Raw genomic sequence first — 128,373 nt, 5'->3', positions numbered from 1 at the left:
TACATGAATAAATGGGAGTCTGTTAGATAGATATGATAGATATGTGCTTACAGATACATACTGTCTTGGTTGGCTGCTGCCTCTAAACATATCATGCATTATTAGTACTGTATGCCGCTCAGTAACATTCAGTACTTATTATTTACTGCTACTCATGCTTATGTTGGTTGTTCCTGTGATTTCCAAACTGTGTTGTTGTTGTTTTTTGCTAGTTTTTTCTCAGCGAGGGATCAAACAGATTTTCAGTGTCTTTTCTCTCTATCCCTCTTTTCTATTTTTCTGTGGGTCTCCTTTTTTTTTAACTCTCTTCCCAGCTTCTCTTTCCTCCGTCTTTCTCTTTCCCGTGCCTAAACCTGTCTGCCATTTTTCTTTGCCTTTTGTCACGGTTCTGGGTCAGTTTCAAACCAGTATTTTGAGTTTTGATTGTTAGTTTCTTTTGAATGATTGTTGTGGTTTTGGGTGCGATGATGATGATGATTATTATTATTATTAGAGTTCCATGTTTCTGTTTATTTGAGTTTAAGATTTGTGTTCTCATGTTTTGTGTGGGTGTAGTTCCATGTGTCATTTTCTGTCTGTCTCTCAGTGTCGAGTCTGCGTCTTTGTGTAGTGTTCTTGTTTCCTGTTTTATTGTGAAGGTCTGCGTCTCATGTGAGTGTGTGTGTGTTCAGTTTTACCTCTGTCTCGTCTTGTTGATTATTCCCAGCTGTGTCCACCACCTGTGTATTCACCATGTTTCATCCGTGTGTGTTCCCTGCTGTCTACCATCGTCTGCCTCTGCTCGCCCTCCTTCAGTATTTTCAGTATTCAGTATTTATTTATTTATTGTCATTGTCAAGAACAATGAAATTCCAAAAAAAAAGAAGAAAATAATAAATACCCCCTAAAACCCAAGTGTACATATTTAACCCAGTGTGACTCCAATGCAATAAGACAATCCTTAGCAATAATGTTCGTAGAAATTCAGACAAAGACCTGAGAAACATGACAAAATACAACAATGCAACCCATTCAATATTATTGTACTGTGAGATATGATATCAGATATGATAGTTATCTATTTAAGAAAGAGGGGGGGGGGGGGGGCGGGAGGGGGAAGAGAATAAAGATATGATGCACCAATGCAGACCAGTTCATTGCTATTAAGAAGTTGGATATGGTTATTGTCCGTGAGAGGGGGGCAGAGAGTTCAGGAGCCTCACAGCCTGTGGATACAGGCTGTTGGCCAGTCTGGATGTTCTGGCCTGTATAGACCTGTACCTTCTCCCTGAGGGCAGCAGATGGAAAAGGTGGCGCGCAGGGTGATGTTGGTCCCGCAGGATACTGTGCACCCTCCTCAGACAGCGAGTAGGGAAGATATTACTGATCTCTGGCAGACTTGTTCCAATAATTCTGCCAGCTTCTTTCACCATCCGCTGGAGTGCTTGCTGATCTGCCTTGGTGCAGCTGGGGAACCACACTAGAAATCCATACGTCAGAACGCTGCTGATGGCACAGTTGTAGAAGTTCAACATCAGAGATCTGGGAATGTGTGCGCTCCGCAGTCTCCTCAGGTAGTAGAGGCGCTGTTGGGCCTTCCGTACAACTGAGGTGATATGGTTGCCCCAGGACAGGTCCTCGGTCACAGTTACCCCCAAGAATTTAAAACTGCTCACCCTCTCCACCGCCTCACTGCCAATGAACAGAGGCAGATGGTTGTTATGACCCCTCTTCCGGAAATCTACAATGATCTCCTTGGTCTTTTTGGTGTTTAAGACCAAGTTATTGTCGTGGCACCATGACTCTAGTTGTTGCACCTCTGTCCTATAGTTTGTCTCATCATTGTTGGATATAAGTCCGAGCACTGTAGTGTCATCTGCAAACTTAACAATGAGATTGGACGCGCAGGAGGAAATACAGTCATGGGTGAAGAGAGTGTATAGCAGAGGGCTCAGGACACACCCCTGAGGGGCACCGGTGTTGACCACAAGGGTAGAAGAGGTGTTCTTACCCACTCTGACACTCTGTCTACGGTTAGTGAGGAAGTCCACAATCCAGTTGCACAGAGAGGAGTTAAGTCCCAGTTCGTGTTCTGGTTTCTGCGCTGTAGTTTAGTTGTTTTCCAGTATAGTTTAGTTTGTCTTCATTTGCCATTTTCCCTTTGCCGTTTATTCAATAAACCACCTTCACGACTACCTGCGCTTGGATCCTCCTTCATTTCTTCCACACGGCTCTTCTCACTCGCCGTGACACCTTTAGACAATAATTCTGATCAACCAACCTGGTGATGTAACGTTCCTTACTGACAGAAGATGGTGCCAACAACTTTTTAAGCACTTATTTCTTAAATCCAGCTTCACAGACAGGATTATAGCTATATCCATTTTTGAGAACAGGGTTCTGTGGTGTAAATTAGCATTTATACATATTTTTACGTGTTTGTGTTTGTCTCATCTGTGTTTTGTCCTTTATGTAGTGTGCATATGAAACAACATAAGGAAGGCAAGACTACAAAGGCACTCAAGTAATATGCTGAACGGATAATTGGAGGTGAGCTTCCCTCCCTCCAAGACATCTACAGGAAGCGCTGCCTGAGGAAAGCGGGGAGGATCATCAAGGACTCCAGTCACCCCAGCCATAAACTGTTCAGACTGCTTCCATCAGGAAGGAGGTTCTGCAGCATCCGGTCCCGTACCAGCAGACTGAGAGACAGCTTCTTCCACCAGGCCATCAGACTGCTGAACACGTCATAGACACCTCAGCTTCACTACTGGAACTTCAACATTATGCACTCCATACTGTACAGTAATGCCACTTGTTTTGCACATATTCAACTCTGTATATTTTATATATTTTATTATTATTATTATTATTATTATTATTTTTTTACTATTTAATTTGTAAAAATGTGTATACACACACACACACACACACACACACACACACGTAGGAAAATATTTAGTATACACATCCAGAAATGCATACACTATTATATATTGTACATATATTTATTAGTTTCAGGTTGGCCATTCTTGTATTTTGCTCGTTTGTGTTGTTGTGTTTGCACATCTCTGTTGCTTGTGGGGCTCGCACACAAGAATTTCACTCGCATGTGCTGTGCCAGTGTGCCTGCACATGTGATGTGACAATAAAAGTGATTTGATTTGATTTTGATTTGATTTGAAACCAGGGATGGAGTAATTTAAAAACTAGACCTGGGAAATATGGAGAAAAAAACTAACACAAATACAGAAAATTACACAAAAATCAAAACATTGGGTCAAAGACCCAGGAACCATAGCACAAAAACTGCAGTAATGCATCTATAAACTGTGTTCATTAGGTACCCAGTAGTCTTAGTATAAAGGTAAAACCTCAGACATACCTTACAGTAGGCTTAATCTATGACGGCAGCACATTTCAAGTATTTTTGTAGATAGTCAAAATTCACAAAATTTAGCTTGCACAAGTGGAATATGAGCACATTCTTTTTCCATGATACATGACTGTATTATTTTCAGAACAGCTTGATCAGAAGGATCTAAACATTTTTTCTAAAAGTGCTACTAAAGTGATAAGATTGTGCACGTACATAAACATGGACTCATTTTAATGTCTGTGAATTCACTCGCTAATTTATAGTATTCACCAGGGCTGGACTGGGACAAAAAATCGGCCCGGGCATTTTGACTAGAGACCACCAGGTATTATAGGAAAACCCATAAAGCCTTTGACTGAAAACAAACGCTGTTGTCACAGTGATGTACACTGTCTTGTTGGTATATATGTATCAGTCTAATAAACTTAAATTAAGACAAAGACTAGAGGTGAGACATGATCATTACTGATTACTGATGACAGATTTAGATTTATTTTCATAAACCATTCATTTGCCACATCAATAAACCGCATGGCAAGGCAAAATATTTTTTCTAACATGGCAACCTTTAAAAAGTGAAAGGAGACAGAAAGACAGCTGAGAAGGAATAAAACTTAATTGACTTTTTGATGGCATTTTACACACAGTACTGGTACAGTTTCTAGAAAATGTGGGAAAATACTGGCATCATATACAGTACTTAGCTACTTCTGAAGAAATTAAAATGGGACCCTAAAAAATTGCTATGTACAATAATGGATTTCTATGCATTTTACATCAGATGAAAACGTTTGTTGTAAGATTCAGATAATTATTTGTTAAAAGCGAGACATTTTAAATGTACTGTAACAAAAAAATAATTTCCCCCAGGGATCAATAAAGTATTCTGATTCTGATTCTTACCTGAAGTTCAGTTCACCACCTCGGGTCTCTGCTCCTCCTGCCTTTCCGTCATCTACCTGCCAGTGTGTTGCATCTGCTAGCCTCCACCACTTGCTAATGTTATTGAATCTGTGGAAGCTCCGCCATAGCCACCACCAAACAACTGAGTTATTTTTACACATCTCCCAGCATCTGGCCAATCCACCACCTTTCAGTGTTTATACCGTTACGAAAACAAAACGAAAAAAAAACATCGGCCCATGAAAACGAAAAATCACCATTGGGCATACCGGGCAATGGCCAGTCCAGCTATGGTATTCACTCACTGTGTGTTTAGGGTTTCGCTAGCTTAGCGACTCGCTAGCATCTGTCCCTCCTGCGCTTCTCATTTTGTAAGATGTTTAGTAACTTCTTGGCCTCCTTTAGCAGTGATAAAGTTGTAATAAATGTAGCCTATTTGCAGCTCTGGAGGCCAGCGTCACTGAAATGGAGACTAGGTAGTGTAGGCCCTGCCAGCTGTCCCCCGGCAGACTGTCCCAAGCAGCCGGGGAAACAAGATGGCTGGGTGACGGTGAGGAGGAAGCATAGTCTTAAACAGAAGCCCCTGGGACACCACCAACCTGTTCATGTGTCTAACCACTTTTTCCCACTCTGCGACACACCTGCTGGGGATCAAACTCTGGTAATTGGTGATTCTGTTCTGAGACGTGACGCTACATACATTAGCAACCATAGTCAATTGTCTTCCAGGGGCCAGAGCAGGCAACAGTCAGGGAAATTTAAAACTGCTGGCTAAGGTTAGAAGTAAATTCAGTAAAACTATAATTCACGTCGGCAGTAATGACACCCGGTTATGTCTATTGGAGATCACTAAAATCAATTTTAAATCGGTTTGCCAAACTTTGCCAAAACAATGTCAGACTCTGTAGTTTTCTCTGGTCCCCTCCACAATCAGACCAGGACTGACATGTTTACCACCACAATATTTTAATGGTGTTATGATGTTCCTTTTCTGAAATGCTATGTTACTTTTATGCCAGATGTAGTGGGAGACACACTTTCCAAGAAGTTCCACTTTTGACTCATCAGTCCACAGAGTATTTTCCAGAAAACCTTGGGGATCATCAAGATGTTTTCTGGCTAAACTGAGACGAGCCTTTATATTTGTTTTGATCAGCTGTGGTTTTGTAACTCTGCCATGCAGGCCATTTTTTTCCCTGTCTGTTTTTTATGGTGGAATTATAAATATCGACCTTAACTAGTCAAGTAGGGTCTGCAGTCCTGTGGATGTTCTGGGGTCTTGGGGTGTTTTGTGATCTCTTGGATGAGTCATTGCTGAGGATAATTTTGGTTGGCTGGCCACTCCTAGGAAGGTTCACCATTTGTGGTGAATGGCTCTCACTGATCTTTGGGTCTACTCCACTTTGTCGGGCAGGTCCTGGTTCCTAATTGAGAACAGCTTTGGATATTTTTCCTCATTTAGAAACTGTATTTTGTTTTTACTTGTGTTATCTTTGTCTAATGTTTAAATTTGTTGATGATCTGAAACATTTAAGTGTGACAAACATACACAAAAAATAGGAAATCAGGAAGGGGGCAAACCCTTTTTCACACCACTATAGCTCATTTTGACATTTTGATCTGCCTTTATGCAAAGTTATGTCAAACTGAAGCTGTGGGGCAAGGTGAGTGTTGAGCTCAGGACGAGGACACGCTGGAAATCCTAGGTGGGAAGTACTCAGGGAGCACAGGCCGGATTATATCTGTGAACATCAAATTTGCTTATGTAACACATTGTAGTTCAGACAAAGACACTAGCAGCTGTTATGCAATCCACTGAATCCACTGGTGACCTGGCTAAGAGGCACACTACACTATACACACACATGTACACATGGATATCTAAGCTACACTTTGTGTGTGTGTATAGGAAAGGGAGAGGGAGGAAATGACAGAATGGCTGTAATTGCCATAAACAGTATCAGACCGTGGTTTAACATAAAATTAAATGCAGAATAGAACATAAGGCTTAAAGTTTTAGAACAGTTGGTATTCAGAAGATAGCCTGAGATCTGGTTTAGTAGCCATGAAATCCATGAACGTCAAGGACCAGGATTTTAGGCTTGTAAAAATGTATTTGTGCATATGAATATGCTCTTGTATGTGGTTGACAACAGCCGCATAAGTGAGGAAATGAAACTGAGTGTTTAAGGAGCTTGGAAAGAAAAGTGTCTGGACTTCTTTAAGTTGCTTGAAAACGTTTCACCTCTCATCCGAGAAGCTTCTTCAGTTCTAGGGTCAAATGGTGAAGAAGCTTCTCAGATGAGAGGTGAAACGTTTTCAAGCAACTTAAAGAAGTCCAGACACTTTTCTTTCCAAGCTCCTTAGACTACGATGACCTGGATGACTGAGAACCTTCACAGACAAACTGAGTGTTAGTGGGTGGTTTCAGCAGGGAAGGCGCCAGAGAGAAATTCAGGGTCTGTTCCAGTCCAATAGTCTATTTTGCTTTGGAAGGTTCCTAACTGAAATAAGTCACCTGGAAGTGTCTGTGTGACAGCCATTATAAGAGATAGACATAGTTCGACATGAACATTTTTAATACAGGGAACAAGGAAACACTTCAGTCATCACATTTACTTACATTTTCACATTAACTTTTAGCTAGAAGACCCAGTTGTTAATGAAAATACTGTATAGAAAAGAGATGCTGACTCCACTCTTCTACTGAACCAAGGATGATAACTGACAAATCAGAACAGGTCTCACTCAACATAATCAGACATTTCATTTGGTCTATGTAAAGTTCCTATCAAACTAAATGGGGAGGGAGAGAATGTCCATTTCAGTGGTCAGTGGGACATAAAAACTGCATGTATGTGGCACCAGTTTAGCTCACTAGTTGAACAGACGATCATATGCCACATGGCTAAATAGCAGTCTGGGTCCAATCTGCAGTCCTTTGGTGTGTGTCTTCCCCAGTTTCTCTTAACACGTTCCTGGATGTAAAAAAACTGCATCTGATAACTCAACTCAAATCTGATAAAGAAAAAACCTTTAAGAGTTGGTCTCTTTGGCTGAAAATACGGTTTAAAAAGCTTTTCCATCACAACTTCCATACTTCACTATACAGTCGGAGAACTTCAGTTTCCAAAATTTTGTTGTACAATGACAATAAAGGGATCTTCTATTCTACTGCCTCTTGTATAATTCTTTATTTTAAAAGTATTTTTTTCACATTAACACACTAATTGGTTCAGGTTCCCATCATAAACATCTTCAAATGTACTTAAATATTAATTTTTTTGTGTAGTTTAGTTTTCTTGTGTTCTTTTTGCCCAGTAAAAATAGGCAAGTGAAAGACACTGGGGGGCTGAATGGAGCAAATGATTCACACTAAGAAAACAATTTAAAAAACCCATCAGGGTGCAGCTCAGGTACAGTTGTTAGTGGGTGCTGCTGCACACTCCGCTGGTCAGAGTCAGTTTACTCCACCTCCTCTGGTTGAGGAGTTTTCGGCTCTGTTGAACCTTTACGCGAACATCAAAAACCTCCTGGATGGCTTTTTTGAAGCAGTGAAAGTTGTAGTCAATCAGTCCTGTCAGAGAGAGGACAGAATCACATTTGTTAGAAATGAAAATACTTTCTAGCACTTATATGATGTCTGAAGAACAACCCTTAAATACAAGGGAAAGTCCAAAGGTACCATATCTGAGGCCATAAAAAAAACAAAAAATGTATAGATCTAGATTTGGTTTTCATGGTTTCTTTACGGTCATCTATTTGTGCATCATTGCACTGGTTTTGAACACTCTTGCTCATTTTGTCAGACAATAGAGCACTTTTTGTGTTTGGGAGTGAGATAACAAAACTGTTCAGAGGGTACCAACCCTCTCCCCCGACTCCAGCGTTTGGCAGAATCTAAAAGAGTTCAAGCACAGTCACACCTTAAGATTGTAAACTGCACATGCTCTGTCCCTCCCTCGCAAACAAATTTCTTTAAAGGTGAGGCTGAACAGTAGATCATCTCCATGGAGACTTTTAATCTCAAGGGGAAAGAAAACTCTTCCATTGTCACTCACTGAACATTAATATCCGCCTGTTACCAAGCAACATGAGGTAGATAAAGTCAGATGAAAGAATAACAGGAATGAAGCAGAGCTAAACTATAGGTATACAGACACCGAGCACAAAAACTGAATGTAAAGTGTAAATGCTGACAGCAACATCATACAAGGCCCTTATTAAAAAAATCATGAAGGTGAAATTTAGCACCTCAGGACATGATAAAATTGCAAGCACAACTGTCCTCTAAAACCAGAAATGACAAAATTTTCATAAGCCTCCAGGAAAATAATGAAATACGCCATGACCTAGTTGATGAAATTCATCTCAAAATTGTGTTATGGTTCCTTTTTGGAGCCAAGTCTCATGATTATTGACCATTCTCTCCAGCTCACACACAATAACAACCAGAAATGGAGGTAATGAATAGTTACAAATACAATGACTGATTTTAAATTGTGCTTTGATGTGAAAACAGAGGAGTTTAGAAGGCCCTACATTTATAAACTAAGATGACTGAATGGAGATAGGACTTTGAAGGATCGGTGAGTTTAGCTCAGAGTGACGCTGAAAAACTAGTTCATGCATTTATTACTTCCAGGCTGGACTACTGTAATTCATTATTATCAGGAAGTCCTAAAAAGTCCCTGAAAAGCCTTCAGTTAATCCAAAATGCTGCAGCAAGAGTCCTGACAGGGACTAGAAAGAGAGAGCATATTTCTCCTGTTTTGGCTTCCCTTCATTGGCTCCCTGTTAAATCCAGAATTCAAAATCCTGCTCCTCACATACAAGGTCTTAAATAATCTGGCCCCATCTTATCTTAATGACCTTGTAGTACCATATCACGCTACAGGCAGGTTTGCTGGGACAGACAGGGTGAGTCCCCGTGTTCTCAAGGCCAGGAAACCAGCGATCCCTGTTTCAATCCAGGAGGTAAATGTGGAGGACTATAAATACCTATACCTCAGTCTCTATACTCCCAGCCGTTCTTTACAATCTTGCGGTCAGTTACTTCTGGCCCAGCCGAGGCACCAACTAGGGGTGATCGTGCTTTTGCCTCTGTAGCACCAAACCTATGGAATAGTCTTCCTGCTACCATTCGTGCCTCTGACTCCATTCAATCATTTAACGCATGCTTGAAAACTTACCTATTCAACCTGGCTTTTCTTACTCGCTAATTCTCACCGCTCCTTAATTGCTGTATCCCTACTCATTTCTCTGGATAATCATGTTCTCTCCCTGTTTCTATTTACTAATGCTTTTTGTTTGTTTTCTCTACTTTCTGTATTTTACCATGTTTTAACGACTTACTGTTCAGTGTAATCTTTTACCGTTATTTTAACTGTGAAGCACTTTGGTGTACACCCTGGCTTTCAACGTGCTATATCAATAAAATTGTATTGTATTGTAGATAAGTACACGTCTCTATTTTCTGAAGGTGGTTGAGTCTTTTCATATCTGTCAGACAATGCTCAGGATTTTCCATGAGTTTGCTGCAGCCAGTGCCATCCTCTATGATGTGTCATGCTGGGGCAGCAGGTTGCAGATAGCACCAGATTCAATAAACTGGTCTGCAAAGCCAGTAATGTTGTGGGGAGGGAGCTGGACTCTGGAGAGGCAGATGTTGTCCTACATAAGGACGATGCTGGACATTACCTTCCATCCACTTCATGACATGCTGGCCAGTCACAGGAGGACGTTTAGTGAAAGACTACGATTACGCAAATACACCACTGAGGACACAATAATTCATTTCAGCTTGTGGCCAATTCTTTGAATAATTCCACTAAGACAGACACCCTAGATTAGACACCTCAGAGTAGTGTGAAGTGGGGTTGTCAGCTTAATGCTGACAAAACCAGAAGCAGAAGTCCACAACACCAGGCCAGCTCATTCGCATAAGTCTCACATGATCGTGAAGATGCTTCATAGAAGAAAGGCTGGGGAACCAGGATTGTATTAGTGGGGACTAAAGGGATTAGTTGAATGAGGATCACAGTGCTGACGGCAAGTTAGAGAGTGTCTGATACTGTCTGGCCAATCAGATGCTGTGCTCATTCTCTTATGTTTTTACGACAACCTTTCAAAAAAGGTTTATTAACAAAGTTGTAATTTAACAACAACATGAACTGCAGGGCTGTTTTCTGTGGGGATGAAGAGAAGGGTACATTTTAAGCAGGTGAGTGGAAAGACATGCAGGTAATCTGAGTTTGAATCAAAATCCAGTAAATTCCAAACATGCAATAAGAGAATCTGATTAGGCTGTGAGCTTTGTGGAAGAAGAGATGAAAGCGATACTAGAAAAAATGTAAACTACTAAGATATGATCTGGCAAAGGTGGAGCAGTGGAGCCAGTCCTTAAGCACAGTTTTTTTGAAGTCTGTCAGCAGCACCAGCTGAAGGGCATGTCTTCAGAGATATAGAACAAAGAGGCAACCATGCACACACACATGCACATAACAGAATGAAGAGACAAAGAGAAGGAGAGCGAGAGAGAAGTAAAGAGAACGGGACAACAAGGAGACAGAGAAAGCAAAAAAGAAATCTGCCATTGAAAATGAATGACATTTGGCTACTATAAGTCATGTAAAGAGTTGTGATATGAGAGATAACCCTCAAATCACGAAAACTGTTTTGTACTGATTCACTTGTGATCCATAATGCAAAGAAGTTAAATAGAACTACAGTACAGATACTATTTCTTAAACAGAACAAATCAAAATCGTTCACTAGTGTTGCTAACTACATAATTCAACTAACGTGCCATTTCAGAGTGCCCAGCCTACTAAACATTGTTTTGATATTGTTAAAATCAATCAACATCAAAATTCAGGGAAAGGAGACAGAAAGAAAAAGAACAGTGATTTCAACTGAAATTTGGACAGTTGTTACAGACAATTACAATAGTAACAATAATAACGTTTGTTTGTTTTTTTTTACTTAGCTAGACAACTAGTATAAAATACGAGAGGTTTATACTGCACCGTGATTACCTCTGCAGTAAAACAACATAATGCACACGTGACTCGTGCTTTTGAATTGGCTTGATGAAAAAAATTACACTGTAAAAAATTTTGTTTGGGACATTGAAGAGCCATATGTGGTATCTTAATCTTTTTCTTCTTCTTGTAGCCATCCTCTCTTCTTCCTTCCTGGAATCTTTTGTCCCATTTATCCAGATGTCCACACCATCTAAACCTTGCTTCTCTAATTTTGTCTCCAAAGCATCTGACCTTAGCTGTACCACTGATATATTTATGTCTAATCTTTTCCTTTCTGGCCACTCTCAAAGAAAATCTTAACATCTTCAACTCTCCATCTCTAGCTCCGCCACCTGTCTTTTTGTTTGTTCCACCTTCTCCAAACCATTATAGCAGGTCTCTATAGCAGGTATTGAAAGCTTCGCTGTTACATTCATTACCCTGTCATTCACAGACATGTATCCGGTCTTGGTTCTACTGACTTCCATTCCTCTACTCTCCAGACCATGCCTCCACCTCTCTAAAATTTCTTCCACCAGCTCCTCACTCTCACTACAGTGTTGTCTAAGAACATCATAACTCATCTGTCAAACTGTCCATCACAGCGCCAATGACAAAAAAGGGCCAATCATGGATTTCCTTCTCCACCTTCAACTGATATGTCACTCCTACTACACACCTCATCATTATCTTGCTGATCTCATGAATGTCATCCACCACCCTCACCTTGTCTGCCACTCCTGACTTCTTCATCCAGTACCATATTTTCTCTCTTGCCACCCCATCATATGTTTCCTCTAATTTCACAAAGGCACACAGAAGCTCCTTCTGACCTTCTCTATACTTCTCCGTCAGCACACTCGTAAGTCATACTGCTGCTCGTCAGCTCCATTTTTAGCTTAGCTTCAATAACTCTTTACACAGCTATATAGCTAATCACCTTTATGCCTCCAGAATTATTTAAGCTCTGTCTATCACTAGCAATGGGAATCACTAGTGATCCCAGTAGTCCAGTTTCTTGGAACTGTTAGTTTAGTTCCTTCTCTTTTGAGCAGGAACCATCTGCACTCCACATTGGCTGGAGTGCAGGGGGCAAACTGATTGAGAACACCTGAGTTGGACCTTCACCCCAACTCAGGTATTTTGGGCCTGGGTGCTGTGCAGCTGGGTCTATCTTGTGGGAGTGGGAGACCAACATCAACTCCATCCTCAAAAAGACCCAGCAGAGGATGCACTTCCTGAGACAACTGGGGGAGTACAGTCTTCCACAGGAGCTGCTGATCCAGTTCTACACTGCGGTCATTGAGTCTGTCCTGTGCTCCTCCATCACAGTCTGGTATGGAGCAGCCACTAAACAGGACAGGAGCAGACTGCAGCGGACTGTACGGGCAGCAGAAAGGATCATCGGCACCCCCCTGCCCTCCGTCCAGGATCTGTACCTCTCAAGAACCAGGAAACGGGCAGGGAAAATCATCACAGACCCCTCACACCCTGCACACAGACTTTTTGATCTGCTGCCCTCTGGCAGACGGTACAGAAGCCTGCAGACCAGGACCACCCGACACAGGAACAGTTTCTTTCCCCTCGCCATCTCCCTTCTTAACAGTTGACCTGTCACACTGCTCCCACTGCCAGACTGCAACTGCACCTTATGTACATTCTGTAGTATTCACTCCACCTCATTCATTTCTGTATTTTATGTATATAAGTTTAGATTCGTTATTTATAGTTGGTTTACATAGCTTTGTGTATGTATGTGTAATGTGTATATATAGACACGTGTGTGTGTGTGTGTGTGTGTGTGTGTGTGTGTGTGTGTGTGTGTGTGTGTGTGTGTGTGTGTGATTTACATTGCTGTGCTTGAGAGCCTCCATCTACCGGAACCAAATTCCCTGTATGTGTCTGCACATACAGTGGGGCAAAAAAGTATTTAGTCAGCCACCGATTGTGCAAGTTCCCCCACTTAAAATGATGACAGAGGTCAGTAATTTGCACCAGAGGTACACTTCAACTGTGAGAGACAGAATGTGAAAAAAAAAATCCATGAATCCACATGGTAGGATTTGTAAAGAATTTATTGGTAAATCAGGGTGGAAAATAAGTATTTGGTCACCTCAAACAAGGAAAATCTCTGGCTCTCACAGACCTGTAACGTCTTCTGTAAGAAGCTTTTCTGTCCCCCACTCGTTACCTGTATGAATGGCACCTGTTTGAACTCATCATCTGTATAAAAGACACCTGTCCACAGCCTCAAACAGTCAGACTCCAAACTCCGCCATGGCCAAGACCAAAGAGCTTTCGAAGGACACCAGGAAAAGTATTGTAGACCTGCACCAGACTGGGAAGAGTGAATCTACAATAGGCAAGCAGCTTGGTGTGAAAAAATCAACTGTGGGAGCAATCATCAGAAAATGGAAGACATACAAGACCACTGATAATCTCCCTCGATCTGGGGCTCCACGCAAGATCTCATCCCGTGGGGTCAAAATGATCATGAGAACGGTGAGCAAAGATCCCAGAACCACACGGGGGGACCTGGTGAATGACCTGCAGAGAGCTGGGACCAAAGTAACAAAGGTCACCATCAGTAACACACTACAACGGCAGGGAATCAAATCCCGCAGTGCCAGACGTGTTCCGCTGCTGAAGCCAGTGCATGTCCAGGCCCGTCTGAAGTTTGCCAGAGAGCACATGGATGATACAGCAGAGGATTGGGAGAATGTCATGTGGTCAGATGAAACCAAAGTAGAACTTTTTGGTATAAACTCAACTCGTCGTGTTTGGAGGAAGAAGAATACTGAGTTGCATCCCAAGAACACCATACCTACTGTGAAGCATGGGGGTGGAAACATCATGCTATGGGGCTGTTTTTCTGCCAAGGGGACAGGACGACTGATCCGTGTTAAGGACAGAATGAATGGGGCCATGTATCGTGAGATTTTGAGCCAAAACCTCCTTCCATCAGTGAGAACTTTGAAGATGAAACGAGGCTGGGTCTTCCAACATGACAATGATCCAAAACACACCGCCCGGGCAACAAAGGAGTGGCTCCGTAAGAAGCATTTGAAAGTCCTGGAGTGGCCTAGCCAGTCTCCAGACCTCAACCCCATAGAAAATCTGTGGCGGGAGTTGAAAGTCCGTGTTGCTCGGCGACAGCCCCAAAACATCACTGCTCTCGAGAAGATCTGCATGGAGGAATGGGCCAAAATACCAGCTACTGTGTGTGCAAACCTGGTAAAGACCTATAGTAAACGTTTGACCTCTGTTATTGACAACAAAGGTTATGTTACAAAGTATTGAGTTGTATTTTTGTTATTGACCAAATACTTATTTTCCACCCTGATTTACGAATAAATTCTTTACAAATCCTACCATGTGAATTCATGGATTTTTTTTTCACATTCCGTCTCTCACAGTTGAAGTGTACCTCTGGTGCAAATTACTGACCTCTGTCATCATTTTAGGTGGGGAACTTGCACAATCGGTGCGGATACTTGGCCAATAAACATGATTCTGATCTGATCTGATCTTGCCTTCATCTTTGCTCTGCTTGTCCTTCAGGGGTCAGATTTGTTTGCATTTGGTATGGTTTGCTTTGCTCTTACATTTGGTGAGTGCACAAAGCCTAACAATGATTAGTCTATTCCTAATGTTCCTTTCATTAGGGATGGCTTTGTTTCCTTGGTCGGAGGTGACGATAAAGACCCAGTTAAAATTCCGAGTGACACAGGAATCTATGACTTCTATATAGTGAACTCTGTGCTGCCCTTCTCAAAGGAGTCTGACACATGTGACTACATCCTCAGTTATGGGATGGGTTTCACCACTCTTCCTGTTCCTTTGCACAAGCTCAACTTGAATTGCAAGCTCTTCCAAGGTGACATTTCCATGGGAGTACGTCCAGCATTGCCTGTTGATGGTGTTCATTTTATTTTGGGCAATGGTAGCAGGGTTTGGGCAGATGTTCCTCCTTTAACTATTGTGACATCTGTTCCACTGTCTCAGATGAAGGTGTTGGTGAGATTCCAGAGGTTTTTTCTGCTTATGTGGTCAGACATGCTATGGCAATGACTGATGGTGACATACCCTCGAGAAGTGTGACTCTGAGTTGAAGGTTCCGTCTTTAAACGAGTTTCCTTTAACAGTTTCACAGAATGATCAGAGTCTGAAAGATTTATACAATCGAGTGTTGCCTGAAACTGAAATAAACAGCCCAGCGTGTGGTTTATATGTTGCATAATGGTCTGTTGTTTCGAAAGTGAATCACTCTGGCTGACGGCGTTGTTAGAGATGCCATTTTGAAGCTGGTAGTACCGCCCAGTTGTCAAAAGGCTGTGACACGAGATAAATTCCAAATCACATTCTCCTGGGAGTAATTACGTAATATCAATATTACATATTATGCTTCATTTGGACACGCCCACTTTACTGAACACAAGCCTTGGGGCTTTAGTGTCAAATGTATCATTGCCTCCAACAAACATTTGACCACACATAATGCAATTAATTTGCATGAATGTAATTGCTTTGATATGCTGCTTAGCGATGGTGGTGCCTCTCAAAGCAGAGCCAATGAGAATGGCAGGAGAGGGGTGGAGCAGTGGGTTCAGCGTGTGGTGTCAGGGGAGGCTGACCAACACACCTGTTCTCCTTCGACTGGTCGTGCCTGCCCTATCTCAGTAGGATGCCAGGACGTGACGGGAGAGCAGTGTGCTACACGAGAACAAGACAGCTGGTAAGCTGCACAGGTAAAGAAAATGCAGACTGCACTGTAAATTAAAAAAAACAAAACAAAAAAAGCTGTGCGCCTTGAGTCCTTTATAAAACAGAGGGCAACTACTTTTCACATAGGGCCAGTTAGGTTTAGATCATGTTTTACTTTAATTAAAAAAACCACAATTTAAAAACTACGTTTTGTTTTTATCCAGGCGCTAATATTAAAATTTGATCATCTGAAATATGCAATTTGGACAAATATGCAAAAAATAAATTAGGAAGGGGCCAAATTAATTTTTCACTGCACTGCAGTCATCTTTGTAGTGTATGCCTGAATTCTGTATAAATCTTTACCAGTGTTGCACTTGATGAAGAACTTTGGATACTTAATCACATAATAACAAAGCAACTTTACAGGCATTTCAATATGAACACAACGAAATTTATCACACTTTGAAGTGGTTCCTCAACTAGACTGAAGAACTAAACATGTTCTGTGCAAAAATATAACTGTTCATTTTGACATGATCTGCCATCTCTTTTCTGTTTTCAGCTTTCAGTGAGGGCTGTCAGCTGTCCCGTCATCTGTGTCCCCCTTTCACACTGTTTTTGTGTATGTTTAGGGTTGTCTGTTAGGCTTCAACACTGAATTAGCACAAAGATTTAATGAACCTGCTGCTAGATGTTTACTCCTGGTATCTTCACTGTGGTAAGACTTTTTTTTGCACAAGGGAAAAGTTTGCATTCTAAAGTGAAAGAGTATGTTGTAATCCAAAGCATTTCCTGTAAGTAACCAAGTAGTTTTGGTGCTTAAACCGGACTGAAATAGTCCTTGAAAAAAGAAAGAAAACTCAAACAAAAGTCTAAAATGGAACTCCTACATGGGATGCTAATCCTTGTTTTCTGGGTGAAATTGCATTGTAACTCAACCCCACCTACCTACAGAAAATATTTTTTCCTGTTTTAATACTTCCAGACCAGGGGTAGGCAACTCCAGGTCTCAATTGCCAGTGTCCTGCAGGTTTTAGATATTGCCCTTTGTCAACACACCTGAATCAAATGATTAGTCCATTACCAGGCTTCTGGAGAACTGTTGGGGAGGTAATTTGGCCATTTGAATCTGCTGTGTTGGATCAAGGACACATCTAAAACCTGCAGGACACTGGCACTCGAGGCCAGTAGGAGTTGCCTACCCCTGTTCTAGACTCATTGTATTTAGCACTAACCTGCATTATAAAAATGGTCCTAGATAGGTAACACCTGGATTATGTTGGTAGTACTTTAAAGTATGACTAGAAGGGTTCCTGACCAATTCATATCAGTGTGTGTTGAGCTGAGGATAAGAATGTGCTGTTTGTTAATTTCCTACTTGCACGGGATCAATCCATCTTTAACTTAAGAAAAGAAAGCATGATAATGAATTTCGCAATAGGGCTACTTCCTGACATGCTTATAAAGGTAGTGAATATTAATGAACTGACCTTTCCTAGCAAAGCTTTCCTTGCGGAGGAAGCAGACCATGGCAAGAAACTTGGTGACCTCTTTCAGGTATATGACTGTGGTGTTGTTCAGGTGAATGATGGCCATAGAGTCTTTGTCATGGGGTAAACCAGCTTCAGTGTTTGGCATACTGAAGGAAAGAAGACAGAAAAAAATAGCTCAGATGAACTTCAAAGATAATATTTAATTTTACATAATCCTGAGACACAGTGTAGGCTTTTACTGAGGGAGCATTATATTATAGCTTCATTTTTTAGCAGGTTAAAGAAACCAACTGCCTAGGTAAATAACAGAGTCCTGCTTTTATTAAGAACTCACCCAGAGGACTTTCAAAATGTAGCAAGAAAGTTGGAGAGAAAAGACGTAGCACCCTGAAATGGATAGATGGATGGATGTATAGATTCTCTGCAGGTAATCTAAGTTTGCAAAAGCACTGAGGAAGAAGCCTGAACTTTCACTTTTCATCCAAATTCAGAAGTACAAATCAGCATCACTTTCTCTTCTTTATGCTGTATCAGAAATCCTTCCTTACAATCCTTACAACCCCCCCCCCCCCCCCCTCCCACACACACACACACACACATACATTATCACACCAAAAAAGTTATCTTCATGGGCTTTCAATTTCCACATCATCTATTTCAATCTGCAGTTGTGAGTTTGAGAATTTAAAAAAACAACATGATTTAAAATGTACTGTCATCAGCAAATAATACTAATTTTAATATATCAGATATCTTTACAAATGTCATTTATACATTTATATAAAAACGAATACATAAACCTGAGGAAGCAATGTCCAAGCATGATAAGGATTATTCTCTCAACTTCACACTTTTAACATGCATCTGGACAAGTCTTCGGTGATTTTTCCTGGAGTCATCAGGTGTTTTGAGTCTTTCAACGTTATATACCCTCACCCAGGTGGGGGTGATCAAGAGTCACCCATCGCTCTCCCCACTGGATCCACAACCATCTTGACACAACCTCTGCGACCTCAGTGACCAACTTGATAACCTTGTGCTTGCTTGCGCCTGTGATGCCCAGCTTGCTGAAGGTCCTGAAGCAGGACTGGACAATGAATCCTCTGCACCCACCTCTGTGTTCACACCTCACTTGCCGCCCATCCCTTCTACACTTTTCTACTAGCCCTGGATATCCTTTTTCTCTCATTAGATCCTCCATGTCATGCTTCCAACAGTCACTTCTATTAGGATGACCTGCTTTTTGGCTTCTGAGATCAGACATGATGCTGATCTCAGGCTTCCCTGATTAGCTGCCTAACTAAGCCTGTGTGCCTCCAGATATCCTGACACTTTTGGGATTCCCCGCTTCTGGACTGAAGTGTCAAGGTAGTTGTGCCTCAGGAGGTAGTCTGTTAGATGCCTGGCAACAATGGTGAAGAAAATCTCAGCTTCAACACTAAGAAGGGAAATAATTCTGAATTGATCAATATTTTTGGACTCTTCCTCCTCTGGAATCCACACCCCTTCTGCAAAACTCCACTGGTAAGCTACCTTGCCCCCCCTCCAGATCACTTTGAGGAGCATCCAGAGTCTGTGGAGTAACCTAGGGCAGTTGTTATACACCTTATACAGTACTCCAGTCAGCCCTGGGGGGGGGGGGGGGGGGTCCTCTCGCCGTCTTGACCACCTCCTGGACCTCCTTCCCACAGGGCTCCTTCTCGTCAAAGTCCTGTGTTGGTCCAGGAGGATCTATTAAGGCTCCCGAATTTAACTCCATAGTTGCTTATTAGATGATGGTCTACTCTGTTTTGGAGCAAGTGAGCTGGCCATTGTGCTTCTGTCCCAGCAGCTGTTTCATAAATCCAAATAGATTTTCTAGAAAGACAGCTAGCTTTCTGGCCCTCTCCTTCTTCTGCCTCCTATGCTCCTCAGTCCTTCTCAATGTTAGCAGCTTCTTCCACAGGATGCCACGCAACTCTACGAGGGGTCCTTTCTGAGCATGTGAATTGTTTTTGCTCGGTTGTTCTTCGTGTAAGGTTTTGCTACACTCTCCAGCACTCAAACTGCTCAGCTGCTTGGCTGATGATGATGGTGGCCTCATTGTCTGGAGGTGGTAGTCAGCTTCTCCCTTGGCTTTTGCTTCCAAGATGGCATCGACATCATTGTTGAACAGTGGCCACTCCTCCTTCTTACAAGCTTGGGGCCACTTGACCTATGTTCTGATGACTGGTCATGTGTCACTTGGAGGTTCTGGGCACTCTGAGGTATCTCCCTGCCTGGCTCCTCCAGCATGTCACCAGAAGACACTTTACCCTACCGCCTACTGGTGTTGGCCAGAGGGGCCGATGGCGCGATATGGCAGCCTCGCTTCTGTCAGTCTGCCCCAGGGCAGCTGTGGCTACAACTGTAGCTGCCTCCACCAGTGTGTGAATGTGAGAGTGAATGAATAGTGGCATTGTAAAGCGCTTTGGGTGCCTTGAAAAGCGCTATATAAATCCAGTCCATTATTATTATTATTATTATTATTACTTCATCTTGACCTGGTGGATTTTGGGGCTATACAGGTTCTTACAGATTTTGTTGCAAATGGATCTCATAATCATTATTATGTTTCCATTGCCATGATCTATTATCATTTGGTCTGTCTGACTAGGATTCTCATTCTCCCTCACTCTCATGCTCTCGGAACCCTTGGGGGTGTTTCTCCATAGGTCAATCTGTAGCTGTAAACAATTTTTAACCCAATGCAGTACAACCGCCTTGACCCCATACCATTCCAGTTTTATTTCATGATCAAATGTAGTAATACTCTGCCTGCATACTGTTTATGATGTCTAGTGTTTGTAATCTCTCAGTTTATTCAATTAATGCGGTTTGATCTGAACCCATATTGAGTGTTAAATGGACTGATTCTTACATAGCAGTTTTCTACTCTCCCAGAGTACTCTATACAACATGCCACATTCACCCATTCAAACGAGCACTGTTTCTATGCTTTGGAGTCCTTTCGAACTACCATTCACACATATTCATACTCACACATATTCATACTCCAATGGATGCATCGGAGAGCAACTTGGGGTTAATATCTTGCCCTGCATTTGGCAGGGGAGCCAGGGATCGAACCGCCAACCTTCCGATGAGTAGACGACCTGCTCTACAGCCACCCAGAGAATAACTAATATTTATCTAAGAATTTATCTAATTGTTTATTGAACAGTTTTTCTGGGATTTTTGAGAATTGTGGTAGTAGACAAACAGGCCTGTAATTTATGGAGTCAGAAATTTTAGCTAGTTTCATTCTGTTTTTGAACTTGCCTCTATGATCTTCTTGACAATTTTCATTGAAATCAGTGGATGTTTTTTATTTTCATTCATTTATGATATATATCAATTATTTTTCATCCACTGCTGTAAGAAACATTGAGTAATATATATATATATATATATATATATATATATATATATATATGTTAGGGGTGCAACGATACACAAAATTCACGGTTCGGTTCGGTTCGGTTCGATACTTTGGTGTCACGGTTCGATATTTTTTCAATACAAAAAAAATGTTCATGCCTTTTTAATTTGTCATTTATTAAAATTATAAATATATATTTTAACTCAAAAGTACAGTTTTTAAATTTAACCCTAACCCTTGTGCGTGTTTTTTATTTTGACAGCGAATGCGCACCTGCGGACCACTTATGTGCAGCCCTGGTTATTTAGCTCATCATATTGCAGCCACAGAAATTCTTTTGTCCATGAAACCATAAAGCTGCACTTTCTTTTTGCCTTATAGTCTGATTTGTCATAACTTCTCCATTTTGTGGTAAGCTTTTCTTTGGCTGTCACTTCTTCACCCTGACCTGTCTTATATGGCTCAGCAGAACTAAAATATATATCTGTCTGTGAAGGTTCTCAGCCATCCAGGTCATCGTAGTCAAATATATATCCTGCTGCTTTTACACACGCACTCACATAAGCTCAGCGATTCTCTGCGCGATCAACCTCTCACATGTTTAAGCTGCGGGAGATTTCACTTGTCATGTTTGCATAGTAAGCTAACGATTAATAAGACGATGTCAGAGGAATTGGTGCACAAATTATCATCACTCACAGATCAGTGCTGTCGCTCTCTATACACAGTTCACACGATTGCAAAGTGAAAGCAAAAAACAAGCGCAAATTCAAACGCGATTTCAATATGTCACATATTGACAGTGGCTCACCGATGCCAATGACATAATTACCCAGCTACATTTCTGAAAGAATGCAAAAGCATTGACATATATTTTTCCTTCCTACAATAGCCCGACGGGCAGGGCAGAGATAGATTTTGGTAGCCCGACTGAAAAAAATCGCTAGCCCCCGGACGTCGGGCAGGCGATATTGCGAGCCCTGTATCTGATTGAGGAATCACTCATCTTTGGAAAAGAGAGTTTATTACAGAGAAATGTCTCTTTCCAAAATAAAAGCTATACTATCCGCTTCTTCTGGGCTATAATCTCAGCAGCATAAAGAGAATCACGTGCTAACAGCTGTCTAAATGACTCGGCTAAAGTTAGTAGCATGCTTGTTGTTTTTGTCTTTGCACTAGGATGATGTCTGCGTAAATGTGCAGTCATATTCGTTGTGTTCCCACTAGTGCTTTCAGGTTAATCTCGTTGAAATGACCTTAACGCCACAACACGGCAAATCTCCGTTAACGAGCTACGCCGATCGCCCCGTGCATGGGGCTAGACGGCTAACACGTTAACGAGCTAACTGCGCTAACACACTAGTTCCCACCAATGTAATTGAGCATTGCGTGGCACATCCAACATACTGTTTTACTTTAGTCCATGACTCGCTTACCTTCAGGGTCATACGTCACATGAAAACCAAAATAATTCCAAACGCCAGATCTGAATGAGGGTGGGGGAGGTCCATGTTGCAAGGGGAGCTTAACTTCTGTCTCGCTAGCTTGCCCAGCGCTCTTCCTTCTGACGATGCTGTCTGTGTTGAGTGCTCAGTGAATCTGCGTTCGACTACTCCGCCTAGGCTGCAGTGTCGACCCTAGGCGGAGTAGTCGAACGCAGATTCACTGAGCGCTCAACACAGACAGCATCGTCAGAAGGAAAGTTGATAAAATAAATTACAAATTTTGTATTGTTCGATACATATGCGTACCGAACCGAAAGCACTGTATCGAACGGTTCAATATCGATACGAATATCACACACACACACACACACACACACACACACACACACACACACACACACACATATACACATATACTGAACAAAAATATAAACGCAACACTTTTGTTTTTGCTCCCATTCCCCATGGGATGGACGTAGAGACCTAAAATTCATTCCAGATACACAATATAACCATCCCTCCCAAACAGTGTTCACAAATCAGTCCAAATGTGTGGTAGTGGGCACATCTGCTATATTGAGATAATCCATCCCACCTCACAGGTGTGCCACATCAGGATGCTGATCTGACATCATGAGTAGTGCACAGGTGTACCTCAGACTGCCCACAACAAAAGGCCACCCTGGAATGTGCAGTTTTTTGCACTATTGGGGGTCTGGGGACCCAGAACCGGTCAGTATCTGGTGTGACCACCATTTGCCTCATGCAGTGCAACACATCGTCGCATGGAGTCTATCAGATTGTCAATTGTGGCCTGTGGAATGTTGGTCCACTCCACTTCAATGGCTGTGCGAGGTTGTTGGATATTCGTGGGAACTGGTACACGCTGTCGTATACGCCGGTCAAGCACATCCCGAACATGCTCAATGGGTGACATGTCCGGTGAGTATGCTGGCCATGCAAGAACTGGGACATTCTCAGCTGCCATCTGCCCTGAACAATGTGAACCATGATTCATCCGTGAAGCCCACACCTCTCTAACGTGCCAGACGCCATCGAATGTGAGCATTTGCCCACACAAGTCTGTTACGGCGACGAGCTGGAGTCAGGTCAAGACCCCGATGAGGACGACGGGCATGCAGTTGAGCGTCCCTGAGACTGATTCTGACAGTTTGTGCAGAAATTGTTTGGTTGTGCAAACCAATTGTTCCAGCAGCTGTCTGGGTGGCTGGTCTCAGACGATCTTGGAGGTGAACCTGCTGGATGTGGAGGTCCTGGGCTGGTGTGGTTACACGAGGTCTGCGGTTGTGAGGCCGGTTGGATGTGCTGCCATATTCTCTGAAACGCCTGTGGAGACGGCTTATGGTTGAGAAATGAACATTCAATGCACGGGCGACAGATCTGGTTGACATTCCTGCTGTCAGCATGCCAATTGCACGCTCCCTCATTGCTTGTGGCATCTGTGGCATTTTGCTGTGAGACAAAACTGCACATTCCAGGGTGGCCTTTTGTTGTGGGCAGTCTGAGGTACACCTGTGCACTACTCATGATGTCAGATCAGCATCCTGATGTGGCACACCTGTGAGGTGGGATGGATTATCTCAATATAGCAGATGTGCCCACTACCACACATTTGGACTGATTTGTGACCACTGTTTGGGAGGGATGGTTATATTGTGTATCTGGAATGAATTTTAGGTCTCTACATCCATCCCATGGGGAATGGGAGCAAAAACAAAAGTGTTGCATTTATATTTTTGTTCAGTGTATATATACATATATGTGTATATATACACATATAAAAACACACCCAGCTCGCCCCTGTGGGCGGTTTATCCTTCAAGCTCGGGTCCTCTACCAGAGGCCTGGGAGCTTGAGGGTCCTGTGCAGTATCTTAGCTGTTCCCAGGACTGCGCTCTTCTGGACAGAGATCTCCGATGTTGTTGCGGGATCTGCTGGAGCCACTCGCCTAGCTTGGGAGTCACCGCACCTAGTGCTCCGATTACCACGGGGACCACCGTTACCTTCACCCTCCACATCCTCTCGAGCTCTTCTCTGAGCCCTTGGTATTTCTCCAGCTTCTCGTGTTCCTTCTTCCTGATATTGCTGTCATTCGGAACCGCTACATCGATCACTACGGCCGTCCTCTTCTGTTTGTCTACCACCACTATGTCTGGTTGGTTAGCCATCACCATTTTGTCGGTCTGTATCTGGAAGTCCCACAGGATCTTAGCTCGGTCATTCTCCATCACCCATGGGGGCATTTCCCATTTTGACCTTGGGACTTCCAGGCCATATTCGGCACAGATGTTCCTGTACACTATGCCAGCCACTTGGTTATGGCGTTCCATGTATGCGCTGCATGCTAGCATCTTGCACCCTGCTGTGATGTGCTGGATGTCCTCAGGGGCATCTTTAGACAGCCTGCACCTGGGTTCTTTCCTGGTGTGATAGACCCCAGCCTCTATGGATCTTGTGCTCAGAGCTTGTTCTTGTGCTGCCATGATCTGTGCTGTCTTTCCGTCCAGCTTTGTCCAGCCACTGGTAGGACTTCTGGATGTCAGCCACTTCTATGCCATACCATATGGAGTAGGGGCCTGTCCTTCCATGATGGTTCCTCCTCTTGCTTCTCTTCTTTCTCTGGTTTCTGCTAGCATGTGTCTGTTGTGGCCATCTTCCTGATGTACTGATGGATGTTTGTTGTCTCATCCTGGATAGTGGTTCTAACACTCACTAGGCATTGGCTTCCTTTCTTTTGCTTAGCATACAGTCTCAGGGTGCTTAATTTGGGCTGAAACACTGCATGTATGGTAAGGAGCTTCCTTGTCTTGTCAGTGGCTCCTATCTCCTCCCTTTGGCCAGCTTATTATCTAGGTGTTCATTGCCCAGATCATGTTCTTCCCATTCAGCTGACTCTTCAGGACTTGCCTTACTCTCTTCAGGTATTTGGTGGTTCTGGCTTCTCTAGTGGCCTTTTCATAGTTCCTATTTGCCTGCATGATTCCCAGGTACTTGTAGCTGTTCTCAATGTCAGTGTCTGCAATGTTGCCTTTTTGAGAAGAGGCCCCCACTCATATCATTGAGCTTCTTCAAACTCATTCTCCAAACCGGATCCACGGATAGTGGTCTTCTGGCTATTCCGCAGACTGGTTTGAAAACAAAGTACGATCCCGCTTTTCAAACATTAACGCCAAAAGTGTGGAACAGTTTACCTCCCATTCTACACACCATTGACTCTTCTTTTAAAAAAAACAGCTGAAAACTAATCTATTTAGACATGTATTTGGGTAATGTTCTTATGTATTATGTTGTTTTTGTCTGATGTATTTTTAAATTCCCTGAAAAGCACTTTGCAATAGACTCTTGTCTTAAAAAGTGGTATATAAATAAATTTTACTTCACTCTTTTTCTACTTCTGTTCATTATGATTTAGGGTTTTTTTCATATCATTATAAAAAAAACACTGATATGAAATTATTAAAATATTGTTCTTGCACATAGTACATTTTTTTTGCAGCTGCTCTATGTATACTAGATGCTCCTGTTCCTGGTCATTTCAAAACATGCATCTCTTTGATTTTGTATGCTCTATGAGAGTTTGTGATGCGTTCAAAAGTTTAATAAAAAAATGTATACCTCATTCATAAAAAAGAAAGATTTGTAACTATCTATAAAGGCTCTGGAGGTCCCTATATATGCACATAAACTGTGTCAAAAAGTTCACCGCGTGCATGCGCGAGTACTCCTTGCTGGCGTACTTGCGCTGTGCTTTGCTCGATGCAGGTGTGAAGTAACTCAAAAGCCAGTTGCCATGTTCTTTCTACTGCGTCATATGTCTGATGTGTACTAGGAGTGTCTAACCACCTTATAATAATACACTCATTGCAGTGCTTTGGACTTTATGACTGCTAAATGCTAAAAACACTGACGCCACTATAAATTAATGAATGTTTTCAGAGTACAAGAGTCTAATGGTGTAGTTGTCCTGCACCATTAGAGGCCAAACTTGAGGCTGAGAACACTCTTTTTCATATTCTATCAGCTGTTGCAAAGTATTTTAATGAGCAAGGGCCTGCTGCAGTTTTGGCCCAGTGGGTGTGTCTCTCCTGCCTTTGGTACCACTCTTCTGTTTAGTTTACTCTAACCAGAAAAGGAGACCAGAAAAGAAGAGCTATAGGGCTAGAGAGCTTTTGGCTAGGGTGTGTGTTGAGCTTCACTCCTAAACTCAAATAGTGACCTAGATTCTGACTATGGTGTGAAGGCACTCTTCAAGCAGGAGGATTTCTCTGCATATCAAGATGGCAGGAAAGTGCCTTAACAACACCGATATTGTGAGTCCAATCACCTGTTTATTTCTGCGGTTGCTCCTTCAGGCTGGACAAACTGAGCACAGTTTGTTTGGGATTCCCTTTGCTGATCGATTGGAAAACGCGAAGTGGAAGGTAGGGTTAATCAGTGCAACTGGCTGCCTCAGCTCTCTCCCCTTCTTTCCATTCACCAAGCACTAGGTTATTTATTTGGTTGGCTTTGTCTGATTGTTGTACACTATTAATTGTATTCAGTTAATAAATTAGTGTATTTTGATTGAAGTCACTTGTCTCCCATTAATTCCATGATGTAAGTAAGTACAATTTTATTTGTGATAAAAATCACAACGTACTTCACAGAAAAGCTAAAACATAAAAACAGAAATCAAACAACAGCAAGTTTAAAAAGATGAGTTTTTAGCTTTTTTTTTTAAATGAAACCACTGAGTCCACAGATCTCAGGCTCAAGGGAAGGGAGTTCCAGAGTCTGGGGGCTACATTTACAAACACTCTATCGCCTTTCGTTTTCAGCCTCGTATGATGGACGACCAGCAAGCCCTGGTCACATGACCTCAGGGACCTGCTGGGGATGTAAGGATGTAAAAGATCTCTGATATACGTTGGTGCTTGTCCATGCAAAGTCAAAATCTTAAAGTGGATTCTGAATTTTATGGGGAGCCAGTGCAACTGGATCAGCAGAGGTGTAACGTGAGAGTATTTAGAAGAGTTGGACAGAAGCTTTGCAGCAGCGTTCTCAACAACTTGCAGATGATCCACAGAGGCTTTACATAAACAAGTGAACAAAGACTTACAATAATATAAACAAGATGAGACAAATGCATGGATGACCATTTCTAATTCTGAGCGTGGTACAATGGGACTCAGCTTAGCAATATTTTTTAAATGATAAAAACAGGAGCGAACCAGTGATTTAGCATTAGTGTGAAAATTATTTGCTGTGATGGGTGAGAAGCTGGCAAATGAGACTATGAAGCATCCTACTCTGAAGAACAAACCAGTGGATTATTTTTAAAGAAAAATTGTTGGTCACAGTGTGTAAGGCTATTCATGTGGCTTTGCTGGTTATACTGCGCGGTGACCTCCCCTCCCCCCCAGCCCCCCTTTTTTATTTAGGGCACTGCATTTCACAACATAATACCAGATATTGTGTGTGCATGTCTTTATGCATCATTGTATGGTAGGTAGGTGAGAGTGAATGAGTGACTGAATGAATGGTCTGTCGACTGCCCGTGGCTTCTGGAGGGGTGTTATTCCTTACTTCCCACCCTCATTATGTGATACAAAAGAAATATGAGCAGGAACCACAAGCATGTTGAGGGACTGGCTGTGTTAGTTCAGTGAGAGAGTCAATAAGTACTGTGTACACTTATTAATGCTTTTTTATTTGGTTAAATACGAACAAAATTACAGAAGTGCTGCCACGTGTCTGGCCAGAAAGAAAGGACCAATGTGTTTATTTGGTAGTTCAATAAAAAGCTTCAGTTAGTTAAGAGTGAGAAAAAAAATTGTGTTCACATTTGCAGATTTGTCTTGTTATACAATATTTGCAAATGAGACAATGAAGCATTCAAAATTACTTTGTCACTTGTAAACTAAACATCCTCCTCTGAAGAACAAACCAGTGGATTGTTTTTAAAGACAATTTGTTGGTCACAGTGTGTAAGGCCATCTATGTGGCTTTGCTGGCAATACTGTGCGGCGACCCTCCCCCCAACCCTCCTTTTTATTTAGGTCATTACAGTTCACAACATATTACCACACAATGTGTGTGCATGTGTGGTTCGTGGTGGGTGACAGTAAGCTTTCTGGGGGGTGGTTATTCCAGCTTCCCAGCCTCACAATCAAGTACTTTTGTGAGACCCACACTCTCTCTGTCTCTCTCACATTCACACTTACACTACACGATTTTGTTGACTTATGTATCTGTGCATATTCAAAGTTTTGTGTTCCAGGTGCTGTATGTTTGTTTTTACTAACAGGTGCAGCAGTTGGCGATACATGCATTTCTATTTGTACTTTATCCTTATATATCACATTGTAGCGGGTCAGGGCTGTTTGGGGTTTTGTTTTGACAGCTATGTTCTGTTGTTATGTTGCCATGGTTACAGGTGACGCTCTCTCTCTGCGACTGTGTGTTTCTGGGTGGGGAGAGTGCCATTTTGTGTTGTTGTTGTTGTTACGCTAGAGATGCGTCGAGCGGGTGTGTTAGCGTGGTGTGTGTTCGTCCGTGAATGCTAATAAACGGCTGTGCTCCTCTGTCTCCTCCTTGTCTGAGCTCGCCACATTGGTGTCAGAAGTGGGATAGCTCACCCTTGCCGTAAGGGAGGGAGACATTTGGAGGCTGGAGCAAGCCGTCGAGGAGAGCATTCGCTGCCTGGGAAGCTGACGATTGAAGAGAGAGGAAGCGAGCGGCCGTGTAAGTCCCCCGACGGGTCCCGACGGGTCCCGACGGCGCGAGCGCACCGCGGACGCTAGGACAATGCTTCATGGGCTGCCTCCCATGAAGCAGGGAGCAGCTGACCAACCGGAGCCGTCGACCGGGGGAGAGCCTGGGCTCCTTTGCATCGGATGTGTTGCTGTATGCTCGTCGTGGCTACCTGGAGTTCCCAGCAGCAGCCTGTGAGGAGCTGCTTTTCTGCGAGGACTTTTTCCAGAGTGACTACACCAACACGTCCGCCTGGCCATGCTTCAAACTCTCCGTGAGGCACTCCTTGAGGCTGAAAGGGCAGAGCTGGTGCTCGCCTCGCGACCTAACCAGCAGGTGACCCCCCAAACTACCCCCAAATCAGAACCGCAGACTACGACAGGGAGGGGGAGGTCGCCAGAGATATGCCAGTTGCAGCCCTCTGCCCTGGAGGCGTCCCCGTCGACTGACTGACCGTTGCTACCGGTGCAATGAGCCTGGTCACGTGGCGCGCAACTGCCTGGCGCCCGCACCAAAGACCAGAACTATGTGGCCTCAGGGAAACAAGAGGGTGTAGTGAGGGGACCACCGCTCCAGCTTCCTGCCCCCCCTCCAAGAACGATGCACGGTGGTGGGCCTAGTCGGGCACCTCAAGGGACTCTACCTGAGCTGCTGTGATGAGGACCAGCCCTGCCGGGCCCTGGTGGATACGGGGTCTACCATTTCCCTAATATGACCTGGTGTGCTCCCTGGAACGTCTGGGCTGCTTGTGATGGGTTGGTCGCCCACCGACACCCAGCTGATGACGGTGATGGGGGAGAGAACTGACATGCTGGGGAAGAAACCGTTGCGGATCTGGAGCTGGTGCATGACTTCTGGCTTACTGACATCCAAGACCAGTGCATCATCGGCCTTGATCTGCCGACCCGCTGGGGGCCTGCGTTAACACCGCGAAGCTGGCTATCACTCTTGGTACAGAGACTCTGGCCCTCCAGTGCGGTCAAAAGCAGGGAACGGAGGGGACCAGAGACAGACAAGCCGGGCAGGTGCCACTCAACAGACTTCGGACGCCGGTGGCTCTGGACCATCTCTACTCGCCTCAGGCCCAGCCTCTAGGCAAGACAAACCTCCCTCGACCAAGACAACCCAAGCTGTTGATGACCAGCGGCAGCGGTTGAGGTGCCTCCTGGACGAGAATGTGGACATTGTTGCCACTAGTGGCAAAGACTGCAGGCAGACGCGGCTGGTTCAGCGCACCATTGACACCGGCTCTGCTCAGCCCATCCGTCTGCGCTCACACCGGCTGCCCCTCTCGAAATGACAGGAGGAGCGGGCCCAGGAGGCACTGAGCGTGGCTACTGCTCAGGCCCAGCTAGCGGAGGGGGATGGCTCCCGTTGACCATGCAGCAGCTGAAGTGGGAGCAGGAGGCTGATGTGATGTTGGTTCAGGTGGGGGCCTGGCTGGAGGCGGCACGACGCCCAGGCTGGACAGGGGTGTCAGGACAGGGGCTCGAGGTGAAGGCCTACTACTCCCAGTAAAACAATCTCGAGACCCACAACGGCATCCTATACCGGAGATTGCGGTCCCCCGGTCAGGGCAGAGATCTCCTGCAGCTGTTGGTGCCTCGGTCGCTGCGGTTGCAGGTGCTCGAGCTTGTCCACGGCTTGGTGGGGGCCGGCCACTATGGGAATGCCAAAACTCTCCGCCGTCTCAGGGGATGGTTCTACTGGCCTGGTTCTCGACGGGATGTGGAACTTCACGTGCACTGCTGTGACACCTGCACGGCACGGAAAGGCCCCACTCAACGCCCCACTGCCCCCGTGCAGCAGTATCTGGTGGGGGCATCGATGGAGAGAGTGGGAGTGGACGTCCTAGGGCCTTTCCCCATAACCGAGTCAGGGAACCGGTGGCCATGGACTGCTACAGGAGGCGGAGGTAGCGGCCACGGGTGGTTCACGACTATGCCCACCAGGCTAAGGCCAGCTCCGGAGTTCAACTGAAAGGAGCCTGCGACACCAGGTGCCGAGGGGGAGCTTTCGTGCCTGGCGACAAGGTTTGGGTGTACTGCCCAGTTCGCAAGAGAGGAGTGTCCCCCAAGCTCTGCAGCCACTGGCAAGGGCCGGGGGAGGTCGTGGAGCGGCTAACAGAAGTGGTGTAACGGGTCCGCATGCCGGGCCCGGGGCGCACGGTGTGTTGCACCAGGACAGACTCTCACCGTACCGATCGCTCGCTCCAGCAGCTGCCGGGGCAGGGGATGCTGGTGGCACCCCATGTTCTGATCCGAGTGACTCTTCCCCCGCCGGTCGAGATCGGCCAGTGCGTCGAAAGAAGACACCTGGACATTTGCAGGACTTTGTGTTGGGTAATGGGGTTGTCGGGGACGACTGACCCCTTACGTGGGGGCTATGTAGCGGGTCAGGGCTGTTTAGGGTTTTGTTCTGACAGCTATGTTCTGTTGTTATGTTGCCATGTATACAGGTGACGCTCTCTCTCTGCGACTGTGTGTTTCTGGGTGGGGAGAGCGCCATTTTGTGTTGTTGTTGTTGTTGTTGTTGTTGTTGTTGTTACACTAGAGGTGTGCCGAGCGGATGTGTTAGCGTGGTGTGTGTTTGTCCGTGAATGCTAATAAACGGCTGTGCTACCTGGCTAGCTAGCGGGGAGCAAGACCAAACGATACCTCTGTCTCCTCCTTATCTGAGCTCGCCACAATATTATATTTCCCTCCCTTCCTCTTTCCTTTTTTCCTGCCTTAGACATTGTCATACTATACCACATATAACGTAATAACTGAAATAACACAAATAGAAATAGAAATATATAAACAGCCAAAAGATTGACACGAACAAGAAGAGGTAGAGATTCTTGTAGAGATTCAAGTAGAGATTTTATATAGCTGTTCTTGGAAAAACTAAATGTCTTTGGTACTGAGGTGATTTCAGATCACAATTTTGATTGTCACAAAGGACAGGTTTTATTTAAACACACAAATTTTTTCATGGATTGTAATGTTTAACTGTTTAAGGATGAATTTTGTTTCTTTTAATCTCTATATACAATAATACATTATAAGCAGGTCAGTAGCGCTTCTTCTCCTCTCTCTTCCACTGCCAGTCCATCAGAAATGTATCAACTACTGTTCGGTCTGATTTTAGCCGAAACCTGACCTCTAATTACACAAATTTAGATTAGGACACAGGTTCAAGCTGGGTTGATAATTAAATACAAAGCATATCCTTTCTGATCTATGAGGGAATCAGGAGTACCTACCATCCTTTGGGTTTTACATCACAATGAGATCTGTAATATATAATTTCAATTCCCTCTGTTCATGAGACAAATAGATACTTTCCAATTCTAACTTTGAGAAGAGCTGGAATTTTACTCTGACGGCCTAATTTCACAACTCCAATTCTTTCTCATCAGTTTCTGATGAGAGAGAGAGAGAGAGAGAGAGAGAGAGAGAGAGAGAGAGAGAGAGATTACAGGAGAGAATGGGAACATTGAGCTTGTGGCATTAAGAGAAAGTCTACTGACTTACCCATAAATGCAGGAGATGTCAATGACCACGTCAATCATATCACAACACAGTTCATACGTCTGCATATCTACTGGACTGCTGTCTGTAGCGATGTAAATCTTGCTGCCTACGTCAAACAAGAAGGCCTTTTCAATACCCGAGTTCTGAAATCAGAGGCAGAGAAACAAAAGAGAAAAGTAGTTATGGATTTTTTTCTATATAAATACCATTCTATTCATGACCATTCTATGCAGCCAGAATAGTTGCTTTAACAATTAGAGTACTAAAAGGCTGTCCCCCCCCAAAAAAGCAAAGGAAAAAGACAACTGCACTGCTGAGTTCTTATTAACACCAGAATACTTTTCCCACCATCATTATCAAGTGCATTTGTGACAAAGAGGGCGGCATTCTCCCTCTCTCTCCCTCTCTTTCTCACACAGTCTATAGGAAGATTGGTGATTGGGTTTTTTTGTCTTTTACAGGGGCAGCAGTTGGCGAAACATTGCGCATTCATCATTCCCCCCCATAGTGACAGACGTAGCGATACCGAATTCAATTAAATTTTATTTATACAGCGCCAAATCACAACAACAGTCGCCTCAAGGCGATTTATATTGAATGACAGGAACATCAGGAAGAAGGAACACGAGAAGCAGGAGAAGTTCCAAGGGCTCAGAGAAGAAGAGTGCAGTCCTAGGAACAGCTAAGATACTGTACAGGACCTGGGAGCTTGAAGGTTAGCCTGCTAGGTTACACTTTGTTAAGAATAATCATTTGTATTAGATTTTATTTATCATATTTTTACCTTGTCCCTTCACTGTATGGAAACCAAGTGTTTCTTGCTGTCAATCCAAACTCTTTCCTAGGAACCTCTATGGACTCAGAAGCCTTCATCACGGAATGATGTCTGCCTTGTCCTATTGTAGAGGCTCCACATTTGTGTCTCCAGCAGACATTGCTCAATGGGCATACTGGAGGAAAGTTATCTGTGGTGATGCTGCATCTTGTCGTTCTGAATCTACTGCACAACTGGACAGATTCTTTCCCCAGATTATATTGAACGTCTTCCGTTGTTTGTCTCCCTGTGTGAACTGTTATGAATATTGCATAGTTCATGTGGGCATCAGAAATGCAGAAGGTCTTCAGGCCACACTTGAGGCTTCAGGCACGTATTATGAATTGCTGTCTCAATGCCAAATGTATGGTGTCTGCTAATTCCTACTGTATAAAATAGTCTTCTGAAGAGGTGACACTGTTGCCCACAAAATATATATTCCTGACAGTCACAGTTGATAAGGAGAAAAAGTTCTCATGAAATTCCATAGGACATTAATGCGATCCATTTTTGGCTCACTTACGAAGTTTGGGGTAGTAATGCAAAAACTACAGTTCTCTAAAATGTATAAAAGGGTTAGGGATCTGATACCATAAAAATTGAAATGGCATAATGTTAAGTCAAATTGTTGAATATTGTCATTGTGTTTCTTAAATTTGTAAAGTCTTGGTTCAAACTATAGGATCAAAGCCATTCCTTTGATCCTGACCACCTCTCCAGCCACTCTGTGCTGGGGGAGGTTTTATTGCAGATACATTCTCTCTGGAAGATCTGTTTCTTCTGTTGTAAGCTTCCTGCTTTTACGATCCTTTTGGTGAGCAGGAGGTCTCTCTCACACACACACACACACACACACACACACACACACACACACACACACACACACACACACACACACACACACACACACACACACACACACACACACACACACGCGTTCCTGCACATGCATACAGGTGCACATACATACATACACATAGTGCCTTGTTTTAGAACCATTGGGGGGTTTTACAGTGGAAGGTGCTTGTGTTGTGCTGTGATGTGTATTGTAACTGTCATGGGAATAAATAGCTGCGATGAGGGCTACTCTTTGAAGGATGTGGGCTAGAGACAGGTGATGAGCATTGCTCCACTGCTTGGTTCTGACTAAAACTAAATAATAACTTTTCATTACAATGATATTGCAAGAAAACAGCCTTACTGGGTAATTTTTGGCCCACTTTTCTCCAAACTATTTCTCTAGGCTAAATGATGGATTTTCTAAAAGTGTGATACACCATTTCCTCTCCAGCTTACGAGTTATCTGCTTTAAGGTGCGTGTTTGAGAATTATACCAGGAGTCAAGTACTTCTGATTTCAGGCGTTAGTTTTCACAGGAGCTACAGTATCCAGAATCGTACGTAGTGAAGAGTCAAATATATTAACAAGATGATCGACCTCTGTTGGAGTAGCGTTCAGATAGCTGCTCTGCTCTGTGTTGGTACAGGGCATTGAAGATGATAACAGTGGGTGGATTATATTCTTAAACTTAGTTACAGCGTTTTCAGTAAGACATCTACTGTGATAAAGTCTACTCTCCACTGCTGTGTATTCAATTATTGTAAATGTAAATGTTATCAGGAAATGATCAGACAGGAGAGGGTTTTCAGGAAACTGTTAAATGTTCAGTTTCTATGCCATATGTTAAAACAAGATCTAGAGTGTGATTAAAGTGGTGGGTGGGTTCTTTTACATTTTGAGAGAAGCCAATTGAGTCTAATAACAGATTAAATGCCATGTTGAGGCTGTCACTTTTAGCATCTACATGGATGTTAAAATCAGCCACAATAATGATTTTACCTGAGCTGAGAACTAAATCAGATAAAAAGTCTGAGAAATTTGGTGATTTATCCATGTGTCAATTCTCATTATTACACATATTTTATGGACATCTGTGGTTTGATTTCTTTGCATGTGTGGATTGGATAGGTTATTAGAGACATCTGGTGACAATTTCTTGTCAATACTACCCTTAGAAATATATTTACTTAGAAAGTTGGTGACATGCTCAATACTTATTTAACCTGCTAAAACATTTAGATCGCAAACAGACAGCAGTCAACCAGGTAATAACCACTATTGGTAAATACCTGGAAAAGGAAGAAACTGATTCTGTGCTACACATGAGTTCAGATCAAGAGTAACTGTCACATGGGCACATAGCCAGTCTAGGAGTAAGAATTCCTACTGGTTTATAGAGGATCAAACACTAATTTTATTCAATAACTTACTGTTTTTTTATACATTTATTTGACGGCAGGGTAAACAGACAACATGTGAGTTTGTCTTTTTAGCCAAAAATCTTAATGGGATGACATGAATATTTGATCCTTATACACACAGAAATACCCCATGGTGTCCAGTGAAGACCCCGTGTAATGCTGGAAGTAAGACTTACTTTCATTCAGTTTGTCAGATCTGACATTTACATATCTCTGTGTGCAGGCCTATTCACAGTGTGCAGCTTTTCTCAGCTGCTAGAGATACTATCATCCCGCAGATATCACAGACGTTTTCAAAGCTTACACGCTCTGGAATTTTAAGCAAATCAAAGAAAATAGATTTTTATCAACTCCAACAATAATACTACATTTTGTTTCAAGTGCTCAAGACAAAATGCTTGGAAATTAATAATGCTTAAATCCCTAAAATAAATAAATAAATGAATAAATAAATAAATAAAACACAGACAAAAACCTTCATCTGTCCTCATTCTGGATTTGGGTATTAATGAAGCTGCAGAAAGATGTTTTGAAGTTGCGTAATGTCATAATAGAATATATATCTTACCAGGAAAAGCTGTATAAACCCTACTTTAGAGCTGAAAGTTTATGCTCTCCCCCGTTCGAGGACATTGGTTTAACCCAGTAGTATTACCTGTGCTAACTAATATAGCAAAGGCAGAAAGATTTGTCTAAGGTGAACTGTTCATTCTACACATAGATATTTATATTCCGATGCATCTCCCAGGACCTCAGAGAAGTCCCTACCTCATTTGGCAGAATGACAATTAGGCCAAAGATCCAGCTAAGTCCATAAATAGCAATACTGAGACACAAAAAGCACAATGCTGCAATTACTTTTCAGTTTTAACTTAGATTGGATGAAAACTCATGAATGAAAGAGCTGAGCTGTGAATAGCTCAACAATAACCACTGATACAGCAAGTAATGATTTTTGACTCTTTAATATCCTCCTAAAAACAGAGGAAAAAATAATTTTCCCATTGAACTTTTTTTTATAATTCCCTTCCTCTTTAGAGCAAAAAGAGCCCAAATAACACATCAAATATCAGTGGAAAGCCCGAGATGTCCTCTTAAGCACATCAGGACTTAGTATTTAGCTCAAATAAGTCCAAAGACTTTTTTTTTTCTTTAAATGGTCCATTACAGAGGAGATAAATGAATAGGTTGGTTCTCAGCAGGATATGCCATCGTACACTGAAGTTGACCTTATACATTTCTACCATCTAGTGGCTGTTGTAAAGCACAAAAAGGCATGCACATAAAAATTTAGTTACCTGCACATTCCAACTTCAATCAGAAAAGCACACATTAGGTTTGTACAGAGGGTTGACCTAAACATTTAGTAAGTTAGTAAGTAAAATTTATTTATATAGCACTTTTCACAGATAAAAATCACAAAGTGCTCCACAATAAAACCAGAATTATAAATAAAATAATATAAAATAATGACAAAATTAATTAAAAGCTGGTTTGTATAAAAATGTCTTCAGATGCTTTTTAAAGGAGTCAGTGGAGTCTAGACAGCATAAAGACAACAGAAGACAGTTCCACAGCCTTGGTGCCAGTGCCTGAAAAGCCTGAACCCCACGTGTTTTGAACCTAGGACGTGGGACTAACAGTAACCTCTGACCTGAAGACCTAAGTCTAAGACCTATGAAGCATGAGGTTTCAACAGGTCAGAGATGTACTGGGGAGCTTCACCATGAAGAGCTCTAAAAGTTACGACTAAAATTTTAAAATGAACCCTAAAATTTACTGGCAACCAATGAAGAGAAGCCAGAACTGGAGTAATGTGTGACCTCTTGTTTGTGCCAGTTAAAAGTCTGCACAGTCTGAAGGCGATCCAGAGCTGATTTGCTGAGACAAGTAAAAAGACCATTACAATAATCCAGTTGCATGCTGTTCACTCAGTGATGCTGTAAGTGTGTTTGTGTGCAAGAAAAGCGAACTACTCACAGATATAAAGATGTTAAGCAGATTTTCCAGCGTTGGCAGCTGTGGGATGAGCTTTTGGACCACTTTGCTGAAGGCCTCAAATATGGAGTGGTCATATATGCTGGTTAAATAAAAGCTGCAGGGTTAGAAAGAGAAATATGAATCAGAACTGGGTTTTTTTTTACCCATTAATAAAAAGACAGCAGTTTAGAGTTTTCAAATCTAGGAAAGGAGGCAGAGCCTTCAGCTGTATGGCCCTCTACTATGGAAGCAGCTCTTAGTTTGAAAAGACAGTAGGGAGACAGACACCTTCTTTACTTTTAGGATTAGGCATAAAACGTTTTTATTTTGATAAAGGATACAGTTAGTCAGGTGACCCTTAACCCTCCCTTAGTTATGCTACAAAAGGCTTAAGCTGTTGGGGGCTTCCTATAATGCACTTAGTGTTCTTCACTCACCTATATTTAGTCTGTGTGTTTATATACCACTTGAGTTTATTTCTGTGAGGTGTTTCCTATTGAAAAGAAATTTGTCTTTCCCACTGTCGCCAAGTGCTTACACATAGGGGGTTATATCAATGTTGGGATTTCTTTCTAATATTGTATTCTTTACCTTACAATATAAACCACCTTGAGGTGAGTGTTTTCATATAAAATTGAATCAAACTGAACCGAATCAAAAGAGTTTCAAGATCCAATAATTGCAGTTTCTGCAATTTAAAAAGAAGCTGGTAACAACCCATCCAATCAACACATGCAAAGAAATCAAACCATATATGTCCATAAATTAAGTTATGTGTAATAATGAGGCGGAAACCTTACTGAAATGTATTTAAGACTTCCTAAAAAAGCCTTTGTTGGTGATAGCTTCAAGTAAACTAGTTGTATGCATTGCGCAGGTATGATTTTGCCCCATTCTTCTATACAATCAGTCTTCAAATCCTGAAGGTTCTGTAGGCCTCTTCTATGAAATTTGAGCTTTAGCTGTTTGCCAGAGATTTTCAGCTACATTCAGGTTAGGCTGGCCATTGGTTGGGCCATTCTCTGAAACCTATAGATTTTCCTTGGCTGTGTTTGGGATCGTTGTCTTGCTGAAACGTCCACCCTCATTTCATCTTCATCATACTGCAGATGGCAGCAGATTTCTATCACTGTTCCAGGGCCAGTCTGTCAGTGAATACTATTATTCCTGTCAAACAATCTTTTTGTAGGTTCAGTGGTTCACTGCAGTGCCTGGTAAAGATACCATTTAACATTGCTTTCTTGCCAAGTTATCAGTTATGTGTAGACAAAACATTAATTTATACCTGGAGTTAGAAGATGTTTTGTGCTTGAATGATTCATATGTCAGTGTTAGGAGGTTTAACAAAAAAACATTCCTCTAAAAATGGGTGGATACACAGGGTTTCCAACTGCTTGTGTTCTGGTTCTATTCCTATATAAAAGGCATTGAAAAGCACCTGTTGTGGAAGTTTTCCATTAAGTAAAGCCTGCAGACAAGCGGTGAGCGGTAGCTAACATTCTTTAATCAAAACAAAGAACAGACAACCAAGCTTGATGGAGAGCCTGCATGATCGCGGGGCAGACGGTCAGCAGAGTCTCCCTGAGCCTAGCATGGCTCTCAGTTAAATACCTTCTCCAGGAACAAAAGGCAGTACACAGCTGTTTCACACCTTAAGGTTCACACTCCCTTGCTACTCGATATATCGAGTTTTTTTTAAAAAAGATCTATATATTTTTATACGAGCTATAAGACAATATCGTTTATATCGATATAGTATATGTTACGTTATAATTATACTTGTGGAGCCGCAAGTTTGCCTCTCTTTCGTCCATTTTTGTCTCTACGCAACGTTACTGGGCCTCTGAACACAACTCCCCCTCCCCCATAGCTTCACCTGCAGGCAACACCAAGATGGACACGGCAAATCTCTGTTAACGAGTTACCGCGGATCGCTCCGTGCGTGGGGCTGGACGGCGTCAACGTGTTAGCGCGCTAACCGCGCTAACGACATGCAGGGGCTGCACAGCCTAAAATCCTTTTATTTTCTCAAAAATCGACAGTGCGCCTTATGTATGAATTCTGGTTGTGCTTACTTTCCGTGAACTGATTTTATGTGGTACACGGCGCTCAGCAATCTGTCAAAAAATGTTTTAGTACGACTTTGCTAAGCTACGGAGCTGCACTGCTTGATGGATTGTTGGAGCATTACGACTACCGTGGTCTGGAGCCTCGCGGAGCAATACGTACTGTGCTTCAACGTAATATTACCGTATTGTGTGTGTATAAGGACCATAAATGGCACCTATTAAGAGACATGGTTACGGAGCGGATTTCAAACTCCAGGCTGTCAGTCACCCAGTAGAACTTGGGAATAGAGCAGCTCTGAAATCTGTCTGTCTTTGTTATCATGCTCAGCATCTTTTAGTTTACATTTTGACTCCACAATTGTGAGCTTTTTGTTATGCACAAAAACAACATTGTTTGTTTTTGTGCATAACAGATGTACCTGTGTGACATCTGGGACACAGCTTTGACTAAGAACTCTTTTTTTTCTTACCTAAAATATCAAGATATATATCGTATATTGCCATCCAGCTAAAAAATATCAAGATATGAATTTTGGGTCATATTGCCCAGTCCTACTTGCTACCTCCCAGAGTCGTCGAAGAGACAAAAGATTCTTCCTGTGGAGTTGTCTGCTTCCCCCCAACTTCCTTACCGGACCCCCCACCATCTGTCTAACTGCATGAGTGTGAGACATGCTAAAATTCAGTGGCACTAAGGCATTATACAATAAAATAATGTGAATAATACATAAATACAAGAAATTCTTATACACACCATTGTCACTTTGCAGTTAAATATACTATGCTACACTAACTATGGCGGAATATGTCTAATATGGAGGAATTTCTGAATTTACAAATCTGAGGTTGTGGATAGACTGAAACTCCTGGACCCTGACATCTCCACTGAGAAGGAATTGAATGGTGTATGAGACACATTCAAAAGCATACTATAAATAATTGACTTCTCTTTGAACTGGAAGACAGTGGCATTGCCACAACAGAGGAAAAAGTCTTAAACTAGGAAAAACCTCCCTATTTGGATGCAAGGGAGGATTTAGATGCTGTGAGTCTTGCTTGCTCTGAGGAGAGATTCATTATGGCAGCGTACTGTCACTGAGAGAAAAGCTGAACTATCGATAATTTCTACAAGACAGTGCTGGATTTTTTTGTAGAGTTTTTGAAGTTTACTATATCGCAGTGGTTCCCAAAGTGGGGGGCGCACAGCCATTGCAGGGGGCCGTGGTATGAATAAAAAAAAAGACAAATAGTAGTGGTAGCTGCTTCTACACTGCTAGCATAATGGACAGGTTTTTGACAGGGCTCCCACACAAACACAAAGTGGAAGATGAAGCATCGCCAAATATGCTTCCAAACCAACTTCCTTCCAAGCCAAAGACTAGAAAATATAATGAAGCACACCTTGCCTTTGGCTTCACCTGCACAACAATGGGTAATGAAGGCACAAAGTTTTCTTTGTTAAGATGATCCCACACTGCTTGATGATGAGTTTCAGGCTCTGAGCAGACCAATCCATGACTGATAAAGTTCCAAGGTTCAACGTTCAAGGTTCTTTATTTGTCACATGCATAGTTATACAAGTATAACACACAGTGAAATGTAGCCTGACACGCTCCTCGACATGTGCAAAAGTTGGGGGGGGGGGGGTGTAGAGGAAGAACATTATATATATCTACATATAGTATATACACTGGGTGAATGTGCAGTAGTAGCAGCAAGAAGGTGAATTCTGTACATTAATATGAATAGACATCTGACTATTTTACAGGATAGACAATATAAACATATTTAAAATTAAAGGAATTTGAAATGTACATTGTGCCTTGGTTTAGAGTGTTTGGAAGAGTCCTGTCTCAGTCAATTATAGATGATGTGAGAGGGCGGGTGTGTGTGTTTAGGGCACGGATGGCTTGGGGATAGAAGCTCCTCTTGAGTCTCTCTGTCCTTGCCCGGATGATGCGGAACCTTCTACCAGATTGCAGAAGTTGGAACAGTTTGTTGCCAGGATGGGACGGGTCCTTCAGTATCTGCGCTGCTCTAGTCCGGCATCTCCTGGTGTAGGTGTCCTGAAGCGGGGGGAGAGCAATCCTGCAGCAGCGTTCTGCTGTACGGATCACTCTCTGGAGAGCTTTTTGGTCCTTCACACAGCTGTTCCCGAACCACGATGTCATGTTCTGTGTGAGGATGCTCTCCACAGCGCCTGTATAGAAAATCCTGAGGATCTTTGGAGAGACCCTGAACTTCCTCAGTTGTCGTAGGTGATACAGGCGCTGCCTAGCCTTTTTGGTCTGGACCTGAATGTGGGCAGCCCATGTCAGGTCTGAGGAGATGTGGACACCAAGATACTTGAAGGACTGCACCCTCTCCACTGGAGCTCCATTGATGATAATGGGCTTGTAGTCTCTGTGCTGACCCCTTCTGAAGTCCACCACCAGCTCCTTGGTCTTGCTGACGTTCAGCTGGAGGTGGTTGTCCTGGCACCACGATGCCAGATTCTTCACTTCATCCATGTAGGCCGCCTCATCGTTGTTGGAGATGGCACCCAACACCACTGTGTCGTCAGCAAACTTCACAATGGTGTTGGAGCCATGGGTGGCCACACAGTCTGAAGTGTAGAGGGAGTAGAGCAGTGGCGAGAGGACACATCCCTGAGGTGCTCCTGTGTTGATGGTGATGCTGTTGGAGAAGCACCTGCCCACCCTCACCACCTGAGTTCTGCCAGTGAGGAAGTCCAACACCCATGCACACAGACGGCTGTTAAGTCCCAGTTCCCTCAGCTTTGTGAACAGTCTGCAGGGCACTATTGTGTTAAACGCTGAACTGTAATCAACAAACAGCATTCGCACATAGTTACCCTGTTTCTTGTCCACATGGCTGAGAGTGGTGTGTAGGACGTGGGCGATGGCATCCTCTGTGGATCTGTTGGATCTGTAGGCAAACTGCAGCAGATCTGTGGTGTCTGGGATGGAGGAGGAGATGATGTTCTTCAGCAGCCTCTCAAACACCTTCATTACTACTGAGGTCAGTGCAACTGGCCGGTAATCGTTCAGGGATGAGGGTTTGCTGTTCTTGGGCACAGGAATGATGGTGGATCTTTTGAAGCATGTGGGGACCACAGACTTCGCCAGGGACTCGTTGAAGATGTAAGTGAACACACCTGCTAGCTGGTCAGCACAGCAGCGCAGCAGACGGCCGGTGATGCCGTCTGGCCCCGCCGCTTTCCTTGTGTTCACTCTCCTCAGTGCCGCTCGGACGTCATGCTCCGCGATGCTGGTCACCGGTCTCTCGCTGATGACATCACTGTCCTCGGTAGTCAGGCGGTAGATAGCATTAGCCGCCTGGCTAACCTCGAAACGGGCGTAGAACCGATTCAGCTCGTTGGTGAATGCAGAGTCGGCGTTGATCGGCGCAGTGTCCCTGGCTTTGTAGTCCGTAATGGTGCGTAGTCCGTGCCACATACTCCGTGTGTCGCCCTGGTGGAAGCGGGACTCCACACGTTCCCGGTACCGGCGTTTGGCATCTCTCACCGCGCGCCGCACGCCGTATGAGGCCGCTTTGTAGGCGCTCATATCGCCAGTGGCGAGACCCGCGTTGTAGGAGGCGGTCCTGGCGTTTACTGCAGTGCGGATCGATCTGTCCATCCACGGTTTCTGGTTTGGGAATGTGGTGACTCTCGCAGTGGGGATAATCTCCTCCGCTAGCATGTTGACGAAGCATACTGCTACTTCTGTAAACTCGTTGATGTCGACTGCGCATGCTCTGAACATGTCCCAGTCTACGTCGTTGAGTGCGTCCTGTAGCGTAGCTTCTGATTGGGCAGTCCACCGTTTTACCTCCCTCATGGTTACTTCTTCCCTCCGTATGCTTTGTTTATACTGGGGAATGAGGAAGATGGCGTTGTGGTCAGACTTCCCAAAAGCCGGGTGTGAGACAGCTTTGTAGCCCTGCTTGTATGGCGTGTAGCAGTGATCCAAAATCCGATCCCCTCTCGTTGGACACGAGACTGTGTGTTTTTCTATCTGGGTATGCTTTTACTGCATTGGCAGTGTGTTTGAGATCACTGTCACACTGAAAAATGAAGCTGTTATCACTTAGATGCTTTGAAGATGATGTAGCATTGTGGATCAACATCTGATGGAACTTTTCTGTGTTCATAGTTCCATAATTATTGAAAAGATCCCCAACACCACTGGCTGAAATGCAGCTCCACAACAGAGGGCCCATTGTCTTTTAGGGCATTTTTATAAACCTGTAGTTTGTTTACTCTGGTCTGAAACAGTTAAGTTGTAAACTTGTAGCTTTTCCCTGTAATTCAGTTGATTTTCACACAGAAAAATCCAATTGAACTCCAAACAAACTGTAAGGAGTCTAAATTCCACCTGGACACCAGCTCTTTTACCTCTCCTCCTCCGTGATTTGCGTGGACCCAAAAGGGTGCTGTTGGCGACATCTGTCAAAAATCCAGACACCGGCGGCGGAGGAGGGAAGAAGCCATTGTATGAAGGAGCGATATCCAGGCCCACCATAGAGGAGCGAATAGATAGTAGTGTCAGACGATCATAGACTAGGGCAGGCAATACATCAGAGACAAAAACGGAGAGCAGGACAGTCAGAAACAGCAGCATAACAGAGCGAGGGAAACTGCAGCCACCAGCAGCAAGGCCGAACACAGGCGCCATCATACCGGAGATGGTATGGTAAATTTACAACCTACACCTGATTGTTGGGTCGGCTCAAGGCGGAATCATGTTCACACTGTAAACTAACCACCCTGGAGTTCGTTATGAATTGGGCTAAGACCACCAACTCCAAAGCATAATGGGGTGGTTTTTTTTCTCTTTGGTTGACACCTAAGTTTTATTACTCTGCTCACATCTGCTTAAGTGAACCGCACTGTGACCAACACATACATAGTATCACAGGGTTTGTGGCATTTTGTTTTCAGTGATTTTAGTTTTCAGACTGCTGTGCAGTTTTTCACCTGTCTTGTTCCCAACAATCTCCTGATATAAGGAAAAACTGATTATTCAATCAGCCCCAGCTGCCATGCCAGCCTCCCTGGCACCAGCCCTGAACCAACTGAAAAACTGCTCCTCTGCAGCAGAGCCGGAGACCACAACCCGCCACATACCCCACTGCCCAACTTAGGCCGGGGACACAACCAGATGAGCTTACTCCCTCACCCCCACGAGCAGGAGAGGAAATCAGCCACGACTATCTGCACCCCTCGCCTATGGACCAACTTGAACTTAAATAGCCAGAGAGCCAAATACCACTGAGTGACCCAGGCATCGGTATTCTTCATGCGGTGGAGCCATTGCAGGGGGCATGGTCGGAACAGAGGATGAATGAGCGTCCCAGGAGGCAATAACGAAGAGGGTCGACTGCCTGCAAGATTGCTAGACTGTTCTTCTCCACTGTGCTGTATCGGGACTTCCTCTTCCGGCTGACGAACACAATAGGGTGGTCGATCTCACTTACCTGCTGTGACAAAACGGCCCCCAACCCTCTGTTCAAGGCATCCATCAGCAGAATGAAAGGGAGGGAGGGAAAGTTAGGAGCACGGGGCAGGGGTTCCCCAAAGAGAGCATGCCTGGCACCGCGCCATTCACTGGACCAAATCTAGGACACCCTTTCAGGCAAGGTCAGTTAAAGGGCTTGTTTTTTCCGTGAAGTCAAGCGCAAACTGGAGGTAGTAAAATGGTAAATGGCCTGTATTTGTATAGTGCTTTACTTAGTCCCTATGGACCCCAACGCGCTTTACACTACATTCAGTCATCCACCCATTCACACACTGGTGACGGCAAGCTGCATTGTAGCCACAGCTGCCCTGGGGCACACCGTCAGTCCAGGACTACCTGCCTGATGCCCTCAAAACTGAGGAAGGAAGAAGTAGATCACTACCCGAGCCTCCCCAGAAAGCAGAGGCAACAGGCCGAGTGACCATTTTTCTTCCAAGCCACAAGTACACTTCCAGCGTGGCTTAGAAGACTTCCAGGATCATGCGTGGGTCATCTCCCTCCTCAAACCCAGGGCTGGTGGGTGTTGTGACAGTGACAGTTGAGTTCGTTGCAAAAATACTTTCATTCCTATACAAATCTAATGGACCTCGGTCAACACTCTGCTATTGAGATTATGTTTTCAGTCACTCTTTTCAGATCATTACAGTTTCAGAAAGGAGGATTATCTAGGATATCACTAGCTAATGACTAGTGATTAACAAGTTGTTAGAAGCATGCAGTTTTACAGCCAAACTCATGATGCCAAAATTGCAACTTACTTCTGATTTAACCCTTTTAGCACTTAAATGCACCTCTCCATTGATTAGTGAGCAATAATCGAAATAGCAAGGTGTTTTGCTTTACCAACATGTAATATCTAGCACTGTCACAGATTTACATAAACATCATCAGCACAAAATGACCGTTAATTAATTCTGTGGCTTTTAAATATGTACACAACAACTGAACTAATATACAAAAAAGAAAAGATTGAAAGTTGAAAGAGGTGTTTAAAAGGGGAAAGAACTATTAATTAACTGAATTGAATCATGAATGAACAAGTACCCAATAATGCAGCCAATATCCAAATATTTTATGAAAGACCTTCAAAAAAGTACTGTTGCTTAATACCACTTTTTAAAAAAATCTATGCATATAATTAATCCAAACCTCAAACTCAAAATCCCTTTATAAGCTTTAGTTGATGCACAACCTTAGATGTATCTGCTCCAGTCCTGCATCTGTGAGGTCAGTGTTGGTTCGTTTGTGGATATCCCTCTGCTTCTCAATCTTGTGGTCATCAGACAAGCCATCCACTTTGTGAATGAACACTTCAAAGCTGATATCTGGGTTTACTTTGTAAGCCCTGGTCACTGTGAGATGCAGTCTACTCAGAGCTTCCACATAGTCATCCTGTCATGAAAAGAGAAATTCCTTTTAGTCTAAGCTCTTACAAACTGTTCATCAAAAAGCAAGAAGTAGACTAAATTTTAACTTGATTTTAAACCCCTTGAACTAAGCATGACACTTCAATCCCAGTAGTTGAAAAAGGTAAGTCCTGTACCAAAATAAAACAAACAGCCCCAATAAACAAGAATTTAGAACACAAAATGTTTTTTACTTGAGCTACAGCAGATGCCTTTGTGTCAAAGTAGCTGAAGATAAAACACAGAAAAACATGTAGGTGATTTTCCTGGCCTGGGATTTTATAAAAATATTCTGCAGTACATCAAAAACGAAAGAAAACCATTAATTAATCAACATTACCTCTGACGTTACAGCGGTTTTATTAGAGACATGGCTAAGCATTTTGCATTTTGAATAATTTTAAAAAGTTTCAATTTGTTCAGTATTGAACAGCAGAAATGAGGTTTTCTTTTCGGAAGAATGTAAAAGGGGAAAAAACAGCGGCCGACAGCGCTGTAAGCAACAGTAGACTTGTGCGTAACAAGCAAGCGAATAATGAAGAAAGCGAAACTGTTCAAGAGGGGGGGGGGGGGGGGGGGGGAGGAGGGAGAGAGGGAGAGGGAGAGAGGGAGAGAGAGAGAGCTGCGCATCGCAATGGAAGCAAAACAGTAAAAGAGTGAATTCATGACGATGTTTATGTGAAGCGTTTGCACCAGCATTACAGCCGAATTGGATTTTCTTGTTTCTTAGTACAAGGATACCTCAATTTTGCAAAGGTTAAGTATCTAGGAATCTAGGAAAAAAAGCAAGATATATGACTGCCACGGTGGGCTGTGCGTGTATGTGTGCATGCGTCTTAAGTCCTCCCACCTTGCCACACCTCCATTTATATTCCCCTTCTCCTTTTCTCTCCTACTGATCTCCATGAACTAACTTCAAGCCATCACACAAACATGTCAGTTAAAGCCCATCCACAAAAGTCTGTTAAAAAAATCACCATTAAAACTTAAGTATTAAAAATGATTTAGGGTTCATCATAGCACAGAAACAGAACTAGTGAAGGTTACTAGTGATCAATGTTCCCTCTAATTTTTCATGTGTCTGAGCGAACACAAAAACTCCCTGAGCGGTCCCTTGGACCACTGTGAGCAACATTAGACGTGTGCACTGTGGTCACGCCAGCATCCAATCCATCCAAGTTACCTGGTTTATTAAAATAACAAAATTACAGCATTTATGTTAGACTACTTTTAATTAACTGCTTTAGCCCACTTACAATGAAAATTTTAAAAAAATCTTGTTCATGACCTGTGTAGTATGTTAACACTATTGGAAGTAAAAATAACTTGAACTCCAATTTTGAAAACAAAACTTTAGCTTTTATAAAGCTCTGACTTGTATTATGAGTATGAGTCTGTGGTCTGGGAGAGAGTCCTGTAACTATCTGTCTGCAAAATACAGTATATAATGACCAATGTTGGGTAATTAATTATATTGTTACTTCTTCAAAAAAGTAACAGAGTTATGCAAACAACAACGTTTTTTACAGCTGTTTACCTAGAAATGCAGCCAAGGTGGGGTTTTTTTTTTTAAACTTTTATTGCCAAAAATAACAAGGCAGTTCACATCAACAACATGACCCGAGACCAAATCTGCAGTATATAATGGTGCGGGATATTCAAAAACTTAATTTAAAAGGAAAAACATATATACACATATACATATTAGAGATGGCACGATACCACTTTTTTATGTCCGATACCGATATCATAAATTTGGATATCTGCCGATACCGATATGAATCCGATATAGTGTTTTTTAATCAACAAAACTGTTTTTTTAAATATCTTGCTGCATTTTGTATAAGTTCATAACTCAAGTTTAAAACAACAACTACACTAAAGCTATTCTGTTATACCTGTATGTAAAAAAAATAAATTTCATAGTTCAGCAATACTGATCAATCTAATAAACTTAAACCTACACCATCCTCCCTATTCTGGTATTTTAAAGAGTACTTAGCGTAAATATTAAGCAACCTAACTAATAGGGTTCCAACTCTTAAAATATTTAAGATATTAAATAGATTCAACATCTTTCTTCAACAGAATTGCAGACTGCACAGATGGTACATTCCCAAAGGAAAAAGTACTATAGTTTACTAGGGTATATTCGACTTAATAGTCACTATATACAGTAATTGATTTCTATTCATTTTACATCAAATTAAAACTTTGGGTGTCAGATAATTATTTATTAAAAGCTAGACATTTTAAATGAGAATAAGAAAGAAAAGTATGTCTTTGTGCCCCCTTTTCCCTATTAATGCCCTATCGGCCCCCCTGGCTAAACTTTGCTAGATCCGCCCCTGCACAGTTACCAGCGTCAGCTACGTAGAAAAAGATCCTGGTGTAGAAAGTAATACTAAATAAATTCTAACAACAGCTTATCAAGCTTAAATGTGCTGCTGTTGTTTATCCACTGGTTTCCTCTTTCTGGTGCAAAGTGGGCCAAAAACAAACAAGAGAGACGGACTCGCGACAGAAAAGCCGATCAGCAGTTTCATGATTGAAGTAGCAGCAAGAAGAGGCAGTTGCTCCATATATCGTTTGTTAAGCTTAACGCAGGAATGCTTTACAAACATTCAGAGATGAACTTACACACTTGCTTTACTTCTCTCAGGGATAACTTTGTTGGAGATGAAATGCCGGGTTGCTAGCGAAGCTCCAAATGCTATCCAGACCACCAACAGGTCCCGCATGCCACAGCCGCTCTATCACGTGATGCATACATCAAACATCAGGCATGCTTTCAGAGTGACACCCCTCCCCCACCTGGCTGGATCTGACCACCTCTGCATGTCCCTCACCCCCACCTACACCCCCTGCTGAGAAAAACAAAGCCCCAGACAAAGACAATAAAAACCTGGCCTGAAGGAGCCCTCTCTCAACTGCAGGACTGCTTCTCAACAACTGTATGGGATTTATTCTCCAGCCACAACCTCCAGGAGTACACGGACACTGTACTCTCGTACATCAGGAACTGTGTTGACAATGTCACCGTCAACAAAAGGGTCAGGGTGTTTCCAAATCAGAAACCCTGGATGAATAGCGAAGTGCAATCCCTCCTAAAAAGCCGCAACACTGCCTTCAAGTCAGGGGACAGGGCTGCGTATAGGGCAGCCAGGGCAGACCTGAGTAGAGGCATCAGGAAAGCTAAGGCTGTCTATAGAAGAAGGATTGAAGATCATTTTGCTGACAACGACCCCAGAAAAATGTGGCAGGGGATCAATCACATTACCAACTACAGAAGCAATAACCAGGCGACATCTAGGACTGATGCCTCGCTGGCTGAGGATCTAAACCGTTTCTTCGCCCACTTTGAGACGATCAAGCCCTCAGCTGCCACACCACTTCCACCCGCCCCCAGCACTGGCACACTAACACTCAGGGAGCATCAAGTGAGGTGTGTTCTAAGGTCAGTGAATCCCAGGAAGGCGGCAGGTCCTGATGGAATACATGGAAAGGTTCTCAGAGCATGTGCTGACGAACTGAGTCTTCACTAAAATCTTCAACCTTTCCTTGTCATCAAACACCGTCCCGCCCTGCCTCAAAACCTCCACCATCATCCCCATCGCCAAGAAGACAGCTGTGTCCAGCCCAAATGACTACAGGCCTGTTGCACTTACGCCTGTAGTGATGAAGTGCTTTGAGAGACTGGTCTGTCAGCACATCAGGGCTGGTCTGCCTCCCACTCTGGACCCCCACCAATTTGCCTACAGGACAAATCGATCCACCGAGGACGCTATCACCATAGCTTATTTCAACAGCGCAGTGCTGAGTCACCTGGAGCACAGAGGAAGCTATGTGAGAATGCTCTTTCTGGACTTCAGCTCAGCATTCAATCATATCATCCCGGAGATCCTGGTCCAGAAACTGTCTCACCTGGGACTCTCCACCCCCATCTGCCTCTGGATCAAGGACTTCCTGACAAATAGACCACAGTCTGTCAGACTCGGACCCCACCGGTCCAGCACCATCACACTCAGCACCGGGTCTCCACAAGGATGTGTTTTGAGTCCCCTCCTGTTTACGCTCTACACATCCGACTGCTCCCCTACCCATCTCTCAAACACCATCATAAAGTTCGCGGATGACACACAGTGGTTGGACTCATCTCAAGGGGAGATGAGTCAGACTACAGAGATGAGGTCAACAGACTGACTGAGTGGTGTTCAGTTAACAACCTCCAACTGAACACCACGAAAACTAAAGAACTTATCTTGGACTTCAGGAAGGGCAGAGCAGACCCGGCCCCACTTTACATTCACGGGAGCTGTGTGGAGAGGGTACACTCCATGAGGTTTCTGGGCGTGCAGATATCTGATGACCTCTCCTGGACTGCAAATACCACGGCGGTGGTTAAAAAGGCCCAGCAGCGTCTCCAATTTCTGAGAGTGCTCAGGAGGAACAACCTGGAGGAGAGGCTGCTGGTGACATTTTACAGAGCCACCATAGAGAGCATCCTAACGTACAGCATAACAACATGGTATGCAGGGTGCTCAGCTGCAGACAGGAAAGTACTGCAGAGGGTCATCAACACAGCCCAGAAGATCACTGGCTGCTCTCTGCCCAGCCTGGAGGTCACTGCAAACTCTCGGTACCTCAGCAGAGCTGGCAATATCATCAAGGACCACTCTCACCCCAGCAACCAACTGTTTGAACTATTACCGTCAGGCTGACGGTACAGGTCACATAAAACCAGGACAAACAGATTCAGGGATAGCTTCTTTCCCAGAGCTATCACCGTAGTAAATAAGCACAAAAACAATTGAACCTATTCCATACCGTCACGGTCATTATATTATGCTGCTATTCATACTGTCATTATATTAATGCTGCTATCCTGTATATATTGTACATACTATTGTTTGAGTACTCACGATTGTTTTTTTGTACTTTTTATATTTTACATTTATATTTATTATTGAAACTTGCACCAAGGGAGTGGCACTCCAATTTCGTTGTACTCTGTACAATGACAATAAAGGCTATTCTATTCTTAAAAAAAAAAAAAACTAAAAAAAAACTGTGGGTGTTTCTGGTTTGAGACAGTGAATTGTTATCATTTTTCTTTATCTATTTTTAAATAGAAAGGTTTTCAGTGGAGTTCTAAAAAACCTTAATTTAACCTTCCAGTCAAATTCCTTCCACATTTGACTACCCGCCCCTCTGTGGCAGCCACAGCAGACACTCTCCCATGTGACATCATCCAAAATTATATTGAGTTCCATTTCCCATTGTTGTTTTATATGATAGGTATTATCAGACATGTGAATCAGCAGTTTCGGGTAGATCAAAGACACTTGGTTTTTCAATGTACCCGACTTTTCAAGCAGTTTTATAAAATGGTTTTCTAAGCCGATTAGTTCTCTTCTAATATTGTCCCAATCTTTATGCTTTGTAATGTAGTCCATTAACTGTAAGTATCTAAAATGGTCCCCTGGGGATAAAGCATATTTAGCCCTTAGCCGAGTAAAACTTTTAAGAGTATTCTTTTTTTTTATGTCTCAAACTTTATTAAGATAACAGAATGGACATTCCCAGTAACAACAACAGAACAAATTGAGAATCAATGAGAAATAAAAAGTGTAATCCGATCCATTAAATATCAAAAAAGCACCTCACAAAACTGGCGACACGGCGTAACTCGGCTCATAACCGTAGCACGTTGGAGCAGTGTGGTCACGTGATAGAGCGGCTGTGTGTATTTGTAGCCTCGCTACCAAACCGGCATTTCATCTCTGAGGAAGTCATCCCAGAGAGAAGTAAAGCAAGTGTGTAAGTTCATCTCTGAATGTTTGTAAAGCATTCCCGCGTTAAACTTAACAACCGATATATGGAGCGACTGTCTCTCTCCTGCTGCTAATTCAATCATGAAACTGCTTAATGATCAGCTGATCGGCTTTTCTGCCGTGAGTCCGTCTCTCTTGTTTGTTTTTGGCCCACTTTGCACCAGAAAGAGGAAACCAGCAGCTGAACAACAGCAGCACGTTTAACCTTGATAAGCTGTTGTTAGAATTTATTTAATATTACTTTCTAGACCAGGATCCTTTTCTACGCAGCTGACGGCTGTAACTGTGCAGGGGCGGATCTAGCAAAGTTTAGCCAGGGGGGCCGATAGGGCACGAACAGGGAAAAGGGGGCACAAAGACATACTTTTCTTTCTTATTCTCATTTAAAATGTCTAGCTTTAAATAAATGATTATTTGAATCTTACACCCAAAGTTTTAATCTTATGTAAAATCCAAACCAAACTTTGTTCTAGTTTAATGCTTATAATAGAATTTAACAAACACTGAGAATGGACACAGTACAATAGATCCCCTAAGGGTATGAACTCACCGCTCCACCTTGTGTCAATTTCAGTTTAGAGAAGAGGTCCAAGTTAACCTCCAGAATAGTCCTTAATACGAAAATAAAACGAGCACGTAATAATCATCATTTGTATCTCTCTCTAAACATAATCAAAACTCAATTAATAAAACCAGGAGCCACGAGCTGTTCCAGTACTTCGGGGTCCAGGAAAAAAAAACAAAACAAAAAAAAAAACACAGGAGAATATTACTACCCAGAAAATAAACAGAACCGACAGGTAAAAGAAGAAACAGAACAACAAAAAAAGGACAAAAACAAACAAGCAAACAAACCGGTTTTACACCATGGAGTGAATGAAAGTCATTGCTTTTTTATGGTCCTCGAAGTGACAGGATCCCTGAGGAGCTTTCACAACAAGCACTGCTGGATAGAATAAGGAGAAACCAATACGTTTGTTGTGCAGAAGCTTCTTGCACTCATTAACAGTGTTGGTCAAGTTACTTGAAAAAAGTAATCAGTAACTAATTACCGATTACTTCCCCAAAAAGTAATCCCATTACTTTACTGATTACTTATTTTCAAAAGTAATTAATTACTTAGTTACTTTTTAAAAACACGATTTACAACCTGAATAGGTGATAAAGCGATAGATCTTTCAGCCCAATTCTACTTTTTCTGCATAATCCATCATATAAAATGTAAACAAATAGAAAAGTCTCTTTTTAAAACTTGTTTTATTAGTTTTAACCTTTTAACTTTATGCATCAAGCAAAAATTTAATTATATGCAACATTCTCTGACTGGAAGAAATTTGTTTAACATTTAAACTTGTTTTCTGCACATTATAGCACATAAAATATATTTTTTGTGTGTGTTTACACTCACTCTTTCAAATAGATGCAAGTAAAACACAGCAGAAAATAAATAACATCAAAGACTCAGCGGTCCTGTTACTCTATTTTCACCTGTAAAGCAGGAGTGGCGTAGACGGAGGTTTACCCTGGTGCAGGTGTGCAGCGGTCAGTTGAAGAATCCGCGAGTTTCTCTGTGAGTTTCCCATTACGTGGTAGCGCACTCCCAGTGCTTGCTTGGAAGTGTAGGGGTTTTTTTCGGTGTAAAAAGAAGTTTTCTTCCCACGCACAACGGACACTAATGTTTTTGTCACTTTTTATGGAATCAAACTCAAAATAAGGTCAGTACTTCCACGCTTTAAACACTGCACGCATAGATACCCACTGCGTTTCTGAATCATGAATAATCCAGACAGCCATTGATTTTAATTGAGCTGCCCAATAGTACATTCTGAAGTTAGGCAACTTGAGGCCCCCTTTTTCTTTTCCAGACATTAAGATTTTGACTCTGACCCTTGGTCGTTTATTCTGCCAGATAAATTTAGATGTAATGCTTTCTAATAATTTGAATGCAGACTGTGGGATCAAAATGGGTAGGTTCTGAAATAGGAATAGTAGGCGTGGAAGAATATTCATCCTTATACATTCAATCCTCCCCATAAAAGTGAGTGGGAGTAGGTTCCATCTGTCCAAGTCCCCCTTAATCTCCTTGAACATCCGATCATAATTGAGTGCAAGTAACTGATTGGTTTTAGGAGTAATAATTACCCCCAAGTATCTGAAGCCCTGTTTGGAGTGTCTAAAAGATACAAGATGATCTAGCTGTGTGGGCCAGTTGCCAACAATCATTAACGCCTCAGATTTATTTGTATTTATTTTATAACCTGACACTGTACCATAATCTCTAAGGTTGCTCAGAAGGGCCGGAACAGAGGTGACCGGATTCTCTAAAAATAGCAGAATATCATCTGCGAAAAGTGACAGCTTATGTTGTGTATTGGTTTCATCTCTAATTCCTTGTAGGAGAGGGTTGGATTTTTATATAGTGTTTGGACCCATGAGAGAAAAGTCTCATTGAAGCCCATGTGCCTGAGAATCTGTTGCAGGAAGTCCCAATCTACCCGGTCAAAGGCCTTTTCCGCATCCAGGCTCAAGAACATTGATGAGGTGTCCCTTTCCTGTGCCATAATCTGAAGATTGAGGGCCCTTCTAACATTATCTGAACCTTGCCTATGGGAAATAAAACCTGTTTGGTCAGGTTTCACTATTTTTTTTATGTTTTTGGATTCTATTTGCAATAATGGCTGTAAGAATTTTTAAATCAACACAAAGCAAGCTGATAGGGCGATAAGACATGCATAAAGTCCGGTCCTTGCTTTCTTTATGGATGACACTAATAATAGCTTCAGACCATGACTGGGGGGGATCACCTTTAAATAATGCATAATTATAAACTTTGCAATAACAATGGTGTTAGCTCTTTTTCAAAAAAATTGTAATACTCCCCAGGCAGTCCATCCACTCCGTGAGACTTGTTGTTTTTCACTTTTCCAATACTGTCTTTTATTTCTTCAATGGTGATTGAATTTGTTATTAGTTCAGCCTCTTCCTGAGACAGTTTACTAAGATTGATCAGGTTAAGAAATTGTTCAATCTTTTCAATCTTATTTGGGACATTTTCTTCTTTATATAATTCCTGGTAATACAGAGAAAATGCTTTTGCAACTTCGTTAGGTTGGCACACTATTTTTCCGGAGTGTGGATATTTGATTTTATGAACAACCCTACTTGATTGCTCTTTACGCAGCTGAAATGCCAGCAGTCGGCTTTTTCCTCTGCTCTTTCAATGAGTTCAAAGTCCCAGTGTCTTTAGTTACCTCATAAACTTTTTCTAATTTCTTAATTTTGTTTTCTAGTTCTGTTTGTTCTGCTAGTCTCTCTTTTTTCAGTCTTGATGAAACTGCTATAATTATCTGTCAAATAACTTTTGGCACTCTCCCACAAGATTGAAGGGGACACCTCATTATTATCATTGAATTGAATATATTCAGTCAGACTCTTCTGAAGTTCTTGTCGAGTTGTTTCATTATTCAAGATAGATACATTGGCTCTCAATATTTAAAATGATTGTTTGGATTCATTCTTAATTTCATACAAACTGGGGCGTGATCAGAGATAGTGATTGCTTCTATGCTACACTGTCTAGTCCTATAAAGGTCCGTCCTAGGCATTAAAAACATGTCTATCCTTGAATGGCTGCAATGTATATGTGAATAGAAAGTAAAATCTTTTTCTTGGGGGTGCAACTGGCGCCACACATCCACTAGGCCCAATTCCTTAATCATTGTATTTAAACTACAAGATTTTGAGGTTCCGGTGATGTCACCCCACCGAATGGCAACTTAACGGGTAGCTCTCTCTCATAATTAATTCTTTCCCCCCGTAAAGCATCTAAATTACTAAAAATCTTTCGACATACAGTAAAGGTATACGCGGGGTGAACATCGGGAAAAGAGACAAGCAGAAAGGGTCGGCAGAGGAACGTACAAATGAAGGGCTTCCTGCAGCAGTGTCACCACCTCGATACGAAGCTAATGCTATGGCTAGTGCGGAGGAAGATTCTGCTTTAACCACGATACTGGAAGAAATACGGGACTTTCAGAGAGAGTTCCAAGATTTCAAGTATGACCTGGTCAGAGTCAACAATAAGATAACCGAAGCAGAGACCCGTATTGCGAAAGTGGAAGACCAAGTGCAAAACACAGAAAAGGTGATGCTAAAGATGCTAAAAATCATCAGCGAGCAAGAAAATAAAATTGTGGACCAGGAAAGCTGGGCCCGGCGAAAGAATCTAAGGCTGTACAACGTACTCGAAGGAGCGGAGGGCTCCTCAATGCCAGCTTTCTTGGGAAAAATATTGAAGGAATGTGTCGATCTCCCCCAGGGCACAGAGCTTGGCATCGAGAGATCACATCGGGCCCTGGGAGCAGCGAGGAACCGAGAAGAAACTCCCCGCTCAATATTAATACGTTTTGCCTGCTTTACTACAAAGGAGGAAGTTTTGCGCAAAGCGTGGGCCAAGAGGACCGTCCTGTTGAACGGTCAGAGAGTATACTTTGACCAGGACTATGCTCCAGCCATCCTGCGGAAACATAAGGACTATGCTGAAGCTAAAAGGGCTTTGAAACAACAGAACATAAGATTTCAGACTCCCTATCCTTCTAAATTGAGGGTTTTCTATCAGGATGGAACTGTGCTCTACTCGACGGCGGAGGAGGCGACGACTGCGGATATGCGAACCAGGGGATTCCAGATCGCTAAAGTCACACTGAAGCAAACCCTAACCAAGCACTTGTCAAGTTCAGCGTGGGGGACGATGGGGATGTCGCAGCGGTGCGACTCAGAGGGGCACAGAGAAAGAGCCATTCGTGAGCAGTTTCAGATTTTTAGGAGGCGCTCCCCCTCCACTACAGGAGACCAATGAGGATATACTACTCTGTCAAAGTGGGTGAGACAATAGATACCTTCCCCTTACTAGATGAATAGTTAAGACTATCAGAGAGACGATGGAGAAATGCACCTTAAAGGCGAAATCAGGGGCCCTTATCCTTTAGCAAGGAGAGGCTTCCCCCTGCTGGTGGGACTTACACAACATATGTGCCAGGGTCTGATAGGAATGACCCCAACCTTGGAATCACGTTTTTCTTTTTTCTGTTTGGTTTTGAGCAGTTATTATTGTTCATTGTTCAGTTTCTCAGAGGGAGTTGACCAGTCAATAAGTTATACAAGTTCTGATACTTCATTTTATGAAAAATGAGTGCCACGACCTTCCCCAGTCCCCCAAACCCCTGACAGGCCATCACCCTCCTCCCCCTCCCTTTCTCCCTCCTCCCCACACCTGAAATTCACTGAGGAGATGATGGAGCGGGTCAATGCTGGGCTCAGATCTACCCCCCGTCCCAATCCCTTTTTGTCCCCCATAAACCCCCCACCAGAGCGGCCAAAGGTTCGCCATCGAGCCCCACCCTGTCATGGTCCCTGTGCCCCGCTGGTCAATCCTCTATTGGGCAATATGTTTGTGGTTTGTTTGCTCTCTCGCCCTCTCTCTCTCTCACTCTCTCTCTCTCTCGCCACGGCGATGCTCACTGCGGGCTCCCGCTGCTGGCCCACACACCTGCTCATCACCACACCGGCCGCTGATCCCAGCTGATTACTGCACTACTTAGATGGCGAGTCTGCACTAGTCTTCGCTGGATCGTTGAGCTATCAGTGTCAGTTAGACTTGTGTTTCGGCTAACCTTCAACTTGAGAATTTCTTATTATTATCCTGCTAACCCGACGTTTTGTGTGTAGATCGTTTTTGGAACCCGATGCGGAGAGGAGTGATTGAAGGGGGAACGTTTTGTACAGAAAGTGTGGAACACCCTTCTCCCAACCCTGTTTCCCACGGACCCTGGCGACCCGGACCCGTTTCCCCTGCACGTTGTATATAGCCACTTGGTGTATGTGTTCACTGTAAATAAACGCACTGTCCTTCGCTTAAAGGAAAACCCTGGCCTGCGCCTGAGTCTCTTTCGGAACCCCTAACAGAACGATCCAGCCATTATGGACTCAGCAGGACAGGACCCCGTGGGCCGGGCTCTGGCCGCCCAGGAAGCCGCGCTGGCCCGCCATGAACAAATGCTCGGGCAGCTACGGCAGGATGTCGCCGCATTGACCCTGGCGGTGGCGCAGTTAATACCGCTGGAGGGAAATGCGCAACCAGGGAATCCCCAGCCGCCCAGCCCGGCTCCCCAGGCGGCACCGCCCGCCGTAGCGTCAGGTAGCTCACCGCGGGTCGGTACGCCGTCTGATGGACCTTTACCCACACCGGAACCATTCTCGGGTGAGTCTGACAAATGTGCCGGATTTTTGGCTCAGGTGTCTCTGACGTTTCGCGAGCTGCAGCGTTTTCATAGCAACGATGGGGCGAAGATCACTTATTTAGTTCAACTTCTGAGGGGCCGTGCACTAAAGTGGGCCCAGGTTGTGTTAAACTCTGATCCTGTCATCACCTACGCTGACTTTCTCTCCAAATTTAAGAATGTGTTTAACCCAGGCACCGGGGCAGAGGCCGCTGCTCTCCGTCTCCTCAACTTCAAACAAGGTAGGAGAAGCATGTCTGAATACGCTATCGACTTCTGGATTCTGGCAGAAGAGGCAGGGTGGAATCAGGAGGGGCTACGGAGCACGTTGCTGAACAATATCAGAGAAGAATTAAGGGACGAGCTAATCATGCGTGATCTCCCTGCCTCCTTTAATGAGCTAATGTCCCTGTGCATTAAGGTGGATGAGCGGTTACGGGCTCGCCGGTCGCAGCGGAACTACAACCTCCATGAGGCTGCGGGAGTCTCTGGCACCGGCGCCATGGCGGATGCCGGCCCCTCCCAGACTCACGAGAGCGGGGACGGAGAGGAACCCATGCAGCTGGGCGGCTCCCATCTCACCGCGGCGGAGCGTCAGCGCCGGATTACCGCCGGTGAGTGCCTCTATTGTGGTCACAGGGGACATGTTGTGGCTACCTGCCCTTCGCGGGCAAAAGGGCGCGCCCGCCAGTGATGGTAGGAGTACTGGTGGGCGAGCTGAGCCAGGAAGAAGCTCCTCCCCGTTTAACACTATCGGCCACGCTTTCCATTCACTCTAAGAGCCGCTCCCTATCGGTGTTAATTGACTCTGGGGCGGAACAAAACTTTATTTACTGTCAGTTAGCCCGGCAACTTGGGTTACTATTGGAGCCCCTGCCTCATGCATTACGTGTTACGGCATTGTCAGGTCAACGCCTTCCAGACATCGCTCTGGTGACTGAGCCTGTCGAGCTCATCCTCTCTGGCAATCATTCTGAAGAAATCTGTTTTTTGGTGTTTAAAGCAACTCGCACTCCACTAGTTCTCGGCCATCCTTGGCTACAACAGCACAACCCTCACATAGATTGGCTAAAGGGGCGTGTCACTGGGTGGGGGGAGGACTGCCACATGACCTGCCTTAAAGCAGCCTCGCCTCCAAGCACTGAAACGCCCTCTCCTGGGGTATTGAAATCAGCTGATTTAACTAATGTGCCCTCTGTTTATCACGACCTAGCTGAGGTGTTTCAAAAGGCCCGCGCCCAGTCACTTCCTCCGCATAGACCCTATGACTGTGCTATCGAACTGCTCCCGGGAGCTCCTTTACCCACCAGTCGGCTATATAGCATCTCACTTCCAGAACGAGACGCTATGGACAAGTACATCACGGAATCCCTGGCTGCCGGCCTCATTCGGGCCTCCACCTCTCCAGTCACGGCAGGCTTCTTCTTTGTCGAAAAGAAGGATAAAACCCTCCGGCCATGCATTGACTATCGCGGATTAAACAACATCACAGTAAAAAATAAATACCCTCTGCCGCTCCTCAGTTCGGCCTTCGAGCTCCTCCAGGGGGCTACTGTTTTCACCAAACTGGATTTGCGAAACGCATACCATCTGGTTCGCATCCGTGAGGGCGATGAGTGGAAGACCGCCTTCAACACCCACCTCGGCCACTTCGAGTACCTTGTCATGCCCTTTGGTCTCACTAACGCCCCTGCGGTGTTCCAAGCCCTGGTGAACGACGTGCTCAGAGACTTCATTAACCGTTTTGTTTTTGTCCATCTAGATGACATCCTGATCTTTTCCAGAAACCAATCCGAGCACGAGACCCATGTCAGACAGGTCCTGCAACGACTCCTCGAAAACCGATTGTTCGTCAAAGGAGAAAAGTGTGAGTTCCACGTCTCCACCGTTGCATTCCTGGGGTACATAATCGACCAAGGAAACCTCCGCCCGGACCCTGTGAAGGTAAAAGCCGTTGTTGAGTGGCCGGAACCTCCTAATAGGCACCAACTGCAACGTTTCCTTGGGTTTGCCAACTTTTACCGGCGGTTCATTCGGGACTTCAGCCGAGTTGCCTTGCCGCTGACCCAGCTAACCTCTCCCAAGCTTCCTTTTCAGTTGAACAAAGAAGCTCAGGCAGCTTTCCAAGAACTGAAGAAACGATTCGCCTCAGCCCCCATCCTGATCCAACCCGACCTCACGCAGCCATTTGTGGTCGAGGTCGACGCGTCCGACTCAGGGGTTGGAGCGGTTCTGTCGCAACGGAAGGACGGTAAGCTCCACCCTTGTGCCTTCTTCTCCCGCCGTCTGTCCCCTGCAGAGAGAAACTATGATGTCGGGGATCGGGAACTGCTGGCGATAAAACTAGCCCTGGAGGAGTGGCGGCACTGGTTGGAGGGCACGGCTCAGCCTTTCCTCGTCTGGACAGACCACAAGAACCTGGCATACCTACAATCAGCTAAGAGGCTCAACGCTCGACAGGCCAGGTGGGCCCTGTTTTTCACCCGTTTCCACTTCTCCATCTCTTACAGACCCGGTTCCCGGAATGTCAAACCCGACGCCCTGTCCCGTCAGTTCTCAGTCTCGGAGGACACCACTGAGCCCGCTCCCGTTCTCCCCGCCACCTGTGTCGTGGGCGCCATCTCCTGGGGGATCGAAGCAGCCATTCGGGAGGCTCAGGTGTCGGAACCGGATCCGGGAGGTGGGCCAGCCCAACGGCTCTACGTCCCTCAATCAGTACGTTCTCAAGTACTTCAATGGGCCCACACTGCCCGCTTTACGTGCCACCCAGGGGTCCACCGCACTATCAACTTCCTCCAGCGCTACTTCTGGTGGCCCTCTCTGACGCGACCTGTGCCCGGAATAAACCGTCTCATCAGCCGCCCACTGGACAGCTCAATCCCCTGCCGACTCCGTCCAGGCCGTGGTCCCATATAGCTTTGGACTTTGTAACCGGACTGCCGCAATCAGCAGGGAACACTGTCATACTTACCATCGTAGACCGTTTTTCTAAAGCTGCCCACTTCATAGCTCTACCCAAGCTTCCCACGACTGCTTACCCGTCATGTGTTTCGTTTGCATGGGATCCCGGAAGACATTGTGTCTGACAGAGGCCCCCAGTTCACGTCTGGTGTCTGGAAGGAATTCTGCTCCTCATTAGGAGCAAAGGTCAGTCTGACCTCCGGTTACCATCCCCAAAGCAACGGTCAGTGTGAGCGAGCTAACCAAGAGCTCGAGGCAATGTTGCGGTGCACAGCGTCCTCCAACCAGTCCATCTGGAGTGATGAACTACCCTGGATTGAGTACGCCCATAACAGTCTGACTTCCTCCGCCACTGGTCTGTCTCCCTTCGAGGTCTCACTGGGTTTCCAGCCACCTCTCTTCCCCTCTGTCGAGGGTGAGTATTCTGTACCATCTGTCCAGGCCCATCTACGTAGGTGCCGACGAGCTTGGCGGGCCGCACGGACGGCGTTGCTGCGCACAAAGGACCGAACCAAACAGACCGCAGATCGCCGCCGCACACCAGCTCCAGCATACAGCGTGGGACAAAAGGTATGGCTGTCCACACGCTTTGTTCCTCTCAGGACTGAGTCCAAGAAGCTCAACCCAAACTTCATTGGTCCTTTTGAGGTTTCGGCGCTGATCAACCCCGTCTCTGTGAAACTCCGGCTGCCGCGCAACATGAGGATTCACAATGTGTTCCACGTCTCCCAAATCAAACCTGTCCGGAATAGCCCTCTGTGCCCTCCTTCCGGGCCCCCTCCGCCCGCCCGGCTTGTGGACGGCTTGCCCGCCTATTCCATCACGCGGATTATGGACTCTCGCCGCCGCGGGCGTGGCTTCCAGTACCTTGTGGACTGGGAGGGCTATGGCATTGAGGAGTGGTCCTGGGTTCCGCGGGCCGCTGTCCTGGACAAGCGTATGCTGCGGGCCTTCCATCTGTCTCATCCTGGTAAGCCTGGTGGGTCGCCGGGGGGCTCCCGTTGAGGGGGGGGGTACTGTCATGGTCCCTGTGCCCCGCTGGTCAATCCTCTATTGGGCAATATGTTTGTGGTTTGTTTGCTCTCTCGCCCTCTCTCTCTCACTCTCTCTCTCTCTCGCCACGGCGATGCTCACTGCGGGCTCCCGCTGCTGGCCCACACACCTGCTCATCACCACACCGGCCGCTGATCCCAGCTGATTACTGCACTACTTAGATGGCGAGTCTGCACTAGTCTTCGCTGGATCGTTGAGCTATCAGTGTCAGTTAGACTTGTGTTTCGGCTAACCTTCACCTTGAGAATTTCTTATTATTATCCTGCTAACCCCACGTTTTGTGTGTAGATCGTTTTTGGAACCCGATGCGGAGAGGAGTGATTGAAGGGGGAACGTTTTGTACAGAAAGTGTGGAACACCCTTCTCCCAACCCTGTTTCCCACGGACCCTGGCGACCCGGACCCGTTTCCCCTGCACGTTGTATATAGCCACTTGGTGTATGTGTTCACTGTAAATAAACGCACTGTCCTTCGCTTAAAGGAAAACCCTGGCCTGCGCCTGAGTCTCTTTCGGAACCCCTAACACACCCTCAACAGAGCAATCGAAGTCACATTGCCCAGCCTCGCCCCCCTTAGTTCCTCTTCATGCCCTGTCTCCGCAGTCTGATGCGTGATGTGTGAAGGGTCCGGGCTGTGAGGATTATGGCAGTGATAACTTTTCCCAGGAGAAGCTGGGACCCTGTTTACTAGAAGGTTTTAAAATTTCTGTACTTTTAGGTGACAGGAGACATGTGGCCTGGTCAAAACACAGAGAGCTGCACTCTAAAAGATCTTTAAACATAGTAAACATACCTTGTGTGCCACAGACTGCTCCCAAACACGAGGGGACAAGTAATACCTCTAAAACACTTAAGTTGGCTTTATTAAACATTAGATCTCTAGCTGGGAAAACATTTTTAATTAATGATTTAATCACTGAGCACAGCCTTGATTTTATGTTTTTAACTGAAACTTGGTTGGACCAAAGTAACAGTGGAGCTGTTCTCATCGAGACGACCCCTCCTAACTACAGTTTTATCAGTGAAGTCAGGGCGAGCAGGAGAGGAGGAGGGGTCGCTGTCTTATTTAATGAATCATTTCAATGTAAGCAGCTATCTCCTGGAAGTTTTCAGTCTTTTGAATATGTGGCTTTACAGCTGAAGGCCCCATCCAAAGTTGTGTTTCTTAATGTTTACAGGCCTCCCAAATACTGCACAGACTTTTTAATGACCTCAGTGAACTGCTGTCTGTGATCTGTGTTGATTTTGACTGTGTAATTATTGCTGGGGATTTTAACATTCATGTGGACAACCCTCAGGACAAAGGGACTAAAGACCTGAGTAACACTCTGGGCAACTTTGGGCTGACTCAGCATGTAACAGAGGCCACACATAATAGAGGACACACTCTTGACCTACTGATCTCCAAAGGCCTGAGCATTTCAAAGGTTACTGTGTCTGATGTGGGCCTGTCTGATCATTACTGTGTTTTCTTTGAAAGTAAAATCTCAGCCCACACAAATATATCAACAACAGTGATCACAAAACGGTGTATAACTGAACACAGTAGTGCAATTTTTAACCAGGTCTTCCCATTAACACCTGACCTGCCCAGAGGGTCAGTCAATGAGCTCGTCAATAGCTTCAATGCTAACATGTTAAATGTAATGGACACTATTGCTCCCATTAAGGTGAAGGTTATCTCTGGAAGGAAAAAGTCTCCATGGAGAAACTCCACACTGGTGAAAAATGAAAAAAGAGAGTGTAGGAAAGCTGAGCGCAGATGGAGAAAAACAAACCTCCAGGTTCATTATGACATTTATAAAGAGAAACTTCACAATTATAATTTACAACTGAGGGATGCAAGGAGGTCCTACTTCTCTGACATCATCACTAAAAACAGCCATAATGCTCGGGTCTTATTTTCTACAGTTGACAGGCTAACAAACCCTCCTGTGTCAGTGGCAGCTGAACTTCATTTGACCATGGCCTGCAATGACTTTGCCAAATTCTTCACTGAAAAAATCCAAAAAATTAGACAAGCAATTGGTACATCAACAGCAGATCCAGGATATGTACTGTGTCCACCAAAAAACTGTTTAAACACCATGAAACAGTTTCAACCTATTAACAGCAAAGACCTGGAGGACATCTTAGGTCAACTGAACTCCTCCTCCTGCTGTTTAGATGTCCTGCCAACAAGTTTTTTCAAAAAGGTCTCAAAGAGTTTAGAGTCAGACCTGTTACAGATCGTCAACTTTTCTTTATTATCAGGTGTGTTTCCAGAATCACTAAAAACTGCTGTAATCAAACCTATACTGAAAAAGGACAATCTTGACAAGACACAAATGAACAACTACAGGCCGATCTCAAATCTCCCGTTTTTAAGTAAGATCATTGAAAAAGCAGTTTCTCAACAGCTCAGTTACTTCTTAAAACAGAATAATTGCTACGATGCCTTCCAGTCTGGTTTTAGACAGAACCACAGCACTGAAACCGCTCTGACCAAAGTGTTTAATGACATATGTCTGAATACAGACAGTGGAAAAATGTCAGTCCTAGTTTTACTGGATCTCAGTGCAGCATTTGATACAGTTGACCACAACATATTACTCAAACGACTGGAGAACTGGACAGGTCTTTCAGGAACTGTACTAAACTGGTTCAAAACATACTTAGAAAACAGGAAATACTTTGTATCAATAGGTAACTTCACATCTGAGCAGACAAGTATCACATGTGGAGTTCCCCAAGGTTCCATCTTGGGACCCCTTCTGTTTAACATCTACATGCTCCCACTGGCACAGATTATAAAGAACAACAAAATAAACTATCACAGCTATGCAGATGACACACAAATATATATCACAATGTCACCAGGAGACCGAGGCCCTGTACAGGCTCTTGGTAAATGCATTGAGGAAATCAATGACTGGTTGTGCCACAATTTTCTCCAGCTAAACAAAAACAAAACTGAGGTAATAATCTTTGGCGCCAAAGAAAAACGATTACAGGTCACCAGAGAACTTCAATCTATACATCTAAAAACCACAAACCAGGCGAGAAATTTGGGTGTAGTGATGGATGCAGACCTAAACTTAGAAAAACACATTAAGACAATAACAAAGTCAGCTTACTATCACCTCAAGAATATATCAAGGATAAAAGATCTGATGTCTCAACAGGACCTGGAAAAACTAGTCCATACATTCATCTTTAGTAGGCTTGATTACTGTAACAGCATCTTTACAGGTCTACCTAAAAAATCAGTCAGACAACTACAGCTCATTCAGAACTCTGCTGCTCGAGTCCTCACTAAGACCAAAAAAGTGGACCACATCAGTCCAGCTCTGAGGTCCTTACACTGGCTGCCTGTCCGTCAGAGGATAGACTTTAAAGTTCTGATGCTGGCCTATAAAGCTCTGAATGGTTTAGGACCAAAATACATCAATGACCTTCTGACCCAGTATGAACCATCCAGATCCCTCAGGTCATCTGGATCCGGTCTTTTATCAGTTCCCAGAGTCAGAACCAGACACGGAGAAGCTGCATTCAGCTTTTATGCTCCTTATATCTGGAACAAACTCCCAGAAAGCCTCAGATCAGCTGAAACACTCAGTTTATTTAAATCCAGGTTGAAGACTCACCTGTTCTCAGCTGCATTTGAATAAAGCACCAAATCCACACTTTAAGCTTAAATTTCAAAACTTACATTTAACTACTGATTTTATCTACTGTTCTGATTTTATCTGTTTTGATTTTATATACTGTTGTTTGTTTGTTTGTTTGTTAATTAGTTAGTTAGTTTATTTGCTTGTTTTATTCAATTTTAAATCATGCTTTTTATTTGTTCTTGTTTCTAATGTCTCTGTAAAGCACTTTGAATCACCTTGTTGTTGAATTGTGCTATACAAATAAACTTGCCTTGCCTTGCCAAAGGGATTAACCTCCTAGGACCTGGCGTCCACATACTGTATGTGGACATCACATTTTGGGATGTCTAGACAAAAAATACAAAATTTTGCTGTACAAGGGCGTAGAGCTGGGCGATAGAACGATAACGATATGTATCGCGATATAACTTTTACTCGATAGAGAAATTAAGCTATCGCGATAGACCTCGCCGCTCTTGTCCTCTTAAAAAAAAGAAAAAAAGAAAAAAGGTCAGCCAATCCAAATTAAGTAGCGCAGAGCCGAACCAATCACAGCCGCAGCGTCACGTCGCGTGCCTTGTTACGTACAGCACAAGTGCCAAGCTGCACGTGTGTTTGTTTGGGAAGCAGCCAGCGCATAATGGAGGAAATGAGTGTGCCGACTAGAAAAATCAACCGAGCGTGACCGAAGAGAAAACAGATGATGGTTCCAATGCCGGAGAGATTGTCGAACGGAAGAGCCATAGAAGTTCCGTAGTGTGAAGGTATTTCGGCTATTTCAAGTCTGACAAAAAACAGAGTAGCGTGCACTGTAAATTGTGCCGAAAGCAAGTCTGGAAATACAATAAACTGGTGCATGCCTCACACTGTGCGCCACGTTATTGTTTCGGTGAAATGAATTTCTACAATACTGTTACTGTTAATTCTACTCTCTGCAGTGTTTAAATGCTTACATATACACAAAGTTACTATCCGTCCACACATACGACTTGGTTCTGCTTCTATGCCCCAGCTTTGTTTACTTTTTCCCACCGAGGCTTCTAGACTTCTGATTGGCCAACATTTCTGCACGGTTAGGAATCTAGCACCACCTGCTGCTTTGGCATGTTCATAGCAGCGTTTTCCTTCATTTCTGCCTTTATGTGTGGACGGGATTATTTTTTAAAACTAAAACGGAAAATCTCCGTTTTCAAAAATACCCGTGTATGTGTGGACGTAGCCTCAGTCTCTGACTGGAAGCGCTAATTCGTCATTTGGCTTTTGTCAGACTAAAGTAACTGTTAAAACTGTTTGAAAAGCTAAGCTATACAACAAGGAGAGATTGAGAATTTCCTTTTAGTTCTCAGTTTATTTGATATTGACAAAAGTTAGTCAGTTTTGTCTGTTCTTCTGTAAAACAAACTAAGATTTATTTTTAGAATTAATATTTTGTTTCTAAGTGGAATTGACAATTTAGTCTGTTTCGTTTGTTCTATTTTGAAACTTAAACGCTTTAGCGGCTGCCTTTTGTGTAGTTTGCAATATTTGCCTTTATTTATCTGAAAAAGTCTCATGTTCCTTAAGTACATCTACCCTGTTGAACTTATTATGGGAAATAAATATTTAAATCAAAACAAGCTGCTGATTATTTCACATTTTACTTGTGAGCAACGGCACATTTAAATCTTACAAATATAGTTATTTGGCTTATATCGTGATAGATATCGTTATCGCCTGAAATGAAAAAAACATATCGTGATATGAAAAAATCTCATATCGCCCAGCTCTACAAGGGCGTGATATTCACTTATGAGGACATTATACTGCATCTGTTCTATTCTAAATTTAAAGCTAATATCCTCATATGTGGATCTAATTTCTCTCAGAAACAAAAATCAGGTAAAAAAAATGCATGCCATGAAAGAGTTCGGGTCTTAGGAGGTTAAGGTTATTTCTTTTAATGTAAATGGGCTTAATAGGATCCTATTAAGCGAAGCAGGATTCTAACTAAAATGAAGAAAGATCGAGCACAAATCGTATATTTCCAAGAAACCCACTTGACTAATAAAGAACATGAAAAATTCAAGAGAATGGGCTTTACAAACATGTTCTCCTCATCATACAAATCTGGCCGCAGGCGAGGTGTGATGATCCTAATCTCTAGGGATCTAAATTTTGAAAAGTTGTCTGAAATTAAGGATAAGGAAGGGAGGTTTATACTGGCTCGGGGAACGGTTGATGGTAATCTGGTTACATTAATGAATGTTTATGCACCACCAGGAAGTTACCTGAGTTTCTTTAAAAAAATTATTAATATAATGGTGACAGAAACCCAAGGCCCCTTGATTTGTGGCGGCGATCTGAATATTCGCCTGCGGCCGGATTTAGATAGCTCTAATAGAAGAATACTGGAATCAAGTACTCTGTATAAAAGAGTCTCTGCACTTTTTGAAGAGGTAGATTTAATTGACGTATGGAGAAATCGTTTCCCTACAAGGAGAGATTATTCTCATTACTCAGCTCCACATTCCCTTTATACAAGGATAGATTATTTCATGATGTTTGGAAAAGATAGGGATAAAATCCAATCATGTGAGATGGGTACAATAGACATAAGTGACCATGCACCACAGTATCTGACAATTGATTTAAACGTATACCCCAAAACATCAACATGGACATTGAACTCATCTTTACTTAAAGATGTAAAATTTAAGAAAGAAGTAATGAAAGAACTCAAAGATTACCTTGAAATAAATGATAACGGAGAAGTGTCACCTCCAATACTATGGGGATGCATTAAAAGCTGTCATAAGAGGGAAGATCATAGCATTTGCCTCTTTTTAGAAAAAAGCTCGAGAGAAAAAAATGGCAGAATTACAAAAGACTCAAAAACAATTAGAAAGTGAGCATAAACAAATGCCTTCAACCAGCACTCTAAAACAACTAACAATGATCAGAAATGAAATAAATAAGCTGAATACACAAGCGATAAAGAGAAAATTACTATATTTGAAACAGAAATATTATGAATGTGTATCAAAATCAATGAAAATTCTTAGCATGGAAACTTAAAAAGAAAATTGCAGAGAATACTATAACTAAAATTAAACACCCAGAGACTGGCAACATGATGACTAATCTACATAAGATACAGGAAGCCTTTGAATCATTTTATAAAACATTATACGCTAAGGTTCCAGGTGGAGCCGAGTACGAAATTGACAATTTTCTGAATTCTTTATACCTACCAAGTTTGAATGAGGAACAAAATAAAATAATGATTGCAGAAGTGACAGAAACTGAACTCATGAAAGCCATCAATAGATTAAAAACAAACAAGTCACCGGGCTCCGATGGTTATACCGCAGAGTGGTACCAGGGAATTTAAACAGAAATTGATCCCTATATTACTCTCTACTTTCAACTGGGTGTTAAAAAAAAGCGCAAATCCCACCGAGTTGGAATGAGGCTATCATCTCGGCTATCCCAAAAGAAGGTAAAGACAAAATTGAGTGTGGCTCATATAGAATAGAATAGAATAGAATAGAATAGAATAGAATAGAATTCAACTTTATTGTCATTGCACATGCACAGGTACAGGGCAACGAAATGCAGTTTGCATCCATCCAGAAGTGCTTTAGTGATATAGATATATTACAATATATATTAGCAATAATATACACCCATCTCTGTCCTCAACATAGATTACAGACTGTTTACCTCTATAATTGCCAGACGAATGGAAGAATCTTTACCCAACCTAATTAGTAATGACCAAACGGGGTTCATAAGAAATCAGCAGACACAGGACAATATACGCAGAACTCTTCATGTAATAAATCAGATACAAACATCTAAAAGTAAAGACATGCTTATGAGTATCGATGCAGAAAAAACTTTTGACTCTGTAAATTGGGACTTTCTTTACAAAGTCTTGAACAAATTTGGCTTACATAATAGAATTATTGATACGGTGAAGGCATTATATACTAACCCTACTGCAAGAATTAAAGTTAATGGTTATCTCTCAAATAGCTTCGCTCTGCAAAGAGGAAATAAACAAGGCTGCGCTTGGTCTCTACTTTTATTCGCATTATACTTAGAACCTCTGGCACAATCAATCAGACAAAACAAAGACATCAAGGGAATAAACATTAGAGAACAGGAACATAAGCTTGCTTGCTATGCAGATGAGATATTAACACACATAACACATAACTCCCTACCTGAACTGATGAATCTATGCCAAAAATTTGGGAAACTTTCTGGGTATAAAATTAATATGTCCAAAACTCAAATACTTAACTATAACTTTAGCCCCCCAGCTCACTTGGTTGCTCAATATCCAATGAGATGGCAAGCAAAATCATTGAAATATTTGGAGTTGTCATACCTAAAGACCTAACTAAATTATTTGAGGAGAATTTTGGTTCCCTGCAGAAGAGAATAGTGGATGATATCAAACGATGGAACATGATTCCCTTTCTAACTTTATACGATCACGAATTGAATCCATCAAAATGAATATTCTGCCAAGATTACTGTATTTATTCCAAACACTACCAATACAAATTGATCAAAGCCAATTTAACGAATGGGACAAAATTATATCACGATTTATACGGGGAGGGAAGAGACCAAGGGTTTGTTTTAAAACTTTACAATTACAAAAAAAGACAGGAGGATGGGGGCTGCTGTCACTAAAAAATTATTTTCGGGCTGCTCAGTTGAAGACTGTGATTAACTGGTGTGATATAAGCTATAAAGCACAATGGAAAAATATTGAGGAGAGCATCTTTTCTTTTCCAATACAAGCTGTCCTGATGGACTTAAACATTAAAAAATATATAGACAAGGTCTACAACCCTTGGGTGAAATGTACACTTAATGTATGGAGAAATGTTATGAGGGAATTTAAATTGGAACAGGACTTGGCTTTATTTAAATAGTATGCATATGACTCTGATTTGCCCCAAATAAATTGGACTCACGTTTTAAAAGTTGGTCTGCTAAAGGATTACCTGCATTCGATAGTCTGACTAAAGATGGGAACTTAATTAGTTTGGATACATTGAAACAAAAATACTGTCGCGCTGACCTAGTAGGTGTGGCTGTTATTCCTCTTTTCCTCCTCCTGCCCTCTACCTGTTCGGTGCTGCTGCTTACCCATGGCCACTGATTAGACCTTGGGTGCAATCAACAACTAAGCACGGCCTGGTGTGCGCCGCCCTGCCAGGTGAGCCACATTAGAGCAATCAAGGGTGGGCGTGCCGAGTAAACCTTTAAATGCATGCAGCAGTCATTTGACCCGGGTGCAACATACTGAGAGGACGGCAAACAAAGCACTTTTCCACTGTGAGGAAGACTTTGAACAAGACAGGCTATCGGTAAGCTCTTGAGTTCACATTTTGCTTTTGCAGATGTATCTGGGACTATGGAAGCTCAGTTGTGCAAATGTTTTACGCTTAGGGAAATAGTTGCTGCATTTAAGTTTAATTATATTGACAAAAATGAATGTTTAAGTTTGAATAAATTGTTTGTGCAGTTAGTGTTCCCACATATTTATGTTAATTAATATTAAAAAATAGTTACCCCAAATCCTTGGGTGGATTGTAAAACTAGTGAATAAATGTTTGGTTTTGATTTAAAGAAAATAATTCTTTGTAAAGAAAATCCTTAGTTAAAGTCTATTAAAATGTTTGTGAATGCTAAAATGTATACTTTAAAATACAATTGTTTATAAAAAAGTGTTAAATGCAAAGAAGACACATTGTGTATATTTATATAAGAACCACAGTTAAATTAACACAGTTAACCACATGGTAAATGGCTTTACTGAAGTGTATTTTGTTATTTCATCTGTCTTCTGTGTAATTTATCTGAATGGTTAATGAAATGTTCTTTATTTTTGTGTTGAAAGGTTTTTTACCTGCTGCTACCTACCAGCTATCAAACTAGTTGGTCTAAATAAAGTTGAGTGAAATTCAAAGTCTGGTCTTTTTCAAGTGTGGACACCTCACAGTCAGAGGAACACTTGACAGTAAAAAACCGGCCTGGCCAGTAGAGAAACCGGCCTTGACCAGTGAAGACTCCACAAAAGCTCACCACAAAGACGGAGAAGACTCCACCTGGGGGCCTGGAGGAAATCGCACGCCGTTTGCCAGTCCAATCAACAACCGAGGACTCCGAGTGGCAGTCGGGTCCAAAGTTTCTCCAACTTCCTGAAGATGAGTGGCTGAAGAAATCCGCCGGAGAAGTCGCTGCCCAAGCTCGAGAAACGGTCACAAAGCTACAGAAAAAGACTTTTGTTGCGGTCCTTACCAGAATGCACATCAAGGCGGCTCAGGACTCAGTACACGTAGAGTCGAGAAGACCACGAGGAGTAGCAACCCAACAGCTAATCGACGAAAGGCGATTCAGCAACCTGAGAAGGCTGATTGGGACCGTGGCGTGGGTCTGGAGGGTTGCCAAAAAGTTCATGAGATCAAAGACCAGAGACCAAGAAAAGTGGGAGGTAGTACCATCTTCGGGTGTCCTCACAGTCAGCGAAAGACAAGATGCTTTTCGAGACCTTTGCCTAGCAGCACAAGAGGGCGTCACCTTCCCAAGCACCACAACAGACAGACTAGTCGTTTACAAAGACCAAACAAGTGGACTTCTAGTTTGTGGGGGCAGAATCCAAACCTTCAAAAAAGACCGCAGAGCCGTTCCCCTTCTACCATTCCAAGCCTGGCTATCCACCCTCCTTGCCAGAGAAGCACACAGCGAGGGACATGGCGGAGTGGCAGAAACCTTACTGCGGATGAGAATGAAGGCTTGGGTTGTCAGAGGAAGAATTATTGCCCAAAAGGTCGTTGACCAGTGCATCATCTGCAAGAAGGCAAAGGCAAGAACCTGCAAGCAAGTAATGGGGGACTTACCTGAAGAGAGGTCAAATCCTGCTGCACCATTCGAATTTACATCTGTTGACCTGTTTGGACCCTATCATGTGAGGGATGATGTCAAGAGAAGAGTGACCATGAAAGTTTGGGGAGTTGTGTTTTGCTGTATGGCAAGCCGAGCCATTCATGTCGAACTAGCGAGCACACTATCAACAGAGAGCTTCCTGCTTGCCTACCAGAGGTTCACTTCTGTCCGAGGCCATCCCCGAAAAATCTGGTCAGATCCTGGTACAAACTTTGTCGGCGCCAAACCTGTCTTGGAAGAAATGTATGCTTACCTGAGACGACAAAACAAGGAGTCGCTTGAAGAATACTCTGCCAAAAATGAGACCATCTGGGCATGGAAGATTCTTCCTGCTGACTCACCTCACCGAAATGGGGCCGCCGAAGCTGCTGTCAGAGTTATCAAGAGAGCCCTCCATACTCTCGGCAATACAGAGGCTCTTACCTTTAGTGAGTTTCTGACAGCACTCCAGCTAGCCGCCAACCTTGCAAATGAGAGACCCATTGATGCCAGAATTCAGAGCCGAGAAGATCGCATTGACTACATCACGCCGAATAATCTGTTGCTTGGTCGAGCCACACAAAGTGGGGACTTCAAAACTGTTGACTTCACAAATTATCCTTTCAAAAGGCTGAAGGAAATACAAACCATAGTCAACAACTTCTGGAGGTCCTGGAGCCAACTCGCTGGACCAAACCTGTTCATCCGCAGTAAATGGCATACTTCAGAGAGAAACATTGCTGTTGGAGACATAGTTTGGCTCTGCGACCAAAATGCCCTTAGAGGGCAGTTCAGACTTGCAAAAGTCATTAGCGTGAATCCTGATTCCAAAGGGATCGTTCGAGATGTGCATGTGAGGGTCTCTCCAAGTTCCAGCATTGCGATCAAGAGTCCAAAACCCGCTACCACAAGTCCTGAGCTGGGCACCACCTTACATCGGGACATCCGGCGTCTTGTGGTCCTTTTACCGGTGGAAGATCAAGTAAGGGACCAGCCCACCTGAGTGCGATCTTTCCAGACAGTGCTGAGCAAAGATCGAGTGGGAGGTGTCGTGCTGACCTAGTAGGTGTGGCTGTTATTCCTCTTTTCCTCCTCCTGCCCTCTACCTGTTCGGTGCTGCTGCTTACCCATGGCCACTGATTAGACCTTGGGTGCAATCAACAACTAAGCACGGCCTGGTGTGCGCCGCCCTGCCAGGTGAGCCACATTAGAGCAATCAAGGGTGGGCGTGCCGAGTAAACCTTTAAATGCATGCAGCAGTCATTTGACCCGGGTGCAACATACTGAGAGGACGGCAAACAAAGCACTTTTCCACTGTGAGGAAGACTTTGAACAAGACAGGCTATCGGTAAGCTCTTGAGTTCACATTTTGCTTTTGCAGATGTATCTGGGACTATGGAAGCTCAGTTGTGCAAATGTTTTACGCTTAGGGAAATAGTTGCTGCATTTAAGTTTAATTATATTGACAAAAATGAATGTTTAAGTTTGAATAAATTGTTTGTGCAGTTAGTGTTCCCACATATTTATGTTAATTAATATTAAAAAATAGTTACCCCAAATCCTTGGGTGGATTGTAAAACTAGTGAATAAATGTTTGGTTTTGATTTAAAGAAAATAATTCTTTGTAAAGAAAATCCTTAGTTAAAGTCTATTAAAATGTTTGTGAACGCTAAAATGTATACTTTAAAATACAATTGTTTATAAAAAAGTGTTAAATGCAAAGAAGACACATTGTGTATATTTATTTAAGAACCACAGTTAAATTAACACAGTTAACCACATGGTAAATGGCTTTACTGAAGTGTATTTTGTTATTTCATCTGTCTTCTGTGTAATTTATCTGAATGGTTAATGAAATGTTCTTTATTTTTGTGTTGAAAGGTTTTTTACCTGCTGCTACCTACCAGCTATCAAACTAGTTGGTCTAAATAAAGTTGAGTGAAATTCAAAGTCTGGTCTTTTTCAAGTGTGGACACCTCACAGTCAGAGGAACACTTGACAAATACAATCTGGAAAAGCAGGATTTTTATCGATACTTGCAAATAAGACATATTAAGACAACAATCAGAGTGGCGTCGAACACTAATGTAGATTTGATAGCTATGCTTAAAAAGGCATATAGTGGCAACGTAAATAAAAAACATATTTCCTTTTTGTATACATTTCTTACAAATAAGCTTTCTCACTCAAATGAATATGTGAAGATATTATGGGAACAGGAGGGAGGAGTGTATATAACAAAGGATGAATGGACTCAAATATGGGAACGACAATGGAAATGCACTTCCTCACGAAGATGGAGGGAATTTGGATGGAAAACTATGATACGGTTCTTTATCACCCCTTGTCAAAAGACTCATTATGACGGGAATCCCCCTGTATGTTGGAGAAAATGTGGACACCAACGAGCACACCACGCTCACATAATGTGGGACTGCTCTTTGATCAGGACTTATTGGAAAGACATTCACGAAACACTACAAGAAATTTTCAACTGTACATTCCCTTTTGGGATGAAAACATTTCTTTTTGGATGTACGCCACAGGAATGGTCTAAAAAAGATAAATGTTTACTAAGTGCCTTGCTAGTTGCAAGTAAAAAATGTATAACAAAGAAATGGTTATTACAAGATGTACCAACTTTATCATTGTGGTGGGAAATAACACTAGAGATTTATAGGATGGAGGAGTTAACGGCATATGTGAATAACAGAGTAAGTTGTTTTTTGTCGTGCTGGGATAAGTGGGTCCAATACACCAATATACATAAGCCGAATTTAATTCTCAAATCTTAAAATCAATAATCTGGCTACTGGTCACTCCCGATTGTTCAGTGTTTCTGTTTTGTTTGGTCTATTGCAAATTGTGTTAATCAATGCCTGTAACCCGCATCGTAAACTGTAAAACCCAAAAATAAAAAATGAAAAAAATAAATAAATAAATAAACTACAAGATTTTTTGGATTTGGGGCCATTGTGTGCCGGGAGTCTGGCGACAGCTGTTTTCAAAGTACAATTGAAATCACCTCCCACCAAGATCATTCCTTCAGATGTATCACTCCTGTAACACCTGTAACATTCAGCAGTCGCCTCATTGCTCTGACACACACAACAAAACTATTGACTAGACTACACATTAACTACACAAGATTTGCGCTAAACGTCGCAAATCTGTCACATCTCAAGACACCGCCGTCACTCCTAAAACTTCCCCCTTCCTAAACAACTAAATTCCATGTTGCCATATCATTTTTTGATTGGTCGACATGGTACATTTTTCCACCAATAGTGGGTGGGTTTGTTTTGGTTTTGTTTTTGCTCACAGACAGAGAGTGCTTTCGAGCGTTTTCCTTATAAAACGTCGTTTTTACCGTTTCTTCTCGCAGTAAATATAAACAACGATTGTATTCAGGAAGAAAACCAAACATTGCATATATTTAGCAATATGTGTATATTACCACACAGTGTTGGTATTATAGGAACTGCACTGCAAAGGTTTGAGTCCCATCTAACTGAGATTTGGATTTTATCATGTAAATAAGAAGTCTTCATCATATATAAAAGTTAGCCATGCAGTTTCACAGGTTTCCGTGTTGGGACCAATACTTTTTACATTATATATGCTTCTACTGGTTAATGTTGTGTGAAAATACTACATATACTTTCATTGCAATGTAGATGTCTCCCACTTAGAATTATTTAGGAAGACAGATGACAAATCAACTAAATTATGGACATGTCTTAGAGACCTGAAGGTTTGAATGACATATAATTTTCTAATTATAAAATTGGACAAAACTGAGATTACTTTAAATCTCACACGCCATATAATTCCTCTGGATGGCCTCACTGTGGTCTGTGAGGAATCATGGAGGCATTTTTGGTCAGGACAAGTCATGCACACATTAAACAAACATATAGGACTCCTTTCCTTTATCTATGTAATATAGCAAAAATTAGAAATATATGTTTCAGATTTATGCTGAAAAACTGGTTCATGCATTTGCTGTTCTAAAAGTTCCCTGAAAGTTTTCTGTTTTCTTTGTATTATTGTAGGAGTTACCTTAGATTATGATACACCTTGAGGCAAATGTTGTTGTGATTTGGCACTGTATAAATAAAACTCCACTGAACCTTACTTTCCAGGTAGAATATCATAGAGCTGGGCGATATATCGAGTTTTTAAAACATATCGATATATTTTTATACGAGATATAAGATGTGACAATATCCTTTATATCGATATAGTCTATGTTACGTTATAATTATAGTTGTGGAGCCGCAAGTTTGCCTCTCTTTCGTCCACTTTTGTCTCTACGCAACGTTACTCCGCCTCGCCTTCACTGAAGACAACTCCCCCTCCTCCCCCATCGCTTCACGTGCAGGCAGCGACAAGACGGACACGGCAAATCTCCGTTAACGAGTTACTGCGCATCGCCCCATGCGTGGGGCTGGACGGCGTCAACGTGCTAACGAGCTAAACATGCTAACGAGCTAACCGCGCTAACGAGCTAACAGCGCTAACCCTAAAATCCTTTCATTCTCTCAAAAGTTGATAGCGCGCCTTATGTATGAATTCTGGTTGTGCTTGATGGCCGCGAACCGATTTTATGTGGTACACGGCGCTCAGCAATCTGTCAAAAAATGTTTTAGTACGACTTTGCTAAGCTACGGAGCTGCACCGCTTGATAGATTGTCGGCGCATTACGGCTACCGAGGAGCTTCGCGGAGTGATACGTACTGTGCATCAACGTAATATTACCGTATTGTGTGTGTATAAAGTCCATAAATGGCACCTGTAAGAGACGTGGTTATGAAGCGGATTTCAAACTCCAGGCTATCAGTCACACAGTAAAACTTGGGAACAGAGCAGCTGTGAAATCTGTCTGTCTTTGTTATTACGCTCAGCGTCTTTTAGTTTACATTTTGACTGCACAATTGTGAGCTCTTTGTTTAGCACAAAAACAACCTTGTTTTCTTTTATTTATGGAGCATGATTATTTAATGAATGCTCATAATTTAATTTTGAGTAATTTTTCATGTACATCTGTGCTGTATGTTAATAAAAGTGCCTGTGTGACATCTGGGACACAGCTTTGACTAAGAACTCTCTTTTTGTTCTTACTTTATGGCTTAAAAAAAAAATTATCAAGATATATATCTTATATCGCCATCCAGCTAAAAAATATCGAGATATGAATTTTGGGTCATATCGCCCAGCCCTAGAATATCATATCATAATATATCTCTGATTAACCGGAATTACCCTTTATCACATAAACATTTATAATGGTATCACCACAAACAATAATATGACACAGCCCTACTTGACAGATATGCAAATTCTGAAAACATCATTAAAGTTAAGCAGTATACTAAGCATGTCATTACCCTCTTATTAATCCTTCCACTGCCATTCAGTTCTCTCTTGCCTTTAATGATGTGGTACAGTCAGATTTGATTTTACCACAGAGCAGAGCCGATCATCAGTATGGGGACCAGTATGCTGCATAATTTGCACAGTACAGTTTTCTGTTCTGGTGGCTGCTCATTTACAAACAAGCTCCTTGATTCGTTTTGGCTGGTCTTTCTGTGGTGACGAGGTGACTATTGCAAACAGTCATCTAAAGCAATGAAAAAAATACTGCAGTAAACAGTTTGCTATGATAGCTCAAAATAAACAACAGAGTTAAATATGAAACGATAGACTTGTGTTTAACGTTGTCATATCTCACAGCCCTAATAGCAGCTGTTCTGAAAAAGTAACAGTGCACAGAGGACCTGGATGGGGGAATCAGCCAAATGTGAATCTGTTAAGCTTTGGATTTTTACTGCTCCATTTCCAAAACTTTTAATCACATTTTGCTATTATGGTAACATGACAACAGTATATAGTATATACTGTTTCACTGTATTTCCTTGTGAACTGACCTGTGAATCAATGACAAAGATTAATGCTCCAGTGCCTCTGAAGATCATTTCGTAGTCAAAAGTGGGGTCAAAGAAGTCAATCTGACCAGGAAAGTCCCAGATCTGGAAACTGACAAAGGAGCTGCTGGAGACATCCTCTCTGCAGATCTTATTAGTACTCTCCAGGAACAGAGTCTCACTGGGAGACATTTTATGGAAAACCACTTTCTGGATGGAGGACTTCCCACTCCTTCTCAAGCCCATCAACAAAATACGAGGTTTGACCACACCATTCACGGAATCACTGAAGCCTGGAGCTATAAAACAGCAAAGGGAAACCTTTAGGTGAGCAATTCTAAATTAGACAAGTTCTAAAGATTGGTGCGCACGGTACTCTTAATTGGTGACGGCCAAATGAAGCTTTCTGAAACACTGAGACTTGTATTGAAAAAGGTGTCATTACTCAAAGCTTCTCAACACAGTCCTCTGCGGTGCCATCTGGTGTCCAAAAATATGAAGAGCAGCTTGAATCTACAACTTAAATTGAACTGCTTCAATTAACATTACAACACATCTCAGTACATTTTCCACCAGAGATGGGTGACGTTAGACACTTCAATATATTTCCAGTATGTCAATATAGTATTCACAGCACTTCACTGGTTTCACATTTTACCATCTTACACCCTGGAGTTTGCCAAAAGGCAAAGACGCACGACGTCTAGAGGAAACCAGCCACTGCTCATCACCAGCCAATACCATCCCTCCAGTGAAGCATGGTGGTGACAACATTATGCTGTGGAGATGTTTTGCAGCAGCAGGAACTGAGAGATTATTTACAGTCGAGGGAACGATGTACAATGTACAGAGTCATGAAACAGGAACTGCTAATCCAGTCTGGGTCTTTTTGGACTCCTTTTATCGTAAAGTTCCTGGGAGGGAATTTGCCAAATCTATTATGAAGGAGGGATGGAGGTTAACGAATCTGTTGATTTTAAACATTTAGAGAATTATTGTCAATAGTCCCACTGTTAACTTATTATTATATTATATTTACATTAAATCTGGCTTCTTTCAATTGCGCCAGATTTCTAAAGCTAAGTGTTATATACCACGCAGCGACCTTGAAAAACTTCCACGCTTTTGTGAACTCCAGGTTAGACTATTGTAATTCTCTTTACGTTGGTCTCTAATCCATTCCTCTTCATAGGCTACAGCTTGTTCAGAATGCTGCGGCTCGCCTTCTTACTGGTGCTGGAAAATTTGATTCTATTACTCCAGCTCTTGTTGATTTACACTGGTTCATGTAACTTTTTATCAAATATCGTATTGAGTTTAAAATTTTGTTACTCACTTTTAAAATTCTGAATAACATTGCGCCCAGTTATCTCACTGATCTCCTTATCTGTATGTTGCCGAGCGCTAAGATCATCGGGTCAATTACTAGTGCCATCGTGCCTTTGCTTCAGCTGCACCTAATCCTTGGAATAGGCTCCCCGCTTCTATTCGTGCCTCAGACTCTATCCAATCCTTCAAATCACAACTGAAAGCTTACTTATTTAACCTGGCCTTCCTGACCAGTTAGTGCCCTTATCGCATCTAAACGAATTAATTTCACTACTGGTTCTTTTAACTTCTTAGTTGATATTCTGTATCTATGAACTGACCTTCCTTCTGAACTGAGGTCTGATACCTTTTTTTTTTTTTTTACCTCACTCTTCTTGTCTATTAGTGCCTCCCTTCTGTCTGTGCTAGTACCTGATCTGTATTTTGTTAATTGATTTATTTTGATCTTGTGTATTATTGTGAAGCACTTTGAAATACCTTTGGTTTATAAATGTGCTATACAAATAAAACTGTATTGCATTGTGTTGTATTGTATATTTGAATGACACATTGATCATTGTTATTACTTTTTTAATTGCTAATTGGTATTTAATAGCCATTTCAAGGAGTGGGAGGAGCCACTGGATATTTAGTCAGGGACTAGTGTGCCAGGTCATGATGGAGAGTGGACCATAGTAGCCTATTGTTAGGAGCCCTCATTAACGCGGTTTAGGCTAGTGCAGAGCTGTTTCTATTTAATTTAGAATTATCTTTAAATTGAAGGTTTCTTGTTTTTCCTTTGTTTCTTTGTAAAGTCTTTCTACTCCTACTTGGCTGCAAAAGTAGTTCTACTTGAGCAAAAGTTGTGAATATTTTTGTACACCTTATATTGTTATATTGTTCTTATATTGTTTTTTAATCATTTGCAATCGTTTTTTTTAGATTTCTCCATATAATTTGTTAATTTGCAAGAATTTTGAAACTTTGTCTTCATGGGGTGTTATTACAAATTCATTTCATCTATTTAACTGTATTTAATCTAACATGACAACATGTGGAACAAGTGAAGCGCTGTCGATAAATGCCAGTACCCCTGGCACTTCTGTAGGTGTGCACAGTTGACATTATCATGCTGTACACAACTTCGCTAGTTACGCCCACGATTGTAGAGAAAACAGCCCGTTTTCCGAGTGTGTGACCTTCCAAAGCAGTGAAGTTGCAAAAATCCCATACCTCTGTCCTCACAGCTCAGGTCGGCATCAGAGAACGCCTCCAGGTCGTACTCGTCGTCGTCATATTCCAGAGCTTCGTCCTCCTCTCCGCACAGGACTGAAACTTTCTCACTGGTCATGCTGATGTTTTGTTTTGGATTCAAACTGCTCGTGGTATCCAGCTTTCCCACAGCGTTCACCTGATACGTGAGCGCCATGCCGGTGAACTTTCACCCGAGGTCCCCGCCTCCAGTCGCTGCATACGCAGCCAAGCAGGGAGGTGTCAAAGCGTAGGTTTAGTCTTGGTAGCTTTACAACACTCCGTCTCATACTGTAGTAAAGTATTTAGAAGCAAATTAAAATTACATTTCTGATAAATATTTATTTAAGATTTGCTTTACTATTTATTTCAAAAAAGGTCTACACATTAAAAGAAAGCAAAGCATTAGGGTAATAGGGAAAAGACATCTGAATGATCTTCAGACGTATGTGGCTGTGAAACAATAGCTGCATCCATCTTGGGGTGACTGTGGCTCAGGGGATTTGGAAGCTCATCTGTAACTGGAAGGTTGCTGGTTCAGGCTGCTCTCTCTGTCCTGGTCGTTGTGTCCTTGGGCAAGACACCTTACCCTACTGGTGATAGCCAGAGGGGCCGATGGCACGATATGGCAGCCTCGCTTCTGTCAGTCTTCCCCCAGGGCAGCTGTGGCTACAACTGTAGCTGCCTCCACCAGTGTGTGAATGTGAGAGTGAATGAATAGTGGCATTGGAAAGCGCTTTGGGTGCCTAGAAAAGCGCTATATAAATGCACTCCATTATTATTAAAACATGATAATAATAACTAGAAAGTGCATTTTCTGAAGAAACTGCAGTGTGAATGCTTGAATCTGAATGTATGCACTGAAATGAATTAATTGCTGAATTTTGAGTTAAAAATATTGAATGAGATTAAAAAAAAACAAAAAAAACCCCCGAATTTAACCTGAAAACAAAGGTGCTGAACTGCTAAAAGCTGAAGGTTACACAGAAGAAGGATTTGGTATAAAACTGAAAATGTTTTAATTGTAAATTAGAAAAACCTAAGAAATGAGAAAAGAACATTTAGAGTCAGAAAACATCTGAATGAATATTAAAAGGTCATATTCTTTGAATCACTGAATGACTCAAATGTGATCCCTCCACTTTGATCCACACAGTTTAAAAAGTTTACATCTCTGAGCTTTGAAAGACAAGATGTTGGAAAAAGATCAACGATGGCGACGTTTTGAGGGTAAAATGATGGCTGTAACACTGTGGACACAGCAGCAGTTGAAAGAGAAGTGCTTAATATGAATCTTGGTACAGTGGCAGGCAGAGCTCGTTAAGCAGGCAGGTGTGAGCCTGGTTGCTATAGTGACCGCACCCAATGGCTCCATACACACGTACACAGACATGCGCCTCACTTTTGCTGCTTAAAATGAACAGAAAAGTCAGGCCCAAACAAATCGTTCCCAAATGAAAAGTATAGGTCGTATTGACAAAATTCTTTCACCGTGAGTGACAGCAATGTCTAGTCTACTGAATTCTCAGTTTTCATGCCTGTGGAGTTTATTATATGGACGTGGTGACAGTGGAAAGACACCATGCTCTTCTGATTTTCAAACGAACCTTCTGAGCCATTTTAACATTAGAGTCTATGGAAGAGTTGGAGGGAGGAGGCTGTGCATTGGTGACATTTACGAAAGAACCATAACACCTAGGACAATAGTAAACACATTGGATGAAAGAGGACCGCCATGGCTACGTTTTGAGGGTAAAATCATACCTGTAGAGCAAACGCTGTGGACACAGCAGCAGTTTTAAAAAAGATTTTAAGATTAATTTTTTTGCTCCTCTCACTCTAGCAGTTGAGCTGTCTCACTCTAGCCCCAACATTCCGTCCCATACACACCCATTATAAACTCTGAAACGGGTGAAAAAACATCATGAAACTTAAACTGGAACTGAAGAAAAAGTATAATAGATATTGAAAAGATAAATGCAAGTTGAATAGTTGAATGTCTTGTCTTCGTTTTAAAGTTTGAATGGTGGCTCTATGTCAATGTATGTGGAAGTAGTAAGAGTTTAAAAATGAGTAAGTTGAATGAGGATTTGAAGGGTCTCCCCATTGAAATACATTATAAATTTTTGTTGAATAAAGTTGAATAAAATTAAAAATATAAATGTTAAAAATATGAAAAATGGAAGCAGTGTTGTCCAAAAGAATAGGAATCTAACGGTGTTTGAATGGTTTTTCTAAGTTGAACGGTTTTGAAGGAGTAGGATTACAAAAAACGTACGGAATACAGAATAAAATATAATAATAATAACTAGAAAGTGCATTTTCTGAAGAAACTGCAGTGTGAATGCTTGAATCTGAATGTATGCATTGAAATGAAATAATTACTGAATTTAAGTTAAAAATTTTGAATGAGATTAAAAAAAAAACCCGAATTTAACCTGAAAACAAAAGTGCTGAACTGCTAAAAGCTGAAGGTTACACAGAAGAAGAAGTTGGAAAAAAGCTGAAAATGTTTTAATTGTAAATTAGAAAAACCTAAGAAATGAGAAAAGAACATTTAGAGTCAGAAAACATCTGAAAGAATATTAAAAGTTCATATTCTTTGAATCACTGAATGACTAAAATGTGATCCCTCCACTTGGACCCACACAGTTTAAAAAGTTTACATCTCTGAGCTTTGAAAGACAAGATGTTGGAAAAAGAACAACGATGGCGACGTTTTGAGGGTAAAATGATGGCTTTAACACTGTGGACACAGCAGCAGTTGAAAGAGAAGTGTTTAAGATGAATTTTGGCAGAGTGGCAGAGAGAGCTCGTTAAGCAGGCAGGTGTGAGCCTGGTTGCTATAGTGACCGCACCCAATGGCTCCATACACACGGACACAGACATGCACCTCACTTTTGCTGCTTAAAATGAACAGAAAAGTCAGGCCGAAACAAATCGTTCCCAAATGAAAAGTAAAAGTCGTATTGACAAAATTCTTTCACTGTGAGCGACAGCAATGTCTAGTCTACCAAATTCTCAGTTTTCATGTCTGTGGAGTTTATTATATGGACGTGGTGACAGTGGAAAGACACCATGCTCTTCTGATTTTCAAACGAACCTTCTGAGCCATTTTAACATTAGAGTCTATGGAAGAGTTGGAGGGAGGAGGCTGTGCATTGGTGACATTTATGAAAGAACCATAACACCTAGTACAATAGTAAACACATTGGATGAAAGAGGACAGCCATGGCTACGTTTTGAGGGTAAAATCATACCTGTAGAGCAAACGCTGCGGACACAGCAGCAGTTTTAAAAAAGATTTTAAGATTATTTTTTTTGCTCCTCTCACTCTAGCAGTTGAGCTGCCTCACTCTAGCCCCAACATTCCGTCCCATACACACCCATTATAAACTCTGAAACGGGTGAAAAAACATCATGAAACTTAAACTGGAACTGAAGAAAAAGTATAATAGATATTGAAAAGATAAATGCAAGTTGAATAGTTGAATGTCTTGTCTTCGTTTTAAAGTTTGAATGGTGGCTCTATGTCAATGTATGTGGAAGTAGTAAGAGTTTAAAAATGAGTAAGTTGAATGAGGATTTGAAGGGTCTCCCCATTGAAATACATTATAAATTTTTGTTGAATAAAGTTGAATAAAATTAAAAATATAAATGTTAAAAATATGAAAAATGGAAGCAGTGTTGTCCAAAAGAATAGGAATCTAACGGTGTTGGAATGGTTTTTCTAAGTTGAACGGTTTTGAAGGAGTAGGATTACAAAAAACGTACGGAATACAGAATAAAATATAATAATAATAATAATAATAATAAAGATTAGAACAACAATACTGTGAATGCTTTTCAAGCATTCACACTAACTAGAAAGTGCATTTTCTGAAGAAACTGCAGTGTGAATGCTTGAATCTGAATGTATGCACTGAAATGAATTAATTGCTGAATTTTGAGTTAAAAATATTGAATGAGATTAAAAAAAAAACAAAAAAAAACCCGAATTTAACCTGAAAACAAAGGTGCTGAACTGCTAAAAGCTGAAGGTTACACAGAAGAAGGAGTTGGAAAAAAACTGAAAATGTTTTAAATGTAAATTAGAAAACCCTAAGAAATGAGAAAAGAACATTTAGAGTCAGAAAACATCTGAATGAATATCAAAAGGTCATATTCTTTGAATCACTGAATGACTCAAATGTGATCCCTCCACTTTGATCCACACAGTTTAAAAAGTTTAAATGCCTGAGCTTTGAAAGACACGGTGTTGGAAAGAGAACAATAATGGCGACAATTTGAGGGTAAAATGATGGCTGTGACACTGTGGACACAGCAGCAGTTGAAAGAGAAGTGCTTAAGATGAATCTTGGCAGAGTGGCAGGCAGAGCTCGTTAAGCAGGCAGGTGTGAGCCTGGTTGCTATAGTGACCGCACCCAATGGCTCCATACACACGTACACAGACATGCGCCTCACTTTTGCTGCTTAAAATGAACAGAAAAGTCAGGCCCAAACAAATTCTTCCCAAATGAAAAGTACATGTCGTATTGACAAAATTCTTTCACCGTGAGCGACAGCCATGTCTAGTCTACCTAATTCTCAGTTTTCATGCCTGTGGAGTTTATTATATGGACGTGGTGACAGTGTAAAGACACCATGCTCTTCTGATTTTCAAACGAACCTTCTGAGCCATTTTAACATTAGAGTCTATGGAAGAGTTGGAGGGAGGAGGCTGTGCATTGGTGACATTTATGAAAGAACCATAACACCTAGTACAATAGTAAACACATTGGATGAAAGAGGACAGCCATGGCTACGTTTTGAGGGTAAAATCATACCTGTAGAGCAAACGCTGTGGACACAGCAGCAGTTTTAAAAAAGATTTTAAGATTAATTTTTTTGCTCCTCTCACTCTAGCAGTTGAGCTGTCTCACTCTAGCCCCAACATTCCGTCCCATACACACCCATTATAAACTCTGAAACGGGTGAAAAAACATCATGAAACTTAAACTGGAACTGAAGAAAAAGTATAATAGATATTGAAAAGATAAATGCAAGTTGAATAGTTGAATGTCTTGTCTTCGTTTTAAAGTTTGAATGGTGGCTCTATGTCAATGTATGTGGAAGTAGTAAGAGTTTAAAAATGAGTAAGTTGAATGAGGATTTGAAGGGTCTCCCCATTGAAATACATTATAAATTTTTGTTGAATAAAGTTGAATAAAATTAAAAATATAAATGTTAAAAATATGAAAAATGGAAGCAGTGTTGTCCAAAAGAATAGGAATCTAACGGTGTTGGAATGGTTTTTCTAAGTTGAACGGTTTTGAAGGAGTAGGATTACAAAAAACGTACGGAATACAGAATAAAATATAATAATAATAATAATAATAATAAAGATTACAACAACAATACTGTGAATGCTTTTCAAGCATTCACACTAATAAAGATTACAACAACAATACTGTGAATGCTTTTCAAGCATTCACACTAATAATAGCACCATGCCGAGTGTGTGTTTTGTTGTTGTTTTCCCATCGACCTATTTATCTGTGCTGTGCTTTTTTGGAAATCGAATTTCCCAGAGGAACCCACCCGAGGGATTAATAAAGTTCTATCTTATCCTTATTACTAAATATGTGTTTCATTTTTACACCTTTTTCTGAGTCTTCTTGTTTGTTTCTTGTTTGTCTCTGTGGAGAACCTAATTGTTTTCACATGGGACCAACTGAACACATCAGTGATACTGAATGGAACCAGACCTGTGAGGAGCCAAGGAGGACAGAACGGGGCTGTAGAACTAAGCAAAGAGTTAAGAGGGGGATATACACTTACTGTCCACTTTATTGGGGACACTTATTCAACTTCTCATTAACACAGATGTCTAATTAGCCAATTACAAAACAGCAACTCAATAATATTTTATTTATTCTTTTTATTATTAGTCCTTTATTTATCCAGGTAAAACAAATCTTATTGAGATAAAAATTCTCATTTCCAAGAGAGACCTGACATCATGGCAGCAAAAGTCAAAAACATGTACACAACAAATAGAATATCCCATACAAACATGTGAACAATATACAATAACAGATTAATTAAGAGCAACATTACAACCTCAATACTCGAAATGTGCAATTCATTCACTTGTATTTTTATTTTTTATTCCTATCTATTCTATTTATCCCCTTCGTATATTTTATTTATATTGTCTCTGTATTTATATGTGTGTGTGTGTGTGTGTGTGTGTGTGTGTGTGTGTGTGTGTGTGTGTGTATATATATATATATATATATATATATATATATATATATATATATATATATAATATTCTGTAACTCTGAAACTTCCGTCGGTGCTGTGCTTTTTGGAAATCGAATTTCCCAGAGGAACTCACCCGAGGGATTAATAAAGTTCTATCTAATCTAATCTAATTAAAAACAATCACACTGAGTAAAAGAGTCATTGTCTTGTTCCTTTAAGAGGGACTTAAACTCCCCCAAGGTAAGCAATTCTGATCATTTCAGTTCCTTCTGCAGATTATTCCAGAAAACAGGGGCAGCATATTTAAAAACCTTTTTTCCTAATTCTCTTCTGATTTTTGTGGACAATCAATTGTGAGAACGAAGGCTGTATTGGTTGTGTTTTTACCAGTGTTGGGTAAGTTACTTTAAATTAGTAACTTAGTTACATTACTAGTTACTCCTATCAAAAGTAACTCAGTTACTTCAAGTTACTCGTTACTTTCAAAGTAACTAGTTACTAGGGAACGGAACTTTGGTTTTACCCAGAATTCTCTTATTAATGTGTTGCTTCCCTAACTGGATGCCCAGCAAGGATGCCAGTCTTCTAGCTTGCTTACATGTTAGCACTATCCTGCCACAAGTACACTGTGCCACCTAATGGCCTGAACCTAAAATGGTTAAAATGGCAGTGTAGTAGTGCGAGTGCAAGTTAATGATGAAATGCATGAAACTAAATTAGAAATTAACAAAAAGCTGAAAATTTAAATTGTTAAAAGTTTCAATGTGAATAGTTGTTTTTTGTATTATATGATTTATTTATTACATTTTATGTGGAGTGAATAAATAAAAGTATATTTACGGTGGCCCCCAGAGACAAAGCACGTACAAACTCCAAAACACGTACGAACTCCGAAGCACGTACAAAACACAACAGAAGTGCTCCAGGATGCTAGGGGCAGTGTTGAGCTTTTGTTGTTGTTTTAAAATTATTTATATGAGTGCTTGTGTATAAATACACAAACAATACACATATGCTTTCAATTGTGTAATTTAAGTGATCCAGGTAGCTCTGTTTTGCAAGTTCAGTTACGCTAGAAATGTGGTTTGGAGTTTGTACATTCTTTGGAGTTTGTGCGTGCTTTGTCTCTAGGGGCCACTGTATATATTTATATATATAAACATATATAAATAAACCACTTTTTTTTTTACATGAGTAATTCCTTTCGTGCATAATTTTATATTGTTGTTAATAATAAATTAATTAAAGCAACAAAACAACCTGAAGAGCCGGTTGGGAGCCGAAAGAGCCAGTTCTCTAAAAAGAGCCAGAAATCCCATCACTAACAGAGCCGCCTCCAGCCACAGGTGAGTTTCCTTGTCAGGGTGTGCACTCCTGGTTTGTCCAATCAAAGCCTCCTTCCTCTAATTAACTGGAGATCCTCAAATTGACACCAGCCTGCAGTCTGTGGACCTGGGGAAATGGTGAGCAAAGGGAGAGGGAAAGAAAAGATGCAGCCTGCAGACATGTAACAGCCATGTACAGTACACAAGTTCCATAGAGGACTGTGCTGTTACCTTGCACACGTCAGACTTTCAGGACATCTTCAGGTCATGCCACCAACAGAAGTACTCTGATGACTCTGCAGTGGCTGGATGTATTAGTAATGGGCATGAGAAGTAGAGAGCACTAGATAATTTTATGAAATGGGCAAGGAGAAACCATTTGCTTCTGAATGTGAATAAGACCAGAGACATGATAATCGAAAAAGACAGCTACATGTCAGGGTAATACCCTGGGACAGGATGTTGATGTGATAGAGAAGTAAAAGGAAAGTTTTAAGCTTAACCTTGAGAGTAGAGAGGGTGGCTGTTCCTTAATCCAAACTAGGAGCTGGTTTCACAGAAGAGGGGCCCGAGAGCTGAAGACTCTGCCTCTCATTTAATTTTTAAAAATTGTAATCCAGTAGTCTGTGAATGAATTGTTCTATCTGGGTGATATGGTGCTATGATGTCTTTAAGATAAGATAGGGCCTGATTATTCAAGACCTTGTATGTGTTGCATGCGAGGAGAAGGATATTAAATTTGATTCTTGAAAGAGCCAATGAAGAGAATGTCTTTCTCTCTAGTCCACGTCAGTACCATTGCTGATACAACCAAAGGGGTTTCAGCGAGTTTTTAGGATAACCTAATAACAATTTATTTCAGTAGTCCTGCCTAGAAGTAATAAATGCACTGTCAAGAAATAGTAGAGTTTAGGTAACTGTTCTGAACTGTGTTGGGCCCATGGCACTGAACAACTTAGACATAAACTTCAAAATACAGCTGCTATAATAAAATGTGTTCCCCTCTGCTGTAGAATCCATTATTATAAATATGAATGTTATGAAGAAATAAGTTGCCCAAAGAGGGGTCACAGGGAATCAGTTTCTATGCCATGTGTCTCAGTATATGATTTAAAGGTTTATTATTACCTGAGATACACAGATTAAGCTACACTAAACACCAATGCATATTGTAACAGGAACAGGAAGTGATACAATATCAGAGTGAGAGCCAGCACCAAATGAGAGCACCACCAATGCAAATATAGTGCCAAATCTCAACAAGCGACTAAACTAAATTAAATAATATAATATATTACACTTAAAAATATAAGAAATAGCTCTAATATATACAAATAGATCAATATAAATATCAAGAACATTACAGAGATTAAATATATATAATCACACGAGCCAAGGGGTGAAAATGGGTGTGGGTCACAATCAGCCAAGGTTTCAGGTGAATTCATTGTGAAACCTAGCTCCAACCTGTCATGTGATTTACTGAGGTCAAATGGCCCAGGATGTGAGTGGGCATTAAGGCGTCTGGGGGTGGATCTCAAAACTGGATTATAGATGGCAGACAGTTGGTCACACATATATTTCCCTTAGTATTTAGATATGAACACAAAGCAAAGATGATCAAACCAGCACAAAGAGACTTTAAAGTGATTCTACTGTAAAAGCATTGAACAGGTAGAAACAGAGGCTGCAGCCTGACTGTTCATCAGTTTGTTACCTGTTGAAGTTAAGCAGTGACTGGCTTCACCGCAAATGATGGCTCACGTTATCACAGTGCTGGGCTAGGGCCAGCATTCATTCAGCTTTATCATCACTCTGGGTTCTTGGCTTGCATGCTAAGTACAGGTGCTTGCGAAGAGAGGGAAGCAAGAGTACTATATGTGTCACATTTGTCTTCTTTTTTTTTTTACATGAACCATAGCAGGGGTACCAAACATGAGGCTTAGGGGCTAGAATTGCCCCGGCAAAGACTCCTATCCACTCCAGTCCCACTGCATGGTTATGGAAAATGTAAAGGAGGACATACATTTATTTGGTAAAAAAAAAAGTTGCTGTGAATTAACAAAAATGTTCTGTTTTCTAATTAATAAGCAGCTTTCACTGCTAATTACAAGCCTGTCTGGACAATAAGCTACTGAAACTTTTTCTGCAATTTTACACAATTGGTTTAAGGCCCAAAGAGTCATGCCTGACATCCCTGAAGGAGAGAGAGAGAGAAACATGGGCAACATAACAAAAACTGTTTCTTTTTTTTATTGAAAAATAAGTCCTTTCTTGCCTTTTTCCTTTAGACCCTGATATGCTTACTCCAAAGGTCAGTTGTTAAAACGGCTCCTTTGAAACATACAGCAATAAATCAGAGAGACTTGACTCTCTGATTTATCCTAAAGAACAATTTCAAGGTATTACACTGTATAAGCAATAGTAACTTGATTTCAAAATAAACCTGCACATTTCTTGCAGCAGTGAGTTATTGTGCTTTGAAGATCATCACTGGGAGTGACTAGGATGGACAAGGTTAGACAGGATTATTGAAGAGGAAGAATTCAGGTTGTGTGTTTTTTTTGGGATAAAATTAGAGAAGCAAGACTGAGATGGTTTAGATAACTGCAGAGGAGGGATAGTGGATATATTGGACAAAGGATATTTAATATGGAGCTGCCAGGCAGGAGGAAAAGAGAAGGATGATATTAAAGATTCATTGATGTAGTGAAAGAGGACATGCTGCTACTGACATCCTCTTGGTCCTTTTACACCAGCCCTAATCGAGCCCCACTTGTTCCAGCCACCTCTCATGTGGAGATCGGATCATCTTATAACTCCTGATCTCCATGATCTATATTTACAAAGACATCAGTAAAAAACTCTCCCAAGCTAATTTAGCATATTAAAGGAAGAATTAACTAAGAAAAGAATTAATCTAAGCACTCGGGGCAGTGACCCCCAAACTGGGTGCGTGGCTTGAGCAGATGATCTGATCTGAAACATAGGTGTTACAAATGTGCAAAAAAACGAAGCCATCAAGAATGGGGCAAACAGTTTCTAATGACACGAAGACTCCTGCACGCCTTTTGGGCCATGTTTTGAGGATGTAGAAATCCATGTTGTGAAGTGAGATTTGGGCATAGGTCTTTTCTTCCACGTTCGGGGGACTACCCTTGGTTGCAGTCTTTTTTCAGATCTACCCACATCTTAATGTGTTTACATTTTCTACATTTTTTTACCTAAAGCACATTTAGACTAGCTTTGTCAGACAACCCAAGAAAGACTGATGAGCTGACGAGTGCCTGATGCTGTGCAGTGACACAAGCCAACGCAACCATTACCCTCGAGTTTTTCATCAATTGTCCCGCTGAGCCAACATTCAGCCAGGAGAGAAACAATCTGCACGCAGTGGAGATGAGTGCCCTAACAGATGGGATCAGATCAGGCCAGAAAGCAGTAGGATTGGTCTGAAGTGATCATTTTAGCATTTATACTTCAGAATTTGCTTTTGAGGTGATATCTGTCTTCCTAGAATATTTGTTTTATTTCTAAAGGTTTGGGTCATTTCTAAGCTTTAGTTACAGTAACTGGACAAACTATAGCTGCAACTATAGCTGAACTTTAAAAAACACCCAACCAATAACATGATCACAGATTGTGGAAACAAGCCTTAATGAGAACTACGAGTACAGTTATTTCATTCATTGTCTGCTGAGGTCACCCCTTACAGTTAGAGCCACTTCGTGCTTCAGCATGGATGTGTCAGGTGTCATTTAGTTTGAACTATTGTCCTAGATTGAAGGAACTTCATGAACTAAAAGAAATGACAGGATACTATACTAACTGGTAGGGGTGCAACGATACACAAAATTCACGGTTCGGTTCGGTTCGATACTTTGGTGTCACGGTTCGATATTTTTTCGATACAAAAAAAATGTTCATGCCTTATTAATTTGTCATTTATTAAAATTATAAATATATATTTTAACTCAAAAGTACAGTTTTTAAATTTAACCCTAACCCTTGTGCGTGTTTTTTATTTTGACAGCGAATGCGCACCTGCGGACCACTTATGTGCAGCCCTGGTTATTTAGCTCGTCATATTGCAGCCACAGAAATTCTTTTGTCCATGAAACCATAAAGCTGCACTTTCTTTTTGCCTTATAGTCTGATTTGTCATAACTTTTCCGTTTTGTGGTAAGCTTTTCTTTGGCTGTCACTTCTTCACCCTGACCTGTCTTATTTGGCTCAGCAGAACTAAAATATATATACTGCTGCTTTTACACACACACTCACATAAGCTCAGCGATTCTCTGCGCGATCAACCTCTCACATGTTTAAGCTGCGGGAGATTTCACTTGTTATGTTTGCATAGTAAGCTAACGATTAATAAGACGATGTCAGAGGAATTGGTGCGCAAATTATCATCACTCACAGATCAGTGCTGTCGCTCTCTATACACAGTTCGCACGATTGCAAAGTGAAAGCAAAAAAACAAGCGCAAATTCAAACGCGACTTCAATATGTCACATATTGACAGTGGCTCACCGATGCCAATGACATAATTACCCAGCTACATTTCTGAATTTATTACAGAGTTTATTACAGAGAAATGTCTCTTTCCAAAATAAAAGCTATACTATCCGCTTCTTCTGGGCTATATTCTCAGCAGCATAAGGAGAATCATGTGCTAACAGCTGTCTAAATGACTCGGCTAAAGTTAGTAGCATGCTTGTTGTTTTTGTCTTTGCACTAGGATGATGTCGGCGTAAATGTGCAGTCATATTCGTTGTGTTCCCACTAGTGCTTTCAGGTTAATCTCGTTGAAATGACCTTAACGCCACAACACGGCAAATCTCCGTTAACGAGCTACCGCCGATCGCCCCGTGCATGGGGCTAGACGGCCAACACGTTAACGAGCTAACTGCGCTAACACACTAGTTCCCACCCATGTAATTGAGCATTGCATGGCACATCCAACATACTGTTTTACTTTAGTCCATGACTCGCTTACCTTCAGGGTCATACGTCACATGAAAACCAAAATAATTCCAAACGCCAGATCTGAATGAGGGTGGGGGAGGTGCCCTGCGCTCTTCCTTCTGACTATGCTGTCTGTGTTGAGCGCTCAGTGGATCTGCGCTCGACAGTGCAGCCTAGGCGGAGTAGTCGAACGCAGATTCACTGAGCGCTCAACACAGACAGCATCGTCAGAAGGAAAGTTGATAAAATAAATTACAAATGTTGTATTGTTCGATACATATGCGTACCGAACCGAAAGCACTGTATCGAACGGTTCAATATCGATACGAATATCGTTGCACCCCTACTAACTGGATACTATAGCTCCTCTGAAAAGAAAGCCTCAAATCAGAAGTATTTGACTTTTTGCACCTTAAAACAGATAACTGGTGTCCTTGAAAAGAAATGGCGCCTGACTAATTTAGAAGATCATCATTATTGTTGCACATAGTATAGAGGAAAAAATAGTTCCACTATTTAAAAAAAAGCCCTCTGTGATGCTATATAAAGAAATAAGAAGCCAAGGATTCCTTCAGTAATTACTTCCTCTTTTAGACCCCATTCCTACAAGACTGCTCAAAGAAGTCCTGCCATTAATTAATGCTTCAATCTAAAATATGATCATTCTATCTCTATTGATAGGCTACGTAACACGGGAGTTTCAGTCAGGTTTCAGAGCTCATCACAGCACAGAAACAGCTTTAGTGAAGGTTACAAATGATCTTCTTATGGCCTCTGACAGTGGACTCATTGGCGTTTGTTACTTTTGACTATTTTATTACAGCAATTAGAGCACGCTGTAGATATTAAACATACTGTGCTGTATTGGTTTGAATCTATCTGTCTATCTAATAGACTCCAATTTGTTCATGTAAATGGAGAGACCTCTTCACACACTGAGGTTAATTTTGGAGTTCCACAGGGCTTCGTGCTAGGGCCAGTTCTGTTTGCATTATACATGCTTCCCTTAGGCAGTGTCATTAAAAGCCACAGCATAAATTTTCACTGCTATGCAGATGACACCAATCTTTATTTATCCATGAAGCCACATAACAGATATATATATATATTTACACCACAGGAATGTCTTAAAGTCAGAAACACTTGGATGACCTCTAATTTTCTGCGTCTGAATTGAGATAATCCTTAAAAGTCTTAGAAATATGGTATCTAACCAGATGCTTAATCTGCATGGCATTACCTTGGCCTCCAGTAACATTGTGAGGAACCTTGTAGTTGTTTTGGACCAGGATATATCCTTCAAAGTGTATATTAAAAAATGATGACAGATGGCCACAACTCTGTGAGCCTGGTTCTGGTGGAGGTTTCTTCTTGTTAAAAGGGAGTTTTTCCTTCCCACTGTCACCAAAAACCTGTTCATAGGGGTCATCTGACTTTTCTCTGTTTTCTCTGTGTATTGTAGGGTCTTTACCCTACAATATAAAGTACCTTAAGGCAACTGTTGTGAGTTGGTGCTTTATAAATAAAATTGAATTGAATAGCTTGCTTCATGACCACTTTCCTGACTGCTGATAGTGCATCGCAAAAACAGAAACACACACTGGGTATGTTGTACTCATGTCATAGTATATGTCCCTAAATGTGGGTGTTTTTACACAAAGTGTCATTGCTTAGACAAAGTCCCACCCTTGCAGCTCAGATGTTAGTCAGGCAGTTGGGTGTAGCTCCTCATAAAGCTTGCATTTGTTGTGTAACACAGTGATCCTGGTGTGACATCTAGCATTTGGCCTCAGTGGCCACAGCAGTAGCTTCTGAAGGGAAAATCAAATCAATGCTTCATTGACTCTGTCAGAAAGTGATGGAAACCTAATTAAAGGCCCTACAGGCAAAGCTGGTCATTTTATGCAGGCAAGCAGTAGGGCTCTAAAATCAAGCTAGTAATATGCACTATTACTGCGATCTGTGTTCTATGGGAGGGAATCTGTAAGCACAAACGTGTATGAGAGACAGTTAAATGTTAATTGTCAGGGGAAGTATAGAAACCTTTCAATTTAATTTTTTGCTGTGGAGTTTTCAAAAAGCTGCAGAATGTTTGTTTGCTACAACTTTTCAAATGTCCACATAACTGACTAAAGAATTCATCACAACATGAAACAAATATGCGATATATGAGAATGTTTCTGCAGCAGCTCAAGTCAGGAGACTGCAAAGACACTGTACCTGTCCATTTTGCAGAGACCCTTCAGTCACAAGATAATAAATCAAATAAGAATGTGAGTCATTTACTCAAAAAAGTCAGCTGGTACAACATACCTTAGCCCTTGTTGGAGATTTAAAGCACCTCTGCAGTTGCTTCACTTCAGACACTGAAGCTGGGCATCCCCATTTTTATATTGTCTATGTAATTGTGTTTTTCATAATCACTATGTGTAACACGACATACTAGTCCTATTGCACACTGCATTGACAGTGTGAGATCAGTGTTTTAATATCATCGTGACATGAATGCAAAAACATGTGCTCACTGACTGGATCTGTGGGAAATCGTTCAATAGTTAAAATATCATCTAAGCTAAATGTTAAAGTATTTTTAGAAGAAATAGAATACACTGTCAAAATAGGAGTGTCAGTGTGTTTTTGGCCAAAGTCATGAATATTCTTTCATTACCTTCATGTGAGAGTTTACAATAAGCCTGTATGCACTTTGTTGGATTGAATTTACACAGCAGGGTTTGTAATGTATCTAATCACATGCATAAGACAACTCCTAAAGTATAAGTTGTTTACACTGAGGCAGGTAGGACATAAACCATAAAACCACAGTCTCTACATTAGATGAGTGAACTTTTAACTTTGACATTAAGATGTCCATGCTGGCTCAGTTATCTTTAGGTTGAGTATACCAGAAGCAGGCCCTGTGCGAAAGACCAGCCATAAACATAAACATAAACTCTCTCCACATGGAAGAATTATATTGAATGCACTGTTTGGAGTTGGAACTGTTGGCGTGGGAGAAAGGAGTAGGGTGGGGGCAATGTCCCGTCGAGAGGCAATCAATGCTTACATCCTGTGAACTCTGCATGTAACACGGGAAAGCACTCACAACAAACAAGCAGCCAGAAAACGCACAGCCATATAGAACCAAAGAGAGAGGAGAGTTCTGGGATGTGGACTGGAGTTTTGGATGGGCACAAAAGAACCTCTAGATAGCTCAATGGGGTAGCCGTACAGACCCATTTGGTTCCCAGGATAAACATAAACACAATGAAGTGCATCAAGAGGCCAAGAGGGAAGCCATACCAGTGACATGTAAGTGCTTCTGAAATGGTTGATGCGTTGAAACGAAAAGATCTGTTATGTCATCCTCTCCAATGAGGCCCTGAATGACTCGCGTAAGCTAGTTTTCTCAAACGACCAAATTAGTCTTCCCATATGGAAAATAAAGAAAGAAACTTTAGTAAATGTTTATGTTTAATATATGTATTGTGTGTGTTGTAAGACCTATATTCTTTATACTGTGATTTACCTTAAAATGTCACCTATTTGATTTTCTCAGGCTACATAATTATAAGAACAGGGATGATATAACATAAATTAAAAAACCTATTATTGGATTGAATGGGAAACATTTTTTCACTCATTGTATGTACTTAAAGTTTTGCATTTTGTTGTGGTTATTGTAAAGCAACAGAACATTTTTCCAACTGAATTTATGACTTTGTAAATAATAACACAAGAGCATTTAGTTTGCGTATCTACAGACACTAACATCCAGTGTATAGTATGCATTTCTATTGCCAGTCCCTTTTTTTCCTCAGGCCTTGAAGCAAACCAGGTATGGTTTAAAGAATAAAATCATTGGCTCAAAGTCATCTTGCTTTCAAACAGCCCTAGACTCTTGTGTGAATTTCTATGAGGATAATGATAATGTTAGTGGAAATGGACTGCATTTATATAGAACTTTTCAAGTCTTACCAACCATTTAAAGTGCAACATGCAACATTAAACAATATATTCATACACACACATATATATATAACCATATATTCAACTTTTGTCTACCTTTCATCCATGCTCAATTTAGAATCCCATTTGACCTAACATACATATCTTTGGATTGTGGTAGGAAGCTGGAACACCCAGAAGAAAACTGCGCAAGCTAGTCATGGGTCTCCTCACATTCCTTATTTTTTTTATGCTTATTTACGTTAACTATAAAGCTGCTGTGTTATAAAACAGCAAAGTCCCACTGTATCTTCTCTTAGCTCTTCACCCCACATTTGATGCAGTTTTGTTACCGTTTCTTTTTAGTTTATTGCTGAATTTGTACACAAACAGGTCAAAATTATATCAGCTGGGTTCATAGGCTGGAATCTTGGTTGTGCGTTGTCCTGCATATAAGGGCATTGATGTGCATGCTCTGCAGGGCAAAATCTGTGCAGAAAAGTGTGCAGGCCATTGTTTGTTTGCAACCATTCTGTCTTCTTGTGTTTTTTGTATTTTTGGCGCTATTTTAATGATTATCAGAAAATACAGTAATCACATTGGTATCTATAGAATTGTCATAAATAGTAGAATCTGTTGATACAATGAACAATATTTAAAAGTTAATTTAAAAGTTAATATTTAAAAGTTAACTGTGCATGGTTCTAGCCAACATGCACAGCGGCATGGTGATTAGCACTGTTTCCTCACAGCATGAAGGTCCTGAGTTCAATTCTGCCATCAGGCCCGCGTCTTTCTGTGTGGAGTTTGCATCGGGTACTCCAACTTCCTCCCACAGTCCAAAGACATGTAGTTAGTGGGGATAGATTTACTGTAAACTTGGATTTGTGGTAGAGAATGGATGGATATTAAAATGTATTGTGTTTTGTGTGATAATGGGTTGTGTTTGCATGCTGTATCTCCACAGTTTGAGTATGTGACAGTGACATGGTGAGAAGCTGACCATGGGTGACTGGAACCTGCTGGGCAGCATCCTAGAAGAGGTCCATATACATTCCACCATTGTGGGAAAGATCTGGCTTACTATACTCTTCATCTTTCGCATGCTTATTCTGGGAGCAGCTGCTGAGGATGTATGGGATGATGAGCAGTCAGAGTTTGTCTGCAATACTGACCAACCAGGCTGTAAGGCAGTCTGCTACGATCGTGCTTTCCCCATTTCCCTAATTCGCTTCTGGGTCTTGCAAGTGATTTTTGTGTCTGCGCCTTCACTCGTCTACATGGGCCATGCTCTTTACTGCATTCGTTCATTGGAGAAGGAACGTCACCGACGACGGGCCCAGCTAAAGGAGGAGCTTGATGAGGCTGAGTTGGCGTTGGATGAACAAAAGCGGGTGGAAAGAGAGCTGAGGAGATTGGAAGAGCAGAGGAAGGTGAAGAAGGCACCTCTGAGAGGCTCTCTATTGAGAACATACATCATCCATATCCTTACACGCTCCGTGGTGGAGATCTGCTTCATCCTGGGCCAGTATATACTATATGGTGTCCAGCTGGAGCCTCTCTATAAGTGTGAGAGACTGCCTTGCCCCAACAGCGTAGACTGTTACATCTCTAGGCCCACAGAGAAGACGATATTTATGGCCTTCATGATTGCCATCGCTGGTGTCTCACTTTTCCTAAACATTCTAGAAATATCCCACTTAGGTATCAGGAAAATCAAACAGGTGTTGTATGCAGAGAGGTACACAGAAGATGACAGTTTGATTTACAAGTCCAAGAGGAAGTCATCCCTACCACATCTCTGTGTAACAAGCAATGTATCACCTCACGATGGGCCTTTAACTCAAACCTTCAAAGTGATTCCAGGGGCGGACCTGAAACCGAGTCATTACAACAGTGGGCTCAAAGCCAATCAGGACGCACCAAGACACAACAGCTTGGCTCATGTGGGGCACAGTCAAACCATCTATATCTATCCCCAAGCAAGGAATCCACCCACGTCTGCCCTGAGCTGTGCAATCCAAGCTCCCCAAACTAGTGAGGGTTCAGAGGTCCCCACAAACCTGGACCTCAGTCAAGCCTGGATCCCTGTCATGTCCACTGCAGATGGGACTCAAACAAGCCACAAGGACATTCATGAGGAAGACCATCCTCACCCCAGCCATTTGGAAGCTCTGCTGGCCAGTAGCAACGTCAGGCCCAGAGCTATTCCAAATCTTAATGAAAATGAAAGAAGGGAGTCAGTGGGGAGCGAGTTCCTGATCCCCAACACTCGGAAGACTAGCTTTATGATCAGGCCGCCATCTGAGAGCTTGTCGTCCATGACTGGCTCCACAAGTCCCTCCTTACATACATCAGAAGAGTCAGATGAACTGGGGTCCTTGCAGGGAGACATGCCGATGATGCCACCAGCCGGAGGCCGAAGAATGTCAATGGCAAGTAAACAGCAGTCTCATGTGCCTAAATAACAGAACACAATTGTCCAGAAAGTTGACCTCAGCTATTCAAAGTCTAAATTAGACTGTACAGTACTATAATTATATACACACAGAACTGTATGTGTAATTGTAGATACTCTACTTGTGAATCTAGCTAAGGCCCAGTACTATCGATTCAGTATTCTGTGGAAATAATGATTAGAATTCCAAATTCCCCTAAATTATTAGAGATAAAGGCATTAAATGGCTTCTCATTTGTTTGACCTCTTGTCAGAAATTTAAGGACAAATCAGAGTTACAGAGTTGGCAAATAATTATTTCACTATAATTTTAATTGAAAAGCTCAAAATGTCAGTCCTAATGAAATATTCAAAATTGGAACATATTGTATTTTTATTTTATAAGACAAATTTCATGCATGGTTTGCCAATGTTTAATTGTTCTGAAATTAAGAGTAATTAGAATAGATTAGAAATTAAGCATATATGTTAAGCACACATGCTTTAACAGATTTTTAAATAACACTGCATTAACCTTAAGATCCCATGTCTAACTAAACTGGTTGGTCCAAAGCTGCATAGTAGCCCTGACACAAATAAAATAAGTTTTATAATAAAAATAATATAATAAGTCATTCATCTTTTTGCTTTTTCTGAATGTGATGAAAATGTGCCAATACATTAAATGTCAGAGTTGTCTTTTTGTCTTTTCCAGAGTATGTTTCTGGATATCTCCTCAATCATGAAGAAGTGAAGAGATAAGGCTAATGTCATGGCTGTAAGAGCTGTTGTCCACAACCCAGCTAGGTCACAAACAAGGGAGAAACTGTATCAATGATCCAGCCATCAACATTGATCCACTCGAGTCACATGTGGCCCAAACCACTCAGCCATGATGAGGCAGCAGACTCAGTGCCAAAGCACCTTACAATGTCTACATGTTCACATTAATAGAAAAGGATTTTTTGAAAATGGACATCTTTCAGTGTGTTGGCCAAATTTTTGATAATTTTTAAGCAAAAAACAAAAAGAATTATTAATCATTGCGCTTAAGAGGATCTGTTTGTTTCTGTAACATGGACTTTATAAGCTTAAATACCTTTTCTAAGTCAAAGACTTCATTAGAATGTGTGTGTGAGTGTGTTCTGGTTGCTCCTACCTTGGTGCGGACCAAAATCTGAAAGTTACTGTACTGGTGGGAACCAACAGCCCTCATGGAGACCAAAATCCAGGTCCCCACGGGGTTGAAGGCATTTTTTACACTCAAAATGTGGTTTTAGTGTCAGGGTTACAGTTGGGTTATGATTAGGTTTAGGGTAAGAGTTAGGTTTAGGCATTCATCTTTGATGGTTGGGGTAAGGGTAAGTGAAAACATTATGTCAATGGGATGTCCCCACGAGAATAGCAACCGCAGACGTGTGTGTGTGTAGTGCAGTGCAGTGATTTCATGTGGAGTTATACTTTATATTGTATTAAAATGAAATATTTATTAGCAAAACAAAACAAACAACCCCACAAAAAGCTTTTTTCAACAACTATTTAAACAAAATACACACAAACACACACACACCACTATGGAATTTCCATGCTTTTTATTTTATTTTTCAACAACGATTGCCCAGGCAAAATGTATGTTTTTCTCATATCAAATAACCAAGGCATGGCATTGCACAATAGTTACAAAAAAAACCTAAACACTGGTCATTTGAATATTCAAAGATAAAAAAGAAATGAAAAATACTAAATCTGTTTCTAACAGTCATGTTGCAGGTAAAATGAAAATGTAAAATGTACAAATACTATAAAAAGTTACAAACAATGCCACAGAAGCTGTCTACTTGTCTGTCCTATGGTCTTTACTCATGAAGAGGTATGCTGAAGCATGCAGGTAGATACATGTTAAAAGTGTGTTCAACTGTTTATTTTTGTTAGCTTTGTTTTCTTAAAACAACAAGTTCACAATCCAAGATTCATTCATTCTGTAAACTGGCTGGATAAAATAGGTAACGCTATTAGTCTGCTATCAGATATCAGATCACTGCAAACTGGAGGCATCTGAAACTTTAATGAATGTCAGAAAACTCTTCCCATATACCCAGTGCTGTGTGCCAAATAAACACTGTCTTCAATTTCCTGGTAATGCTGACAAATTTATCTTTCAAAATATAACATTACATAAAATAATTTAAAGCGGCATTTCATTTTATTGTTTCAAGTACAATGATATCATTTTACCATAGTAACTAGGGGTGCAACGATATTCGTATCGATATTGAACCGTTCGATACAGTGCTTTCGGTTCGGTACGCATATGTATCGAACAATACAACATTTGTAATTTATTTTATCAACTTTCCTTCTGACGATGCTGTCTGTGTTGAGCGCTCAGTGAATCTGCGTTCGACTACTCCGCCTAGGCTGCACTGTCGAGCGCAGATCCACTGAGCGCTCAACACAGACAGCATAGTCAGAAGGAAGAGCGCAGGGCACCTCCCCCACCCTCATTCAGATCTGGCGTTTGGAATTATTTTGGTTTTCATGTGACGTATGACCCTGAAGGTAAGCGAGTCATGGACTAAAGTAAAACAGTATGTTGGATGTGCCATGCAATGCTCAATTACATGGGTGGGAACTAGTGTGTTAGCGCAGTTAGCTTGTTAACGTGTTGGCCGTCTAGCCCCATGCACGGGGCGATCGGCGGTAGCTCGTTAACGGAGATTTGCCGTGTTGTGGCGTTAAGGTCATTTCAACGAGATTAACCTGAAAGCACTAGTGGGAACACAACGAATATGACTGCACATTTACGCAGACATCATCCTAGTGCAAAGACAAAAACAACAAGCATGCTACTAACTTTAGCCGAGTCATTTAGACAGCTGTTAGCACGTGATTCTCTTTATGCTGCTGATAATATAGCCCAGAAGAAGCGGATAGTATAGCTTTTATTTTGGAAAGAGACATTTCTCTGTAATAAACTCTCTTTTCCAAAGATGAGTGATTCCTCAATCAGATACAGGGCTCGCAAAATCGCTAGCCCGACGTCCGGGGGCTAGCGATTTTTTTCAGACGGGCTACTCTGCCCGTCGGCCTACCGTAGGAAGGAAAAATATATGTCAATGCTTTTGCATTCTTTCAGAAATGTAGCTGGGTAATTATGTCATTGGCATCTGTGAGCCACTGTCAATATGTGACATATTGAAATTGCGTTTGAATTTGCGCTTGTTTTTTTGCTTTCACTTTGCAATCGTGCAAACTGTGTATAGAGAGCGACAGCACTGATCTGTGAGTGATGATAATTTGTGCACCAATTCCTCTGACATCGTCTTATTAATCGTTAGCTTACTATGCAAACATGACAAGTGAAATCTCCCGCAGCTTAAACATGTGAGAGGTTGATCGAGCAGAGAATCGCTGAGCTTATGTGAGTGCCTGTGTAAAAGCAGCAGTATATATATTTTAGTTCTGCTGAGCCAAATAAGACAGGTCAGGGTGAAGAAGTGACAGCCAAAGAAAAGCTTACCACAAAACGGAAAAGTTATGACAAATCAGACTATAAGGCAAAAAGAAAGTGCAGCTTTATGGTTTCATGGACAAAAGAATTTCTGTGGCTGCAATATGACGAGCTAAATAACCAGGGCTGCACATAAGTGGTCCGCAGGTGTGCATTCGCTGTCAAAATAAAAAACACGCACAAGGGTTAGGGTTAAATTTAAAAACTGTACTTTTGAGTTAAAATATATATTTATAATTTTAATAAATGACAAATTAAAAAGGCATGAACATTTTTTTGGTATCGAAAAAATATCGAACCGTGACACCAAAGTATCGAACCGAACCGAACCGAACCGAACCGTGAATTTTGTGTATCGTTGCACCCCTAATAGTAACATATGCTGCCCCGATAGTCTCTGGCTTAAATTTACATTTGAAATGGAATTACATGCACTACATGACTGAAAATATTTATCAAAAAGACTACTAGACATTCTACAAATGTTGTACCCTGACATTTGGATTTCTAAAATTCAGACCACCAAATGATACCTTTTACTTCACTGAAGTGAAACCTTCAATTAAACCAAAATCTTGTTAAATTTACAGCCAAAACAAGGCACAGAATCACTGCATGAAGTTTCTTCATGACTGCACAAAGCGCATGTGGTGAACAGGAGTAAAAAAATATGGCAACATAATTCTATGATATGACGTTTTCCAGTCTTACAGCAGTTTTATATCACTCCTTTATTAAAATTAGGGATTAAATATTCCAAAATGTACAACAAAATTTAATGTTGACTCAAAGGCAAGTGTAGGTGATATTATGATTGCACACACTACATTCCCAAAAAATATCAAAACCCCAAATATTTATCACATATCTTTGCAATTAGTGTTTTTTCCCCTCACAAGACATTTTCTTTTAGAAACCAGACATAAAATAGGTGGGTGTAACTGGATTAAGCATTTTATATTGACCTCTTTAAAATTTGAAGGTGTTTTGTAACAGGGAAAGTGAATATTCTGTGAGAAACAGTGTTGTAAGCTCATCAACAAATATGGATCAGATTAATTAGATCAAGTGTACATCTCCTTTATCCAGGAGGACATTTGAGAAAGCATTGGGCATATGAAAAAAACCAACACACACAAAGGAAAAGAAGTTATAGCACATAATCTTATGGATAAATACAAATAAAAACAATGATAGATGTATGATACTGTGAGATAACCCAACACATTTTCAAAACAAAGTGTTTTTAATTTTCAAAACATCTATTTATTTCAAGTAATTTTTCCATTTCAGCACTTTTATACAAACCATGCATGTTCTGTGATTATTCCACATTTTCATAACAATGTTTCCCAGTTTAATGATGTTTCTTAATTACATAAGTTTTTAATATATTGATTGCTGGCTCTCAATATTTTCAGAGGGGAGGAAATGGAAGGTTCATCAATAATGAAACAAAATGCCTGAAATAAACTTGTGGAAATTCTACTACTAGACCCCGGTGATGACAAAATTTGATTGCCTTGTTTTGTGACACTTACAGTGCAGTTTTTTATAAGAGCAGTGGAATTTCCAGTGAATAAAATATTACTTTGATGGTTAAGCCTATACCCTCTAGCAGCACCAGTTAGAATCCTACTCTTATCACAAAGTCTTGAAACTTTTAACCAATCTAAATAAAACATCATCATTTCTATTAAAATGAACTATCTGTGTTAATTTTATCACTACAGTTAAAAGACCATTTACTACACTACATTGTAACTGACTCACACCTCTTTATGTTAAAATATTACAACTTAAAAGTACAAGTGACTTGCAAATAAAGAACAGTGTGTGTGGCAATAGTGAGTGAGGGACCTGCTCATGTAATTGCCTGTCATTCTCATGTGTTAAAGCGGGCATGTCAAGCTCACATCCTATCCATTAAGAGTACTTTTTGAATTTAAATATCCTATCATCTTTGCCACACTAATAGCTTCACATTTACATAATCACACAGGGAAGTTTTGACTCTTTAGTTCCTGGGTTGATATCTGAGAATAAAGATGAGTGTCATATTAGACTTTCCTGTGCTAAAAGTGGCACAACCCACATTAAAATGCCATGGGCATGCTTCATCATAATGTTCACTGTGTAGCAGCAACAACACAGACACCAGCAGCACTCACCCCTGCCACGTGCCTCACCATTGACATTTCAACAGATGAATCTGGCATCCCTTTAAATCAATATGTGCCAGTGTGCTTGAAACTTTGAACCACCATGCAGTATTACAGATACTGATGCGTATGTAGAAATTCACTATTTGCTTGGAGTTTCAGCACATTGAAATCATTTGTTAATTTGAAACTGAACATGCTGCACTGAATACTTTTCAGCACAGTTGTCTTATGAACAATGCAAGATGAGTGCAATTTAATACATAATTACTACAAACACTAAAATATTACTAATACAATAAATACATGGGTCAAAAGGAAAGAAATAACAGAATATGATTTCCTTACACTTCTCCTTCTGAGCATGGAAAGTTATAAATTCTATTATCCAGTTCCACAAATAGATTCTATGTACTGGTCTTTTAAACTGTCGGTTACAGATCGTACCAGTATAACTGAATTTTAAACCCATTATAATGGTTAATGTATCCCAATGATCCAAGACATTATGACCTCTCTCAGACAAAGCCAATGATTATTCGATTATTTTATAATTTCACATGTCAACAACTGGGATTTACTAAAGTTTAAAATCCAGCAAAAACAGTGACTTCTCATTGTTAGCATGTTGCAATTGAGAGAAATGCCTAGCCTAATTTAAAGCCTAATTTTCTGGGGCTAATCAAACACAGTGGTAATAGTGATAACATGGTCAGCAAACCATTTGGGAGGAGCTTCTTTGGAATCACCAATCTTTCCTGGCCAAATTCCCAAAGAGAAGAATCCAGATAAACAAACAACAAAAACATCTCTGTAGAAATGATCCATATAAGATGATAATTTTTTAACAGTGTCTATGGCAATATTGAAGTGAGGGACTAGTTCAATCAAGCACAGTAATAACATGGTCAGCAAACCATTTGGTAGGAGTTTCCTACCAATCTGGATATAAAAGGAAATTCTGCATAAAGCTTGTCAGCAGATGGAAGCATTAGGTGTCTCCTGGTAGACAGCTACACTCACGTTGGACTTTGGTGTGACTGTGTGAAACAACCATGACCAACACCAGCTGACGGCGTGTTACCTCAAATCATCACAAACTTTCGAAACTTCTCATTGGACACCTTGGATTCTGTTGCTCTCCACTCTTCCTCTGGAACTTGATTTTCAAATGAATTACAAAATTTGCCTTCATCTGAAAATATGACTTTGGACCACTGAGAAACAGACCAGCTCCTTTGCTTTTTACCTTAACTCTGGTAAGATGCTTCTGGCATTGTCTTTAATTAGATGGTGAATTTATAAAAGGAGCAACATCTGTGCATGGTGCTTTTGATGCACCAGTACCAGCCTCAGTACACTCTCTGTGAAGCTCTCCCAAGTTTCCAAGTGGATATATGCTATTTATACTATTTTACTCAAGCTCAACATTATTTTTTATAACTTCTGATTTTCAAATGTTTTGAATGTAATGAATACAGAATATATGGAAGTTGATGTTTTTTATAGGAAAAAACTTTTCGCAATATTCAAATATTCTTATATGCAGTAGTAACTGTTTTGAGTTATATGCTTTAAAATCAAAGGCAGTAATTTCTTTGTAAGCTTTGTTAAAGAAGGGCCAGCAATTAATACTTCATTTTAGTTTTTGTCAGGATCAAGTGAAACAGGTCTCTCTAGAAACCCCAAACCCAGTTTGACCACCAGTTTTGACAAGGATGTGCCAAGCTTAATTTTACAGTTTTTGCATTCTGATTTTTATACTAAACTCATATTAGAAAGACCAAGTGAGAAAACATTTTAAAAATCTTCAGGAGAAATATAAAGTAACCCCTATGGAAACCATCTATTGGAAACCACTTAGTTGGCTTCATACTTAATTTTAGTGCTAAAGTCACAAAGCATGTAACCAATGCCACATCTTCCCCCTCAGATGTACTGGACAGTGCTTTGACTCTGTAATGTATCTCTGCCTCTTTAGTAGAATCATTTAAAAAAAACACAGAAGAAGAAGATTAAAAAAAATACACAAAAAAGTGAAGATCAAGTCTGACATAAGAAACGCTAAATGCGTATGACAGCTCATTTATTTGTTTTTCTCCCAATGTGAAATTTTATAAATACAGAACTTTGGTAACACTTTACTTTAAAGTCCTGCATCACTTAACAGTTACTGCATCAATTTATAGAGTCAAGCCTAAACTGTTTTATATAATCAGATTCACTTCAATAGTTTAAGAGATACGTATGTTTTTCTTTTTCAGGCCAATTAGCCAATTGTTGATTACAACATTTAGATGGAATATTTGTATCATTAATTTCATTATCTGTCTAAGGTGCCATGGTCTGCAAGAGAGTGTGGATACCCATGCAAAAATATCCAGGAAAGTCAGCATGGCCTAGCTGAGCTCTCACTAAAATTAAAAACATTCAGACTTGTCCAATTATAGCTCCATTGTTTAACCCAAACACCAAAAAGATCTCTAAAAATGGCTTTAGTGGTTTTAGTGTGGATTTATGTCATCTTGGTCATGCCCCAGCCATAAGTAAAGGTGGGATTCCTTAAAATATAGAATATTTTTTTTAACAAATTCCAATTCATGGTAAAATAACTGGAGGAGCATCAACACACTGAAGTAAAATGGGTGCATATTCAAAACAGCTTAAAGCTACTTTATATAAATAACATTAATAGAAATAATAATACTAAACTAAACTTTTCCACATTTTAGTGGTTCAAACTGAAAACTGACTTACAATATATCCAAACATTTACCACAAATCATTTTGCACATAAGTAACTGTCAAGATTAGACAGGACTGCAAAGTAAAGTTCAGGTTTATGTTAACAAGCATATTACTGTACATTCTGTAGAATTCCTGAGTTTAGCCTCCCATGATGCATGAGAGAAGAAGAGAATCCAATGGAACACAGAAAGAGAGAAAGCTGCCAGTGCTTTTATTTTATACCAGTCCAAAAAATACCTGCTGAACAATATTGAAAGACAATACTGGTATCATTCATTTAAAAAAACAGAAAAGAAACAAATGCTTTAAATATCAAAGTATGCACCGATCGTGTCATTTAGCCCCAAACTCTAAGCACAGTCTTGTCTGTTGTGTTCTTCTGTTGTGCATTTCACAGTCATCTCCTGACAGAAATCCACTGTTACAGTGGGGCTACATACTTCGTCAGTAGATTCAAGCAGTAGTGAAAGCTCAGGATCCTCCTGCCTTAAAGGCAACATCTCCTCTGCGGGCTGCCTATCCTCTAACCCCTCCTGATTGGCATTCAAATTAGATGTACAAGCAACCTCACTTTGTTGGGTCACAGGTGACGTGGGTTGGACAGACCCGTCCTCAGTTGAAGGTGATGAGGGGTTGGATGTGAGATCAATGCTGGCAAAGTCGGGTGATGGCTGGCTGCCCTGCACCTCCCTACACACTTGCTGGGAGAGGAAAGAGAGGTTCTGCAACAGCTCGGACATACAAACCTTCAGCCTGTTTCGCTCGCTAAGCAGCTTCTCCTTCTCACGTACCTGGGTTCATAAGACAAAGCATCATCAGGTTATCATGACATTGCTGTTCCCTCATTGCTGATCACTTCATCAGGTTAACTGCAGCCCACTTCCTATCTGGCCCCACACCGATCATTACAGTTATAAGCCTGTGAAGAATCTTTTAACTCAATCTCATGTCTACACGAGCAGCCTCTTTGCTTTTCAATAAAAGTTGCAACGTCAAGTTTAGACCTAGTAAAATTTATATATCATATATTGTTACATTACAGACAAGTGCTTACAAGATTGATATTAGTGAGTTTCTTAATAGGCGTAATAGCACTGGAGCTGGGAATCAATGTAACAACTGTCAATATATTCCAACAGATATTTACGTACAGCAGGAAAAACCCCTGCAAAAGTGGACTGACAATGATCCACTATTGCTTAACATGAGAAAAATCAAGGAGGGTTTCCCTTCTGGCAGTCTTTAGTAGTGACGCCATTTAATTTTCTTTTTTTTTTTCAAATTAAGATTCCACTAAGGTGGAAGCCTTCCACCCCTTGGCTTTGCATTAAAATTCTGAGAGGAATTGGTGACAAAGGGGAGCCCTGGAAAAGTCCAACTTCCATTGCAAACAAGTCTGCCTACTTGCCAGCAAAGCAGGAAGTCACTGCAGGTGTATGGTGTGTAACAGCAAGCTGGATATCGCATACTCCCACAGAGTTCCACAGAATTCCCACAGAATCCACAAACCAAAGGTGGACTTGTTGGGCAAACTCGCATGCACCCTGAAACAAGAGCTAGTTCAAAGTTCCATGACCAGGGTCAACACCACATAGTGTAGTGAGATATTAATAATGATGATAATCTCCTTTTCAGTATTTTGGAGTAGACTTTTCCAGTGAAGCTGAGTAGCATGATCACCCCATAAGTGGAGCACACCCTCCATGAATCGCTAGTCCACACAGGAAAGTACAAATGGAGAGGGTGAGTGGAGGCACTCACACAGATTCTGTCACTACAGCATCTGTGTTAGGTCTGTTATTCCAAAAAGCCAAATATAATAAATGTGAGGTTAGTACCAGCATTTGTGGATTTAAATTATAGTTCAAGCTTATGGATCACTAAGGGTTTACAAAATGCATGTAAAAAGAAAAATACATTGCACCGGAATTCCTAAAACAAAAAGAAAAGAGGCAAAAAAATATAAAAAATACAAAAATAAATAATTTATTACTCTATATAACATATAACATACTCCGATGGACCTCAAGAGCAACTTAGTTAGTATCTTGCCCATATTTGGCATGCAGACTGGAGCAGCCAGGGATTGAACAACCAACCTTTCAATTACTGTGGTACCTCCTGAGCTACACCCACACCCATATTGTTTTCTTTCACCATATTTACAAATTCCCTGTAAAAAGTTCATACTTTTAATTGCTTTTAAATCTGTGAATGGCTTAGATACATTGTTAACACGCTCACTGGACAGACCTGTAGAGCATTAGCTTTTCAATGTGGATACTGGAGAACATGTTATATTAAAATATGGCTTAAGAAGTGTCACATTTCCATTTTATACCCACAAACCTGTGTGTATGTGTATTAGTTGACCATACCAGTTTGTGAATCTCGCTCTCCAGGTTCTGGATGCAGTCTAGCTTCCTCTTGCGACAGCGCTGGGCAGCAATGCGATTTTTGCTGCGCCTGCGGATGTCATGGATGAATTCCAACTGTTCTGAGTTCAGTTTATGCATCTTGATGAGAATCTGGAAGTCATTGCGTGGCAAGTTGGTGATCTGGTCCACAGGAAAAGGCAGCTTCACCTACAAAAACCAGGTCTTTATTGCAGTCTATTTAATTTTAAACCAAATGAATCAGGACTGTTGCCATGGAAATTAAGAAAACTATATTTTATGCTTAAGATATTTTCTATTTACATTTACAAATATAGTTTACATAAAATGCTGTTTGGAAGTCTGCGAACCCTCAAATGTTTCCTTTTTTATTTTTATTTTGCATAAATATGACCTAAAACATTAGATTTTAACCTGTCCTAAAATTAGATGAAGTGAACTCAATCAAAAAAAAAAAATCAGACTCTTCACGTATTTATACAAGAAAATTATTTAACATACATATCTGCAATTTTTCTATATCTACGACTTCAGTGGGATCACACACTCTGATCTTTTCTCTGCTTTTTGCAGATGATCTGGTTTTGTTGGTGTCACCAAGTGACAACCACGAGCCTGCACTGTTGAGAAGATGTAACTGAGATGAGAAATGGCATTTCTAACTCTGGAGTCATGGCTCTCACCCGAGTGGCTGTCCCAAGTGGAGATGTTCAGCTGTCTCAGGGTCTTGGTCATAAATCATTATATTAAGTGGTGCCCCCAGTAAAGTACTTAACTATAAATTTGAATATTTTTACACTGTGAATATAAGACTTCAACATAGAAAGACTTATTATAGACATAACTGTTATTAGTATGTGTTCAGAAATGGAAGAAGTATCAATTGCTGCAGTTGCATGTTGTCAGATGGAGTGCACTGTGATATAAAATCCACTAGATGTCAGTATTAGTATTGCTGTTTGTGCACCAGCTCAGGCACAAAGAACAGAGACTATCGGCTTACCTTTCTATGCAACTCTGCCTTATCAAAACGGTTATAGTTCTGTGTATTCTTCTTCTTTCCATGGAAACACACTGACATTTTTTTTTATCTATTGACTGAATAAATAAAAGACTCATAAACAAATTTCAATGCATCTGATTTAAAATACTAAGGCATTGACAGCATGTGTATGTTGACCACTTCTTTTTTCTCTTAGCTTTACATTGCATCAGAACAGTCCACTACAACAGCACAAACTGTTCTCTTCAAACAAGCAATGCTCAGCACAACAATGCCAACATTCAAGTATGGTATCATTTATTGCGCTGACAATGGGAAGAGGCACTTATTTGCTCACAACCTGTCACAAAAATATACCATTTGCACCCATTTCTTTTGTTGAACTTAGGAAAAATATGAAAGATATCCCATTTTGACAGCTATAAAATGTAATTTTTGATCCAACAAGGTGATTCGAGCTATTATATTTTATATCGGCATGGGGTGCTATGTTTAACCTGGACAAACTGGACACGGTTTGAACTGAGGAGAAAAGAAGAAGTGACAGGCTCAAAAACGGCAAATGAATACTATCTGAAAGTCACTTTCTTTGAAAAAGACCTAACACAGGACGTCAGAGATGCATGTGGCCCTTCAGCTGATTCACAAACTGTTCGTAAATGGTCTCAGTGGAAGGGTGGCTGGAGAGAAGCCATTCCTCAGTAAAGGCTATAGGGAGCAACGACCTAGGTATGCCACACTATACAAGAACTGGACTGAACATCAGTGCCGATGGGTCTTATACAGTGGTCAGGTTTTGATCCACACGGCAATATCATCTGGAAAGAGTCTGTTTAGCAAAAGCTTCATTTGTCAGTATGAAACCATCCCAAACACACTAACAATGTAGTAAAAGCACAACTGGCTAGAAAAACACACAGTCGGCCCATCAGTCACGGACTGGCCTCCAACATTTGCTCAGTACTGTATATATTCATAACCTGCATAACTGGAGCTTGGGTCAGCAGATGGGAGATGTGGGCAGCACATCCATGGACATCCTGCCTGCACTCTCTTTTTGTGCAGTTTGGTATTTAAATTCATCAAACTTCACTATCTCTACTTCTGCTCTTGACATCGTCAGTTTTACACCTGCCTCCCTCTCAACATGTATTCTGTCTCGCTTCTACTGACTTTCATTCCTCTTCTTTTCTGCTGCAAACCAAATATATACAGTTCTGCTTTTATGCAGTTCTCATGCCAGAAAGACAGTTCCCAGACGACCTCAATGCCAACACACTGACATTTTAGCCAATGGAGTATAATAAAGAGCCATACTAACCTCAGGTCCAGAGATTCGAGAGGTGCCACTTTCACTGTCTCCCTCTGAGAAAGAGCCTGATTCATCACTGGAGTTCCCACCACTAGCACTGAATGTCTTTTCAGATTTAATCTTTGTGTAGTCTTGAGTGAGGACTACTTCATTGTGGGGATTCCTGTGCTCCACCATCCCAGCCAGGCAGTGAGGAAGTCCAGAAATTGAGCCTGACTGTGACGATGAGGAAAAGTCAAACTGGGACGAAGTAGAAGATGAGCTACCAATGGTTGCATCCTCTGGGTAAGAGTATGAGGCACGGGGGCTGGAAATCTGGTTGCATGATGTAGAAGTAGTAGGAGAGTCCACTGATGTTTTCGTTGAAACGGGGCAGCTGGTAATAAGGAATGACTGACTAGAGGGAAGGGATTCCTCCTGCATCAAGGTTGAGATGGCCTCATCAACATATGTATGGGACAGCATATGTTGCTTGATAGGCACAGAAGAGAAAATGACACTGCGTCTGTCCAGCTTCCCTTCATGCTTAGACACCGAATTTTCAAGGTTTCTACTTATACCAGTAAGTGCTGCTGGTATCACATTGGCAATGCCAGTGTTGAGGTCAACTTCATCCAGAGATTCCCTCTTGGTTTGTGGTCTCTGTATGACCAGTTCTTTGTAATGGTTGAGAGACAGTTGGTTGCTTAGTAGCTGCTGAATGGTGGTGCTTGGCATGCTGCTGAGACCACCTCTCTGGAGGTATGAATGCAAACAGGAAGAGTATGATACTTGGCTGGAAGATTGCACATCTTCTACTGGAACCTCTTCTACCTCTAACTCCATCTCCAATACCTCCTCAGTACACAAGTCTGAGTTGCTGTCATTCCTTTCATCTCCTTCTTCCTCAAATAAACAGGGTTCTTCTTTGATCCTGGAGGGAGTAAGACGTGTTTGCGGAACAGCGCTACTGTCGGTGAAGTGTGAGCTCAGAGGGCTAATTGAGGTATGGTTAACCAAAATGATGTCATTACTAATATGATGGTTCTCTACATTGTGCTTGTTGTCACAAACTGCATCCTGATATTTCTTATATTTTGGACACTGCGGCAGGTCAGCAAGAACATGACTGTCCTGCTGCCTTATTTCTGCAGAATCATAACAGGATATTTCCTCAGAAAAGATTGGATTCTCTGTTGTGATATGATCATCGTATTCCACCGTGCCATTATGGTTAGGTTGGCTGTCATTCTTAAGCTGGGCTTGAAGGAACCGGAAGCAAGAGTCCTCCAAATTATGGATACCTAGGACGTCCGCGCACACAATTACTTCATGGATGTTTTCCTGACTTAAAACCAGCTTGGCGGTGTAGGCAAACTGAAGCAGTGGAGCGAAACCTTTGGCTGTCACCTGTGGAACAGAATTGAGGAGTCAAATTAAAGAATGAAAAACATCTACAGTATTTAAAAATTAGATCATATTATATCGATGCAAATTTCTTTTGGAAGACCAGATCACAGCTAACAGCAAAAGCTGAGCTAGCAAACCTCAACACCTCCCCTAAATATGGACTGAAGTCAAATCTTCAGTATCACTACACTAATCACTGTCACTCCCTCCCTCAGTTACTTGCCATATACAAGCAGTGACCTTACATCAGGACAAGCAAGCCAAACACTGCTCGTCAAGTGAAATCCTAAAATTTAACATCAATTATAACCAAATCAGAAGTGAAGCACCATTTTTTTTCAATTACTGTGGCCACAGTTAGCTTTTGTCTTTGGAAGCACATTTAAGTGTGTTTGACTTGAATCTACTGGAAACTCTTGCATTTATTGTTTTTATAGGTGTGTCCATGCCCCGTTTACCATCTTAATATTTTTTGATTTTCCTATAGATATAGACAGTTAACACACAATGCTCAACTCTTTTAAGTCAGCTCTGTTATCTTCTGCTTCTAAATTCAGGTAAAATAGAGGTTATTGTGCTTGGCCCTAAAAAATATGTTTATACACCACTTTGCATTTAATCGTTACTTATTATTAATATCTGTCTCTCTTCCACAGCATGCTTGTTCTGTCTTCCTCACTTCACCCCAAATCGGTCATGGCAGATGGCCGCCACTCTCTGAGCCTTGTTCTGCCAAAGTTTTCTTCCTGTTAAAAGGGAGTTTTTTTCTTCCCACTGTCCCCAAGCACTTGCTCACAGGGAGTTATCTGATTGTTGGGGTTTTTCTGTCTTCTCTGTATCATCGCAGCGCCTTGAAGCAACTGTGATTTGGTTCTATATAAATAAAACTGAATTACATTTTTGTTATCAATATTTTAATATACAGTGAAAAAATTCCCAGCACTTCACTTGTACCACGTTTTGTCATATTACAGCCTTATTCCAAAGTACACCACATTGCCAAAGGTATTCATGTTTGCAGACAAGCTAGTTCCTGGTGACCATACAGGAGCAGTAATGATAGCCAGAGGCCTCAGGAAAGCACTTGCATGACTGTGTGGGGTCATCTAATGTGTGTCACTACGGTATAACGTCAGGTAAGGCCTATAAAACAACTGGAGCACTGTTATTACTTTCCGGATGCACTGCATAGTACTTATTTCAGTTGAAATGTGGCCTGTTTTTTGAGTAAATCTGTGTTTTTAGAGATATGTAGAAAAGTAATCACACACCACAGTACACAAGTGTACTATATTACACATCTCCAACTACTGCATAAGCTTTGCTGAAAATACCAAGTGCTATAATTTAAGGGCACTTACAAACTCTTTGCTATAGGACAAACACTGGCATAAGAATCACAGAGTACAGGGGGACACTAACAGCACTATGTAAATAAAACATTTTTCCAAAGAAAAAATAAATTTTCCAAAATGATGTAACAACTGTAACGACGGAGTGCAGATCATCATCCTATTATATCCACTAATTTCAGACAACTTTTAACATCACATTTGACTAGAATACTATAGGAGTTCATGGTCAGCTCAGTTACTTCAACGTGTCCAAGTCGTGTGGCTGAAAAACAATGAGGTATAATGCTTGTAGCTGTGAGAGACCAAGAACAGTGTATTATGTGTACACACGGGCTGATATAATATTTAGTAGCTTTAAACTTATAATACATAATAAATCTATTAATTTAGTCACAGAGTGCTTATGAAACTGGAAGAGATCAATTACAACACTCTTCCTCATAGTAAAAGAAGAAAAAGGAGATGGCACATAACAGTTGGGGGTTAGATATTGTGAGCTGATAATTGTGCCCCATAAGTGACCAATCAACCATTGTCATGGTTATTTTTTTCACATTTCTGATTTACTCATTCTTGTCTGGATCCCAGGCAGCACGGTGGCACGGTGGTCAGCACTGTTGCCGCACAGCAAGAAGGTCCTGAGTTCAATTCCACCATCAGGCCGGGGTCTTTCTGTGTGGAGTTTGCATGTTCTCCCCGTGTTTGCGTGGGTTCCCTCCGGGTGCTCCGGCTTCTTCCCAAAGACATGCACTTTGTGGGGATAGGTTAATTGGATAATCCAAATTGTCACTAGGTGTGAATGAATGTGAGTGTGAATGGTTGTCTGTCCCTGTGTGTTGGCCCTGTGACAGACTGGCGACCTGTCCAGGGGGTACCCCGCCTCTCGCCCTACAGACAGCTGGGATAGGCTCCAGCGCCCCCCGCGACCCTGAAAAGGATAAGCGGTAGCGAATGGATGGATTGTCTGGATCCCTTCACTTCTTACCGTTATTCATCCTTCAACTCTTTTGCATTAGGTTTACTTTAGAGTGGAGTTGTTAAGTGTGAATGTGATGGACAGGGTTTTTGACACAGTTACAAAATGTATACGTTTACTCTATGTGGGTGTGTGTATGTGCTTGTTCAGTAACATGTATGTATAATGGTATGCATATAACATAAGTCTATTGTGAGCTAGCATCGTCTACAGCTCTCTATTGTTGAGATAGGTGGGAAAGTGTATTACCTGTCATCACATCTTCAGAGAAGGTAAAAGGTCTTAACATCCAGCCTTTTAGGTTAAAATACAGAGTGCTAAAACAGAGTTTATCTATACATGCTCTTGCTAATAATAAATCATCTTTATTCTTAGTTAACAATATAATGAAAGTAGAAGTCTGATTAATATTTTGAACGAGAAATGCATTTTAAATAATGACAGCGTCTGTTTTAATGCTTTAAGGGATTTTGTGTGCACCGACATGACCTTGGCAGATTAGTATCGTGATCAATATACTCAATACTTGTACATGAATAGTAAAAAGAAGAATTATTCTTATGGACAATGTCAGTACTGCAGACATCCACGGCACTCTACACTGTCACACTGTTGTGTCTTGTGTAAATGTTTTCAGGTTCTCAGAACATCGCACTTCTCTTTTTCTCATGCCCATTTATACCAGTTGTTGTCACTCTTACAAATAGAAGTTGTCATGAAATTCTCTGTTAATAAAGTCTGCAATGCGATCAGCTGTGGCCAAGGCATAGTGACAAATGAATGTCCTTCACCTGAGAAATAAAAGGCTATACAACATTCTACAGTAAAATTCTGAGCACCTGAATCTAAATGTGAGCATAAACCACAAAACTTCCATCACAAAGTGGAGGGCCTTTTTTGTTTCAGCTTTTTGTGCACTTGGCAGTTTACTAGGGTATGACATGGGGTGTGAAATGTTAATGGCTTGTCAATGACATAACCGTTCCAAGATTTGAGAGTAGGAGATGGTGCAACAGCTTAAACTTATGATTTCTTTGTGGAGGGAACAGTTTGTTTCAAATTTTGTTACTTCAATGCTGATGTGGAGGTTTGTCTGAGTGTTGGTGACCTTGTGCTGTGTCCACTGAGGTTGAGGAAACGTGGTTAGGAGACAGGAGGTAACTTTTAGGGCTATTTAACCTTATCCCTTAGTGACTCAATGGAGGAAACGTCTGGAGGAAAAGTTGCTTAAAAAGTGTTGCCAATGCTTATCTACACTGAAAGCAAGTCAAGCCCCCTCAACCCCCTCATTGAGATCATTAACAAGACTGGCTATGGATATTGTCTATGGAATAGTGCAATCATTAGCCACCTCCTCTACATTGATGGCACCAAGCTGTATGCCAGGAGTGACCAAGATATCAATTTACTGATGCATACCACTAGAATCTACAGCAATGAGCTGGGATAATAAAGTGTCCAAAGGAGGAAACAGAAGCCACTGACATCAAGACACAGAAGCTCCTCACCATGCATGGAGGGTTTCACCCCAAGTCCAGCACCCTGAGACTATACGCTAAGCAGAAGGAAGGAGGCTTAAAACTAGTGAATGTCACAACCACTATCCAGGATTAAACAACAAAGATCCATGAGGGAGAGTACCTGAGCTTGAAGGTTAAAGACCGACCGACTACAGGGCAAGGGGGGAATTATATACACGCATTCACGCACACACATATATATAAATCAACTCCACACTATGTGCCTATATTTTAATTAAACAACAAACAAAAAAAAAAAACAATACAATGACAAAGTTCAGGCATGCTCATGGGTGTTGGTTGCCACAACAACAAAGAGACAACTGCAAATACTGATTGGTTTTGTTGTATACATGCTGTATTTCCTTACCAAAGCATTTCAGTACAGTACAACATTCATGTTGTGTTACATGCCTCAGTGCAACATGGAGGCATGTAAGGCAGATTGCAATCACATAACTATATTCATCATTATGACAGATCTGGGGCATTACAGTGCTAGCCAGTGGTTCCCTAATGAGCATAGGAGTGGCAGTAACTAGGAGACTACTTCCATTAATACTCTTGCCTTATGTGCCAAAAAATAGCTCAATTTCTGCCAACCCTACTGTTCCATCCATTCTCCCTACCCCTCTTGAGCAAGAAAGGTTATGTTTTCTCCATGTTTTTTATCTGGTATACTCTTGAACATCAACCGGCATAGACGCGCAGCTCCACCGTCTCCTTTTCATGCTTTGTTTCTCCAAAACATGAAATGGTAATCCATTCCTGCATGCAGAAATTGCATTACCAGCAGAGGGAGATAATGTATTTAAAGCCCCGAAGTCAGTAGTGAGCAAAAAACATAGCAAGTACATTTGAGGGTCCTTAATCGTCAGAATCGATTAATCTAGGCAGCTAATATGTGTGTGCATGTAAATGTGTTGATAATGTCTGTGATTATTTTCCTGTTGGCCACCTCCATCTGTTGTTACTGCAGATTACTGCAACTTCTACATATGTGTATATTTTATGTTTTAGAAAGGCAAAGTGGGAAATGGACACGGTGGACCATAATAGCGTCCACTGTTTGTAACAGAAGCAGGAATTTCTCTGTCCATCTACTGTTAAATTTTACATTTTACAGGATTCAGGATGTGTTAAAACCCAAATTGCTGTGTATCAAGTGTATCCCCACATGCTTGCTATTAAAAGCCATTTTAGTCTTATAATTGTTTTCTCACAAACACATCTATGTTTATGTTGTCTATTAACTTGCAGTTGTTTACAAAAATCAATTCATTATAAAAATCTCAAATAACTATGAGAAAAACTGAATGTTCACCTGCGCATGTTCTTTTCCCACTGTTATTCTTGTATATGTACTGCTGTGTGCTGTGGTGCATGGGGAAGCTGTACTCTCTCAGAGATAACAGTACATTAAAAAAAAGAGTGACCTGAAACCAAGAGGAGAAAAATCATTCTTTATTTTAAAACAAGATTAATATAATCATCGATTAAAACAACAACAAATACAGCAAATCATATTCAAGTAATAAATATTTTTTCTTACAAACAAAGCCCAAAATACTGGCAAATATAGTGTTCGCTTCATAAGCTTGAAACACTCAGGGATATGAGTCTTATGGTCAGGGTGCTGCCTTAGTGCAAAGTTTTCAGGCTGAATTATCCTGAGATGCCTGAGCTGGCAGAGTTAAGAGAGAGAAAGAAAATGTTAGACATACCAGTGTAGACCTGGACGGGTAAATGCATCAGGAGATAAGGTGTGATTTCTAACAACCAATTTGAATGATGTAAATGAATTAGTTGTTGATGGTAAACAGTGTGCCATCAGTTACTATGAATTTGTGTGCTCAATATACACTAAAAAAAGAGTGTGTGGTAACATACGTAATACAGCTGTATAAAACTGCTTTATTAGATGATTCTTCTTTTCAGAGCTGGTGTCATATTTTAAACTTACCTTGTCGTTTTAGTCTCATTCTGAGTCCTCCGCCTTCCCTCTGTTTCTGTCATCAGCTGAGCTGTAACGTCACACAGATGCTAACAGTCAACTGTATACAAAACTTCTCAAAAATAATGTTTTTTTTATTTAAAGCCATATATCAGAAAAATAGCTATCAGTTTCCCTGATTGTTGTGCAGTTATCATACCAGTTTGTACATAGCAGAGGATAAATGACTTTAAACAGACCAGACAGCTTAATTCCTCAATGCTATATTTAGCTAATATTTCACTTGGTCAACACAGCAAAAAATCACAACTGAAAGCTTTTCTTTCTGATTTCATAACATTTAAAAAACCCGAGCTCAAACTTCTTACCTTCTAAAAGTGCATCTGAAACTTCGGTGCTGGCACAGCTGTTACTAACTTCCAGGAACTATTTGCGAGGCTCCATGATCCACCATTGCTGTAAAAAATGGTCCATTGGAGTGAATGGAGATGACAAGACTGTAGTTTCAACAGCTTTGCTATGTATGGCTTTCTGCATTTGAACTGAAACAATGCTGCCCCTTAATCGCCTGGCTGGTGTTTCAGTGCCTGTAACTTCTTATAACTAAAGTACCTGGACCTTTCACCCAGGAACATAAGAAAATGTTTTTTCAGATTGCTGGGTAGCTATTTTGACATATTTGACTTTTTTTTAATTTAAAAATAAGACAGAAAGAAAAAGAAAAGAGAGAAAGAAGGAAGCTGTGTACTTTAAAGTAAGCAAACAGATTTTACTTATCTACCTGTATGTTTATGTTTAGTCCTGTTAAGCCACATCTGTAAGCTGTCACTTCTATTTGTTTTTAACTCACTCAGATCTTTATTGCTTTATAATGAGTCTTTTGACAATATTTTAACCGACCAGTTAATAAAACATTATTAACCAGTTATTAAGTTATTTCTTTCAATACTTTTCCAAATAATTTTGGAATGAGAAAAAGATAGAGAGGGAGATAACTAAGTTCTCAAAAGGCAGATGCCATGTAAAGGTAAATGCACTGGTCCTTGAATAGCACTTTTTTTTTTTTTACTGTACTTGAGCACTCAAATCACTACATACAACACAGCTCATTCACCCATTCTTACAAGCACTTGTATGTATGCAGGCAGCACAATGGCACAGTGGTTAGCACTGGTGCCTCACAGACAAAGACATGCACTTTGTGGGGATGGGTTAATTGAAAAGTCTAAATTGCCCATAGGAGTGAATGTGAGTGCGAATGGTTGTCTGTCCCTGTGTGTTGGCCCTGCGACAGACTGGCGACCTGTCCAGGGTGTACCCCGCCTCCCGCCCTATGACAGCTGGGATAGACTCCAGCATCCCCCTGCGACCCTGAAAAGGATAAGCGGAAGCAAATGGATGGATGGATGATAGATGCATCAGAGAGCCACTTGGGATTCAGTATCTTGTCAAATTAAACTTGAATGCAACAAACCTTCTGATTAGTAGATAATCTACTTCCTGAGCTACAACCACCCCTATGTACTATAATACTGCTGTAATACAACATTACTTTTTAGTACATTTAAATTTGCTATATTTGTCCTTCAAAACATTTTAAAATGAAGAAAGAATCTACTGCTGGCATAAGACCCGTTCATTGCTGCCCTTAAAACCACACTGTGGTTAAATGACAAATTACCGAATGATGCGAGTTACTTTTAAAATGACAACGCACTTCCTGTATCTCAAGATTTAATTCTGTTAACAAACAAACCACAAGAGAAAACTTCTGAAATAAAAATGTTACCTGCCAAATTACTTTTAATGAGTCATACAAACAAAGCAGAACAACAAATAAAAGCATTTAAACCAAGACTATCCTAAATTTAGAGTCTCAGTGAGCATGCAAAGTTCTGTTGGTCAAAGATGTTTGGACATTTGTAGACACCTACCTCTCCTTTTTGCTGTGGTCTTGGCCAACACCGTATTACACACTCAATACCATTTTTAATACTGCAGAGAAAATTCTGACCCCATCCTGCAAAACCACAAGTGACAGTGAAGAAGTCACATTAAGTTTACTTCTTACTTCTTCTTCTTTAATTAATTTTCCCAATTATTTAAATAAATATTTAAGATTAAGTTCACAAATTATTGTGATAATTATTATTTAGATAAATATAATTATTTACATAATTCCTTTAGAACTTAACAAAGGGTAAAACTGTAAAATTCCTTTAAATTTTAATAATTAAATGCATCTGTCTGGAGCAGTGCTATGCATTTCTGATCTGTCAGGAAGCGTGGGATGAGGCAAATACAGCACTCAGAACCCAGCAGACTAAAGTGAAAACTAACCTTTAATAAAGTTGTATACAGATGTCAATGATACAGTAAAACACAGGTTCGCAGAGGGAAAAAAATCCAGCAAACACTAAATTTCTCCAGACTACAGGGATTATATGACAGAAGGTTCACAAACAATCTGAAAAAAAAAAAATCCAAAGAAAATAGGTTCTAAATACACACAAGGGAATTAAGGTAAGTAGAGATGGGAAATAAAGTACAGCTAAAACTAATTAACACAGTGATACAAATGGAAGAAAACTGAATGCAACATACAACAACAGACAGTTGACTAACAAAATAAAATAGGAAGGGAGAAACAATCATTTCAAACAGGGAGGAACGGACTACAGATTGAATAATAATAAGGGCTGCACATATGCATTTCGGAATAAAAACACTGTGGTATAATAGCTAGCTAATGCTACTGAATTTAGGTTAGAAATACTTGCCTTGCAGATGCACTACGTTCCGTGGTGCCCACTGCTGACTGTGAATGGTCCTTTTTTCTCACTCTAAACTCACTATTGTTACTTTTATAAAAACATTTTTAAAATGTTCCCCCGTTCATGCTGCTTATCTGAAAAAACGCTATAAGATGACACTAAATTATATTGTATTTTTAATAATGCGAGCCTGTAATTTTGCAGGCATCTTATATATATTGCTCAAACTCAATAAACTTGCAGATTCATTAAGAATAATATAGACTATGCATGCTATTGCAATAGTATTAGAAAGGCAATGCATTTCTATTATTATTACTTAATAGAAAATAATATAATAATACTATATTATTTTAAGATAGGCAAGTAAAATTAAATACACCATTTGTGATATTACCATACCTTTTAACAGTTTACTAATTCTTGCAGATATTATGTCCTAATGATCGTAGCGTATGTATATATGTATGTTTGTATATTCCCCATCTCCTTTTAGACTAGTTGACCAAGCTTGATGAAACTTTGCTTAAACAATGCCTAAAGCAATGTGAATGCCAACATCTATATGACGTATATAAGTATTTCATACACATCACAAAAATATATTTGACAGCTCAACTGAGCACCAAATGGAATACCATAGTATAAAGAGGAACGTCAGAATACAGAATGAAATTTCAGATTGGAGTAGTGCCCTAATAATATGTATCATAGCATCATACTATAATGATTTATATGCAAGTTCTTTAAACTTAAGATGAAGAAAAACTACAATATCTACAGTTACGCCATTATAAATAAGGATAAGTTGAGTTCATGGAGTTTTGTGATTTCTTTGTGTTGTAATTGTAACCCAGTGAGTTTACACGACTCAGTAATGCACTACAACATTGTTATTGTTAATTGTGATTCATCATTACTCTGTTAATCACTGAGTTGAGCTAAAGTAAATCAATAATAAAATATAAATAATATAAATATAAAAATAAAACTCCAGAGAGTATATTTGACACCCCTACTGGTTAGGAAGGAACAAGCCCCGCCTTCCCCTGCTCTGTACGGTAGTGATGGGATTTCTGGCTCTTTTTAGAGAACCGGCTCTTTCGGCTCGGCTCACTAAAAAGAGTTTTGTTGTGTTTTGTTGCTTTAATTAATTAATTTTCAACAACAATATAAAATTATGCACAAAAGGAATTAGTAATGTAAAAAAACGTGGTTTTCTTTATGTATTGTTGAGCTAGTTAATAGGTATGCCCTCATTGTCATCTGTTGTGATTTTATTTTGAAAGGATGCTTCCTGTTATGCTGCGGAGTATACACGAGAGTTCAATAAACAAAGTCACCTTTTGGTGTGAATGTTCCGGTAAAAGCCGATGCCCCACGTGTGATTATTCCTCCGTCTAGACAATAAGTATCTTTAATATTCATGCAGATTCTGCTGGAAGACCCGTCTCTGCTAACAGGTTATGGGCCCAGGAAAATATTGAAGCTACGCCAGGGGAAAGTTTACCACCAGAAAAGTCGCAAGGTACAGCGTGTTCGGTGAGGACTAGCATGCTAAGTTAGCACCATGAGTAAGCGTGCAGGTGAACCCAGTGGCCGATGGGTAAGGTTGGTTTTTGACGGAGACGAGAAGAATTATGAACTGTGGGAGACAAGTTTTTTGGGACATCTTAGATTACAAGGTCTGAAAGACACAATATTTAAAAGTGATGACGAAGATGAGGACGACGAAGATAAGAATGCCCAGGCCTATGCAGAGAGAAAGAAGCTGTCGATGATGGACGCGAGGCACTGAAAATTTTACGAGACTATTATGCGGGAAAAGGTAAACCAAGAATTATCAGCCTTTATCAGCCTTTATCAGAGAAGTCAGAGAACTGACTTCTCTGAAGAAAGCAAGCAGTGAAAGCGTCACCGAGTACATCATACGCGCAGAGACATTTATTACAGCCCTGAGAAATGCTGGAGAGACACTTAGTGATGGTCTGCTTGTAGCGATGGTGTTAAAATGTTTACCAGAAGCATTTAAACCTTTTTCTCTTCACATTACGCAAAGTGAATCAGAAATCAAGTTTGCGGAATTTAAAACAAAACTCCGCAGCTAACAACAAGAACAAGAGGATAACATCATGAAGGCGAGAGTGCAACCCAACGCGAGACCCGCAGCAGCTGCTAGTGATCACAGGAGAGACATGTCAGACATAGTCTGTTTTAAGTGTGTGGCCAGCGGGGACACAAGGCCAGAGCATGCCGCTACAAACAGTGGTGCGGTCACTGTAGAAGCAACACCCATCGAGAGTCAACTTGCAGGAGACGACAACGGAATGATGAAGTGCGCACAGCCTCGGAGGAGGGCGGCAACGCAGAGAGCGACGACGCCTATGTCTTCCGGATGAGCGATGACTACCCGGTATGAGGTGCCGTAAGGGACATTATTACTGAAACACTCTCACACACACTACTGAAATTTTAGCTCTCACACACACTACTGAAACGCTCTCACACACACTACTGAAACGCTGTCACACACACTACTGAAATTTTAGCTCTCACACACACAACTGAAACGCTCTCACACACACTACTGAAACGCTCTCATACACACTACTGAAATGCTCTCACACACACTACTGAAACGCTCTCATACACACTACTGAAATGCTCTCACACACACTACTGAAACGCTCTCACACACACCACTGAAATTTTAGCTCTCACGCACACTACTGAAACGCTCTCACACACACCACTGAAATTTTAGCTCTCACGCACACTACTGAAACGCTCTCACACACACTACTGAAACGCTGTCACACACACTACTGAAATTTTAGCTCTCACACACACAACTGAAACGCTCTCACACACACTACTGAAACGCTCTCATACACACTACTGAAATGCTCTCACACACACTACTGAAACGCTCTCACACACACCACTGAAATTTTAGCTCTCACACACACTACTGAAACGCTCTCACACACACTACTGAAATGCTCTCACACACACTACTGAAACGCTCTCACACACACCACTGAAATTTTAGCTCTCACGCACACTACTGAAACGCTCTCATACACACTACTGAAATGCTCTCACACACACTACTGAAATGCTCTCACACACACTACTGAAATGCTCTCACACACACCACTGAAATTTTAGCTCTCACACACACAACTGAAACGCTCTCACACACACTACTGAAACGCTCTCATACACACTACTGAAACGCTCTCACACACACAACTGAAACGCTCTCATACACACTACTGAAACGCTCTCACACACACTACTGAAACGCTCTCACACACACCACTGAAATTTTAGCTCTCACGCACACTACTGAAACGCTCTCACACACACTACTGAAACGCTGTCACACACACTACTGAAATTTTAGCTCTCACACACACAACTGAAACGCTCTCACACACACTACTGAAACGCTCTCATACACACTACTGAAATGCTCTCACACACACTACTGAAACGCTCTCACACACACCACTGAAATTTTAGCTCTCACACACACTACTGAAACGCTCTCATACACACTACTGAAATGCTCTCACACACACTACTGAAACGCTCTCACACACACCACTGAAATTTTAGCTCTCACGCACACTACTGAAATGCTCTCACACACACTACTGAAATGCTCTCACACACACCACTGAAATTTTAGCTCTCACACACACAACTGAAACGCTCTCACACACACACTACTGAAACGCTCTCATACACACTACTGAAACGCTCTCACACACACAACTGAAACGCTCTCACACACACTACTGAAACGCTCTCACACACACCACTGAAATTTTAGCTCTCACGCACACTACTGAAACGCTCTCACACACACTACTGAAACGCTCTCACACACACTACTGAAACGCTCTCACACACACCACTGAAATTTTAGCTCTCACACACACTACTGAAATGCTCTCACACACACCACTGAAATTTTAGCTCTCACGCACACTACTGAAACGCTCTCACACACACTACTGAAATTTTAGCTCTTCACACACACTACTGAAACGCTCTCACACACACTACTGAAACGCTCTCACACACACCACTGAAACCAGAGGCATTTCCGCTGAACAGGAAGTTGTTTCCTGACAAGGAAACTGATGGAAAAAGTGGTATATTTCAAAAACACTACAAGGATTTCTACTCAGCAACCTGCTAGTACAGCAGTCCCCAACCTTTTTTGCGCCACGTAAACGATATAAAAATAAAAAAACGATAAATACCATGAAAACCATAAATAGAAATGTGTTCGAATTTTTGTGGAGGAATAAAACCCATTACATAGAAAGATCTCAGCTTGTGAAGGGATACAATAAAGGTGGTATCAAAACTCCAGAATTGGAATTTATGGTTGGCACCCTTAGAATTAAATGGTTAAAATCTTGTCTGTCACAGCCAGACTCTACTTAGCTCCACATCCCATGATTCTTGTTTAATAAAATAGTATACAGGATTAGACTTTATTTTGAAAT

At 41.4% G+C, this 128,373-nt stretch overlaps 4 protein-coding genes across 6 annotated transcripts in view; 2 read left to right on the top strand and 2 right to left on the bottom strand.

Annotated features, from left to right (window-relative positions):
* Positions 1 to 6,822: 6,822 nt before the first annotated feature.
* On the bottom strand, positions 6,823 to 82,238 carry rragd (ras-related GTP binding D). The gene is made up of 7 exons (XM_026151962.1): positions 81,806 to 82,238; positions 79,268 to 79,563; positions 46,441 to 46,640; positions 37,658 to 37,772; positions 32,603 to 32,745; positions 17,484 to 17,632; positions 6,823 to 7,838 (listed from the first exon to the last, which is right to left on the bottom strand). The coding sequence occupies exons 1-7, from the start codon at positions 81,999 to 82,001 to the stop codon at positions 7,687 to 7,689; spliced, it is 1,251 nt and encodes a 416-aa protein (XP_026007747.1). The 5' UTR covers positions 82,002 to 82,238; the 3' UTR covers positions 6,823 to 7,686.
* LOC113012009 (uncharacterized) lies at positions 70,044 to 76,419 on the top strand. 2 transcript variants are annotated; one of them, XM_026151949.1, is made up of 2 exons: positions 70,044 to 71,779; positions 72,313 to 74,848. In XM_026151949.1, the coding sequence occupies exon 2, from the start codon at positions 72,718 to 72,720 to the stop codon at positions 74,338 to 74,340; it is 1,623 nt and encodes a 540-aa protein (XP_026007734.1). In that variant the 5' UTR covers positions 70,044 to 71,779; positions 72,313 to 72,717; the 3' UTR covers positions 74,341 to 74,848. The 2 variants fall into 2 exon arrangements, 1 of the variants encoding a protein (XP_026007734.1); XR_003270632.1 differs by lacking the exon at positions 70,044 to 71,779 and adding an exon at positions 75,219 to 76,419 and having other exon boundaries at positions 72,221 to 74,685.
* Positions 82,239 to 97,228: 14,990 nt separating the features above from the next.
* LOC113012012 (gap junction alpha-10 protein-like) lies at positions 97,229 to 102,265 on the top strand. Its single transcript, XM_026151954.1, has 3 exons — positions 97,229 to 97,674; positions 99,278 to 100,745; positions 101,463 to 102,265. Exons 2-3 carry the CDS (start codon positions 99,315 to 99,317, stop codon positions 101,499 to 101,501), a joined length of 1,470 nt encoding a protein of 489 aa, XP_026007739.1. The 5' UTR covers positions 97,229 to 97,674; positions 99,278 to 99,314; the 3' UTR covers positions 101,502 to 102,265.
* A 2,318-nt stretch (positions 102,266 to 104,583) lies between these two features.
* Positions 104,584 to 128,373, bottom strand: part of LOC113012007 (transcription regulator protein BACH2-like) — a 62,733-nt gene continuing 38,943 nt past the window's right edge. Inside the window, exons 3-5 of one of the 2 annotated variants that reach the window (XM_026151945.1) lie at positions 113,889 to 115,268; positions 111,547 to 111,753; positions 104,584 to 109,959 (exon numbers count right to left, since the gene is read on the bottom strand). In XM_026151945.1, coding sequence (XP_026007730.1) covers positions 109,519 to 109,959; positions 111,547 to 111,753; positions 113,889 to 115,268 — 2,028 coding nt within the window. In that variant the 3' untranslated portion in view covers positions 104,584 to 109,518. The remainder of the gene's footprint in view (positions 109,960 to 111,546; positions 111,754 to 113,888; positions 115,269 to 128,373) is intronic. The other variant, XM_026151946.1, reaches the window with a different exon arrangement.

This window comes from Astatotilapia calliptera, chromosome 19 (assembly GCF_900246225.1).
Source record: "Astatotilapia calliptera chromosome 19, fAstCal1.2, whole genome shotgun sequence".
Lineage (NCBI taxonomy): Eukaryota > Metazoa > Chordata > Actinopteri > Cichliformes > Cichlidae > Astatotilapia > Astatotilapia calliptera.
This window is presented reverse-complemented; position numbering and strand designations above follow the sequence as displayed.

Bases quoted from the DNA above. Each gene is read 5' to 3' on its own strand.
- rragd (XM_026151962.1), bottom strand. From the start codon at position 82,001: ATGGCGCTCACGTATCAGGTGAACGCTGTGGGAAAGCTGGATACCACG. The intron at 37,773-46,440 runs GTTGTGCATCAA...CTAACCCTGCAG, and splicing joins CTGGAGCAGATACATCTAAG to CTTTTATTTAACCAGCATAT. The intron at 17,633-32,602 runs GTAAGTCAGTAG...TCTTTCCTTCAG, and splicing joins GACATCTCCTGCATTTATGG to TATGCCAAACACTGAAGCTG.
- LOC113012012 (XM_026151954.1), top strand. From the start codon at position 99,315: ATGGGTGACTGGAACCTGCTGGGCAGCATCCTAGAAGAGGTCCATATA. The intron at 100,746-101,462 runs GCAAGTAAACAG...TGTCTTTTCCAG, and splicing joins GAGGCCGAAGAATGTCAATG to AGTATGTTTCTGGATATCTC.
- LOC113012009 (XM_026151949.1), top strand. From the start codon at position 72,718: ATGCACATCAAGGCGGCTCAGGACTCAGTACACGTAGAGTCGAGAAGA.